This window comes from Panthera pardus, unplaced genomic scaffold, assembly GCF_024362965.1.
Source record: "Panthera pardus isolate Hobbes unplaced genomic scaffold, ASM2436296v1 HiC_scaffold_27, whole genome shotgun sequence".
Classification (NCBI taxonomy): domain Eukaryota; kingdom Metazoa; phylum Chordata; class Mammalia; order Carnivora; family Felidae; genus Panthera; species Panthera pardus.
The window spans coordinates 57,122,824-57,267,002 of NW_026526843.1; the positions used below are offsets into that span (position 1 = coordinate 57,122,824).

The 144,179-nt window shown below is 35.7% G+C and overlaps 1 protein-coding gene and 2 pseudogenes across 1 annotated transcript; 2 read left to right on the forward strand and 1 right to left on the reverse strand.

Moving 5' to 3' along the window:
• Nucleotides 1-11,549: 11,549 nt before the first annotated feature.
• On the reverse strand, nt 11,550-94,687 carry CYLC1 (cylicin 1). The gene is made up of 5 exons (XM_019429497.2): nt 94,657-94,687; nt 61,791-61,844; nt 53,177-53,295; nt 50,068-51,693; nt 11,550-11,728 (listed from the first exon to the last, which is right to left on the reverse strand). The coding sequence occupies exons 2-5, from the start codon at nt 61,822-61,824 to the stop codon at nt 11,696-11,698; spliced, it is 1,812 nt and encodes a 603-aa protein (XP_019285042.2). The 5' UTR covers nt 61,825-61,844; nt 94,657-94,687; the 3' UTR covers nt 11,550-11,695.
• Nucleotides 16,312-22,786, forward strand: LOC109255053 (proteasome subunit beta type-6-like; annotated as a pseudogene).
• A 17,834-nt stretch (nt 94,688-112,521) lies between the features above and the next one.
• On the forward strand, nt 112,522-114,004 carry LOC109255065 (keratin, type II cytoskeletal 8-like; annotated as a pseudogene).
• The last annotated feature ends 30,175 nt before the right edge of the window (nt 114,005-144,179 follow it).

Sequence of the window (144,179 nt, forward strand, 5' to 3'; positions counted from 1 at the left end):
GGAAATTGATAGCGGTACACGGTTACCTCAAGAAACAAGATGTTGAGCATCTTTTCCTGTGTCTGTTAGCCCCTCACACTGGTCAGAGTGTCTAAAATTAACAACTCAGGAAACAACAGATGTTGACAAGGATGTGGAGAAAGGGGAACACTCTTGTTCTGTTGGTGGGAATGCAAACTGGTGCAGCTTCCCTGGAAAACAGTGTGGATGTTCCTCAAAAATTTAAAATAGAATTACCCTATGACTCAGCAATAGCACTTCTAGGAATTTATCCAAAGGATACAGGAGTCTTACTTGTAGGAGCACAGGTATGCCAATATTTATGGCAGCACTATCAACAATAGCCAAATTATGGAAAGAGCCCAATGTCCATCAGCTGCTGAATGGATAAAGAAGATGTGGTATGTATATATAATAGAATACTACTCGGTGATGAAAAAACTGAAATCTTGCCATTTGCAACAATGTGGATGGAACTGGAAGGTATTATACTAAGTGTAATAAGTCAGTCAGAAAAAGACATCATATGCTTTCTCTCATATGTGGAATTTAAGAAACTTAACAGAAGACTGTAGGGGAAGGGAAGGAAAAATAAGTTACAGAGAGGGAGGCAAACCATAAAGACTCTTAAATACAGAGTACAAACTTATGGTTGATGGGAATGGGGGGTTGGGAGGTGGGGGAAATGGGTGATGGGCATTGAGGAAAGCACTTGTTAGGATGAATCATGGGTATCTAATCCTGAAGCCAAGACTACACTGTACACACTGTATGTTAGCTAACTTGGCATTAAATTATTAAAAACAAAAAAAGAAACAAGAAAATGTTCAAATAGTTAATCTGATCTTACACAAAAATGATGGGAAAAAGGGACAAAAAAAACCCAAGGTGAGTAATAAAAAAGGAAAAAAAAACCCCACAAAGATCAAGGCAGATATAAGTAGCATAAAGTCTAAAAAATGTAAAGACAAGAAAAGGAAAAAGTCAATGAAGCCAAGAGCTGCTTCTTTGAAAACATAAACAAAATTAAAAATCTTTAGCCAGACTCAAGAAAAAAAAATGAAAAGGCCCAAAAAATAAAATCAGAAATGAGAGAGAAGTGACAATTGAAACCACAGAAATACAAAGGGTTATAAAAGAATACTAAAAAAAATTATATATGAACAAATTGCACAATCGGGAAGTAATGAATGGATTTATAGAAACATAACCTTTCAACACTGAATCAAGAAATAGAAAAGAAAAAAAAATAGAACATTTCAATGGAAGAATTAATAGTAATGAAATTAAATCAATGATACTGATTAAAAAAAATACTACCAAAAAATTTCCAGGACCATCTGGATTCACAGATGAATTCTACCAAACATTAAAAGAAGAGTTAATACCTATTCACCTTAATCTATTCCAAAAAGAAAAAAGAACCAAAAAAAAAAAAAAAAGCTTCTAAATACATTCTATGTGGCCAGCATTACCCTGTACTAAAACCAGATAAAGACACAATAAACACACACACACACACACACACACACACACACAATAGGCCAATATCTCTGATGAACATAGATGAAATACTACTAAAAAATATTAGCAAACCATATTCAACAATACATTAAAGGAATTACACATTACAATCATGTGGGATTTATTCTGGGTACACAAAGATGGTTCCATTATTGCAAATCAATCAATATAATATATGATATTAACAAAACAAAGGATTAAAAGCATATGATTACCTCAATAAATGTAAAAATACCATTTGACAAAGTACAGTATCCATTTATGATAAAACTCTCAACAAAGTGGCTCTAGGTGATCATGCCTCAACATAATAAGAGACATATATGAAAAACCCATAGTTAACATCATATTCAATGGTGAAAACTTGAGAGGTTCTATTCTAAGATTAGGAAAAAGACAGGGATATACAATGTCACCATTTTTATTCAACATAGTACTGGAAGTCCTACACGCAGGTATTATATTATTTTACTCACATGTGGAATTTGAGAAACACAACAGATGAACATAGGGAAAGGGACGGGAAAATAAAATAAAAACAGAGAGGGAAGCAAACCATAGAGAGTATTAAATACAGAGAACAAACTGAGGGTTGCTGGACGTAGATGGGGGGATGGGTTAAATGGGTGATGGGTATTAAGGAGAGCACTTTTTTGGATGAGCACTAGGTGTCCTATGTAAGAGATGAATCATTGGGTTCTACTCTTGAAGGCAAGAATACACTGTATGTTAACTCAATTGAATTGAAATAAAAAAAGACAAGCAATAACAAGTGTTGACAAGAACTTGGACAAAAAGGTATTATTGTACACTACTGGTGGAAATAGGAATTGATACAGCTACTGTGGAGAACAATATGGAAGTTATCTAAAAATAGAATTATCATATGATTAATTAATTCTACTTAATTTTTCATGAAAAGAAAACAAAAACACTAAATCAAAAATATATATTCATCCTTAAGTATATTAAAGCATTATTTACATTAGCCAAGATATGGAAGGAAACTGTCCATGGATAGTTGATTGGACAAGGAAGATGTATATACATATACATATATATATATATATACACATATACATATATACATATGGTATACACATGTACATATAGAAAAAAATGTTACATAGCCATAAAAAGGATGAGATCTTGCCATTTGTGATAATGTGTAGAACTAACAGATATTATACTAAGTGAAATAAGTCAACCAGAGAAAGACAGATACCATATGATTTCACTCATATGTGGGATCTAAACAACAAATGAGTAACAAAGAAAAAGCAGAATCGGATCTATAAATATACAGAAAAGAATGATGATTTGCAGAGGGGTAGAAAAAGGGGGATGGGCAAAATGTGTAAAGGGTATTGGGAGATACAGCCTTCCAGTTATGGAAAAAAATAAGTCATAGTAATAAAAGGCACAGCATAAGGAATATAGTCAATGATATTGTAATAGCATTGTGTGGTGACAGATGGTAGCTACATTTGTGGAGAGCATAGCATAATATATAAACTTACTGAATCACTGTGTTGTACCCCTGAAACTAATGTAACATTTTGCCAATCATAGTCAAAACTTTTTAAAGGTAAACAATAAGAACAAATTGAAATTAAGGATTTAACCATTATTGAAAAATTATTTATAAATATGGACTATATAATAGTTTTATTTTTTGGAATAAAAGAATATTAAAATGTAGTTCAAAAGAAAATATTTTTTCTTTTTTTTCCAAATTTTTATATAAATTCTAGTTAATTAACATATAGTGCATTATTAATTTCAGGAGTAGAATTCAGTGATTCATCACTTACATACAACACCCAATGCTCATCATAACAAGTGCCCTCCTTAATACCCATTATCCATCTAGCCCATTCCCCACCCACCTCCTTCCATCAATCCACATTTTGTTCCATATATTTAAGTGTCTCTCATGGTTAGTTTCCCTTTCTATTTTTTCCCCACTCCCGTAAGTTCATCTACTTTGTTTCTTAAATTTTGTATATAAGTGAAATCATATGGTATTTTTCTTTCTCTGACTTATTTTGCTTTGCGTAATACACTCTAGTTCCAAACATATCATTGCAAATGGCAAGATTTAATTCTTTCTGAAGGCTGAGTAATAGCCTTCAGATATACATCTTCTTGATCCATTCATCAGTCCATGGACATTTGTGCTCTTTACATAGCTTGGCTATTGTCGGTAATGCTGCTATAAACATTGGGGTGCATGTACCCCTTCAAACCTGTATTTTTTATCCTTTTGGATAAATACCTAGTAGTGTAATTGCTGGGTCTTAAGGTAGTTCTACTTTTAACTTTTTGAGGAACCTCCATACTGTTTTCCTGAATGCCTGCCTGCACCAGTTTGCATTCACACCAACAGTGCCAGAGGGTTCCCCTTTCCCTGCATCCTTGCTAACATCTGTTGTATACTGTGCTGTTAATTTTAGCTATTTTCACAGATATGAGTTGGTATCTCATCATGGTTTTGATTTGCATTTCCCTGATAATGAATGATGTTGAGCATCTTTTCATACTTCTGTTGACCATCTGGATGTCTTCTTTAGAAAAGTGTCTATTCATGTCTTCTGCCCATTTCTTAACTAGATTATTAATTAGTATTTGGGGTGATGTTGATATATATATATATATATATATATATATATATATATATATGTGTGTGTGTGTGTATATATATAATTTATTGTCGAATTGGTTTCCATACAACACCCAGTACTCATCCCAACAAGTGCCCTCCTCCATGCCCATCACCAACTTTCCCCTCTCCCCCACCCCCTATCAACCCTCAGTTTGTTCTCAGTCCTTAAGTGTCTCTTATGGTTTGGCTCTCTCTTCTGCAACTTTTTTCCCCCTCCCCCCCCCCATGGTCTTCTGTTAAGTTTCTCAAGATCCACATATGAGTGAAAACATATGGTATCTGTCTTTCTCTGCCTGACTTATTTCACTTAGCGTAATTTGGATACTAACCCTTTATCAGATGCCAACTGCAAATATCTTCTCCCATTCCATTGCTTGTGTTTTAGTTTTCTTACTGTTTCCTTCTCTCTGGAGAAGCTTTTTATCTTGATGACATCCCAATAGTTAATTTCTGCTTTTGTTTCCTTGCCTCTGGAGATGTTTCTAGTAAGAAATTGCAATGGTCAGTGTCAAAAGCTTGCTGCCCTCTACTGTAAGGTTTTAATGGTTTCTGTCTCACATTTAGGCTTTTCAACCATTTTGAATTTATTTTTGCATATGGTGTACGAAAGTGGTCCAGTTTCATTCTTCTGCATGTTGTTTTCCAGTTTTCCCAACATCATTTGTTCAAGACACCATTGTTTTCCCCACTGGATATTCTTTCCTGCTTTGTTGAAGATTAATTAACCATATAGTTTTGGGTTCATTTCTGGGCTTTCTATTCTGTTCCATTGATCTGTGTGCCTGTTTTTGTGCCAATACCATACTGTCTTGATGACTACAACTTTGTAATATAGCTTTAAATCTGGTATTGTGATGCCCCCACTTTTCTTTTTCTTTTTCAGGTTTGCTTTGGCTATTTGGAATCTTTTTTGGTTCCATACAAATTTTAGGATGTTTGTTCCAGCTCTGTAAAAAATGCTCATTGTATTTTGATGGGGATTGCATTAAATGTGTAGATTGCTTTAGGTAGTATAGACATTTTAACAATGTTTGTTCTTCCAATGCGTGAGCGTGGAATGATTTTCCATTTCTTTGTGTCATCTTCAATTTCTTTCATAAGTGTTCTATAGTTTTCAGAGTATAGATCTTTTACCACTTTTGTTAGGTTTATTCTCAGATTCCTAATTTTTTGGTGCAATTGCAAACAAGATCGATTCCTTGACTTCTTTTTTGGCTGCTTCATTATTGGCGTATAGAAATGCACCAGTTTCTGTACACTGATTTCATATCCTGAGACTTTGCTGAATATGTGACAATACTTCAGTTGATAAGTAAAATAGTTGTAGAAGTTTAAGGTGCAAACATTTACACACCTGTGTTATAAGTCACACAGATGAAAAGAATAGCATCGGGAATTTAGTCAATAATATCTTAATAAGTACTTAATAAGTACTTAATAAGACCTAGGACCATTTACTTGAGTGCCTATACACTAGGAAAAGGAGAAAATACAGTTATTTTGAGGAATATTGGACACAGTATCTGACTTGACATTGATATCCAGAGAACTGAAGCATCACCATCACGGTACCCTTAGTAAGGCCTTAGAGATGGGTTACGGGTTGAATTGTGTCCCTCAAATTTCTCTGCTGATATCCTCACCTTCAATACTTCAGAACATGACCTTTGAGGGAGAGTCTTTACAGAGATAAATGTTTAAATGAGGTCATTGGGATAGATCCCAATCCAATGTGATATGTCTCCTTATAAAAAATGGAAATTTGGACACAGATACATATGTAGAGGGAGAATACCATGTGAATATGAATACATCCATCTACAAGCCAAGGAGAGTCCTTCCCTCACAGTCCTCAGAAGGAACCAACTCTGTCAACACCTTGATTATGTTGTTATAGCCTACAAAATGGTGAGAGAATAAATTTCTATGGCTCAAGCCATTCAGTTTGTGGCAGCTTAAGTACCTGCCACTTTGGTAGGCTACCCTAGAAAACAAGTACATATGAACAGGTAATAAGTAGAGTCTTGGTTATGGTTCAGCTTATGATTGGTCTAATGGATCTTGCAAACCGAACCACTGGTCATTTCCTCAACTTCTAAGTGTATCATTTTCAGCTGTATACTTGGCAGTTGGAGTAACCCTCTATGTGGTCCATGGACTGTGGAGTAGTAGTTATTAAGTAATGAAATCAAGTGGAAACATTAGAAAATTCCTCTCCACTCTTTAGGAGAAACATAAAAGTATATATAGCATCCCTAGGTCCACTTGGCAATGATTTATATTACTTTTAAGGAGAAAAAGTATACAAGAATAACATTGCCACTCATAGCTCTGCTTAATTTGTCAGTTTGCCTACTGAGAAAACTGGATGAATCATGGAGAATGACTATAAACTACTACAAGTTCATCCAGGTAGTATTCCCAACTGTAGCTGCTCTGCTAGTCATGGTACTGTTGCTAGATCAGCTTGGAAAGACCTCACATACACTGATTTGGGAAATTATTTTCTATTTATTCAGAAAAGGGAAACAGAAAACAGTTCACAATCATATGAGGCAGACAATGATATGCATCTACAGTTTGCTGAGATCTATGTTAAATCTCCCATTCTTTCTTATAATATAGTGTAAACTATTCTGAAACATCTGTATACCCTATAGAATATTACATTAGTGGCATTATGCTGATTAGGCAGGATAATAAAAAAGTTGAAAAATATGCTGGAAGGCTTTATTAAGGGACATTTATTTCAGAGAATGGAGGACAAATAATAGAAATATTCAGGAACTTGCAATTTTACTAAAACTTTTTGTCCAGTGGTCAAAGACATGCTGAGACACTGCCCCTCTACAGAAAAAAAAAAAAAGTTGTGTCTGGCATTTATTACTAAGCAGAAAGAAATACATTGTCTGGTGGTCTTCTTTGGATTCCGGAGTAACACAGTCCACACAAAAGAATACTGCTCCATTTGACTTACTGGGTGACACTAAAGGCTGACAGATTTCAATGGGGCCTTGAAACAGAAAAGGGCTTGATAATAAGCCCAAGTTGTGGTGTCAGTATCCCTTCTGCTTGTGGCACAGAATGAATAAAATTCTCTGGTTTTGGAGGTGTAAGTGGTAGGGAAAGGTGCAATGTGGTGTTTCTGACAGGTGCCAGTGTGAGAATCTCAATTCAAGCCCCTGGGTTTCTGAAGCAAAGCCATGGTGTCTATATCCAAGAATTATATGCCCTTTAACAGACAACTCTTGGCATGGTACTGGGCTATAATAGAGACAAAATGTTTTACAATAGGATACCAAATGATTATGAATCCAGAACTGCCAAGCATAATCCAGATTCTGTTGAAGAATTTTTCCTAATCAAAAAGTCATGAAGGCCCAGCAGCTATCCATCATAAAATGGACATGGTCATTCTGGGATCAAGCCTAAGCAGGACCAGAAGTTATAAATAAATTTTATGAACAGTTTACACAGACCTCTATGTCATCCAACATACTTGCACTAGCACCCTCCCTCTGCTTACACCTGTGAATATTTGAAAAAGGAGAGAAAGCCTGAATTTCATTCATAAATAGGTTAGTTCAGTTTGTGGGTTCAAGCTAAAAATATATGGTACCTACATTACAGCCACACTCAGGGATGACCTTAAAAGAGTATAGTATCTAACTAGAGGATTCACTTCACAGTAAAGGAGAAGTGGGAGTAAACTGGCCAAGAGATTCACTGGTAATACATATTGCACTATCCAGAAGCAACTGTCTTCAGAGAGAGCCTGAATGACCTACTGAAGGCATAATAAAATATTAACTTGGGTGCAATACTCTTCAAAATTGAGTGACATTCTTTAAGATGCAGTGCATGCATGAAAACAGCAACTTCTATGTAATGGTGTGCCTTGAATAGGGAGAGCATATGTGCTTAGAAATGAAGTGATATACTCAGGAGTGGCCTCACTTACCATCCCTCTTAATGGCTCACTAGAGCTTGAGTTCTTGTTACATCAGTTCTGGTCAATGTAGTGTTATAAGTCCTAATCCTCCTAAAAGGAACATATTCTTGCCAGGGGAAATAGCAATAGTCCCAGTGAAGTGCAAGTTATGTATATTGCCAGGGAACTTTGTACTCCTTATGTTTAGAGGCCAGCTATTGTGAAGAAAATTCACCACCTTGACAGGGTAATTTAACCTGATCAGCAAGAGGAGATAGAGTTCCTGTTTACAATATAAGAGAGAAAGAATATCTGTGAAAGGCACATGATCTCTTGGTACTCTTTTTTCCATTTTTTACTATGAATGGAGTTTGAAGAGTGTATGATTACTAGGGTCTCAGACCCTTCTGGAATGAAATTGGAGGTTGTACCACCAGGTAAGGCAGCAAGATCTATAGAAGCAATACCTGAGGATGAAGAGAAAGAATGGACAGCATAGGAAGTCAGCCAATTGTGACCCTAACATCAACAACAGTGATGAAGGCTATTGTTTTTCCACTTTTCTCCCTAAGAAGAAGTCCACAGGAGCTTTGGAGGGGTGAGTATGGATAGAGAAATTAATCTGTGTAGTGACTGAGTTTGCTGCTCAGATCTCACTTCAAGAAAGATTGGGGCGCCTGGGTGGCTCAGTCGGTTGAGCCTCCGACTTCGGGTCAGGTCATGATCTCGCGGTCTGTGAGTTCCAGCCCTGCATCGGGCTCTGTGCTGACAGCTCAGAGCCTGGAGTCTGCTTCTGATTCTGTGTCTCCCTCTCTCTCTCTCTGCCCCTCCCCGACTAATGCTCTCTCTGTGTCTCAGAAATAAATAAACATTAAAAACCTGCATATCAAGATAATCCCTTCTTTAAAAAAAAGAAAGAAAGATTGTGCTATGAGGAGCATAGATACTGATAGCCTCAAGCTACTGAAAATTTGAGATCCACCAGTGTGCAAGCCAGGGCCACTCTTTCACTGGATTTCTTCCAGCTAATGATTTAGCACCATGGGGGTACAAATGTCAGGATATTCCTTACCAACACAAACTCTTCTAAAGAGCAGTGTTTACTCATGGCTTTTCACCGGCCTGGTTGAGACTCTCTGAGCTGCATCACAGTCTCAGGCTCTTCCTTCCAGCTTTCCTTTTTCTTTCTCTTTTAACATGGGTCACAACTGCATGGTAATCTGAAGATTCTCCCTACCTACTCTTTCTCCTTTTCTCCTTTACCTTTCAACACTGTTTCCCTTAGTAAGTCATTTATATTTTTCATTATGCCTTAGCTTGTAATTCCTGGAGGATCGCTGGTGCTCTAGGGTAGAAGGCCAGAGAGACATTTCAGGTGGAGGGTAAATTCTCTAGTTGCCATTTGCCAACTGTTTTGGAAGTATTTTTACCAACATTTACAGATCTATCCTTGTGTACTGGCTGAATATTGGTATTGGGTCTAAATTTCATCCCTGTTTCTCATTTATTTCTCCAACATCACTTATTATTTATAGGTAATTGCTTTTATTATTTTATTTTATATCATTCAAGAGCTTCTTTTAGGAAATACAGGTACACACACACACACACAAGGACACACATACACAGACACACACACATGCATTCTCTCTTTCCTCTTTTAAAAAATACTATAGCTTATATAACATATCTCTTATTCACCTTGATTTTTTTCACTAAAACTTAAGTAAAAGATCTTTCCATCTCACTACATAGAGAGCTTCTTTATTCCTTTTCAGATTCACGTGGTATTCCATTGCAATGAAGTACTGTTATATATTCAACCAATCATTTAATGACAGATAAATGGACTGTTTTTAAACTTTTCATATTTACAATGTTGCAATAAAAAAAACTTTTTTGTGTCATTTAGGGAATGTGTAAAGTTATCAAATGGGTTAGAAAAATGACACCTCTTTAAGAATTGGATCTGAAATGTAGTAATTTCTGAGTAAATGGAAGACAAGATTATAACAAAAGGCAGAAATCAGACTGTATGGAATGAAGGAGCGCTCCATATTTATATCTGTCTATAGCTCTATCTATATATTTGTTGTTTCAATAGATAGGATATTTGTGTTCTCTCAAAATTCATATATTAAAATCTTAATTCCAAATGTGGTGGCATTAGAGTGGGCCTTAAGACCCCAAAGGTAGAGTCTTTGGGAAGTGCTTTGGGGGAGCAGAGCCCTCAAGAGAGGAATTAGTGTTTTTATAAAAGAGAACCCAGCGCTCCCTTTTCCCCTTCCACTATGTGAGGACACAGTGATAAGGGAGGTCTATGAACCAGAAGGTAGGCTCTCACAAGACCCTGAATTTTCTGGTTCCTTGATCTTGGACTACCCAACCTCTAGAATTGTGAGAAATAAATTTGTTTATGAGCTACCCAATTCATGGTATTTTGGTTATAGCAGCCAAGACAGACCAAGACGATTATCTAATCTAATCTAATCTAATCTAATCTAATCCTACTTCGGATTAGACTGTCGTTCTTTCCACACCACTTTACAGCTTTCAAGAATAAACATTACAAGCATATTCATGGAAATATGTAAAATAATTGACAAATATGTGTTATTCTTTCAGGGTAACTTGCAGATTATCATTAAATAAAGTAATAAACTAAAGAAAAAGTGTCTAAAGGTAAATGATTACATTTAGAGGTCTATATGTATGTAGGAAGTGGGGGTTACTCTCTACATATATCTGTTTATTTCTTTTAAGGGTGTAAAAGATATGATTCTTTCCTTCCATTATCTGTTTACTTTTTCTTAATGCTAAGAAAAGGTAGATAAAACAAAACATGATAAATGTATTCAAAGGGAGATTGTAAAGTTTTAACCTAAATTTAGAAATGGTTTCCAATTAAAGTTTCAGAACATGGGGTAAAATGCTACAGCATTTTGGCTTGAATAGTTCAAGCATTTAATAAAGCATGTACCACTAAAATTACCTCTATAAATTATACACAAAAAAATCAGCTCCTGGTGTAAGTGTTAAATTGTAGTGTAGGGCTAACCTGTAGCCTTGAGAAATAACAGCTTTGTTTGGATACTGTAGGTTAAGAGCTAACAGCCTTGTCCTATCAGTCAAGGGAACAAGTTCAAGGAAAATCAACTGGATTAGTGTTTGATTGAATTGGGGCAAGGGCATGTCTGAACTGTTTCCACCCCGATCTGGGAACTATTTCTTTGTTCTGTTCCCAGGTGGTGATAAGACGATGTGGTAGGCTATAAAAACTCTGTACCCCGGCTGTTCAAGGCCACACTCTGATCAAGAGTGTTGGTCCCGATCTGTCGGCCTTGCCTCTCATTGCAATAAACTTTGTTGTGACTGTCACTGGTGCCCGTAGCATTCTGTTTCAGGAGTCGTGTGGATGCAACACTGGGATTCATGGAAGACTTGTTTTTATTTATTACAGTTCCACACAAGTAGAAATGATCATTTGGGAGTAGCCAGTGTTTACTGTGGTAAGGCCATTCTGTGAAACCAAGTGCTCAGTTGTTCTTTTATTTTCTTTTTCTTTTTCTTTTTCTTTAAAGCAGCTTATGAATCCACTTTGCTTCAGGCTGAGGAATAAAGTAAAAAAAGGAAAAAAAGAAAATAAAAAGTAAAATATTATTTATCTATTAATTATGGAGAGTTCCAGGTTTTTTAGAGACCACACCAAAACACATAATGTCACAAGTGAAAGGAACTTGGATATCATTTTTATTATTTTTTATTAAAAATACAGGTCCCTGGACTCCACCCCAGACTTATCAAGTCGAAGTCTGAGATGGAGTCAGAAATTTGCATGTTCAACATCCCTGGGTGCTCCTAATGTTCACCAAAAGGTGAGAAGTACTGAATACTCATCCAACAATAAGGATTTGTGTAGGAACCAAGTTCTATCAAAGTACATTATGTATCTAAGATCTCACAACTATTTTAATAGACCAGAACTTTTGAAATTGATAATATAATATAAAAACACAAAAAGTAGTTAACAATAATGGAAAGTCACTTCAAATTCCACCCTACTAATATAAATATATTCATATTTGCATATTACTATCTTTGTTCAGAAACATGCAGATTTTTGCTTAGTTGTGATCCCATAGTATTTTTTCCTGTTTTTATCTCTTAAAAGTATAGTATGAACTTTTTCCTTTAATTATCAAGGTTTTATAATTATTTCAATGAATGCATATGATTATATATATTTTACTAAACCATTCTTCTAGTTTGATACCTTTAGTTTAATTCCAAAGTTTTTCCTTTATAGACTGTATTGTAATCATTGTCTTTATTCCTAGTGTTTGTTTATCCATCTGCTGATATTTTTATTACAATACATTTCAAGTAATGGGATTACTGAATCAAATAGTATTACCACATTTATGACTCTTCCTTCATAGTTCCATATAATTCTAGAGGAAGGTTAGACCAGTTTACACTGTTCTTTTGCGTCAGCCGTGAATAAATGTACCACCATCCTTAAAGCCTCAAGAACTCTATGTGAGATATATATGTAAGATATCTTAAACACATAATACATATAAAATTTATGTTATATTTATATAATTTAGGTATGGATTATTATATTTTTACTTCATTATTATATGAGAAATGATCTCATAGGATTGTTTTCATTACTAACCATGGTCAATATATTTTTTTAAATTTTTAAATATTTTATTATTATTTATTTTTGAGAGAGAGAGAGACAGAGCACGAGTGGAGGAGGGGCAGAGAGAGAGGGAGATACAGAATCCAAAGCAGGCTCCAGGCTCTGAGCTGCCAGCATAGAGCCTGACATGGGGCCTGAACTCACGAACCATGAGATCATGACTTGAGTTGAAGTCAGAGGCTTAACTGAATGAGCCACCCAGGCACCCCATAGTCAATATTTTTTAATAATTTTATTTCTTATATTTATTTATTTCCTCCTGTATAAATTATGTTTCTATTTCTTGTTCATTTATTATAGGTACCTTTATTTTACTATAAGAAATGTGTCTTATTACTCACACTCTTGATTTATAGTTCAGTATTTTTTTCTACATGATGATACTTCTCAAATAATTAGGATGAAGTGTTGACTGTGTGTAGCCTAAAATACAGATGGAATAACTTTCATCTACATATTGTGGTTTACGAGAATTACTGGAAATGCCACTTTCTAAAGCATTTCACATTACAAGTCCAAATATTTGACATTCATTCATTTATATTTTGGCTTTAAGAGATTTAAATGCTTCTGTTAAACCATAGTTAATACTTTAAGGGTGACTACTATGGACTGAATGTTTGTGTGTCCCTAAAATTCATATTCTGAAACCTTAATGCCCAATATGATGGTATTTGAAGGTAGAGAATTTTAGGGGGTAATTAGGTTTAGATGAGGTCCTAAGGGTGGAGTCCTCATGATGGGATTGGTCCCCTTATAAGAGAATGAATAGACCAGATCTCTTTCTATGCCATGCAAGAATATATCAAGAAAGTGGTGTCTATAAGCCAAGAATAGGTCTTTTACCAGAACTCAGCCATGCTTATACCCTAGTCGTGGACTTCTAGACTATCAAATTTTGAGAAATAAGTGTTAAGTCACCCACTCTATGGTATTTGTCATAGCAGCCTGAGCTAAGATAGTATGAAATTATTTTGACAATTCAGGGAATAATAAGTGGCAGAATTTTTTCCATATGAGAAAGAGTTTTGAGTTTCTGGGACTTTCCATAAGATGAAACATTGTCTAAAGAAGGGAGATCTTGGGATTAAAGTTTGTTATTGACAGCCAAATGTCAACAAGAAGAAATCAAAACTAATGGTGACTGAGGGGAAATAGGTAGACTAGTTGCATGTTTGAAGCACAGCAAAATAACAGCATATCAACACAGTTATGCAATAAAGGAAAAAAAATCTTTTGAAACTACACCATTAAAAATCATAGGCCTTTGTTCACCTTCTTTCCATTTAATTTATAGTTTAATATTAAAAAGAAAACCTGTGTAGAGGCATCACAATAATCTATTGCAGCTTTTATGCCCCTTAGGTTTAATTATGTTTACTATGTGAGTTGCCAACCCTGTGTCTCTACCACCACTCACTTTGGATTCTTCCTGGAAATTCTATGTTTTACTTCAGTTAATATCACCTTTCAATATCATACTCTTATCTTGTATCTAATAATAAAATTTTATAGCCTGGTTCTCCTATTAACTAGTTGAGTGTACTTGGATACAAATTTCCCCACTGTCTTTGCCTTTCAAAATATTTCTTATCTTTCATGATCCAGGTCAAATATAACCTTAATAGTTATTTGACAGCTTTTTTTTTACCCTTTTTTAATGAATGAATGGATGAATCAATGAATCAATGAATGTATTTATGAACTGGGCACACTAAAAATTATACTATCTAGTATCATCTGGATTTTTAAAACTGCCCAGCAATTATTTTATTCATTTTTTCCAATTTTTTAAATAAACGTCACACTAATTTTCTTGTTCAATAAATATCAAGTGCTAGCCACTTTCTTGGGAATTTGGGATATATTAGCAAACAAAACAAAGAGCTTTGCCCTCACAGCAATTACATTATATATTATATTATACTTTATGTATATAATACATTATATATTATATATTACATTATATATAATATACATATTATATATATGTGTGTATATATATATATATATACATATTCATATTTGTCAAACTACTGCCACAATCACCCCAAACATTTCAATCACTCCCAAAAGATGCTACATATCCCTTGATTGAAAGTTTTAAGCAGATGTGATGTGTTTTAACATGATGTGATGTATGTTTTCTACAGAAGAGAGTTAACAGTGGCTGGGACCAGGGAGGTAGCAGTGTAGTTGATGAAAGGTGGTCATATTTTAGATATTTTTTGAGTAAACCAGATCTAACAAGGATTGTAAAAGAAAAAGAAAAATCAAAATGTCTTTGGTATATATTTATATATTTATATATATATTTATATATTTATGTATTATTTATATTCTGACTTATTTTGCTTATTTTGCTTATTTTGCTTGCATAATATTGCCCAGCTCCAGCCATATCGTTGCAAATCACAAAATTTTTCTTGTGTGAAAACCCATTTGTCCTGATATTCAGCACCAAAGCAACAAATTGAAAAGTGCCTAGACCATGAATGACAAAGACCCATTTACTAATTTTAAGCAGCTTCCAGACAGGTAGAAACCTGCAAGTACGTTATCAAGGGGCAGAAGCACTGGAGAGTGTCATTTTTGCAATATCATCTTGACTTGCTGCTGATAATGGCAATGATACCCATTTTTGATTCTCTTCCTCTAGCCTGTTAACATCAGTGGGCTGTGCTTCCTATCCTTCACTGTAATCAGAATGTATGAGTATCCCATGCCCCAATCAACGTGCAGGACACCCAAGCCACAATAGGGCCAAGTGAGTGCTCAAGCACCCCAACCCATGCAGAGACCAAGGCACAACAAGGGTGGGTAAGCACCCTAGGCCCTGCACTACCCACACAGCAACCAAGCCAAAGCTAAGTTGAGAAAGAGCCTCACATCCTGCCATCCCTATGTAGTGGAAATGCCACAACTGGGTTAGTTAGTTCCTTGAGCCTCACCCAAACCATTCAGAGACTTGAGCCACAGTTTAGGAAAATGCCCTTAGATTCACATTCCCTGTGCAACATACTAGCCACAAACTGAACAAATGAGTACCCAAATCCCTTGCCTACCCCACACAGAGACCAGGAAACAATGAGATGAGCAAGTGGCTAAAATTATACTCTCCTTGTGCAGGGGTTGAGTTACAAACAGTTCAAGAAAAGGCCTCATGCTTCACCACCTCTGTACAGCAGTTGTAGCCTTATCACAACCCATGAGTATGTGCAACCCATAAGAAGTACAACTATAGAGTACCTGGCTCTGGTAGCCAAGGAAGATTGAATTTCTGGACCACACATTTCAGCTTCTACACAAGACTTCTCCTTCAAGAGTGGGGGAGGTGGCCATTTTGCTTAATACAATACAAACACAGATAGGCAAAATGAGGAAACAGGAAAATGTTCCAAATCAAAGAATAAGGCAAATTCCCATATTAAACTTAATGAAATGGAAATAAACAATCTAACTGATAAAGCATTCAAAGTAATGGTCATAAAGATGCTCATTGATCTTCGGAGAAGAATGTATGAACATAGTGAGAACTTCACCAATGTAATAGAAAATATAAGAAAGTGCCAAACAAATTATAATTGTACTGAAAAATACATTAGAGAGGTTCAACAGCGCAATGAACAAAATAGAAGTATGAATTTGTGGGCTGGAATATAGAGTAATGGCAAACACCCAGAGCACCAAAAGGGGAGAAAAAAAAAGACAACATCTGGATAACATCAAGCAGAATGGGAAAAGAGAAAGAGAAAGGGACACAGAAAATGAAAATATCTCAAGAAATAAGTGCTAAGATGTCTCTAATCTGGGAAAGGAAAACATACATACAGGTTCACAAAGCCCCAAAAGTTCCAAATAATATGAAACCAAAGAGAAACACATGGGGACACATTTTAAAATGGTAAAAGTTAAGGACAAAAAGAATTTTAAAAGCACCAAGAGTAAAGCAACTTACTACATACAAGGGAAACCTCAGAAAGCTATCGGCAGATTTTTCAGCTGAAACATTATAGGCCAGAAAGGAGTAGCATGACATATTCTGAAGTGCTGAAAGAGGAAAACTGCAAACCAAGAATCCTCTGCCTAGCAAGTTTATTATTCAAAATTAAGACTTACAAGTTGTTTTCCAGATAAGCAAGAACTAAAGGAAATTATCACCACTAAATCAGCTTTAAAAGAGATGTTAAAGACACTTCCCTGAGCTAAAATGGACAGGCATTAGTGAGTAATAAGAAAACACAGAAAAGCAAAAACCTCACTGTAAAGGATAAATAAATAAATGTTCAACCACATGTAAAGTTAAGTATGATGGGTAAAATAAAAGTAGTAAAATTAAAAATACAATAATTAAGGGATATATAAAATAAAATTATATAAAGTGTATTTTCAAAATATTTTTGGGTGATATGAGTAAAGATTTGGAATGAGTACAAAATTAATATCAACTTAAAGTGGAGTATAACAAATAGAACAAAGTGAGGATTGCTCGAGGGGAGGTGGATGAGGGGATGGGCCAAATGGGTGATGGGCATTAAGGAGGGCATTTGTTGGGATGAAGACTAGGTGCTATATGTAAGTGATGAATCACTGGTTTCTACTCCTGAAACCAATACTACACTGTATGTTAACTAACTTATATTTAAATAAATAAATTTTAAAAAGACTACAATATACCTAAGGTATTTTATTTTATACGAACCTCACAGTACCACAAACAGCAACAATGGAAAAATCTTATAGTGAATACAAGAAAGACAATGAGAAAAGGATCTAAACATAATACTAAAGAGGAGGAGGAGCCAAGATGGCGGAACAGCATGAAAGGTTTTTGTGTGTCTCGCATCCATGGAATACAGCCAGACCAACACTAAACCATCCAACACACCTAAAAAACTGATTGGAGGTTTAACCCAACAATCTGCACAACCTGAAACACAGAATTCAGCAGGTATGTGGCACGGAGAGGTGAACTTGGGGAGAGAGAGGCTGGCGGCAGGCAGGGAGTCGCTTTTGCAGGCAGAGAGAGGATGGAGACTTGGGGTGGGGAGAATACAGGAAAAGCACCCCTCCCCAAAAACAGCTGGAGAGAAAGTGGAAAATTGGAAACAGCCACAGGGTCTAAAATAAAAAGGGAGAAAGGATAAAGGAGAGGGTTTAAATTCCATTAAGACTGTAAACAAGGGGAGCACAAAGTCTGCAACTCTGCAGCTCAATAACTGACTGTGCTCTGGTGGGAAGGGTGAAACCCCAGGAACAGACTGGGGTCTGGGGGGATCTCAGGCCACACAGGGAAGAGCGGTTCCACTGCTGGAAGGACATTTGGTAGAGACTGTTGAAGCCACCTAGACCCAGCAGACCCCCCAAAATGGCTACATTTGCTGGTGCTGGAATAAGGTCATTAAGGGTGAAGCCTGGTGCCAGATGTGTGTTGTGATTTTCCATAATCCCTGTAGCTCCTGCTACACTATCTCGATAACTTTTTCTGGGGTGGGCTGGCACCTGGCCTCAGTAATGGGGCACCAGAAGCAGCAGGGTCTAGCAAGCAATCCTGGGTGCAGTCAACATTTGGCCTTTGCTCATTTGGCCATTGCTCGATGAGACCCTCTTGCAGAGGGGCGGAATGGCTAAAAGCAGCAGTCCTTCAGAAGTCAGGGGCTGGGGGAAAAATGCATCTGAGACAAAACTTGGGAGAGGTATTGCCTGGGGCTTGTTCATAGTGAAGAAGTGGAGAGTGGATGAAAGCTGAAGACAGAGGACGGGTGCATGATTACTGATCAGGGAGAACACAGTTCCAATACTAGAGACTGGGTAGCTAGAACAGAGAATTAGTGATATAGAGGACAAACTTACCGAGAATAATGAAGCAGAAAAAAGAGGGAGATTAAGGCAAAAATGCACGATTTAAGACTTAGAGAAATCAGTGACTCATTAAAAAGGAACAACATCAGAATCAAAGGGGTCCCAGAAGACGAAGAGAGAAAAATCAGGGTAGAAGGGTTATGCGAGCATATAATACACAAATTCTCAAAATACTCAGGCAAGGAGAGAATCATGAAAGCATCAAGGGAAAAAAAGTCCCTAACTTACAAGGGAAGACAGATCAGGTTTGCAGCAGAAATTTCCACAGAAACTTGGAAGGCCAGAAAGGAGTGGCAGGGTATATTCAATGTGCTGAATCAGGAAAATATGCAGCCAAGAATTCTTTATCCAGCAAAGCTGTCATTCAAAATAGAAGGAGAGATAAAAAGTTTCCCAGAGAAACAAAAATTAAAGGAATTTGTGACCACTAAACCAGCCCTGCAAGAAATTTTAAAGGGGAATTTTTGAGGGAAGAAAAGATGTATACATATATATATATATAATATATATATTATATATACACATATATATTATATATAATATATATAATATATTATATAACAAATATATAATTATATATTAATTATATTTATATAATATATTAATATAATTATATTATAATTATAATATTATATATTATATGCTATTATATTATATATAATAATATAATATATATTATATATAATATAATTATATAAAATAATATATATTAATATATTATAATATAACATATTATATATACCAAAAGCAACAAAGATTAGAGAGGACCAGAGAACACCACCAGAAACTCCAACTCTGCAAGCATCATAATGGCAATAAATTGATATCTTTCAGTACTCTAAACGTCATTGGGCTCAATGCTCCAATCAAAAGACATAGGGTAACAGAATGGATAGGAAAACAAGATCCATCTATATGCTGTTTACAAGAGACACACTTTAGACCTAAAGACACCTTCAGATTGAAAGTAAGGGGATGGAGAACCATCTATGATGTAATGGTCAACAAAAGAAAGCCAGAGTAGCCATACTTATCTCAGACAATCTAGACTTTAAAATAAAGACTATATCAAGAGATGCAGAAGGGCATTATATCATCATTAAGGGGTCTATCCACCAAGAAGACCTAACAATGGTAAACATTTATGCTCCAAATGTGATAGCACCCAAATATATAAATCAATTAATCTCAAACATAAAGAAACTCATCAATAGTAATACCACAATAGTAGGAGACTTCAACACCCCACTCACAACAATGGACAGATCATCTAATCAAAAAATCAACAAGAAACAATGTCTTTGAATGATACACTAGACCAGATGGATTTGACAGATACATTCAGAAAATTTCATTCTAAAGCAGCAGAATACAGTTTCTTCTCCAGTGTACATGGAATGCTCTCCAGAATAGACCATATACTGGGACACAAATCAACCCTAAGTAAGTACAAAAAGGTCGAGATCATACTGTGCATATTTTTAGACCACAACACTATGAAACTCGAAATCAACCACAAGACAAAATTTGGAAAGGTAACAAATACTTGAAGAACATCCTACTAAAGAATGAATGGGCTAACCAAGCAGTTAAAGAGGAAATTAAAAAGTATATGGAAGTCAATGAAAATGATAACACAATCCAAAACCTCTGGGACGCAGCAAAGGCCATATAAGAGGAATGAATATAGCAATCCAGGCCTTCCTAAAGAAGGAAGAAAGATCTCAGATACACAACCTAACCTTATGTCTTAAGAAGCTGGAAAAAGCAGCAAATAAAACCAAAATCCAGAAGAAGACAGGAAATAATAAAGGTTAGAGCAGAAATTAATGCTATTGAAACTAAAAGAAAACAGTAGAACAGATTAATGAAACCAGAAGCTGGTTCTTTCAAAGGATTAACAAAATTGATAGACCACTCACCACTTTGATCAAAAAGAAAAAAGAAAGGACCCAAATAAATAAAATTAAGAATGAAAGAGGAGAGATCACAACCAACACAGCAGAGATACAAACAATAATAAAAGAATATTATGAGCAGTTATATGACAATGAAACGGTCAATCTGAAAGAAATAGACAAATTCCTAGAAACATATACACTACCAAAACTGAAACAGGAAGAAATAGAAAATTTGAACAGACGTATAACCAGTAAGGAAATCGAATTAGTAATCAAAAATCTCCCAAAATACAAGAGTCCAGGGCCAGGAAGCTTTGCAGGGCAATTCTACCAAACATTTAAGGAAGAGTTAACATTTTTCTCTTGAAAGTGTTCCAAAAAATAGAAATGGAAGGAAAACTTCCATACTCTTTCTATGAAGCCAGCATTACCTTGGTTCCAAATCCAGACAGAGACCCCACTAAAAAGGAGAACCATAGACTAATTTCCCTGATGAACATAGATGCAAAAATCCTCAACAGGATATTAGCCAACTGGCTCCAACAATACAGTAAACAAATTATTCACCACGACCAAGTGGGGATTTATACCTGGGTTGCAAGGCTGTTTCATATCTGCAAAACAAAAGAAAGCAAGACACAAACAATCGGGCCAATATTTCTAAAGAACTTAGATTTTAAAATTCTCAAAAACCTATTAGCAAATTGAATTAAACAATATATTAAAAGAATAATACATGGTCAAGTGAGATTCATTTCGGGGATTCAATGATGGTTGAACATATGAAAATCAATCAACATGATATTCCACATTAAAAAATGAAGGATTAAAAAGTACATGATTAGTGACAGTACTGGAGAAGGAAGTTGGAAGCCACTATAGTAGCCTCTGGAGGAGCAAGCAACGTTGATCTGTGGTCCAGAGGCCATTATCCCCAACCGGGAAACCCAGGAAATCTCCACAGGGACCACTTTAATGGCTGAGCAATTTGATGGGGTCGTGATTTTGGGAGCCCACTCCATAACAACCACTGGGTCCTATATCGCCAGTTGAGTGACTGATAGGCTGACCCCTATTCATGACTATTTTTTGCTGCCACTAAGGCTCAGCAGCTTATATGCAGGCAGTAGCTGATGCTGTCAGTTATCAGTTTGATTTCCACAGCACCGAGCTGAATGAGCCTCCTATGGTACACACAGCAACCAGCCTCTTTTAGGAGATGTGTTAATGGTATCTAGAAGACCTGATGGCAGGAATCATCATTGCAGGCTGGTAACCCCAAGAAGGAGGGCTGTTGTACTCAGTGCCCATTGTAGGTATGATCGTAAGGCAGTCCTTGGCCACTGGGGGTTCTGGGAGCTCATATACCTATGGCTATTGGAAAGCATGACCAAGGAAGAGTGTCTGGAATTCACTGCCAATGATATTAATTTGGTCATCGAATGGGTGGTTCCAGTGGAGGGTTGATTTGCCTGGAAGCCATTGCAGAATTAAGGGTAGAGCAGAAGGTACTTTTGGGAGCCTAGATTCCCAAACTCACCATTACCACATCCCCAATTCCTAGAATTCTAGGATACAATAAAAGACACACCATTGTGATGGAAAATTCACTAAAAATTTCATCAAAAAAGAAAAAAAGTATGATAATTTCTATAGATGCAGAAAAAGCATTTGACAAAATTCAACGTCAATTTATCATAAAAATTCACAACAAAGTGTTTGTAGAAGGAATGTACTTCAACATATAAAAGCCATATATAATAAACCCACAGCTAAGATACTCAGCAGTGAAAAGCTGAAAGCTTTTCCTCTAAATCAGAAACAAGAAAAGGAGGCCTGCTCTGAGCACTTTTATTCAACATAGTATTAAAGTCCTAGTTGCAGCGATTAGGAAAGGAAAATAAGTAAAAGGTATCCAAATTGAAAAAGAAGAAGTAAAATTGTCACTATTTGAAGATGACATGAAAATGAATTCAGTAACATTATAGGATACAGAATTAATATACAGAGATGTATTATATATCTATACACTAAAATGAACTATCAGAAAGAAAAATTAAGAAAACAATCCCTTTTACAATAACATCAAAATAATAAAATACTCAGGAATAGATTTAACCAAGGAGGTGAAACTCTTATATTCAGAAAATGATGACATTGTAAAAGTGATTAAAGACAACACAAATAAGTGAAAATATATTTTGTACTCATGGACAGGAAGAATTAATATCTTTAAGATATCTATACTACCCAAAGAGTTAATATCATTAAAATATCTATACCACCCAAAGCAATCTAAAGATCCAATACAATCCCTATAAAATACTAATGACATTTTTACAGAATTACAGTAAATAATCCTGATATTTGAAGGAAACTACAATGGATACTTAATAGACAAAGAAATCTTAAAAAAGAATAAATATGGAAATATTAGATGCTACATGATTCTGAACTACACTACAAAACTATAATAATCAAAAGTATATGGTATTGGAACCAAAAGAGGCACGTAAGTTAATGGAACAGAATAGATACTCAAAAAATAAACTCATTTTCTGTGATCAATTTATCTACAACAGAGGAGGCAAGAACATATAGTGGGGGGAAAGAAACCAGAGTTTTTAATAAATTGTGTGCAAAACTAAACCACCTTCTTACAGTGAATACAAAAATATACTCGAAGTGAATTAAATACTTAAATGTAAGGCCTGAAACCAAAAAATTCCTGGATGAAAATACAAACAGTAAGTTTTTTTTGCATTGATCTTACCAATATTTTACTGGATGTATTTCCTCAGACAAGGACAACTAAAGCAAAAATGAATAAATGAAACTAGAGCAAACTAAAATCTTTTGCACAGTGAAGGAAACCAACAACAAAATAAATAGACAATCTACTAAACAGGAGAAGACACCTGGGGTTGATAGCCAAAAGATATAATGACCTTGTACAGCTCAATAGTAAAAGAAAAAAAGGCTAATTAAAAATTGGCATGCAACCTAAATAGACACTCTTCCAAAGAAGTCAACAGGCAACAACAGGGAGATGGCCAACAGGAAGATCAAAACATGCTCAATATCACTAATCATCAGGGAAATGCAAATAAAAACTTTAAGGACACACCAACTCATGCCTGCCAGAATGGTAATTATCAAACAAACAAAAAGCAAGAAATAACAAGTGTTGGGGAGGATGTGGAGGAATGGGAATCTTTGTGCACTGTTGGTCAAAATATAAATTGATGCAGCCACTATGAAAAACAGTATGGAGATTCCTCAAAAAAAAAAAAAAAAAGATTCAATTACCATGTGATCCAGCAATTCCACTTCTCATTATTTATCCAAGGAATGTAAAAACACTAATTCTAAAAGATGGATGTATTCCTTTGTTTATTATAGCTTTGTATACAATAATCAAGATATGGAAGCAAACTAAGTATCCATTAATAATAAATGGATACAGAATGTATCACAAACACATTGGAATATTATTCAGCCATACAATAGAATGAAATCCTGCCAAATCCAACAACATGCAATCACGTAGAGGATATTATGCTAAGTGAAATAAGTCAGAGAAAGGCAAATGACATGATTTTTACTTATATGTGGAATCTAAAAATAAGTCAATAAAGCAAGACAGAAGTAGGCTCATAGGTACAGACAGCAAACTGATAGTTGTCAGAAGGGAGGGGATGGAGGAATGGGTGAAATAGGAAAAGGGGGCATGCAAACTTCCAGTTTAAATGATTAAGTCAGGGGCACCTGGGTGGCTCAGTTAAGCGTCTGACTCTAGATTTTGGCTCAGGACATGATCTCACAGTTTGTGGGTTTGAGCCCCATGTCTGTGCTGTGCACAGAGCCTGCTTGGGATTCTCCCTCTCCCTCTTTCTTTCCCCCACTTTTCTCTCTCAAAATAAATAAACTTTAAAAAATAAAATAAAATGATTAAGTCATGGGGATGTCACGTCCATCATAGGGAATATAGTCAATAATATTGTAATAAGTCTATATGGTGACAAATGGAAACTAGACTTCTGGTGGTAATCATGTATTAATGTATAAAATTATCAAATCACTATGAGGTACATTTGTAACTAATATATGTTGTATTTCAATCATATTTCAATAAAAATATAAAATAAGAGAAGGGCTAAAGAAAAGGGACAGGAAAGAACTGAAGAGGAATGAGTACAAAAATTTTTCAAATAAAATATTTAAAGTTACAAAGACAATTAATGAAGGAACTAAAAATAAAGATAGAACCATATTAGGAAAAGAGGAGAGGAGATGGTGTATATGAACAAAATCTTCACCCATTGTGGAAGACCATTTTGAGAAAATGTATAAAATTGAAAAGTAACCATAAAATATATTATTTAGAGATATGGAAGTAGCCAACAAACAAAATAAATACAGAATCACATTTATATGTACCTATGACCTTCGGTTTGCCTATACAACTAATTTTACTGGTACTTGAATATCTTATCATCAAATACAATGATAATGCTTCAAATTAAAGCAATTGTGTCTTTTGAAAACAGACCAAACCAAGTAATGACAGTGTTAGAAAAATGAGTCCTTATGTCATAAGTATATATTTTAAATACAATTCTTAAATTATTATTTTTTTACACTCTGGAAATCAGTGTAGTATCAAAGAATTCCCATACCTTTTCCTTTTCCTTAGAAAAATTTCATTAGATAATTTTCATTTCATGTCACTATTTCATGTGATCTAGTAGTTCAGCCACCTATGTTACATCATTAGGCGTATTCCATTACTGATCCATCCCAGTTATGTGCAGGCACATGGCTTACATCTTTCAGACTCCATTAAAACACCAAACACTGTCACTGTACTGTTCACTCCGGTTTCAATTTATAGCTCATTTAACTTAATTCTTCATTTTGGAGACAAAGAAATAGGCCCAGAATAGGAAGAGGATTTACTGGTTTTATTTTGTCATAAAACGATATGTGTTTTAGGGTAAAAAGTACAAATTTAAAGAGTCTGCACAGTTCTATAGTTCCTGTGTCTTTATTCAATTTGTGAATTCACAAAAAAATCACACAGAGTAGAAAGATTTTGGAGGAAGATGGTGGCGTAGGAGGATGCTGGGTTCACCGCGTCCTACTGATCACTTAGATTCCAACCACATCTGCCTAAATAACCCAGAAAACCCGCCAGAAGTCTAGCAAAATGGACTCTCCAGAGCAAAGCGTAAATGAGAGGCCCACGGAAGAGGGTAGAATGGGGTGAGAGGCAGTGAATGTTACATGGACTGGCAGGAGGGAGCCGGGGAGGTGGAGGGGCAGCCAGCCTTCCCGGCAAGGCAGAGCCCCCGAGTCTGGCTTGCAAAAGCGGAGGGGCTGGATGGAGTGTGTTCTCACAGCCAGCAGAACTTAACATCTGGAATGTTATAAGTCAACACCTCTGCTTGGAGAGTGGGAGGGCTAGAGGAAAATGGGAGGGAGAGTTGTTGAGCCCCAGAAGACAGAGCTCAGCTTGGCGGGGAACAAAGGCGCTGGCCAGCACCATCTCCCTTGCCCATCCCCCAGCCAAAATCCCAAAGGGAACCAGTTCCCATCAGGGAACTTGCTTGCACCGGGCAAACACCCAATGCTGTGCTTCTGTGGATCCATCCCTCCGAAGGGTTGGCCTCCCTCCCGGTGCTGCAGGGCTCCTCCCGAAGCGGACACCTAAGGCAAAGCAAGCTGAGTCTGCCCCTACTGCCCCTGGCACCCTGCTGATCCACCCCAGCTAATATGCCAGATCCCATCGAAGCAGCACCACAAGCCTGGCAGTGTGCAAGTAGTCCAGACAGGGGCCACACTACTCCACATTGAGTCCTGCCCCTGGAGAGGGGAAGATAAGGTACACACCAGTCTGACTGTGGCTCCAGCGGTGGGCTGGGGACAGACATCAGGTCTGACCACCAATGTAAGTTACTCCAGACAGCACAGAGGAAGAGCCCTGCAGTTCCACGCCACTCCAGGGTCTATCCAAAATGACAACATGGAAGAATTCTCCTCAAAATAAACTCCAGGAAGTAGAGACAGCTAAAGAACTGATCAAAACGATCTAAGCAATGTAACAGAAAATGAATTTAAAGTAATAGTCATAAAATTAATCGCTGGGCTTGAAAAAAGCATAAAGGACAGCAGAGAATCTATTACTACAGAGATCAAGGGACTAAGAAAGAGTCAGGAGGAGCTAAAAATGCTATAAATGAGCTGCAAAATAAAAATGAGATGACCACAGCTCAGATTGAAGAGGCAGAGGAGAGAATAGGTGAATTATAAGATAAAACTATGGAAAAAGAGGAAGCTGAGAAAAAGAGAGATAAAAAAATACAGGAGTAAGAGGGGAAAATTAGAAAACTAAGTAACAATTAAACGTAATAACATATGCATAATTGGGATTCCAGGGGAGGAAGAGGGAGAGAGAGGTGCTGAAGGTGTACTTGAAGAAATCATAGCTGAGAACTTCCCTGATCTGGGGAAGGAAAAAGGCATTGAAATCCAAGAGGCACAGAGAACTCCCTTCAGACGTATCTTGAATTGATCTTCTGCATGACATATCATAGTGAAACTGGCAAAATATAAGGATAAAGAGAAAATTCGGAAAGCAGCTAGGGATAAACATGCTCTAACACATAAAGGGAAACTGATAAGACTAGTGATGGATCTCTCCACTGAAACTTGTCAGGCCAGAAAGGAATGGCAGGAAATCTTCAATGTAATGAACAGAAAAAATATGCAGCTGAGAATCCTTTATCCAGCAAGTCTGTCATTTAGAATAGAAGAGATACAGTCTTCACAAACAAACAAAAACTAATCACATTCGTCACCACTAAACCAGCCCTACAAGAGATCCTAAGGGGGACCTGTGAGACAAGGTACCAGAGACATCACTACAAGCATGGAACCCACAGACATCACAATGACTCTAAACCCATATCTTTTTATAATAACACAGAATGTAAATGGACTAAATGCTCCAACCAAAAGACATAGGGTATCAGAATGGATAAAAAACCAAGACCCATCTATTTGCTGTCTACAAGAGACTCATTTTAGACCTGAGGACACCTTCAGATTGAAAGTGACAGGATGGAGAACTATCTATCATGCTACTGGAAGTCAAAAGAAAGCTGGAGTAGCCATACTTATATCAGACAAACTAGACTTTAAATTAAAGGCTGTAACAAGAGATGAAGAAGGGCATTATATAATAATCACAGGGTCTATCCATCAGGAAGAGCTAACAATTATAAATGTCAGTGTGCCGAATATGGGAGCCCCAAAATATATAAAACAATTACTCACAAATATAAGCAACCTTATTGATAAGAAGGTGGTAATTGGAGGAGACCTTAATACTCCACTTACAACAATGGATAGAGCATCTAGACACAGGATCAATAAAGAAACAAGGGCCCTGAATGATACATTGGATCAGATGGACTTGACAGATATATTTAGAACTCTGCATCCCAAAGCAACAGAATATACTTTCTTCTCGAGTGCACATGGAACATTCTCCAAGATAGATCACACACTGGGTCACAAAACAGCCCTTCATAAGTATACAAGAATTGAGATCATACCATGCATACTTTCAGACCACAATGTGATGAAGTTTGAAATCAACCACAGGAAAAAGTCTGGAGAACCTCCCAAAGCATGGAGGTTAAAGAACACTCTACTAAAGAATGAATGGGTCAACCAGGCAATTAGAGAAGAAATCAAGAAACATATGGAAACAAATGAAAATGAAAAGACAACAATCCAAATGCTTTGGGATGCAGCGAAGGAAGTGCTGAGAGGAAAATACATTGCAATCCAGGCTTATCTCAAGAAACAAGAAAAATCCCAAATACCAAATCTAACAGCACACCTAAAGGAAATAGAAACAGAACAGCAAAGACACCCCAAACCCAGCGGAAGAAGAGAAATAATAAAGATCAGAGAAGAAATAAACAATATAGAATCTAAAAAAAAAAAAAAAAAAAAAAAAAAAAAACCTACAGCATATCAATGAAACCAAGAGTTGTTTTTTTGAAAAAATAAACAAAATTGGTAAACCTCTAGGCAGGCGTCTCAAAAAGAAAAGACAGAGGGCCCAGATAGATAAAATCATGAATGAAAATGGAAGTATTACAACCAATCCCTCAGAAATACAATCAATTATCAGGGAATACTATGAAAAATTATATGCCAACAAACTGGACAACCTGGAAGAAAAGGACAAATTCCTAAGCACCCACACACTCCCAAAACTCAAACAGGAAGAAATAGAAAACTTGAACAGACCCATAACCAGTGAATAAATTGATTCAGTTATCAAACATCTCCCAACAAATAAGAGTCCAGGACCAGATGGTTTCCCAGGGGAATTCTACCAGACATTTAAAGCAGAAATAATACCTATCCTTCTCAAGCTATTAAAAAAAAAAAGAAAAATGAAGGAAAACTTCCAGACTCATTCTATGAAGCCAGCATTATTTTGATTCCTAAACCAGACAGAGACCCAGTAAAAAAAGAGAACTACAGGCCAATATCCCTGATGAAAATGGATGCAAAAATTCTCAATAAGATACTAGCAAATCGAATTCAACAGCATATAAAAAGAGTTATTCACCATGATCAAGTGGGACTCATTCCTGAGCTGCAGGACTGGTTCAACATTCACAAATCAATCAATGTGGTACATCACATTAATAAAAGAAAAGATAAGAACCATATCACCCTGTCAATCGATGCAGAAAAAGCATTTGACAAAATCCAGCACCCTTTCTTAATAAAAACCCTCGAGAAAGTCGGGATCGAAGGAACATACTTAAACATCATAAAAGCCATTTATGAAAAGCCCACAGCTCATATCATCCTCAATGGGGAAAAACTGAGAGCTTTCTCCCTGAGATCAGGAACATGACAGGGATGTCCACTCTCACCGCGTTGTTTCACACAGTGTTGGAAGTTCTAGCATCAGCAATCAGACAACAAAAGGAAATCAAAGGCATCAAAATTGGCAAAGATAAAGTTAAGCTTTCACTTTTTTCAGATCACATGATATTATACATGGAAAACCTGATAGACTCCACCAAAAGTCTGCTAGAACTGATACATGAATTCAGCAAAGTCGCAGGATACAAAATCAATGTACAGAAATCAGTTGCATTCTTATGCACTAATAATGAAGCAACAGAAATACAAATAAAGATACTGATCCCATTCACAATTGCACCAAGAAGCATAAAATGCCTAGGAATAAACCTAACCAAAGATGTAAAAGATCTGTATGTTGAAAGCTATAGAAAGCTTATGAAGGAAATTGAAGAAGATATAAAAGAAATGGAAAAACATTCCATGCTCATGGATTGGAAGAATAAGTATTGTTAAAATGTCAATACTACCCAAAGCTATGTACACATTTAATGCAATCCTAATCAAAATTGTGCCAGTATTCTTCTCGACGCTAGATCAGGTAAGTCAGAGTGGCTAAAATGAACAAATCAGGAGACTGCTAGATTTGATGCTAGAAAGGATGTGGAGAAACGGGAACCCTCTTGCACTGTTGGTCGGGATGCAAACTGGTGCAGCCACCATGGAAAACAGTTTGTAAGTTCCTCAAAAAATTGGAAATAGACCTACCCTATAACCCAGCAATAGCACTTTTGGAAATTTACCCAAGGGATACAGGAGTGCTGATGCATAGGGGCACTTGTACCCTAGTGTTTATAGCAGCACTTTCAACAATAGCTAAATTATGGAAAGAGCCTAAATATCCATCAACTGACGAGTGAATAAAGAAATTGTGGTTTATATACACAATGGAATACTACGTGGCAATGAGAAAGAATGAAATATGGCCCTTTGTAGCAACGTGGTTGGAACTGGAGAGTGTTATGTTAAGTGAAATAAGTCATACATAGAAAGACAGATATCATATATTTTCACTCTTATGTGGAACCTGAGAAACTTAACAGAAGTCTATGGGGGGGGGGGGGAGAAAAAAAAAGAGGTTAGAGAGGGAGAGAGCCAAAGCATAAGAGGGTCTTAAAAACTGAGAACAAACTGAGGATTGATGGGGGGCAGGAGGGAGGGGAGAGTGTGTGATGTGTATTGAGGAGGACACCTTTTGGGATGAGAACTGGGTGTTGTATGGAAACCAATTTTACAATAAATTTCATATTAAAAAAATCACATAGAGTAACTAAGTATAGCTAATTCCGTATAGAGTAAGTACTCTAAGGTGGACTCCAGTTTAAAAACAATATCTTTTCTTGAATAGAAATAATTTTTCATCCTCCTTCCTTTTTTTTTGGTTATTTGATTTGCCTTCATTTGACTCTAATTAACCATGGAATTGACAATACAAGCTATTTCATCAAATGCTTAGTATTGTGTATAATACCACCTAATTTCTGGGTGCTCAGTAAATGAAAATACCTGCTGGAAAATAAAATAAGCTATCAATGACAGTTTCTACTGATAAGAAGGTGACAATTAACATATTGATTTATTTTTTGACTTGAACATTTTGTACCGAACTGGTTTCTTTTACCTTATGTTCATATTGCCCAAATGCAAATTAAAATTTACACACATCAGTATTTTAGAAATCTTGATAGGAATATGGGTCTATGAATATGTTTAATACAACCCTAGATATATTACTAAGCAATTTACATGCTTTACTTTCCTATAAAGAATGTAATATTCATGTTCCATTTTACACTTGAGGAAAATGATATTCCAAATGATTAAAAAAAGTTCTGCAAAGGAATTCTGCAAGTAACTGGTAGTGTAGCAATTAAAATCAAAGCTTTCTGACTCCAAAACTGTAGGAAGTAGCAACTAGATTATGCAACATTCATGATACTTTCTATTTTCAACTTATTTTGGTATTTTGAGGAAGGTTAGAATATCTTTGCTGACACATTTTAAGATACTAGAACCTTGGCTATCACAATGTTCACAGTTGGGGACTAGATGACCGCTTATTATTTCCTTAGGGCAAGCTTTTTAAAAATTAAAAAAAAATGTTTATTTTTGAGACAGAGCAAGAGACAGAGGGCAAGTGGGGTAGGGATAGACAGAGGGTGACACAGAATCTGAAACAGGGTCCAGGCTGCAAGCTGCAGGCACAGAGCCCAACACGGAACTCATACCCAAGAACCGCAAGATCATGATCTGAGCCAAAGTCAGCTGCCAACCAACTGAGTCACTCAGGTGCCCCAGGACTAGCTTTTTATTTTTAAATTCCCTGTTGAAAACTAGGTTATGGCGAAGATTATTTTCACCAATATAGAAAGCCAAGAATAAATGAAAAGAATTAAAATATATTTGGCTATATAAAGGTTTATAAATTTTTGCATAGCAAAACCAACAACAACAACAACAAAAACATAACCCAACGCAAATATCATCCTCCATGGGGAAAAACTGAGAGCTTTCCCCCTAAGGTCACGAACAAGACAGGGATGTCCACTCTTGCCACTGTTATTCTACATAGTATTGGAAGTCTTAGCCTCTGCAATCAGACAACACAAAGAAATAAAAAAAGCATGCAAATCGGCCAGGAAGGGGTCAAACTTTCACTCTTCGCAGATGACCTGATACTCTATATGGAAAAACCAGAAGATTCCACCAAAAAACTGCTAGAATTGATTCATGAATTCAGCAAAGTTGCAGGATATAAAATCAACACACAGAAATCGGTTGCATTCCTATACACCAACAATGAAGCGGCAGAAAGAGAAATCAAGGAATCCATCTCATTTACAGTTGCACCAAAACCCATAAAGTACCTAGGAATAAATCTAACCAAAGAGATGAAAAATCTATACATTGAAAACTACAAAAAGTTTAACAAAGAATTTGAAGAATACACACACACACACACACACACACACACACAAAATAGAAAAATATTCCATGCTCCTGGATAGGAAGAACAAATATTGTTAAAACGTCGATACTACCCAAAGCAATCTACATATTCAATGCAATCCTAATCAAAATTGCACCAGCATTCTTCTTGAAGCTAGAAGAAATAATACTAAAATTTGTATGGAACCAGAAAAAACCCCGAATATCCAAAGCAATCTTGAAAAAGAAAACCAAATCAGGAGGCATCACAATCCCAGACTTCAAGCTCTACTACAAAGCTGTAATCTTCAAGACAGTATGGTACTGGCATAAGAACAGACACTCAGATCATTGGAACAGAATAGAGAACCCATAAATAGACCCACAAACGTATGGCCAACTAATCTTTGACAAAGCAGGGAAGAATATCCAATGGAATAAAGAGAGTCTCTTCAGCAAGTGGTGCTGGGAAAACTGGACGGCGACATACAGAAAAATGAACCTGGACCACTGTCTTACACCATACACAAAAATAAACTTAAAATAAATGAGAGCCCTAAATTTAAGATAGAAAGTCATCAGAATCCTCGAGGAGAAAGCAGGCAAAAACCTCTTAGATGTTTGCCGCAGCAACTTCTTACTCAACAAGTCTCTGGAGGCAAGGGAAACAAGCAAAAATGAACTACTGGGACCTCATCAAAATAAAAAGCTTCTGCACAGTGAAGGAAATAATCAGCAAAACTAAAAGGCAACTAACAACACAGGAGAAGATATTTGCAAGTGACATATCAGATAAAGGGTTAGTATCCAAAATCTATAAAGAACTGATCAAACTCCACCCCCTAAAAACAAAGAATCCAGTGAAGAAATGGGCAAAGACATGAATAGACACTTCTCCAAAGAAGACATCCAGATGGCCAACCGACGCATGAAAAAATGCTCAACATCACTCATCATCAGGGAAATACAAATCAAAACCACAATGAGAGACCACCTTACACCTGTCAGAATGGCTAACATGAACAACTCAGGCAACAACAGATGTAGGCGAGGATGTGGAGAAAGAGGATCTCTTTTGCATTGTTGGTGGGAATGCAAGCTGGTGCAGCCACTCTGGAAAACAGTATGGAGGTTGCTCAAAAAACTAAAAATAGAACTACCCTATGACCCAGCAATTGCACTACTAGGCATTTATCCACGGTATACAGGTGTGCTGTTTCGAAGGGACACATGCACCTCCATGTTTATAGCCGCACTATCAACAATAGCCAAAGTATGGAAAGAGTCCAAATGTCTATCGATGGATGAATGGATAAAGAAGATATATAATAATATATATTAACACATATTAATATATTAATTAATTAATATATAATTAATATATATATATATTATTACTCAGCAACCAAAAAGAATGAAAGCTTGCCATTTGCAACTACATGGATAGAACTGGAGGGTATTATACTAAGTGAAATTAGTCAGTCAGAGAAAGACAAAAATCATATGACTTCACTGATATTAGGGCTTTGAGAGACAAAATAGATGAACATAAGAGAAGGGAAACAAAAATAATATAAAAACAGGGAGGGGGACAAAACAGTAGAGACTCATAAATATGGAGAACAAACAGGGTTACAGTAGGGGATGTGGGAGGGGGGATGAGCAAAACGGGTAAGGGGCACTAAGGAACCTACTCCTGAAATCATAGTTACACTGTATGCTTACAAATTTGGATGTAAATTTTAAAAAATAAAATAAGAAACATAAAAACAATAGATATATGAGAGTAGGGGAAATTACAACAAAGAAGAACAACAGAGACTTATATCTATAATAAAGAAAGTCTTTTATGAATTGACAATAATCTATAAATATCCAATGAGAAAAATGGACGAAGGATACAAAGGCATGATTCTCAAATTATCAAACCAATGTGACCAAAATACATTCAAAATATTTTCAAGGTTACTAATAGGAACATGCAAGTTAAAGTATCAGTGAATTATTATGCATCCATTAGAATGGTTAGAGGAAGAGCTGTAACATATATTGCTAACAAAACATCGCTCTCTCTTCTGCTTTCTGCACCTTTCCCATTCTCCTGTGTGGTGTGTGTGTGTGTGTGTGTGTGTGTGTGTGTGTGTTTCAAGGTTTGATATGGTCAAGTGAATCTTTAATAAAAGTAAGGAATGATACATAGTAAAAGGTTGTTGATTGTTATCCGAAGAAAATAAGTGGAAATGGATAAGGGTAGAAATGGGCAGTGGGAACACAAGCCAAAATAAAAACTAAAAAAACTGATGTTAGGCAAATCCAGAATGTATGGCATCTTGGAGAATTAAATAATGTGTGTATTTTCATAAATAAGATGGAACTTAAAGCAATAGCATTAGATATATATCTCCTGGTTTATAGAGATAATTAGGATATTGTCAGGTAAAAAATTAAATTGTAAAGTACTGCATATGTATGATTTTAGTTTAGTCAAAACAAATTATTTATCTCTCTATCTGCTTCTGCTTACATACACTTGTATGTACAAGGTGTTGGTGCAAAAGAAAAATGAACACCAGGCTGGTAACACTGGTTATCTCAAGAGGATATATGCGTAAGGAACTTAGAAGTACAGGAGTGAGCATAAGGATTTAGTAACTTTTTACATATTTTGTATTATTTTAGTTGTTATAAAAAATTTGTATTACTTTTGTTAGTAAGAAAATATTTAAATTTGACCATAAGACAGAAAATCAATAACGAAAATTCAGTTTTAAACAATACATTATACAAAAGAAACTTAACAGATATATACAAACCATTCCAAATAAAATCGGTAAAATATATATTATTCTCAAGTGCAGGTGAAAAATTCTCCAGGATCAATAATGTGTTAAGCCATGAAACCAGTCTTAAAAAAATAAGGAGAGGGGCGCCTGGGTGGCTCAGTCGGTTGAGCGACTGACTTCGGCTCAGGTCATGATCTCACAGTTTGTTGGTTCAAGCCCCGTGTTGGGCTCTGTGCTGACAGCTTGGAGCCTGTAGCCTGCTTCGGATTCTGTGTCTCCCTCTCACTCTGTCCCTCCCCCACTCATGCTCTGTCTCTCTCTGTCTCAGAAATAAATAAACATAAACAAAAAATTTTAATTAAAAAGTTAAGGAGATTTAAATAATATCAAGCATCTTTTCTGAACATAATGATAAATTACATAAAGAAACGTAGAAAATGTATATTACATGGAAAGTTAAAAACATGCTACTAAATAACCAATGTGTCAAAGAAGAAATCAAAAGAGGAATTAAAATGTAACTTGCCAGGGCATGTGCGTGGCTAAATTAGTTGTGTCTAACTCTTGATTTCAGCTCAGGTCATGCTCTCATGGGTCATGAGATCAAGCCCTGAATCAGGCTCTGAACTGATGGCATAGAGCCTGCTTAGGATATTCTCTCTACCTCTCTGCCTCTCCTTCCCCTAAAAATAAATAAACTTGAAAAATATAACTTGAGAAATTAAAATGTAAATACAACTTACCTAAACTTATGGGTAGAAGAAAAAACAATTCTAAGAAAAAAATCATACTGAGAAATACCTGATTCAAAAAATAATACTAATAATACATAAAAAAGAGAGAGACAATTCTCAAATAATAAAACTAGCTCTACAACTCAAGAAATTAAAAATAAAAGATTAAACAAAACTGAAAATTAGTAGAATGAAGGAATTAACAAAGGTCAAAGCAAAAATAAATGAAAAAGACACTAAGAAGATAATAGAAAAAAAGATCAATGAAACTAAGAGATCGTGTTTTGGAAAGATAAACAAAATTGATAAACCTTTACCTAGCCTCACCAAGAAAAATATCAAATAAATAAAATCAGAAAAGAAAAAAAAATACATTACAGATTTTGTTACAACAGAAATACAAAGGATCATAAGAGACTACAATGAAGAATTTGATAAATCCTAGCAACATACAACATTGCAAGATGGAATAAAAAAGAAATAGAATATCTGAACAGACTGATTACTAGTAAGGAAGTTGAATAAGTAATCAAAAACCTCCCAACAAAAGTTGAGAATCAGAGGGTTTCCCTGCAAAATTTTATCAAATATTTAAAGAAGAACTAATACCAATCCTTCTCAAACTCTTCTAAAAATATAAAAGAGGAAGTAACATTGCTGAACTCATTTTATTTATCCATATACTAAAACCACTCAAGGATACCACAAGCAAAGTAGAGGCCAATATCCCTGATGAATATAGATAGAAAAAATCCTTAGCCAAATACTAGCAAAACTGAAATCAACAATACATTAAAAGAATCATACAACATGAACAAATAGGATAAATTCCAGGGATGCAAGGATGGTTCAACATCTGCACATCAATGTTATACACCATGTTAACAAAACTCATTTTAATAGATGCAGAAAACATGTATGAAAAAATTCAACATTCCTGTATGATAACTCAATACACTGGGTATAGACGGAATGTACTTCAACCTAAGAAAGCCTATATGAGACAAAATCCACAGCTAACATCATATTTAAATGGTTAAAACTGGACATTTTCCCCCTAAGATTAGACACAAGAATTATCATTCTCATCATTTTTATTCAACATAGCGTTGAAAGTCCTAGTCAGAACATTTAGGTACAAACAAGAAATTAACATCATTCATACCAGAAAAAGTTAAAGAGCGTTAAGACATACAAACTTCCAATTACAAAATAAATCACAGAGATGAAAAGAGCACCATAAGGAATATAGTCAATAAGATAGTAATAATGTTTGGTGATAGATGGTCAGTACACTTATCATAATGTATAGAATTGTAAAAGCAGTATGTTGTACATTTGAAAATAATATAACATTGTATGTTAATTATACTTGAATTAACAAGTCAACCAAATCAGAAAAGAAAAAGTAAAAGTGTCTCCATTTGCAGATAACATATTATACATTATAAACACTAACCACCAAAATCTGTAAGAACTAATAAAAGCATTCAACAAAGTTGCAGGATACAAAATTAATACACAAAATCCTGTTGTTTTTCTACACAATAATAATGAACTAGCAGAAACAAAAATGAAGAAAACAATTACACTTACAATTGCATCCAAAAAATATCCAGATATAAATTTAACCAAGGAGGTGAAACACCTGGACTCTGAAAACTATAAGACATTGAAGAAAAAAATGGAAGACACAAAAAAATAGAAAAGTATTCTATGCTAATGGATCTGAAGAATTAATATTGTTAACATATCTATGCTACCAAAAACATTCTACAGATTTAATACAATCCTTATCAAAATTCCAATGATATTTTTCACAGAAGTAGATATAACAATATTAAAATCTGTATAAAAATGATAAAAGACCTTGAAAAATCAAAGTAATGTTGAGAAAAAAGAAGAAAACTGGAAGTGTCATGCTGCCTGATTTCAGACTATACTGCAAAGCTATAGTAGTCATACTAATATGGTACTGGTACAAAAACAGACAAAGAGTTCAATGGAGCAAGACAGAGAGATAAATAAACCCATCCACATAAAGTCAATTTGGTTATGACAAAGGGGCCATGAATATTCATTGGGGGAAATGACAGTGTCTTCAATAAGTGGTTTGGGAAACCTTGACAGCCACATGCAAAAGAGTGAAACTGAACCACTGTCTTACACCATACGTAAAAATTAACTCAAAAACGGATTAAAGATTTAAATGTAAACTCAGAACCATAAAACTCTTAGAAGAAAATGTAAGCAATAAACTCCTTGACATTAGTCATGCTGATGGCATTTTGGATTTGATTCCAAAAGTTATGGAATAATAAGTCACAGTAATAAAAAGCACAGCATAAAGAATTTAGTCATTTATATTGCTATAGTGTTGTGTGGGGACCGATGGTAGCTACACTAGTGGCAAACATAACATAATGTATACAATTTTCAAACACTATGTTGTATGCCTGAATGTACCTGAATGTGGTACACCTAATGTAGCATTGTGTTAACTATATTCAAATAAAAAAAATAACACACACACATACACACACACACACGTACACACACATATACACAATGGAATGTTATTCAGCCTTAAAAAGAAGAAAATCTTGTACTATGTATGAAACTTGAAGGAATTATGCTAAGTGTAGTAAGTCAGATAGAGACAAACACTGTATGATTTCACCTATATGTGGAAATTAAAAAAAAAATGGGAGAGTGGATACAGAGAAAACATTTGTGGTTGTCATATGTGTGGAGGCTGGGGAATGGATGAAGTGGGTGAAAGCAGTTAAAAATTACAAGCATCAAGTTATAAAAACAAAGAAGTCATGGGTATGTAATATACCATATATCTGCCAAACACCCCACTTACATCAATGGATAGATCATCCAGACAGAAAATCAATAAGGAAACAGTAGCTTTGAATGACACATTGCATCTAACATATATATTCAGAGAACACCATCTAAAAACATGGGAATACACATTCTTACCAAGTACACATGGAACACTGTCCAGAATAGATCATATGTTAGGCCATAAAACAAGTCTCAGCAAATTCAAAACCATTGAAATCATATCATGCATCTTTTCAAACTACAACACTATGAGACTTGAAATCACTACAAGAAAAAATTGGAAAGACCACAACAAAATGGAGGTTAAAGAACATCCTACTAAAGAATGAATAGCATAACCAGGAAAGTAAAGAAGAAATTTAAAAGTACATGGGATAAAAGAAAAATAAAAACACAACAGTCCAAAACCTTTGGGATGCAGCAAAGGCAGTCCTAAGAGGGAAGTATATTGTAATACAAGCCTACATCAAGAAGCAAGAAAAGTATCAAATACACAAGATAAACTTAATACCTAGAGGAGCAAGAAAAGGAACAGCAAATAAAGCCTAAAGCCAGCAGAAGAAGGGAAATAGTAAAGATTAGAACAGAAACAAATGATACAGGAACAAAAAGAAAACACAGACACACACAGACACACACAGACACACACACACACACACACACACACTAGAAAAGATCAACAAAAATAAGAGCTGTTGTTAGAAAAAAATTAATGAAATTAATAACCCCCAGCCTTTTCAAAAACAAAAGATACAGAACCCAAATAGATAAAATCATTAATGAATTAGGAGAGATCACAGCCAACATCACTGAAATATAACCAAGTATAAGAGAATATTATTTTTTAAAAAAAACGAACTGGGCAATCTGGAAAAATGGACAAATTCTTAGAATCTCACAAAATACCAAAACTGAAGCAAGAAGAAATAGAAAATTTGAACAGACCCATAACCAGCAAGGAAATTGAATCAGCAAACAAAAATCTTCCAACATACAAAAGTCCAGGGCCAGATGGCTTCCCAGGGGAATTCTACCAGTCATTTAAAGAAGAGTTAATACCTATTTTTCCTCAAACTTGTCCAAAAAGTAGAAATGGAAGGAAAACTTCCCAACTCATTCCATGAGCATTACCTTGTTTCCAAATCCAAAGACCCCACTAAAAAGAATTATAGGACAATAGCCCTGATGAACATGGAAGCAAAAATTTTCCACAAGATACTAGCAAATCAAATTCAAAAATACATTAAAAGATTATTCACCATGATCAAGTGGGATTTACTCTTGGGCTGCAGGGCTGGTTCAATATTTGCAAGGCAATCAATGTGATACACCACATTAAGAAAATAAAGGATAAAAACCATATGATCCTCTCAATAAATTCAGGAAAAGCTTTAGGCAAAATACAACATCCATTCTTGATTAAAAAATATCAACAAAGTAAGTGTAGATGGAACATACTTCAACATCATAAAGGCCATATTCTAAAGACCCCTAACTAATATCATCTGCAATGGGGAACAACTGAGAGCCTTTCCCCTATGGTAAGGAACAAGACAAGGATATCCACTTATACTATTAGTATTTAACATAGTACTGGATGTCAGTCTCAGCAATCAGAAAAAAATAAATAAATAAAAGACATTCAAATCAGCAATGAAGACCTCAAACTTTCACTATTTGCAGATGACATGATACTCTATGTAGAAAACCTGAAAGACTGCTAAAAAAAGTGTTGTTAGAACCAATACATGAATTGAGTACAGTCCCAGGATATAAAATCAATGTACAGAAATCTGCTGCATTTCAATAAACCAATAATGAAGCAGCATAAAAAGAAATCAAGGAATTGATCCCATTTGCAACTGCACCAAAACGATAAGATAAATAGGAATAAACCTAACCAAGGAGGTAAAAGATCTGTACTCTGAAAACTATAGAGCACTTATGAAAGAAATTGAAGAGGACACAAAGAAACAGAAACACATTCCTTGCTCAAGGATTGGAAGAACAAACATTGCTAAAATATCTATATTACCTAAATCAATCTACACATTTAATGCAATATTTACCAAAATTCCACCAGCATTTTTCAGACATAGAACAAATGATCCTAAAATTTGTATGAATCACAAAAGACCCTGAATAGCCCAAGCAATTCTGAACAAGAAAAACAAAACTGGAGGCATCACAATTCTTGGTTGCAAGCTTATTACAACGTTGTAGTCATAAAGAAAGTATGGTATGTCACCAAAAAAGACATACAGATCAATGGAGCAGAATAGAAAACCCAGAAATTCACTTATAAGTATATGGTCAACTAATCTTTGATAAAGCAGGAAGGAATATCCAATGAAAAAAAGACAGTATCTTCACCAAATTGTGTTGGGAAAACTGGACAACAACATACAGAAAAAGGAAACCGAACCACTTTCTTACACTGTATACAAAAATAAATTAAAAAATGGATAAAAGACCTAAATGTGAGACAAGAAACTATCCAAATCCTAGAGAAGAACACAGGCAGCAAATTCTTTGACCTCGAATGTAGCAACTTCTTATTAAACAAGACACTAGAGGCATGGGAAACAAAAGCAAAAATGAACTATTGGGACTTCACCAAGACAAAACCTTCTCTGTACAGAAGGAAACAGTCAACAAAATTAAAAGGCAACCCACAGAATGGGAGAAGATGTTTGCAAATTACGTATCAGTAAAGGGTAAGTATCCAAAATATATAACGAACTTATACAACTCACCCCCCCCAAAAAAAACCGCCAAATAATTCAGTTAAGAAATGGGCAGAAAAGTTGAATAGACATTTTTCCAAAGAAGACATCCAGAAGGGTAACAGACACATGATAAGACGCTCAATATCACTCATCTTCAGGGAAATACAAATAAAAACCATGGTAAGATACCACCTCACCTCTGTCAGAATTGTTAAAGGAACAGCACAAGAAACAACAGGTATTAGCTAGGATGTGGAGAAAGGTGAACCCTCTGACATTGTTGGTAGGAATGCAAACTGGTGCAGCCATTCTGGAGAACAGTATGGAGGCTCTTTGAAAAACTAAAAATAGAACTGCCCTACTATCCAGCAATTGCACTATTAGGTATTTACCCAAGGGATACAAAAATACAGATTCAAAGGGATACATGCACCCGATGTTTAGAGCAGCATTATCAAAAATAGCCAAACTACGGAAATAGCCCAAATGTCCATTGACTGTTGAATGGTTAAAGAAGATGTGCGTGTGTGTGTGTGTGTATTCAGCCATCACAAAGAATGAAATCTTTCTATCTATGATAACATGCATGGAGCTACAGTGTATCATGCAAAATGAAATAAGTCAGTTCAGAATAGAACAAATACTATATGATTTCACTCATATGTGGAATTTAAGAAACAAAACAGATTAACATAAGTGAAAGGGTGAAAAAAGAGAGAGGAAAACAACCACGAGAGACTCTTAAAGATAGAGAGCAAACTGATGGTTGACAGATGGAGGTTAGTGGGGGGTGGACTAGATGGGTGATGGATATTAAGGAGGGCACATTTGTGATGAGCACTGGGTGTTATATATAAGTGATGAATCACTAAATTTCACTTCTGAAACCAATACTGCACTGTATGTTAATTAACTAGAATATGAATAAAATTTTTTTAAAAAGAATCCCATTTATATTGCAGCAAAAGGAATTAAATTTCTAGGAATACACTTAACCAAAGTGGTAAATGACGTGTACTCCAAAAAATGTAAAACATTAATGAAAGAAATCGAAGATGACACAAACAAATGGAAGGATATTCCATGTTCATGAATCGGGAGAACAAGTATTGTTTATATGTCCACACTACCAAAAGCAATCTACATATTTAATGCAATCCCTATCAAAATACCAACAGCATTTTTCACAGAAGTACAACAAAGAATCCTAAAATGTGTGGAATCACAAAAGACTCTAAATAGCTAAAGCAATCATGAGAAAGGGAACAAAGCTGGAGTTATCACTATCTCATATTTAAAGATATACTACAAAGCTGTAGTAACCAGAACAATATAATTCTGGCAAAAGAAGATGCACATAAATCAATGGGAGAGAATAGATTGCCCAGAAATAAACGTAGGATTATATGGTTAATTAATCTTCAACAAAGGAAGCAAGAATATACCATGAGGAAAAAAGAGTCTCCTCAAAAAATGGTGTTGAGAAAATTAAACAGCTACATGGAAAAAATAAATAAATAAATAAAATAAAACTGTACCACTTTCTTGCACCATACACACAAAAAAACTTAAAAAAGATTAGAAAAATACATGTGAAACCTGAAAGTATAAAATTCCTAGAATAAAATATAAGCAATAATCTCTTTGACATCAGTCATCAAAACATTTTTTCTAGATATGTCTCCTTTGGCAATGGAAACTAGAGAGAATTTAAATTATTGGGACTATACCAAAATGCATAACTTCTGCATAGTGAAGGGGAATAGCAACAAAACAAAACTATACCCAACTGAATGAGGGAGGATATTTTCAAAATATATATTTGCATCTAATAAAGGGTTAATATCCAAAATATATAAACAATTTTTACAATTCAACGTAAAATAATCCAATTAAAAATGGGCCAAAGACATGTATAGACATTTTCCAAAGAAGGCATACAGATGGTGAAAAATTATATATATATATATATATATATATATATATATATATATATATATAGATGCTCAACATCACTAACCATCAGGGAAATGCAAATCAAAACAACAGTAAGATATTACCTCACACCTGTCAGAATGGCTAAAATAAATAAATAAATAACAAATTTTGGTGAAGATGTAGAGAAAAAGAAATCTTCGTGCACACTGTGTGGATATGCAAATTGCTATATTCACTGCGGAAAACAATAAGGATATTCCTTTAAAAATTAAAAATATAATTACCATATCTTCAGTAATTCCACTACTTGGTATTTACCCAAAGAAAACAAGAACACTAATTTAAATAATATATGCACCACAATGTTTATTGCAGCATTATTTACAATATTCAAGATACAGTAGCATCTTAAGTGTGCTCTGATAGATGAATGAATAAAAAAGAACTGGTACATCTATACAATGGAATAATACTTAGCCATGAAAAGGAATGAAATCTTCCCATTTGTAACATGGATGGATTAGAAGGTATAATGCTAAATTAAATAAGTCAATCAGAGAAAGACAAATACCGTGTTTCACTTGGTGGAATTTAAGATACAAAACAAATACATAGAATAAAAGCGACAAATAAGACACACCCTTATATATAGAGAATAAACTTGTAGTTTTCAGAGGGGAGGCTGTGAAATGAGTAAGGGGATTAAAAGTACACTTATCTTGAGCACTGAGAAAGATATAGAATTTAAAAAGTATATTACATACCTGAAACTAATATAACACTGTATATTAAGATGAATTATTTTTTTTATTCCTGGTTATGAATCATGACATGTTTTACTAACATAATTTCAAATGTCAATTATTTTAATACAGGAATATAAACAGAGGTGATCTTGAAACATGGCATTAGCCCTTATTATGTCCATTATGATAATTATGAACAGTAGTATGATTCATTGAGCCCATACTAAAACAGACCTAAGGCTCATTAACAGTTTGTTTATAAATTCCCCGGATAAAAATGAGAAAAAATATATATGTATCCTTTTGTGACTTCCACTTAGAATGCATCGTTCCCTTTTGTGACTCCTCACAGTCTTTTAAAAAATATGCCTTATTATTTGTTCATTTTGTGTGAGTAGAAATGCTTGGAAAAACAGATGTCAGAGGTCCATTAGTATCATATGGTCTGCAGCTCTTTAGAGAAACCATGTTCTTAACCAACCAAATATATCTCACGTGCTGCTTTTGGAATGGTGGATACAGTTCTTGGGGAAGATGGCGGCATAGGAGGATGCTGGGCTCACCGAGCGTCCTGCTAATCACTTAGATTCCACCTACACCTGCCTAAATAACCCAGAAAACTGCCAGAAGACTAGCAGAACGGAGTCTCCGGAGCCAAGCGCAGATGAAAGGCCCACGGAAGAGGGTAGGAAGGGCAGCGAGGCGGTGCGCACTCCACAGACTGGCCGGAGGGAGCCTGCGTGGAGGGGCGGCCCACCAACCTAGCAGAGCCCCCGAGTCTGGCTTGCAAAAGCGGAGGAGCCGGACGGAGTGTGTTTGGACAGCAAGCGGGACTTGACATCTGGAAGGTTATAAGCTAACAGCTCTGCTTGGAGAACTGGAGGGCTGGAGGACAACGGGAGGAAGAGTTGTTGAGCCCCGGAGGACAGAGCGCAGCTTGATGGGGAACAAAGGCGCTCACCAGCACCATCTCCCTTGCCCATCCCCCAGCCAAAACCCCAAAGGGAACCAGTTCCTACCAGGGAACTCGCTTGCACCGCGCAAACACCCAACACTATGCTTCTGCGGATCCATCCATCCAGCGGGTCTGACTCCCTCCTGGTGCCGCAAGGCCCCTCCCAAAATGGATCTCTGAAGGAAAAGTGAGCTGAGCCTGCCCCTCCTGCCCCTGTGCACCTTGCTGATCCACCCCAGCTAATACACCAGATCCCCAGCACCACAAGCCTGGCAGTGTGCAAGTAGCCCAGACGGGCCACGCCACCCCACAGTGAATCCCTCCCCTAGGAGAGGGGAAAAGAAGGCACACACCAGTCTGACTGTGGCCCCAGCAGTGGAATGGGGGCAGACATCAGGTCTGACTGCGGCCCCGCCCACCAACTCCAGTTATACGCCACAGCACAGGGGAAGTGCCCTGCAGGTCCTCACCACTCCAGGGACTATCCAAAATGACCAAATGGAAGAATTCCCCTCAGAAGAATCTACAGGAAATAACAACAGCTAATGAACTGATCAAAAAGGATTTAAATAATATAACAGAAAGTGAATTTAGAATAATAGTCATAAAATTAATCGCTGGGCTTCAAAACAGTATAGAGGACAGCAGAGAACCTCTTGCTACAGAGATCAAGGGACTAAGGAACAGTCACGAGGAGCTGAAAAGCTCTTTAAACGAAATGCAGAACAAAATGGAAACGACGACGGCTCGGATTGAAGAGGCAGAGGAGAGAATAGGTGAACTAGAAGATAAAATTATGGAAAAAGAAGAAGCTGAGAAAAAGAGAGATAAAAAAATCCAGGAGTATGAGGGGAAAATTAGAGAACTAAGTGATACACTAAAAAGAAATAATATACACATAATTGGTATCCCAGAGGAGGAAGAGAGAGGGAAAGGTGCTGAAGGTGTACTTGAAGAAATCATAGGTGAGAACTTCCCTGAACTGGGGAAGGAAAAAGGCATTGAAATCCAAGAGGCACAGAGAACTCCCTTCAGACGTAACTTGAATCGATCTTCTGCACGACATATCATAGTGAAACTGGCAAAATACAAGGATAAAGAGAAAATTCTGAAAGCAGCTAGAGATAAACATGCTGTAACATATAAAGGGAGACCTATAAGACTCGTGACTGATCTCTCTACTGCAACTTGGCAGGCCAGAAAGGAATGGCAGGAGATCTTCCATGTGATGAACAGAAAAAAATATGCAGCCGAGAATCCTTTATCCAGCAATTCTGTCATTTAGAATAGAAGGAGAGATAAAGGTCTTCCCAAACAAACAAAAACTGAAGGAATTCATCACCACTGAACCAGCCCTACAAGAGATCCTAAGGGGGATCCTGTGAGACAAAGTACCAGAGACATCGCTACAAGCATGAAACCTACAGACATCACAATGACTCTAAACCCGTTCTTTCTATAATAACACTGAATGTAAATGGATTAAATGCGCCAACCAAAAGACATAGGGTATCAGAATGGATAAAAAAACAAGACCCATCTATTTGCTGTCTATAAGAGACTCATTTTAGACCTGAGGACACCTTCAGATTGAGAGTGAGGGGATGGAGAACGATTTATCATGCCACTGGAAGTCAAAAGAAAGCTGGAGTAGCCATACTTAGACAAACTAGACTTTAAATTAAAGGCTGGACCAAGAGATGAAGAAGGGCATTATATAATAATCACAGGGTCTGTCCATCAGGAAGAGCTAACAATTATAAATGTCTATGCGCCGAATACGGGAACCCCCAAATATATAAAACAATTACTCATAAACATAAGCAACCTTATTGATAAGAATGTGGTAATTGCAGGGGACTTTAACACTCCACTTACCGAAATGGATAGATCATCTAGACACATGGTCAATAAAGAAACAAGGGCCCTGAATGATACATTGGATCAGATGGACTTGACAGATATATTTAGAACTCTGCATCCCAAAGCAAGAGAATATACTTTCTTCTCGACTGCACATGGAACATTCTCCAAGATACTGGGTCACAAAACAGCTCTTCATAAGTATACAAGAATTGGAATGCTGGATACAAGAATGAAAAAAAAAAGAAAAACAAGGCTCACTGCCTACATGGAGCCTAAATTCTTATTGTGAATATAATTAATAAACAAATGAATATAGACTTTTAGATAAAGATACATTCTATGAAGAGGAATAAAGTAGGGTTCAGGGTTAGAGGACTGACTGGACACTTGTTGGGGGAGGAGATAACATAGTATATGGTAACCAGGGAAGGTTTGTCTGAAGAGATAACATTTAGACTGAAATAATACCTGTTGAGAATGTCTGGATCATGCAAAGATCTAGAGAGGAGCAGAGGGAACAGCATACATAAAGCCCTGGCAAGAAAACAATCTTGGTGTGTATACGAATCAAGCAACACATGCTAGCTTGGCTAAATTATATAATAAAAGGGAAAACATGGTACAAAATGAGGGTGGAAAATAGGTAGGGTCTAGATAATGTAGGCATTGAAAACCAGGTTAAGTGTTTGAAGCAGTAGAGAATAGAGATATCAAGACTACTTAGAAACCTTTGTAGAATTTCAGGAAAGTTGATGATAAAAACTATTAAAGTAGTAGTAATTGATATGCAGAGAAGTTGACTGATTCAGGATATATTTTGGAGCTAAGGTACAGAAATTTGATTGATTGATCACATGTGTGAGTGAGGAAATGGATGAATCATAGATGATATACAGATTTTAAAAGAGCAAATGAGTGGATGGCGTCACTATTACTAAGATGGAGAAGGCTGGGGAGGTATAGGTTTTGGAATGGGTTGAGAGTTGTTAAGATATGTTAAATTTGAGGTGCCTAGTAGAATTCATGCTAAAAATTTCAGGTAGGTGTTTAGATATAAGAATTGGTACCTCAATGGAAAGATCAAGCTAGACGTATTAATTTTGAACTAATTAAAACATAGATGATATTTAAAGCCATTGGATTAGATGAGTTTACCAAAGAAAGGTTGTAGATATAAAAGGTCAGCAACCAAGTCTTAGGTCATTGCAACATCAAAGATGAGGAAGAGGGGGTTACAATAAGGGTGGCAAAAACTACAAGTAGAAAGAAAACATGATAGTTGAGTCCTAGAAGTAAAGTGCATTTTTTTTAGGAGGAGAGAGAGGCTATTTTAAATGCTGTTGGTAAGATGAGAGAGGAGAAACCAGTGGATGTGGCCACAAGCATATATATGGCAATCTTGGAAAGAGCAGTTTCAGTAAAGTGATAGAGATGGAAGAGCCTAATTAAATGGTAGCTATGCACATGGAAGTTTATTAAAGCGACAGTCTGAATGTATAAAAGCCCATAACACACCCTGAAAGATTTTCTTGTACAATTAAAATCAATCCATGTCCCCAACTGGATTTCTTGTATTTTACTTATTTTTCATAAAAAAAATCTAATGGAAAATAATCCAGCTACTTGAAGGTCTTTTATTTTCATTTACTTTAAAATTTATACACCAATACATTCTTATTTCTTGTAAATCTTGTTGCGCTAGTGGCCACTCATCCATTGATTCAACCTCCAAGACTTATCCTTTAACAAAGAAGTCGTGAATTAGTTTCAAGTCTCAAAGCTGACTTTTTGAGTCTGCTTGGAAAAAATGGACTTAAAGTCCAGGATTTTTGACAGAAGTTTTTTTTTAAGATTTCTAAATAAAAATAGGAAAATATAGGAAGATAAAAATGGAGATCTATACATAAAATTTTATTAAAAACCAAGGATAGAAAAAACTTGGAATAAAATGTAAAGGGAAATCCCCACAAGATTAGAGGAGGAATATTTGAGACGAAATAAGAATAGGAAAACAGGGAGGAAGAGGAGGAAGGGAAATTTTAATTAATGCAAGAATTTAATTAACACAAGAAGCTCAAGGTTAAGACTCAGCAATATCTACAGGTGTTCTGAATTTAGCAGGACAGAGAACATAAGCCCTATCATGAAGAGAATTGACAATAAACATTATGTGAAAGCAGAGCACACAGATTGATGCCCAGAAACCATGCAAATAAATTACACCCCAACCAAAGATTAGAGAGAGCCAGCAATAGTGGACAACATGGGGAACAGGAGACCCTACATTCAAACTGAGATGTCTAATTAAGCTTCCCTTTAGAGCAAGATTTTGGAGGAAGGGGAATGGAAGAGATCTCCTGGAGGAGAGAAAAGAAATTAAATTTACAGAGCATTTACTCCTCTAAAGAGGGAATTAACCTGAAAGAGACTGTTATAAACCAGAGGGATCTAGTTACTTCTAGCAAGTTAACTTTTTTTCTGATTAATAGTAAGAATGATGAATTATAAATAAATTTATTTCAGATATAGATTAAATAATTTAATTGCGTATTTGAATCCTTGTATGTTACATTTTTACCCTGCTATCTCTGGATTTTGGTTGATATTTAGCAACTTCCTAGGAAATGTCTTCATACCTCATTAAAATTTGCCACTGTAGAAGTTTTAGTCAATTTTAATTTTTTATTCCTTCTTAAGAATAGGACACTTAACCACTCTTGTAGTATTCTCTTTACAAATACTTTTAAATGTTTCCTTAAGTTACAAGCCAGTTCTCTGTTCCAGTCTAAATATTATTAACTTTTTGACACTTGTTTTTCAACTCTTGAATTCTTTTGAAGTACTCTCTTATGTGTTAGTCCCTAACTTGTAAATATTCCAATAAAACTGAAGTATTCTTAAGAAAAATATAAATTCAAACCTTTAAAATGTTTTTCATTATAGTCATTTTTTTTCTAAAAATAAAGCACAGTAAACATACCAAAGGAGCATATCTTGGTTTTAGAGGTGGAGGAGGCATCTTGCACTGACAGAGACGTTTGACCTTGGGTGATGGTAGTATAGGCTCACAAGGAGGTAGTGGTGGTCTTTCTCTTGATGGGGGGACTCTGCCTGTACCTATTTTTTTCCCTTTTTCTTTGAATGTAGTCTTTTTGGATGAAATTTTGAATTCTCTCTTCAGTTCCAGTGCTTCCTTCTTTGAAGCTGTAGATGTGGCATCTGATTCGTCAACTCCTTTCTTTTTAGCCTCCAGTTTATATAAGGAGTCTTCAGATTCAGCATCTGAACTTTTGAATGTCTTAGTCTTCTTTGAGTCTTTCTTGGAAGATTCATCAGATTCAGCATCAGTAGACTCTGTACTCTTCCTCGCATCCTGTTTCTTGGCATCTTTCTTTGAATCTTTGTTAGCCTTCTTTGAATCATACTTATCCTTCTTTGACTCCCAATCAGATTCAGTTTCAGTAGACTCTTCAGACTTCATTACAGATTTATTTCTGTCATCTTTCTTTGAATTTCTCTTATCATTTTTTTCATCTTTTTTACCCTTCTTTGAATCCCATTCAGATTCAGAATCAGCATCAGTAGACACTGCATCCTTCTTGGCGGACTTTTTCTTGTCATCTTTTTTTGAGTCTTTCTTGATCTGCTTTTCACCTTTCTTCCAATTTTTTGCCTCCAGTTCAGACTCAGATTCAGCATCAGTAGACACTGCATCTTTCTTTGTATCTTTTTTCTTGTCATTTTTCTTTGAATCTTTCTTAGCCTTCTTTGAATCTTTCTTTGCATCCTTTGAGTCTACAGATTCTGCATCAGTAGACTCTGCATCTTTCTTTGCATCTTTCTTTGCATCTTTCTTCTTGCTGTCTTTCTTTGTACTTTTCTTATCTTTATTTTCATTTTTCTTTGCATCTTTTGAATCTACAGATTCAGCATCAGAGCTCTTTGAATCTTTTTTTGTGTCTTTCTTTGAAGGCTTCTTTGAATTATTGTGAGAGTAATTCTTTAACCATATATCCAATTTCATGGATTCAGCACCAGACTCCTCTATATACAATATGAAATCCATATTTGAACTATTTTTTGAGCAAGTCTGTGATTTGACATCAGAATTGTTCTTTGAGCCCTTAGAATCCTTCTTTGCACACAGGAATTCATTACCTGTGTCCTTGGACTTCTTTGAATCTCTCTTATCTTTTTTTGGATCCATTGAGACTGTCTTAAAATCTCTGGATTCTGGATTTGTTTCCAATTTAAACTTTGACTCCTCGGATAGTTCACTTTTATGTGATAATTTTGATGGAGTTTTATCTGATTTCTTTCCTCTTTCAGGTTCCTCATCATTTACTGTTTTGGATTCTGGAGTTGTTTCATGTTGGCCTTTGTTTTTTTTGGAATTTCTTTGTAAAGTTCTTCCTTTTTTGTCATCTTTGGACTTTTCAGATTCTCCATTTTCAGGATGGGTTTTAGGAGTATAAGGATTTCTGAATAGAGCCTGTCTCCTGACAGTTAAATAAGCAGATGGCCTTTGGGAATTTTTTTTAAAAGAATGCCTTATCCGTATATGATCTGGCTTCTCAACTTCCTTTAACTTTCTTTTGTCATGTCTCTGAAAAGATTAGAATAATTTTAATCATTTTTGAATGTTTTATTCATATGTATATATTTTTAGAGAGAGAAAGAGACCAAGTGGGGTGGGGCTGGTGCAGAGGAAGAAGGAGAGAAAGAATCTCAAGCAGGCTCCATGCCAAGCACAGAGCCAAATACAGGGCTCAGTCACACAACTATGAGATCATGACCTGAGCCAAAATCAATCAGTCAGACTTTTAACTGAGTAACCCAGGTGCCCCAAATGAGTTATGTCTTTTTAATATTGAAACATGAAAATAGGCTAGCTTTTCATTAACCATCTAGTTCAAATGGAAAAAAAAATCAACATTCTGTGTGGGTTATGTATGTGAGATAACTCCATATTAGAAATAAAATGACTTTAGAAGAAATCTTGGTATTTTCTCAATGACTTCTATAGGGATTAGAGCAGGCCCGTAATGATCCATGACATTTAAGGGCTCATCCTCACAATTGATAGTGGGTTCCTTTTCAACCCCTGTATAGGAGAGATCATTTGAAACATTTTGTGCACCTTTAATCCCCAAGTTAGCTCAGAAATAAGCTGAATACCCATGAAGATTGTCATGACAATTTTTAATGTAACTGTAAGCTTCAAGCCTTAGCCTCACTTTGTACTCCTGCTTTTAAGGTCTCTGATCAAATCAAGAGACTTAGAGCCCTGACGTGAATTATTTCCCAGAACAAGGACATAAAATGAAAAAAAAAATTGATACCATTAATTTGTGTAAAGGTACTGTAATTTTTTTAAATTCCTAATCTCAAATCTGTCAAATCTGGTTTTCATAGTGATCTCATACACTAATTTTGCATTTAGCTCTTATATTCTTTTAACTATTCAGTAGGGACTTCACCAATGACATGGTCATATAGAATTAAAGGAGGACCATAAAGAGTAGCATGAAACTTGGATCACTAAAGATGTGGAATTGGCACTCAAATAAATGCATTGACTTACTCTGACTTGGGAGATGCTCTTAAAACATATTTTGATATCACCATGGGTGACCTCTGTAAGCTAGTTTTTCCTTTTCCTAGTTAATAAGATATTTACACTTTATATAAAAGGGGTAAAATCTTGAATGTCCCTGTATCTAGTATCCTGAATGCCAGATTAAAGAAAATGGAGAGGCCCTGAAACCTTATCAACATTAGCCCATGTACTAAGGTTCAAATTTTAGATGTTTTTGCAGCTGGTAAACATTTCCTGAGAGATCTCACCAGTTTTATCATTAGGTTCTGTAGCTTTCATAGCCTATTACTATATAATGCCTTTGAAAATTAGAATTATGTATAAATACAAGTATATCTGAAACAGATGGAGGTAATCTGTTGTACAGGGAATTATAAATTTAAAATATCTGCTTCCAAAAGGAATTAAAATTCAAATTATATATATTTTTATTTAAATTCACATATTGTATAGTCTTAGATTTAGTTAAAATGACATTTTCAATACTTACAGGAACTGAGATTTGTAATTCTGAAGATATTGATCTCTTTTCTCTACCTGGCTGGAGTTGTTTGGGAAATGTCAAAGTAAAGTAATCTTGATTCCATAATTTTCTGTTTGATTCACTGACTATAATGAGTGAGAACAATGCACAAGTTGCAGTTAATAGCCAGACTTCCATCAGCACTGAAATATTCTTAAGAAATATATTGCTTAAATTAAACTAAGTTATAACTCAAAATATAGCTTCTTTCCCTGGATTCTTTAGTATATTTGGGTATCAATTAGGGAAAATAAAAACTAATTTCCCCATTTAGCACTAAATTGTATGTAAAATTACATTTGTAACTTTATTTTTTAAATTAAACTTTTTTTCACAATTTTTACTTAAATCATAATAGTTAATATAATACAATAAGTAGGAATGTAAAATGGAGAAAAATTTGCTGTTTCTTTTCAAACATCATCTTATATATTTTGATTTATTTTCTTTGTCATTTTGGTTATCTTGCAGACAATGTGACTTCTATAGTCCCCATAATAGCACAATGCAGAGCATAAAGTAGTCCATAAAGTCTCTATTGATTAAATCTGATCATATATTTTAGCACACTTCTGACCTCAATGACATCCAAGTCACAAAAAATTAGGGCCACAAACCCAAATACTGAATTTAGTTCAAGGAAACCTATTTAAAGATTGGTATATACACCCTTGAGCGCATCCAGAATAAAGTGATCAAACTATCTGGGTGTTCTAACCTCAAAGGAAGAAATAGTGAGGTAATTCAGTATAGTTCTCCTGGATATAAGGAGATTAATGAAGGATGTGATCACTATATTCAAATATTTAAATAACTGTTATATGAAAGTATAATAGTAATAGTAACAGTATAACTGCAACTACTAACACATATAGTGGTTACTATGTGTCAGACTGTTTTAAGCACGTTTAATTCACACAACACTGAGTTAGATAATAAAATTTATAATTGCTTCAATTTTATAGATATACAAAAATGAAGCACTGAGAGAGGTTAAACTGCTTTCTGAAACTCATAATGGGGAAGAGCTAAGATTCAAACAGGTAATTTGGCTCAGAGTCCGTGGTCTTGGTCACAATGTTAGAGACTTTTTCTATGTATTTCCTGAGGGGAGAACTAGATCCAGTGGGAAAAGTTGTATCAGTGCAGGAAGATATCCGCTCAATATATAAGGAAAAAATTATTTAAGTTGTAGCTTTTCAACAAAATTGTATGTCCACTTTCGTCATTTTGACTACAATTCTTCTCTACTTTGGGTTTTGTAATTGTGATTTATCTCTACTTTGGGCTTTGTAATTGTGATTTTTAAATGAAAGGAAACTTATGTAATTAAGATTTGTTGATTTGTTGTTATAATGAGGAAGAACAAACTAAATATTTCATTTTTCAGTTTATTTATTTACTCACTTATGTATGTATTTTGAGAGAGAGAGAGAGAGAGAGAGAGAATCCCAAGCGGGCTCTGTTATGTCAGCACAGAGAACGACATGGGGCTTGATCCCATGAACAATGAGACAATGACCTAAGCTGAAATCAAGAGTCAGATACTTAACTGACTGAGCCATCCAAGCGTCCCAATATTTTCTTTTAAAATAGCTACTACAAACCTACATCAAGATCAAAAATACTTTAAACACACATATATTTCAATGCACACATATACACATACACACACATATAGGTTCTTTTAAATTTTAAGAGATATCAGGGCACTTTATGCTTTACTACTTTGAATGGTTATTTGTTCCAAAAAACAAAAGTTATTTGTCCCCAAAATAACTTTGAATATGATCTAAGTAATATTGAATTTCAAAGACTCAATTCTTACTTGATATGGAATTATCATACATTCTGATGTTTACTTCTTGCCTGTTAAAAAAAAGCTACAATTAAATTTGTGCTATAGTTAATAATAACTAATAATAGTCATACATCAATAAATATAATATAATACAATACAATACACCAGTGAGAATGCCTGGTATCAAAAAGACAAAAAATAATAAGCGTCTGTGAGGATGTGGAGAAAAGTAAACACTTGCACACTGTTGGTAGGAATATAAACTGGTGCAACCACTGTGGAAAACAGTGTAGAGTTTCCTCTAAAACCTAAAAATAGAAGTACCATATCATACAGTAATTCCACTTTTGGGTATTTACTCGAGGAGAACAAAAACATTAATTCAAAAAGATATATGAACCACTATGTTTAGCACAGCACTATTTTCAATAGGTAAAATCTGGAAACAATCTAACTGTCCATGCATAGATGAACGGCTAAAGATGTAGTGTGTGTGTGTGTATATATCAACTAAAAAAATGATTACATCTTTCCATTTGCAGCAACATGAATGGACCTAGAGGGTATTATGTGAAGTGAAATAAATCAGATACAGAAATTAAAAAATACTATATGGTTTTGCTTATTATGCAGAATGAAAAAAGAAAACAAACAATGAACACATAAACAAAAATAGAAACAGATACATAAGTACAGAGAACAAGCTGGTGGTTGCCAAAGGGTAAGAGGATGGTAGCATGAACAAAATAGGTGAAGAGTATTAAGAGGTACAAACTTTCCATTATAAAATAAATAACAGGGATGAAATGTATAGCACAAAGAATATAAGCAATATTTTAACAATGTAGTATAGTGCAAATGGTAACTGCACTTATTATGGTGAGCACTCTATAACGTATAGAATTGTTGAATCACTATGTTGTACACATGAAACTAATATAATATTGCATGTCAACTATACTTCAATAAAATGTAACATAAATTTTGGGGTGCCTGCGTGGCTCAGTCTGTTGATAGTCCAAATCTCAATTTCAGCTCAGGTCATGATATAACATTTGTGAGATCAAGCCCCACATCAGGCTCCTCACTGAGTTTGGAGCCTACTTGAGATTCTCTCTTTCCCTTTCTATCTCTGTCCCTCCCCAATTGTGTGCACTCTCTCTCTCTAAAGAAATAAACATTTTTTTAAAGTAACATCAATTTTAAAACATGCTAAAATACTATGTACTTCTTATGTATTATTCAATATTGTAATAAACAAACACAGTTTGCATTATTAACATCAATAAACATATACTAAAAATACTTCAATTAAATTTATACTATGGATAATGGTTATTATAAATACTATTATTAATAAGCCTTCAATAGTAACACTTTGAGGATTTTTTTCATTTGAATATAGTTGTCACAATGTTACATTAGTTTCAGTTGTACAAAATAGTGATTCAACAAGTTTATACATTGTTATGTTCACAAGTGTAGCCTTATCCATCTCAATACATTGTTGTTACAATATAACTAACTATATTTCTTATGCTATGCCTTTTATTCCCATAAATGTCAACTATCAGTTTTCTGCATTTGTAGGTCTGATTCTGCCTTTAATAATTTCTTTTTTGATATTCCACTTATGAGTGAAATTATATGGTATTTGACTTTCTCAGCCTGATTTATTTCACTTAGCATAACACCCTTAAAGTCCATCCATGCTGTCTAAAATCTCTTCCTTTTGGGGCACCTGGGTGGTTCAGTCGCTGAAGCATCCAACTTCAGCTCAGGCCATGATCTCATGATTTGTGAGTTCAAGGCTCATGTTGGGCTCTGTGCTGACAGCTCACACTCTGGGGCCTGCTTCAGATTCTGTGTCTCCCTTTCTCTCTGCTCCTTTCCTGCTCATACTTTCTCTCTCTCTCTCTCTCTCTCTCTCTCTCTCTCTCTCTCCCTCAAAAATAAATAAACATTAAAAATTATTTAAAAAATAAAATCAAATCTCATCTTTCTTGTGGTTGCATAATATTCCACTGCATGTCTACACACAATCTCCTTATCCATTGATCTATTCATGGGAAAGTTAGTGGTTTCCATATCTTGGCTCTTGTAAATCATGCTTCAATTAACATAAGGGTGCATATATCTTTGTGAATTATTATTTTTGTTTTATTTGTGTAAATACGCATCAGTGAAATTATTTGATCATGTGGTATTTTAATTTTTAATTGTTTCAAAGAACCTCCATACTGTTTTCCACAGTGGCCATACCAATTTACATTCCTACCAAGAAGGTACAAGAAAGGGTTCCTTTTTTCTCCACATTCTCTCTTGTCAAAACTAATTGTTACTTCATGTCTTTTAACCATTTTAAAAGTTATAAAGTGATATCTAATTGTGGTTTTGATTTGCATTTCAGTGATTATTATTGATGTTGAGCATCTTTTCATGTGTCTGTTGGCCATCTGAATGTCTTTTGGAGCATCCGGTAAGGGAAGGAGAAATAAGATAAAAACACAGAGGGAGGCAAACCATAAGAGACTCATATACAAAGAACACACTGAAAGTTACTGGAGGGGAAGAGGTTGGAGGGATGGGTTAAATGGGTGATGGGTATTATGGAGGGCACTTTTTGGGATGAACACTGGATGTCATATGTAAGAGATGAATCACTGGGTACTACTCCTGAAGCCATGACAATACTGTATGTTAACTAACTTTAATTTAAATTTAAAAAAATGGCTATTCTGGTCCCCTGCACATTTTTCAATCAGATTGCTTGATTTTTTTCCTGTGGAGCTGTATACATTTTAAATATATTTTGAATATTAACTCTTTATCAGGTATATCATTTGCAAATGTCTTCTCCCATTCACTAGGCTGCTCTTTTGTTTTGCTGATAGTTTCCTTTGTGGTGGAAAATATTTTTATTTTGATGAAGCCCCAATAGTTTACTCTTGGTTTTGCTCCTCTTGCCTTAGGAAACATATCCAGAAAAAATATTGCTATGATTGATGTATGAGTAATTATTGCCTTTATTATGAGAGTAATTATTGCCTGTATTATATTATAAGAGTAATTTTTGCCTGTATTATCTTCTAGGATTGTGATGATTTCAGGTCTTTAATCCCTTTTGAGTTATTTTTAGGTTTGCTATTAAAAGGTGATCCAGTTTCATTCTTTTACATGTAGCTGTCCAGTTCTCCCAGCACTATTTATTGAAGAGATGGTCTTTTGCCTATGGTATATTATATATATTGTGTTTCTTTATTGAGAATCTCACTGAGTTCTTCCACTCCCTTCTACAGCCTGGTATCTTTATAATCATTACTTTAAATTCTTTATAAGGCATGAAGGTAAAAAAAGAAAAAAAAAGAAGAAGAAAAGAGGTTAGAGAAGGAGGGAGCCAAACCATAAGAGTCTTAAAAACAGAACAAACTGAGGGTTGATGGGGGGTGGGAGGGAAGGGAGGGTGGGTGATGGGTATTGAGAAGGGCGCCTGTTGTTATGAGCACTGGGTGTTGTATGGAAACCAATTTGACAATAAATTTCATATTAAAAAAAGAAACAAAAACAAACAAAAAATAAAAAAATAAATTCTTTGTAAGTCATAGTGCTTAAACCTATTTCATTTAGTTGTTTTTATGAAGTTTTTTTCTTTCTTTTTTTTCTCTTTCTTTTATTTCTTTATTTTCATTTTCTTTCTTTCTTTCTTTCTTTCTTTCTTTCTTTCTTTTTTCTTTCTTTCTTTTGGAGAACATTCTTCTGTGTCTCCATTTTGCTTGACTTTCTGTGTTTGTTTCTATGGATTGGGAAGATCACTGACATTTTCTAAACTGAAGGAATGGTCTTGTTTATGGTTAGCCTCTATGTAGACTATGTGGTTGGTGACTTTTCCTGGCTGGCTAGAGCTACGGTTGGCATGGACTGAGTGTCTTGGGGCTTTCCAAGTAGTGGGCATCCTGTCAGGACAACTAAAAGTGAAGTGTATGCAAGCAGGGTATTCTCAGCATTCTACACACTGAGGCCACCCTAGTAAGATAAAGCTGAAATGGGTGTAAACCATGGTGTTCTGGAGCACTCTGTGCAGGAGGTGCCAGGCAGGGTGGCTGGAGCTGATGTAATGTGCAGTCAGGAGGTCCCTGAGCTCTCCATGCAGAGGGTGCCATAGCAGAACAGCTGAAACTAAAGTGGGTACAAGTGAAGGCACTTAGGTCTCTACACACAAAAACATCTTGGGAGGATAACTGAAGACCAGAATCCACCCTAGGCACCCCAGGCATGGAGGGACCCACACAGGGAAAACAAATTACCATAATATTTGGCTTTGAAAACTAGAGAAGCCTAACAATCAGGGGGACTGAATACTGGAACTTTAAAAATCCGGGGACCAATAGTAATAATAATAATAATAATAATAATAATAAAAGAGAGAGAGGCAAGCCATAAAACAGACTCTTAACTATAGAGAATAAAAAGGGTTGCTGGAGGGGAGGTGTGCGGGGGGATGGACTAAATGGGTGATGGGTATTATAGAAGGCACTCAAAGTGATGAGCAGTGGGTATTATTGTATGTAAATGATGAGTCACTAAATTCTGCTCCTGAAATTAATATTACAGTGCATATTGGCTAACGAGAATTTAAATAAAAACATGAAACAAACAAACAAAAAGCCAGGGGGAGCTCAGTTCTAGGAGAGTGAGGAGGGCAGAGTCCCTGCCACTAAAGATACAGCACAACAAACAGCCCTGTTGAGATGTCGTTTAGAAGCAGCAGTTTTGAAAACACTTGGAGTGTGCAGGAAGGAAATTTATTTACTAATCTCAGAGAATGTCCTGGGTGGGCAGGGATCTTTGGGGAACTTCTCAAGGAAAAAAAGAGCTAGCAGGTACCATTCATTTCCTTCCCCCACACCCTAACCTAGATTCAAGGGCAACAGCAGAAACTAGCACAGTGCATACTTTCCACTTCATTTGCTAATAGTGTTCCCCAACCCTGTGTGCTCCTGCAGAAACATTCCTGACATCCAAGCTTCAGCAGTTTTTCCAGGTAGCTGCAGCCCCCTTTAGCAGCAGAAGTGTGCAGAACTTTCTGGCACTGTCCTTCCAGACCCCATGTTCTCCTGTGGACCTTATGCCTCCAATATACCCTTGTCTACAGCCCATTGAAAGCAATGCCAAAAAACAGCCTCACTAGGAGCCAGCACCACTCCAAAGTGATTCCTGGCCTGTGGAGAGGGGAAGATAACTACACATGCAAATCCAACAGTGACTCAAGAAGTAGGCTGGGAGAAGACATCAGAGAAGAAACTGATGGTTACCAAAGGGGAGGTGGCTTGGGGAATGGATGAAATAGGTTAAGGGGGATTAATAATATACCTATCATGATGAGCACTGTTAATGTATAGAATTATTGAATCACTATATTGTATGCTTGATACTAATATCACATTATATATTAACTATACTGGAATTAAAATAAAAAATAAATATTTAAAATAAATAAAATTACATGATTATAAATCTTAAAATGATAAATTAAAATAAGAGACAAAACTTTTTCAGTGGATTATAGAAGATATACCAAAATAAAAGAACACATAAAGATTAATGTTTTAGTGGAGATAGTGTACTGTGTACACACTAAAGGATAGTAAGCTCATAAAGCTACACTAATGTCAAACAAAGTTACTTTTAACGTAAATAAAGATAAATGCAACATTTTATAATGCTAAATGGGTCAATCCCATAGGAAAATACAAGTCTAAATTTGCATGTACTCACTTGCATAACTAAAATACACAAGCAAAAAGTTATACAACTAAAAGCAATATGCAAACTTACAATTACAGCTGGAACATTTAGTATGTGGAGCAATTATATAAAATATATAAGTAGAGATATAGAAATTTTGAATAACATTATTAACAAAATGACATATGAAGACACTACACCAAACAACTGCAAAATACACATTCTTTTCAAGTTCACATGGAATATTTAACCAAAGTGACTATAGACTGGACCATAAATTAAGTTTCAACAAATATCAAAGTACTGAAATTGTATGGTATATATTTGCTGACCACAGTTGCATAAGGCTAGAAATCAATAACAAAAAGAAAATTTTGAAAAATCTAAATATTTGGAAATTAACAGTATAATATACATGGGTTAAAGAGTAAATAACAATTAAAATTAGAAAATATTTTGAAATATATTTTGTATATCATGAAGAATAATATGATAGTTAAATATGAATGGATGCAAAGAATTACTAAGAATTTTATAGCTTTATTCATATATCAGAAAATAAAAGAATCTGAAAACAAATGTTTTACATATCCATATCAAGAAACTAGAAACAGAACAGCTCATTGAAGCCAATATATGTAGGAAGAAAAAAAAATAAAGATAACATGGGCACCTGGGTGGCTTAGTCAATTAAACATTTGACTCTTGGTTTCAGCTCAGGTCATGATCTTATGGTTCATGAGATTGAGCTCTGTGTTGAGCATTTTTCTAACAATGTGGAGTCTGCTTGTGATTCTCTGTCTCCTCTTTCTCCACCCCTTTCCTTCTCTCTCTCTCTTATAAAATACATGAATAAACATTAAAAAATAAAGATAACAGAGGTGAAAAGAAAACAAAAAAATTATGCATGTAAACTTGAAAAATTAGGTGAAATAGGAAAATTCCTTTAAAAAGAACACATATTAAAGCTGAAATAGAAAAATATAAATTATTGTATGTATACTAAAGATGTTAGCTTGATAATTAAAAACTTACCGACATAAAGAATTTGCGGTATGGATGTCTTCATTGATAAATTCTCCCAAAAATCTGAAGAATAAATAATAACAATTATTCACAAACTCTTCTGAAAAAGGGAACATTTATCAACTTGTTCTATGAGAAGAGAATAGCCTTAATAACAACATCTGAAAAAGTCATTAATAGAAAATAAAATTACAGTCTTATATCTTTTATAAATATAGATTCTAAAATGCTTAAACATTTTATCAAATTCAACACATAGAAAGCATATTATATCACAACCAAATGAGTCCTATTTTAAGTCAGTTCAACATTTGAAATTCACCACATTAACACATTAGAATAAAGGAGGGAAAGTCATGTGATCATTTCAGTATACAGAAAAAGTCTTTAAGAATATCTAACATTTGGGGAGCCTGGGTGACTTAGTCAGTTAAGCGTCTGACTCTTGATTTAGGCTTAGGTCATGATCTCATGGTTCATAAGTTTGAACCCCACATTGGGCTCTGCAATGGTGGTGTGGAGCCTGCTTGCAATTTTATCTCTCCATCTCTGCCCCTCCCCGGCTCACACTGTCACTCTCTCTCAAAATAAATAATAAACAAATAAAATTACAAAAAAGAATATCTAAAATTCATTTATGGAAAATTTTTGGCAAAGAAGAAATAGAAATTTCTTTAGCCTGGTAAAAAGAATCTATATGAAACCAGAATAAATGTAATATTCAATGGTGAAGTAGAAGCGTTCCTCTTAAACTGATGAATAAAAAGGGTGTCCACTAGTAAACTTCGATCTGACATTGTAATAAAGGTCCTAGCCTATGCAATAAAGCAAGAAAAAATAAGTTAAAAGCCTAAAAATAGTAAAAGGAGAAATAAAATTGTTATTTGCAGCCAGCACAACTGTTTACATGGAAAATGTAAGATGTTCAGACACACAATCAGAATTAATAAATGAATTTAGTGAAATTGCTATATACTAAGATTAACTGTGAAAATAAGTTATATTTCTATACACAACAACATAATTAGAAAATATACCATTTATATGATAACATCATGAATACCAAACACTTAGGAATAAATCTAAAAATATATCTTCCAAATGTCTATAATAAAGGGTGTAAACCAATATTAAGATAAATTAAATAAAACATAAACAAATTGACATATATACCATCTTCAGGAATTGAAAGATTCAATATTATATGTATAACACACCTTCCCACATTGATATATTGATTGAATATAATCTCAATAAAAATTTTTGACATTTTTTATAACTGATAGTTGATTCTAAATTTACATGGAAATGAAAGAGCCAAGAATATTCAAGACAATTTGAAAAAAAATGGAAAATTATACATTGCCAAATATCAATATATCAATTTATGATAAAATGGCAACAGTTAAGACAATGTAGTATTGGCACAAAAACAAATAACCATTGAAACAGAATAGGAAATATAAAAAGATGTCTATAAAGATATGGTCACATGAATTATCCCAAAATTGTCATGCACTGGGGAAAGAGTATTTTCAACAAATGGTACTAGTCAATTTGATATCTTCAAAGGGACAAGATGTGAGTATTGGTCCTTCTCTCACTTTACACACCAAAATTAGTACTAGATGTATTATAGACATAAAGCTGAAAAGTAAAACAAAATATTTTCAGAGGTAACATAAGAGAATATTTTAATATCAGTGGAATGTTTCTTAAACAGGACACAAAAATATATAATCCTAATGGAATAGAATGACATGTAAGCCTTCTGTTATCCAATGGGGATTAACTGTACCACTCTCCCTTTTTCCAAAAAAAAAAAGGAAATGTAAAGAAAAAAGTGGATAAAAGTAGTAGAAAAAAGTAGTAGATATTTCTTTTTTGAACATCATAATAAAATATTTTTAAAGAAATGGTAGTCATAACAATATTAATAACAATAATAACTAGTATGTTTATTGTGCTTTTATAGCATTTTAGAGTGCTTAAAATGCACTTTCCAGTATAGTATACCTTTTAATATAATAAGCTATTTTAATTTGTTTTATTTGTTCTAGAATGAAATCCTGCTCTCAAAATTATTTTTCCTTCTCCATTTATATGTCGTTTTCTTCAAATCTTCTTTTTATAAACATAACTGCTGTTTTTCTCTACTTCATTTAATTCATTACTCTTCTTGAAATTCTATTCCTTGATAATTGAATAAGTCAGTTCTTCAAATTTGAATAAGAAATTATGATGTTATTTTCATTCATGTATTCATTCAACTAATAAATATTGAGTACTGTGGAAAGCTAGTAAATAACTTCACAAAATGTCCATATCTGAAGGACTGGAACCTGTGAATATCATCTTATATGACTAAAGGGATTGTACATATGTGGTTAAGAACCTTGAAATCAGGAAATTATTCTGGATTATCCAGCAAGACACTTAATGTATTCAACAGAGTTCTTATAAGAAAAAAACAAGAAAACCAGAGGGTGATAAGGCAATCTGATGATGAAAAAAGAGATTGGAACGATTCCCTTTGGAGAAAGGGAAAGGAGACACAAGCCAAAGAACTCAGGTGGTCACTAGAAGCTAAAACTATGCAAGAAAATTGGTTTCCTCTTCAAAGACTTTAGAAGAAAGCAACCTTGCTGACACCTTGATTTTAGCCTAAGTAAAACTGATTTCAGACCTATAACCTCCAGAAATGTAAGCAAATGTGTTTGTATTATTTATCCCACTGAATTTGTGGCATTTTCTCACAGCAATAATAATTAATACAAATCATGGTACCAGTAATGGGTGTGGGTGCTACTGTAACAGATACCTAAAAATGTGGAAGTGAATTTAGATTTGGGATATGGCAAAGGCTAAAGGGATTTATATTGCCTTGGAAAAACTGTTAGTAGACATATGAGTGTTAAAGTCTCTGATGGACTCTGGAGGAAGTGAGGAGCATGATAGAAAAAGCCTATATCATCTTAAAGAATACGTAATAAACAAACTATTGGTAAAATATGGACATTAAAAGTGTTGATGAGGGTTCAGAAGGAAGTGGAGAGCACAATAGAGAAAATGTAACATCATCTTAGAGAATACCTATATAGTCACAAATAGAATTTTGTTTGAAATATGAACATTAGGGTGCCTGGATGGCTCACTCAGTTTAGCATCTGACTCTTGATCTCAGCTCAGGTCATTATCTCATGGTTCATGAGATGGAGCCTTATCTGAGCTGACAGCACAGACCCTGCTTGGTATTCTCTCTCTGCCTCTTTTTCTATCTCCTGCTCATGCTCTCTCAAAAGAAACAAACTTAAAAAAAAAAAAAACAGGAAGGAAGTTAAATCTCCAAAGCAGTAAAATGGTTACATATATATATAACCCAGTCACAAAATTCACAAAATAGAAGGATGCAAAGTATGATATCATATGTGTGCATGGGGGAAATAAAAAAATAGTGCTTTCAGAATGGGTTGCATTTAGGTAACCATCAATTTAATATAGACAGTTATATGCATGAAAAGTTATATATGAGCTAATGGTAACCACAAATGAAAAATCTGTATAGAGATGCAAAAAAAGAAAAAAAAATAATCCAAACATATTATTAAAGAAAACCACCAAACAAGAGAAAATAAAAGAGAAGAAAAATACAAAAAAAAATGAAACAACAAAATTGAAATAATTACACCTTTATTGGTAATCCCTTTGATTCTAAATGGCCTAAATGCTCCAAACAAGAGACACATGCTGAATGAAAGGATAAAAATGCAAGAACCACTTTTGGTTCTCTATATGGTACCCAGAAGAGACCTACTTCAGACTTAAAGACACATACATATTGAAAGTGAAAGAATGGAAAAACCCTTACCATGCAAATGGAAATAAAAAGAAAACTGGGTAGCAATATTGTATAGGAAAAAATAGACTTTAAAACAAACAGTGTAACAAGACACAAAGAAGGACACAACATAGTGTTACGGCCAAAAATCCAACAAACAGATATAACAATTTGAAATATTTATGCAGCAAAAATGGGTGCGCCTATATACATAAAGCAATTATTAGCAGACATAAATGAAGAAGTTGACAATAATACGATGTATGGGACTCTAACACACCTTTACAGGAGTAAATAGATCATCCAGGCAGAAAATCAACAAGGAAAACGGGGCTTTGAATGGCACATTGGACTAGATAGACCTAACAGATTCAGAAAATTCTATCCAACGTGTGGAATGCACATTCTTTTCAAGGGCACATGAAACATTCTTCCAAATAAATCAGATGTTATACCACAAAACAACTCTCAATAAGTTAAAAAGACTGAAATCATATGCATCTTTTCTGACCACATTGTTATGAAACTAGAAATCAATCACAAAGAAAAAATTTGGAAGGAACACAAATACATGAAGGCTAAATAACATGCTACTAAACAATGAATGGGTCAACCAAGAGATCAAAGAGGACATTTAAAAAATACATGGAGACAAATGAAGATGAAAACAAAATAGTAAAAAAAAAAAAATTGAGGGATGAAGCAACAGCCGTTCTAAGAGGGAGGTTATGGCAATACAGGCCTACCTCAAGTAGCAAGAAAAGTCTAAAATAAACAACCTAACCTTAAACCTAGAAGAACTAGAAGAGCAAAGTCCAAAACCATTAGAATAAAGGAAAAAATAATAATTAGAGCAGAAATAAATGCAATAGAGACTAAAAAAATATAACAGATAAATTAAACAAGAAATATTTCTTTGAAACAAAGTATATCAACAAAATTGACAAACCTTTAGCTAGACTCAACAAGAAAAAATGAGGGAGGACTCAAATGAATATAATAAAAAATTAAGTAGGAGAAATAAGAACTAACACCAGAAAAATATGAAGGATTATAAAAGAAAATTATGAAACATTCTATGGTATCAAATTGGACAACCTAAAGGAAATGGATAAATTCCTAGAAACATAAAACTTTCTAAAAGTGAATCAGGAAGAAATAGAAAATTTAAATAGACTGATTACTAGCAATGAAATTGAATCATTAAAAAAAAAAAAGAAAATTCCTGTAAAACAAGTGCAGGACTGATGCATTCACAGTAAATTATACCAAACACTTAAAAAAGAATTAATACCAATACTCCTCAAACTATTTGAAAAAATAGAAGGGGAAAGAAAAAAAAATTCTATAAGGCCAGAATTACCCTGATACAAAAAATAAACAAAGCAGATAAAGACACCACAAAAAAAGAAAACTACAGGCCAATATCTCTGATGAACATAGATGCAAAAACCCTCAATGAAATATTAGCAAACTAAATCCAACAATACAGTATCAAGTGTGCTTTATTCCCGGGTTTCAAGGGTATTTTAATATTCATAAGTCAATCAAAGTGATGTGTCACCTTAACAAAAGAGTAAAAACCATATGATCACTTCAGTAGATTCAGAAAAAAGTTGACAAAGTGCAATATTTATTCATAATAAGTCTCAAAAAATCTGTTTTAGGGGGAATATGCCTCAACATAAGAAAGACCATATGTAAAAATCCCACAGCTAACATCATACTCAGTGGTGAAAAACTAGAGTGTTTTTCCTCTAAGGTCGGGAACAAGACATGGATGTCTACTTACACTACATTTATTGAATATAGTACTAGAAGTCCTAGACAAAGCAAACAGAAAAGAAAAACAAATAAAAGACATCCAAATTGGTAAGGAAGAAGTAAAACTTTAGCTGTTTGAAGATGATATTATATACAGAAAACCTTAAAGGCTCCACCCAAAACTACCGGAATTGATAAATAAATTTTGTAAAGTCACAGGATACATAATATGCAGAAACCTGTTGCCTTTATGTACACTAATAATGAAGTAACAACAAAGAAAATTAAGAAAGCAATCCCTTTTACAATTGCACAAAATGATAAAATAATAAATGTAACTAATGTGGTGAAAAACTACTCTGTAAACTACAAAAATATTGGTGAATGATACTGAAGATGACACAAACAAATGGAAAGATATTTTATGCTCATGGATTAGAAGAACCAGTATTGTTAAAATGTCCATAATAACCAAAGCAATCTACAGATTTAATGAAATCTCTATCAAAATATCAACAACATTTTTCACAGTACTAGAACAGATAACACTAAAATTTGTGTGTAACTACAAAACACCCCAAATAGCCAAAGTAACCTTGAGGAAAAAAGCAAAACAAACAAACAAAGCTGCAGGTATTGTGATTCAAAATTTCAAGGTATACTACAAAGGCACAGTTATCAAAACAGTAAGGTCCTGGCACAAATATAGAAACATAGATCTTTTTAATAAGTGGTGTTGGAAAAACTGGACAGCTACATGCAAAAGACTGAAACAGGACTACTATTTACTCCACACACACAAATAAAAAAGTGAATTAAGGAGAAAAATGTGAGACCTGAAACAATAAAACACTTAGAAGAAAACAGAATTTCTCTGACATCAGTTGTAAAGAAATTTTTCTAGATATGTCTCTTCTAGCAAGGGAAAGAAAACCAAAATTAATCTATTGGGACTATACCAAAATAAATGCTTTTGCACAGCAAAGGAAGAAATTAACAATACTAAAAGATAATCTACTAAATGGGAGAAAATATTTGCAGATAATATATCTGATAAAGGGTTAATAGTCAAAACATATAAAGAACTTATACAACACAATACCAAAAAATAGTACAATTAAAAATGGGCAGAGGGCATGAATAGACATTTTTTTTTTCAGAAAAAGACATATAGATGACCAACAGCAGTATGGAAAGTAGCTCAACATCATTAATCATGAGGGATATGAAAATTAAAACCACAATGAGATTTTACTTCACACCTGTCAGGATAGGTAAAATCAAAAATACAAGGAATAAAACAGTTAATGAGGGTTCTTTTCTCTCCACATCTTCCCCAACACTTCTTTATCTATTTATTTATTTATTTATTTATTTATTTATTTATTTATTTATTTTGTATTTCATCAAGATATGGAAACAACCCAAATGTCCCTAAGGTCCTTAGAACAATTATAAATAGTGCTGCAGTAAACATAGGGGTGCATATGCTTTTTCAAACTAGTCTTTTCATATCCTTTGGGAAAATATCCAGGAATGGAATTACTGAATCATATGGTAATTCAATTTTTAATTTTTTGATGAACCTCGATAATGTTTTCCACCATGGCTTCACCAAATTTTGTTTAGTACCATATACTAAGGGATCCAGGAAGAGTCTTGCCCACCTTTGTATGTGGCGATAGTCCTTGGTACCACGTATGAACACTGCAGTAGCCCATGAGCCACCATTAGCCCCTTTCAACCATGGTCCAAAATACCCTGGATAACACTGTCTTAAACAGTCACTCACATATGAGCCTTTGCAGAAACCCTGGTTTCAAGTGGAGAAGTTATAGCACATCATTAAAATAAATAAATAAGAGAGAAAGAAAGAAAGAAAGAAAGAAAGAAAGAAAGAAAGAAAGAAGGCTGCTTAGAGAGAGTAAGAGAGACAATTGGAGGAGTTGACTTTATAAGCATCACCCATCCCCAAAAGCAGCACAGCTCACTGACTAAAGTGAGTAAAAGTGTAGCCTCTGATTTCTCCCATGGAGGAGAGTGAAAGTGTGTGAATGTCCAGTTTCCTTAGCTGTGTGGGAAAATGACAAAAAAAAGTCCATTTCTATCTCATCACATCCAGAGTATTGAGTCATGAGCAGCATTACTAGGGGCATGAAGAGTCAGGGAGAGCAGTAGATATAATTCTCCGAGGACATTAAATGGATATGGATCCTACTGTGTTAATGACTCCATCAAGAAGCCTATCCATGAGCTTCTGGGAATGCTTTGCACATGGATCCCTAAATTGACCCATGGGCACCCATGACACTGCCTCACACACAGACTCACACATTGTGTTTGGCTGCCTGTGAATGCTCCTGATGGTGAAGAGTGTGAGCTTTGGCAAATGGCTAGTGAGAATGCACATAAACCTAGCATGAATCTGTGGTCCAGGAAATACAATGTTGAGCTTTAGTGTTGCCTCTAGGGAAGTAAATGGGAAGCTGTCTGCAGTTGGCCTATTGCTTGGCAAGATCCAGGGAAGAATTCAAACTTAAGAATTCTGCCACAAAAAGGCATAAGAAGCATGGAACATGTATATCTATAAAATGTCTGAGAGAACCTCGGGATCCCCAGCAGGGAAGATGGAAGGTGTTTCTCTTTTGAAGTCAGTCAGTAAGGAATGGACAAGGTGACTCTTACTTCAAATATGAAAACAAAAATGCAAGATTCCAAGGAACATAAAACATCAAGGAAACATTACACCAAAAAAGGATTACAGTAATTTTTCAGTAACAAACCACAACCCAATGGAGATTTGTGATTTACCCAATAAATAATTCAAAATAGCTATTTTAAGGAAGCTTAATGAACTACAAAAACACAGAAAGAAAATTCAACAACAAAAAAAAAACAATACACAAGCAAATTGAATAGTTTAACAAAGAGGATAGAAAACATAAAAAAGGAAAAACAAATTCTGGATCTGAAAAACACAGTGAATGAAATGCAAAATGCAATAGAGAAATATCAAATAGTATAGATCGAATAGGAGAAAAGAATATATGCATTAGAAGACAGACCTTTTAAATTATTGAGTCAGAAAAAAAAAACAAAAAAAATGAAAAAGAGTGAAGAAAGCTGATACAATTTATGGAATACAACAAAAAGAAAGAATCTAAGAGTTATCAAAGTTCAGAAATCTTGCAAGCAAGGAGAGAGTATGATGATAAATTCAAAAATCTGAAAGAGAAAAAAACCAAAAACCAAAAAACAAAACCTTGCCAACAAAAAACACTCTATCTGTAAAGTTATCCTTCAGAAATAAGGGAGAAAAACAATTTTCCAGATAAAAACTGAGGGAGTAAATAATCACTATTTTTTTAAGAAATGCTGAAAAAGGATATTCAAGCTGAAATTAAAGGACATTAATTAATACAAAATATACTAATATATTTAACACATTAGTAAAAGTCATATATAGTCAAATTCAGAATATTTTAATACTGTGATACAGTAGTAAATTGACCACTACTTAATCGAAGTTAAGTACTTATCAGCTTACAATGAACTATTATATTTATTAAGATGTTTTCTTTAAGACCAATAGTAACACAAAGCAAAATCACACAGTAGATACACAAATGATATATAGAAGGGAATCCAAGCATATTACTGGGGAAAATGATAAATTCACAAAGGAAGGAAGCAAGAGAATTAGCAGTGAAACTATAAAAACAGCCAGAAAACTATTAATAAGGTGATATTTGTAACTCCTTACCTATAAATAATTACTCTAAATAAAAATGGATTAAATTCTCCAAAGGCATAAAGTGGTGGAATGGATTAAAAAACAAGACATAACTCTATTATGCTTATAATAGACTGACTTCAGCTTTAAGGACATCTATAGTCTCAAAGTGAAGTGATTGAAAAACATATTCCATGCAAGTGCAAACCAAAAGGGATCAGGGAGAACTATAATTATATCAGATAAATAGACTTTAAGCCAAAAACAGTAAGGAAAGATAAAGGTTAGTATATAATGATAAAGGTTTAAATTTATCAAAAGTATATAACGATGGTTAATTATATAAGCAACAAATATTAGGTTACCTGAAGATATCAAGCAAATACCAAAAGATCTGAAGAGAGAAACAGACAACAATACAGTAATAGTAGGGGACTTCAATGGACTTTTAACAATGGACAAAACCTCCAGACATGAAATCAGCAAGGAACCAAATAATTTAAATTATATTTTAGACCAAATGTGCCTAAAAGAAATATACAAAAGATCATATCCAATAGCAGCAAGATACACATTCCTCTCAAGAACACAAGGAGCAAACTCCAGGATAGATCATACAAAAAGTCACAAAATAAGTCTTCACAAATGTAAGAAAATATAATTCACATCAAATATCTTTTCCAATCACAATGGTATGTAACTAGAAATCAATAACCAGGAAGCAAACGAAAATCTACAAATATGTGGAAACTCCTAAACACCCAATGAATCAAAAACGAAATGAAAAGGGAAATAAAAAATAACTTTGACACAAATGGATATGGAAACAACATACAAAAACGTATGGGATGCCACAAAAGCAATTCTAGGAATCAAAATTAAGATGATAAACAACTATATTAAGAAAAAAAGAACGATCTCAAACAATCTAACTTGACATCTGAAAGAACTAGAAAAAAGAACAAAGTTCAAAGTTAGAAGAAAAGAAATATAAAGATCAAAGAAGAAATAAATTAGAGACTAGGAGAACTTTAGAAAATGTCAACAAAACAAAGAATTAGTTTTTTGAAAGAATAAAATTGGCATACCTTTAGTTAGATGAAGTGGAAAAAGAGGGAAGTTTCAAATAAATGATATTATTAATGAAATAAGAGACATTAGAAACATAGAACCAAACAGGAATCAATCATAAAAAAATAGAGAATCTAGACTAACACATAGTAGAAGTAAGGCTAGAGTAATTAAAAAATCTCCCAACAAAGAAACGCCCAGTAGCAAATGATTCCGCTGATGAATTTTAGAAAACATTTAAAGAATTATTCTAATTATTCTGAAACATTTCCAAAAATTCAGAGGTGGCAACATTACTAAACTCATTTTGTGAGGCAAGCATTACCCTGATATCAAAGGCATATAAAGATAGTAAAAATTAAAAAAAATAATACAAGCCAATATCTTTCATTAATATGCATGCAGAAATCCTCAAGAAAATATTAGCAAACTGAATTTAACAGTATATTAAAATAATTATACACCACGAAGAATTGGGATTTATTTCCTGGATGTAAGGACAGTTAAATAAAATCAAATTGGTAAATATAATATAACAAATAAATAGAATAAAAGAAAAATCATATAATCATATCAATAGATGCAGAAATAAGCATTTGACAAAATACAAAATCCTTTCATGTAAAAACTCTCAACACATTGGCTATTAAGGAAATGTAGCTCAATGTAATAAAAACCATATATGATAAACTCACATCTTAAGTTCTACCGGATGAAATGTTAAAAGGTCTTCCTCTACAATTAGGAACAAAATAAGTGTGACCACTCTGGCCACTCCTATCCAACATAGTACTGGCAGTCCTAGTGAGAACAATTAGGCAAACAAACAAACAAATAAACAAATAAATGACATCCAAATCCAGAAGTAAAATTATTTGTTTGCATACATATGATCTTATTTAGAGAAAAATCCTAGAGATCCCACAAAAAAACTATTGAAGCTAATCAATATATTCAGTAAAGTTGCAGGATACAAAATCAAGATACAGAAGTGGGTTGCGTTTCTATACACTAAAAACAAAATATCTGAAAAATAATGAAAACAATCTAAGAGAAGGAGGGGAAGATGGCCCCAGAGTAGGAGGACCCAAGGCACATCTCATCCCAGGAACACAATTAGATAACTATCAAATCTTGCTAGATACCCTAGAAATCAACGTGAAGTCTGACAGAACAAACTCCACAACTAAGGGAGAGAAGAAGCCACGTCTAAGAAAGTAGAAAGTGTGGATATTTGGCTTAGAGGAGAAAAGGATCATGGGTGCCATTGAGGGGAGGGAACTGTGGTAACAGAGGATGAGAGAGAGAGAGAAAGAGAGAGAGAGAGAGAGTAGAACACACAGGACAGTGCACAAGGAGAACAGTTCCACAAAGACTTTGGCTTGAAAAATGAGAGTGGTTCAATGTTGTGAGTTCTTGCAAACAATGGGGCTAAAAGCCTGGAGTTATAAAGATCAGCAAGCTTGGCTGGGATAGAGTCCTGAGAGTGCTGCCCTGCTTCTTGAGAGAAGCAGGCAAACAACTCAGGGGCAGAAGGTGGGGAAACCGTGATCTGAAGCCTGGGGTACACAGGGGAGAGATTACTCACTCTTTTCAGAGCACACCCTTGAGAGGTAACTTTCACAGAGACACCTCTCCTGGAACAAAGAAGCTTCCTGGTGCCATTTCCCTCCCCAACTCCCCAGCATAAACACAGAGACACCTGAGGGAAACAGCACAGAAGGGACACTGGCTACTTAATCAGCTTATACCAAGCCCCACTACCATGAGCTCTGAGGAGACTGTCCCTTTCAGTCAAGTTTGCCTCAGTCCCAGTGCAACAGGCACCTACTGCAGAAGACTAGCACAAGTGTAGAGAGGAGAGGAGCCAAGATGGCAAAACATCATGGAAGTTTTTTGTGTCTCATGTCCATGAAATACAACCAGGCCAACACTAAACAATCCTGCACACCTAGAAAACTGACTGGAGGATTAACACAACAATCTGCACAACCTGAACACAAAATTCAGCAGGTACGCAATACAGAGAGGTGAACTTGGGGAGCGAGAAGCCATGGCGGGCAGAGAGAGGATGGAGACAGGAGATGGGGAATGCAGGAAAAGCACCCCTCACCAAAAGCAGCTGGAGAAAAAGTGGAAAATTGGAAATAGTCACAGGGACTAAACCAAAAAGGGAGAAAGGAGAAAGGAGAGGGTTTAAGACTGTATTAAGACTGTAAACAAAGGGAGCACAGAGTCTGTAACCCCACAGCTCGATAACTGGCAGTGCTCTGTTGGGAAGGGTGAATCCCCAGGAGCAGAGTGGGGTCCAGGAGGTTCTTGGGCCACATAGGGAAAAGCGGTTCCACTGCTGGAAGGACATTTGGTAGAGACTGTTGAAACCACTTGGTCCCAGCAGACCCCAGGAAACAGCCACATTTGCTGGTGCTGGAACAAGGTCAAGAGTGAAGCCTGGTGCCAGATGTGTGTTGTGATTTTTCCATAATCCCTGAAAAGCTGCTGCTACACTATGTTGAGAACTTTTTCTGGGGCGGGCTGGAACCTTGCTAGCAGCAGGGTCCAGTAAGCGATCCTGGGTGCAGCCAATATTTGGCCACTGCTCAGTGAGACACTCCCATAAAGGGGCAGAATGGGTCAAAGCCACAGCCTGTCAGAAGTAAGGGGCCGGGAAAACAGCCGCATCTCAGACAAAACTCCAGAGAGAGGTACTGCCTGGGGGCTTGGTCACGGACAGTAAAAAAGTGGGGAGTGGGAGAAAGCTGAAGACAGAGGATGGGTGCATGATTGCTGATTGGGGAGAACACAGTTCCAATACTAGACACTAGGTAGCTGGGTGACACCATTTTCACTGCTCCTGTGCTTGGGCGCACAGGACTCCCACAAGTGCCACAACACTCCATCCCAGTAGTCTAGCAGCGCCATCTGGTGGAGAACGGAGCCATTGCACTGAGACTTCCCAATCGGGCCAACCTCTGTCTTCAAGAACAGAAGTCTCACCACATGCTTAGTTTATGGACTATAAAACGCTTCATAGTCTGACTGCTAGGCGAAAACGAAGTAATTTAAGTCCTATTTGAATCTGTTAGCAGGTCCATCTACTCAATTTCCTTTCTTTCTTTTTTTTTCTCTTTTTCTTGAATACAGAAAGAGAAAAAAATCATTTTTATTTTCAATTTTTATTAAAATATTTTTTCTTTAATTTTGTACTATATATTTTTTTACTTTTGTGTAATTTCTTTTTCAAATTCTATTTTACTTCCATCATTTTATTTTAGTCTATTTCGGGGTATTCATTTTTTCAAATTTTCAAACGATTTCCTTTCTTTTCTTTTTCTTTTTTCTCTTTTTCATTTTCTTTTCTTTTCTTGAATACAGAAAGAGAAAACCTTCATTTTTCCTTACAATTTCTGTTAAAATATTTTTTTAATTTACTATATATTTTTTTACCTTTATGTATTTTTTTTCAAATTCTATTTTAACTCCATAATTTTATGTTAGTCTATTTCTGTGTGTTCATGTTTTTTCAAATTCTCAAATGATTTCCTTTTTTCCCCCTTTTTTGCTCTACTCTATAAAACCACTTTCAACATCCAGACCAAAACACACCTAGGATCTAGCATCATTTATTTGATTTTTGTGTGGGTGTGTTTTAATTTTTTAATTTTAATATTTTATTCATTTTAATTGTTTTTAATTTTTTTACCTCATTAATTCCTTTAATCCCTTCATACTGACAAAAAGAAGTAATTCACCCCAAAGAAAAAGCACAAAAAATGGCAGCCAGGGATTTAACCAACAAAGATACAAGCACAATGCCTGAACCAGAATTAAGAATCACAATGATAAGAATACTAGCTGGAGTCAAAAATAGATTTGAATCCCTTTCTGTGAATATAAAAGTAGTAGAAACCAGTCAGGATGAAATACAAAATGCTATAACTGAGCTGCAATCATGGATGGATGCCGCGGTGGCATGGTAGGATGAGGCAGATCAGAGCATCGGCGATATAGAGGACAAAATTATAGAGAATAATGAAGCAGAAAAAAGGGAGATTAAGGCAAAAGAGCACGATTTAAGAATAAGAGAAATAAGTGACTCATTAAAAAGGAACAACATCAGGATCATAGGGGTCCCAGAAGAGGAAGAGAGAGAAATAGGTGTATAAGGGTTATGTGAACAAATCATAACAGAAAACTTTCCTAACCTGGAGAAAGACACAGACATCAAAATCCAGGAAGCACAGAGGACACACATTAGATTTCACAAAAACTGACAATCAACAAGGCATATGATAGTCAAATTCACAAAATAGGTAAGGAGAGAATCATGAAAGCATCAAGGGAAAAAAAGTCCCTAACATACAATTGAAGACAGATCAGGTTTGCAGCAGACCTATCCACAGAAACTTGGCAGGCCAGAAAGGAATGGCAGGATATATTCAATGTGCTGAACCAGGAAAAAATATGCAGCCAAGAATTCTTTATCCAGTAAGGCTGTCATTCAAAATAGAAGGAGAGATAAAAAGTTTCCCAGAGAAACAAAAATTAAAGGAATTAATGACCACTAAAACAACCCTGTGATAAATTTTAAGGGGGACTCTCTGAGGGGCGAGAAGATGAAATATATATATATATGTATATATATACTAAATATATATATATAGTGTATATATACATATATATATACATATACATATATACATACATACATATATATACATATAGTATATGTATATATATATACTTCAGTATATATCAATCTGAAGTATATACTTCAGATTGAAAGTAAAGGGATGGAGAACCATCTATGATGTAATGGTCAACAAAAGAAAGCCAGAGTAGCCATACTTATATCAGACAATCTAGACTTTAAAATAAAGACTATATCAAGAGATGCAGAAGGGCATTATATCATCTTTAAGGGGTTTATCGACCAAGAAGACCAAACAATTGTAAACATTTATGCAAAAAATATGGCATCACCCAAATATATAAATCAATTAATCTCAAACATAAAGAAACTCATCAATAGTAATACCATAATAGTAGGAGACTTCAACGCCCCACTCACAACAATGGACAGATCATCTAATCAAAAAGTCAACAAGGAAACAATGGCTTTGAATGACACACTGGACCAGATGGATTTGACAGATATATTCAGAAAATTTCTTTCTAAAACAGCAGAATATAGTTTCTTCTCCAGTACACATGGAACGCTCTCCAGAATAGACCATATACTGGGACACATATCAACCCTGAGTAAGTACAAAAAGGTCAAGATCATACTGTGCATATTTTCAAACCACAACGTTATGAAACTCGAAATCAACCACAAGACAAAATTTGGAAAGGAACAAATACTTGGAGACTGAAGAACATCCTACTAAAGAATGAATGGGCTAACCAAGCAGTTAAAGAGGAAATTAAAAAGTACATGGAAGTCAATGAAAATGATAACACCACAACCCAAAACCTCTGGGACACAGCAAACGCCGTCATAAGAGAAATGAGTATAGCAATCCAGGCCTTCCTAAAGAAGGAAGAAAGGTCTCAGATACACAACCTAACCTTATGCCTTAAAGAGCTAGAAAAAAGAACAGCAAATAAAACCAAAAACCAGAAGAAGACAGGAAATAATAAAGGTTAGAGCAGAAATTAATGCTATCGAAACCAAAGAAAAAACAGGAGAACAGGTTAATGAAACCAGAAGCTGGTTCTTTCAAAGGATTAACAAAATTGATAAACCACTCGCCAGTTGGATCAAAAAGAAAAAGGAAAGGACCCAAATAAACAAAATCAAGAATGAAAGAGGAGAGATCACAACCAACACAGCAGAGATACAAACAATAATAAGAGAATATTATGAGCAGTTATATGACAATGAAATGGTCAATCTGAAAGAAATAGACAAATTCCTAGAAACATATACACTATCACAACTGAAACAGGAAGAAATAGAAAATCTGAACAGATGCATAACCAGTAAGGAAATTGAATTAGTAATCAAAAATCTTCCAAAATACAAGAGTCCAAGGCCAGGTTGCTTTCCAGGGGAATTCTACCAAACATTGAAGGAAGGGTTAACGCTTTTCTCTTGAAGGTGTTCCAAAAAATATAAATGGAAGGAAAACTTCCATACTCTTTCTATGAAGCCAGCATTACCTTGGTTTCAAATCCAGACAGAGACCCTACTAAAAAGGAGAACCATAGACTAATTTCCCTGATGAACATGGATGCAAAAATCCTCAACAAGATATTAGCCAACTGGCTCCAACAATGTATTAAACAAATTATTCACCACGACCAAGTGGGATTTATACCTGGGTTGCAATGCTGTTTCATATCTGCAAAACAATTAACGTGATTCATCACATCAATAAAAGAAAGGACAAGAACCATATGATCCTCTCAATACATGCAGAGAAAGCATTTGACAAAATACAGCATCCTTTCTTGATACAAACCCTCAACAAAGTAGGGGTAGAAGGAGCATACCTCGAGATGACAAAAGCCATACATGAAAGTCTCAACACTAATATCATCCTCCCTGGGGAAAAACTGAGAGCTTTGCCCCTAATATCAGGAACAAGACAGGGATGTCCACTCTCGCCACTGTTATTCAACAAAGTATTGGAAGTCTTAGCCTCTGCAGTCAGAAGATACAAGGAAATAAAAGGCATCCAAATCAGCCAGGAAGAGGTCAAACTTTCACTTTTCGCAGATGACATGATACTCTATGTGGAAAACCCAAAAGATTCCACAAAAAACTGCTAGAATTGATTCATGAATTCAGCAAGTTGAGGATATAGAACTAACACACAGAAATCAGTTCCATTCCTATACGCCACATTGAAGTGACAGAAAGTGAAATCAAGCAATTGATCCCATTTACAGTTGCATTAAAAAAACATAAAATACCTAGGAAAAAATCTAACCAAAGAGGTGAAAAATCTATACAGAGAAAACTATAGAAAGACGATGAAACAAACTGAAGAAGACGCAAAAAAAGGAAAAGATTCCATGCTCCATAATAGGAAGAACAAATATTGTTAAAATGTCAACACTACCCAAAGCAATCTACATATTTAACGCAATCCCTATCTAAATAACACGAGAATTCTTCACAGAGCTAGAACAAATAATCCTGAAATTTGTATGGAACCAGAAAAGACCCCGAATAACCAAAGCAATCTTTAAAAAGAAAACCAAAACAGGAGGCATCACAATCCCAGACTTCAAGCTATACTACAATGCTGTAATCTTCAAGACAATATGGTACTGGTGCAAAAACAGACACTCAAAGATGGCGGCGTAGGAGGACGCGGGGCTCACAGCGCGTCCTGCCGATCACTTAGATTCCACCTACACCTGCCTAAAGAACCCAGAAAACCGCCAGAGGATTAGCAGAAGGGAGTCTCCGGAGTCAAGCGCAGACTAGAGGCCCACGGAAGAGGGTAGGAAGGGCGGCGAGGCGGTGCGCGCTCCACGGACTGGCGGGAGGGAGCCGGGGCGGAGGGGCGGCTCGCCGGCCAAGCAGAGCCCCCGAGTCTGGCTGGCAAAAGCGGAGGGGCCGGACAGACTGTGTTCCGACAGCAAGCGCGACTTAGCGTCTGGGAGGTCATAAGTTAACAGCTCTGCTTGGAAAGCGGGAAGGCTGGAGGACAAAGGGAGGGAGAGCTGCTGAGCCCCCGGACGGCAGAGCTCAGCTTGGCGGGGAACAAAGGCGCCAGCGCCATCTCCCCCGCCCATCCCCCAGCCAAAATCCCAAAGGGAACCAGTTCCTGCCAGAGAACTTGCTCGCTCCGCGCAAACACCCAACTCTGTGCTTCTGCGGAGCCAAACCTCCGGCAGCGGATCTGACTCCCTCCCGCTGCCACAGGGCTCCTCCTGAAGGGGATCACCTAAGGAGAAGCGAGCTAAGCCTGCCCCTCCACCCCCCGTGCACCTTGCCTACCCACCCCAGCTAATACGCCAGATCCCCAGCAACACAAGCCTGGCAGTGTGCAAGTAGCCCAGACGGGACACGCCACCCCACAGTGAATCCCGCCCCTAGGAGAGGGGAAGAGAAGGCACACACCAGTCTGACTGTGGCCCCAGCAGTGGGCTGGGGGCAGACATCGGGTCGGACTGCGGCCCCGCCCACTAACTCCAGTTATACACCACAGCACAGGGGAAGTGCACTGCAGGTCCTCACCACGCCAGGGACTCTCCAAAATGACCAAACGGAAGAATTCCCCTCAGAAGAATCTCCAGGAAATAACAACAGCTAATGAACTGATCAAAAAGGATTTAAATAATATAACAGAAAGTGAATTTAGAATAATAGTCATAAAATTAATCGCTGGGCTTGAAAACAGTATACAGGACAGCAGAGAATCTCTTGCCACAAAGATCGAGGGACTAAGGAACAGTCACGAGGAGTTGAAAAACGCTTTAAACGAATTGCAAAACAAAATGGAATCCACGATGGCTCGGCTTGAAGAGGCAGAGGAGAGAATAGGTGAACTAGAAGATAAAGTTATGGAGAAAGAGGAAGCTGAAAGAAAGAGAGATAAAAAAATCCAGGAGTATGAGGGGAAAATTAGAGAACTAAGTGATACACTAAAAAAAAATAATATACGCATAATTGGTATCCCAGAGGAGGAAGAGAGAGGGAAGGGTGCTGAAGGGGTACTTGAACAAATTATAGCTGAGAACTTCCCTGAACTGGGGAAGGAAAAAGGCATTGAAATCCAAGAGGCACAGAGAACTCCCTTCAGACGTAACTTGAATCGATCTTCTGCACGACATATCATAGTGAAACTGGCAAAATACAAGGATAAAGAGAAAATTCTGAAAGCAGCAAGGGATAAACGTGCCCTCACATATAAAGGGAGACCTATAAGACTCGTGACTGATCTCTCCTTTGAAACTTGGCAGGCCAGAAAGGCTTGGCACGATATCTACAGTGTGCTAAACAGAAAAAATATGCAGCCGAGAATCCTTTATCCAGCAAGTCTGTCATTTAGAATAGAAGGACAGATAAAGGTCTTCCCAAACACACAAAAACTGAAGGAATTTGTCACCACGAAACCAGCCCTACAAGAGATCCTAAGGGGGATCCTGTGAGACAAAGTACCAGAGACATCACTACAAGCATAAAACATACAGACATCACAATGACTCTAAACCCATATCTTTCTATAATAACACTGAATGTAAATGGATTAAATGCGCCAACTAAAAGACATAGGGTATCAGAATGGATAAAAAAACAAGACCCATCTATTTGCTGTCTACAAGAGACTCATTTTAGATCTGAGGACACCTTTAGATTGAGAGTGAGGGGATGGAGAACTATTTATCATGCTCCTGGAAGCCAAAAGAAAGCTGGAGTAGCCATACTTCTATCAGACAAACTAGACTTTAAATTAAAGGCTGTAACAAGAGATGAAGAAGGGCATTATATAATAATCACAGGGTCTATCCACCAGGAAGAGCTAACTATTATAAATGTCTATGCGCCAAATACCCGAGCCCCCAGATATATAAAACAATTACTCATAAACATAAGCAACCTTATTGATAAGAATGTGGTCATTGCAGGGGACTTTAACACCCCACTTACAGAAATGGATAGATCATCTAGACACACAGTCAATAAAGAAACAAGGGCCCTGAATGATACATTGGATCAGATGGACTTGACAGATATATTTAGAACTCTGCATCCCAAAGCAACAGAATATACTTTCTTCTCGAGTGCACATGGAACATTCTCCAAGATAGATCATATACTGGGTCACAAAACAGCCCTTTATAAGTTTACAAGAATTGAAATTATACCATGCATACTTTCAGACCACAATGCTATGAAGCTTGAAATCAACCACAGGAAAAAGTCTGGAAAACCTCCAAAAGCATGGAGGTTAAAGAACACCCTACTAACGAATGAGTGGGTCAACCAGGCAATTAGAGAAGAAATTAAAACATATATGGAAACAAACGAAAATGAAAATACAACAATCCAAACGCTTTGGGATGCAGCGAAGGCAGTCCTGAGAGGAAAATACATTGCAATCCAGGCCTATCTCAAGAAACAAGAAAAATCCCAAATACAAAATCTAACAGCACACCTAAAGGAAATAGAAGCAGAACAGCAAAGGCAGCCTAAACCCAGCAGAAGAAGAGAAATAATAAAGATCAGAGCACAAATAAATAATATAGAATCTAAAAAAACTGTAGAGCAGATCAACGAAACCAAGAGTTGGTTTTTTGAAAAAATAAACAAAATTGACAAACCTCTAGCCAGGCTTCTCAAAAAGAAAAGGGAGATGACCCAAATAGATAAAATCATGAATGAAAATGGAATGATTACAACCAATCCCTCAGAGATACAAACAATTATCAGGGAATACTATGAAAAATTATATGCCAGCAAATTGGACAACCTGGAAGAAATGGACAAATTCCTAAACACCCACACTCTTCCAAAACTCAATCAGGAGGAAATAGAAAGCTTGAACAGACCCATAACCAGCGAAGAAATTGAATCGGTTATCAAAAATCTCCCAACAAATAAGAGTCCAGGACCAGATGGCTTCCCAGGGGAGTTCTACCAGACATTTAAAGCAGAGATAATACCTATCCTTCTCAAGCTATTCCAAGAAATAGAAAGGGAAGGAAAACTTCCAGACTCATTCTATGAAGCCAGTATTACTTTGATTCCTAAACCAGACAGAGACCCAGTAAAAAAAAGAGAACTACAGGCCAATATCCCTGATGAATATGGATGCAAAAATTCTTAATAAGATACTAGCAAATCGAATTCAACAGCATATAAAAAGAATTATTCACCATGATCAAGTGGGATTCATTCCTGGGATGCAGGGCTGGTTCAACATTCGCAAATCGATCAACGTGATACATCACATTAACAAAAAAAAAGAGAAGAACCATATGATCCTGTCAATCGATGCAGAAAAGGCCTTTGACAAAATCCAGCACCCTTTCTTAATAAAAACCCTTGAGAAAGTCGGGATAGAAGGAACATACTTAAAGATCATAAAGGCCATTTATGAAAAGCCCACAGCTAACATCATCCTCAACGGGGAAAAACTGAGAGCTTTTTCCCTGAGATCAGGAACACGACAGGGATGCCCACTGTCACCGCTGCTGTTTAATATAGTGCTGGAAGTTCTAGCATCAGCAATCAGACAACAAAAGGAAATCAAAGGCATCAAAATTGGCAAAGATGAAGTCAAGCTTTCGCTTTTTGCAGATGACATGATATTATACATGGAAAATCCGATAGACTCCACCAAAAGTCTGCTAGAACTGATACATGAATTCAGCAAAGTTGCAGGATACAAAATCAATGTGCAGAAGTCAGTTGCATTCTTATACACTAACAATGAAGCAACAGAAAGACAAATGAAGAAACTGATCCCATTCACAATTGCACCAAGAAGCATAAAATACCTAGGAATAAATCTAACCAAAGATGTAAAAGATCTGTATGTTGAAAACTATAGAAAGCTTATGCAGGTAATTGAAGAAGATATAAAGAAATGGAAAGACATTCCCTGCTCATGGATTGGAAGAATAAATATTGTCAAAATGTCAATACTACCCAAAGCTATCTACACATTCAATGCAATCCCAATCAAAATTGCACCAGCATTCTTCTCGAAACTAGAACAAGCAATCCTAAAATTCATATGGAACCACAAAAGGCCCCGAATAGCCAAAGTAATTTTGAAGAAGAAGACCAAAGCAGGAGGCATCACAATCCCAGACTTTAGCCTCTACTACAAAGCTGTCATCATCAAGACAGCATGGTATTGGCATAAAAACAGACACATAGACCAATGGAATAGAATAGAAACCCCAGAACTAGACCCACAAACGTATGGCCAACTCATCTTTGACAAAGCAGGAAAGAACATCCAATGGAAAAAAGACAGTCTCTTTAACAAATGGTGCTGGGAGAACTGGACAGCAACATGCAGAAGGTTGAAACTAGACCACTTTCTCACACCATTCACAAAAAGAAACTCAAAATGGATAAAGGACCTGAATGTGAGACAGGAAACCATCAAAACCTTCGAGGAGAAAGCAGGAAAAGACCTCTCTGACCTCAGCCGTAGCAATCTCTTACTCGGCACATCCCCAAAGGCAAGGGAATTAAAAGCAAAAGTGAATTACTGGGACCTTATGAAGATAAAAAGCTTCTGCACAGCAAAGGAAACAACCAACAAAACTAAAAGGCAACCAACGGAATGGGAAAAGATATTTGCAAATGACACATCGGACAAAGGGCTAGTATCCAAAATCTATAAAGAGCTCATCAAACTCCACATCCGAAAAACAAATAACCCAGTGAAGAAATGGGCAGAAAACATGAATAGACACTTCTCTAAAGAAGACATCCGGATGGCCAACAGGCACATGAAAAGATGTTCAACGTCGCTCCTTATCAGGGAAATACAAATCAAAACCACACTCAGATACCACCTCACGCCAGTCAGAGTGGCCAAAATGAAGAAATCAGGAGACTATAGATGCTGGAGAGGATGTGGAGAAACAGGAACCCTCTTGCACTGTTGGTGGGAATGCAAATTGGTGCAGCCGCTCTGGAAAGCAGTGTGGAGGTTCCTCAGAAAATTAAAAATAGACCTACCCTATGACCCAGCAATAGCACTGCTAGGAATTTATCCAAGGGATACAGGAGTCCTGATGCATAGGGGCACCTGTACCCCAATGTTTATAGCGGCACTCTCAACAATAGCCAAATTATGGAAAGAGCCTAAATGTCCATCAACTGATGAATGGATAAAGAAATTGTGGTTTATATACACAATGGAATACTACGTGGCAATGAGAAAAAATGAAATATGGCCTTTTGTAGCAACATGGATGGAACTGGAGAGTGTGATGCTAAGTGAAATAAGCCATACAGAGAAAGACAGATACCATATGGTTTCACTCTTATGTGGATCCTGAGAAACATAACAGAAACCCATGGGGGAGGGGAAGGAAAAAAAAAAAAAAAAAGAGGTTAGAGTGGGAGAGAGCCAAAGCATTAGAGACTGTTAAAAACTGAGAACAAACTGAGGGTTGATGGGGGGTGGGAGGGAGGGCAGGGTGGGTGATGGGTATTGAGGAGGGCACCTTTTGGGATGAGCACTGGGTGCTGTATGGAAACCAATTTGACAGTAAATTTCATATATTAAAAAATAAAAAAAATAAAAAAATAAAAAAATAAAAAAAAAAATAAAAAATAAAAAATAAAAAAAAACAAAACAAAAAAAAACAGACACTCAGATCAATGGAACAGAATAGAGAACCCAGAAATGGACCCACAAACGTATGGCCAACTAATCTTTGACAAAGCAGGAAAGAATATCCAATGGAAAAAAGACAGTCTCTGTAACAAATGGTGCTGGGAGAACTGGACAGCAACATGCAGAAGAATGAACCTGGACCACTTTCTTACACCATACACAAAAATAAACTCAAAATGGATGAAAGACCTCAATGTAAGACAGGAAGCCATAAAAATCCTCTAGGAGAAAGCAGGCAAAAACCTCTTTGATCTTGCCTACAGCAAATTCTTATTCAACATGTCTCCAGATGCAAGGGAAACAAAATAAAAAATGAACTACTGGGACCTCATCAAAATAAAACTTCTGCACAACAAAGGAAACAATCAGCAAAACTAAAAGGCAACAGACAGAATGGGAGAAGATATTTGCACATGACATATCAGATAAATGGTTAGTATCCAAAATCTATAAAGAACTGATCAAACTCAACCCCCAAAAACCAAATAATCCAGTGAAGAAATGGGCAAAAGACATGAATAGACACTCCTCCAAAGAAGACATCCAGATGTCCAACCGACGCATGAAAAAATGCTCAACATCACTCATCATCAGGGAAATACAAATCAAAACCACTATGAGAGACCACCTTACACCTGTCAGAATGGCTAACATTAATAACTCAGGCAACAACAGATGTTGGCAAGGATGTGGAGAAAGAGGATCTCTTTTGCATTGTTGGTGGGAATGCAAGCTGGTGCAGCCACTCTGGAAAACAGTATGGAGGTTCCTCAAAAAACTAAAAATAGAACAATCCTATGACCCAGCAATTGCACTAATAGGCATTTATCCAATGGTTACAGTTGTGCTGTTTTTAAGGGGCACATGCTCCCCAATGTTTATAGCAGCACTATCAACAATAGCCAAAGTATGGAAACAGCGCAAATGTCCATCGATGGATGAATGGATCAAAAAGATGTGGTATATATAGACATGAAGTATTACTTCAATTAAAAAGAATGAAGTCTTGCCATTTGCAACTATGTGGATGGAACTGGAGGTATTAAGCTAAGTGAAATTAGTCAGAGAAAGACAGAAATCATATGATTTCACTCATATGAGGACTTTAAGAGACAAAGCAGATGAACATAAGGGAAGGGAAACAAAAATCATATAAAAAGAGGCAGGGGGACAAAACAGAAGAGAGTCATAAATATGGAGAACAAACTGAGCATTATGGGAGGGGTTTTGGGGAAGGGATGGGCTAAATGGGTAAGGGGTATTAAGGAATCTACTTCCGAAATCATTGTTGCACTATATGCTAACTAATTTGGATGTAAATTAAAAAAAAAAAAAGAAAATGAAAAAAAGAAAACAGAAGAAAAAATAAATAAATATAATATTAAAATAAGATTAGTAGCACAAGGCACTGCTCACAACATGTCTCTAAACTTAGGAGTTTGAAAATTCACCAATCTTTTCTGGGATCGAGCATGGAGAGCACTGTGGTGTTCCTGGAGAGAAGGCAGGCAAAAAGCCTGGAGGCAGACAACATGGAAACAAGGATTTGAAAGACACATGGCACACACAGGAGGGCCATTATTCATTCTTCTCAGAGCCCTTCTGTGATAGGCAACATTCAGGGGAAGCCTCCCCAGGAATAAAGGAACTAGCTGGTGCCTTTCCCTTCCCTGCCCCTCAGCATGAGCACAGAGCTAACTATGGGAAAAGGCTCAGCACCAACACCTGCTAGATACTTGCTTACACCAAGCCCACCCCCTGTACTCTGTTGGAAATGCCCATCTCAGTTAAGTTAGCCTCAGTTACAGTGCAATGGACCCCTCCACCCGAAGATTAGGAGAAACCCCCACACATACCATGTCTCCCAACCAGAGTTCTTCAGGGCTTCAATTCTAGCGAAAGTAGTATCAGGTCTCATTTCACACGCAGACCAGAACATTGGTCTTGTTAAAACTTACCACATTTAGTCCAAGGACCAACACCGCCCACAGCAGGCAAGTAAATCTTCTGCAGAAAACTGGCCTGAAGTAGAGAGCAGACAAAATACAGTAGCAAGAGCACACACAACACTCACCAGAGACACTACTTGAAGCACCAGGCCCTGGACACTATATGACCTCTTCATCATAAAGCCATTATTTTAGAAGCAGGAAACATAACTGGATTTTATAACACAGAGAAAAAGGAAGTGGCAGATAAAATTCAAAGACAGAGGAATTTATCCCAAATGAAGGAACACCATAACACTATAACCCAGAGATCTAAGTGAAACAGATATAAGTAACATGTCTGAAGGAGAATCTAAAGCAACAATCATAGAGATACTGTGCTTTAGAAAAGAATAAAGTACATCAGGAAACTTTTTACCACAGATATAAAAGAGTTAAAAAAGAATCAATCATAGATGAAGAATGAAATAAATGAGATCAGAAACAGGCTTGATGCAATGAATACCAGAATGGAAGAAGCAGAGGAATAAATTAGTGACCTAGAAGACAAAATAATGGAAAATACGGAAGCTGAAAAAAGTACACAAAGAACAACTATGCAACACAATAATAGACTTAGGGAACTCAATCAAGTGTAATAACATTTGTATTATGGGAGTTCCAGAAGAAGCACAGATAGAAAAGAGGGCAGAAAATTTATTTGAAGAAATCATAGTTGAAAATGTCCCTAATCTTGATAAGGAAACAGTCATCCAGATCCAGGAGGCACAGAGAACTCCATTAAAATCAACAAAAGGAGTCCAACACCAAGACATATTGAAATTAAATTTGCAAAAGATAGTGGTAAAAATTATAAAACATCAAGATAAAAAAAAAAGTCCTTATCATACAAGGTAATACCCATTAATCTAGCTGGAGATTTCTCAACAGAGACATGGCAAATCAGAAGGGAATGGCATGTTATATTTAAAATACTAAATGGGAGCAGTGTTTCAGTGGCTCAATCAATTGAGTGTCCAACTTCAGCTCAGGTTATGATCTTGTGTTCTGTGGATACAAGCCCCGCATCAGGCTCTATGCTGACAGCTCAGTGTCTGGAGCCTTCTTCAGATTCTGTGTCTACCTCACTCTCTGTCCATCCCCCGCTCATGCTTTCTCTCTCTCTCTCTCTCTCTCTCCCAAAAATGAATAAACATTAAAAAAATCACAAGCTAAATGGGAAAAATCTAAAGCCAAGAATATTCATACAGCAAGGCTATCATTAAGAATAGAAAGAGAGGGGTGCCTGGGTGGCGCAGTCGGTTAAGCGTCCGACTTCAGCCAGGTCACGATCTCGTGGTCTGTGAGTTCGAGCCCCGCGTCAGGCTCTGGGCTGATGGCTCGGAGCCTGGAGCCTGTTTCCGATTCTGTGTCTCCCTCTCTCTCTGCCCCTCCCCCGTTCATGCTCTGTCTCTCTCTGTCCCAAAAAATAAATAAAAAACGTTGAAAAAAAAAGAATAGAAAGAGAGATAAAGAATTTCTCAAAAAAACTGCTAAAGGAATTTGTGATCACTAAACCAGCCACAAATATATAGAGGTTAAACAACATGCTACTAAATAAGGAATGGGTCAACCAGGAAATCAAAGAAAAAGTTAAAAAAAATACATGGAAACAAATTAAAATGAGAACATGATAGTCCAAAACTTTAGGGATGCAGCAAAAGTGGTCCTAAGAGGGAAATATAGTAATACCAACCTACCAAAAGAAGAATAAATTGATCAAATAGACAAACTAACCTTAAACCTAAAGGTGTTAGAAAAACAAACAAAGCCTAATGCCAACAGAATCAAGGAAATAATAAAGATTAGAGGAGAAATAAATTATATAGAAATTAAAACAACAAAAATAACAACAATAGCAACAACAATAGAAAATACCAATGAAACAAGAAACTGGTTCTTTGAAAAAATTAATAAAATTGTTATACCTCTAGCCAGACTTAAAAAAAGAGAGATTTTGGCACCTGGGTGGTTCAGGTGGTTGAGCATTCCACTTTGGCTAAGGTCATGTTCTCACGGCTTGTGAGCTCAAGCCCCGTGTCTGGCTCTGTTGTGACACCTGAGCCTGGATCCTGTTTCAGATTATGTGTCTCCCCTTTTCTCTGCCCCTCCTCTGCTCATACTCTCTGTCTCTCTGTCTCTCAAAATAAATAAACATTAAAAAAAGAAATACTGAAATAAATAAAATCACAAAGGAGGGAGGAGAAATGACAACACTACAGAAATAAAACAATTGTAAGAGAATATTATGAAAAACTATATGTCAACAAATTAGACAACCTGAAAGAAGTTGATAAATTCCAAGAAACATATAAGCTAACAAAATTGAAACAGTAAGAAGTAGAAAACTTGCACACACACACACACACACACACACACACACAATAGAATCTTATTCAGTCATAAAAAAGATGTCTTGCCACTGCAATGATGTGGGTGGAGTTAGCGAGTATTATGTTAATCAAAATAAATCAGAAAAAGAGAAATACTGTATGTTTTCACTGATATGTGGAATTGAAGAAATAAAACAAATGAGCAAAGAAAAATAGAGTCAATCCAAGAAACACATTCTTTTTTTAATGTTACACTTTTATTTTTGAAAGAAAGACAGAGCATGAGCCGGGGAAGGGCAGAGAGAGAAGGAGACACAGAATCTGAAGTAGACTCCAGGCTCTATGCTATCAGAACAGAGGCTGACATGGGGCTCGAACTCACAAGCTGCAAGATCATGACCTGTGCTAAAGCTGGAAGCTTACTCAACTGAGCCACCCAGGTGCCCTGAAACATAGTCTTAATTATAGACAAGCTGATGGTTACCAGAGCAGAGGTGGGGAAGAGGATGGGTTAAATTGGTGATAGGGATTAAGGAGGGCACTTCTTGTGATGAACATCAGGTGTTGAATGTAAGTGTTGAATCAGCACATTTTTTATCTGAAACTAATATTACACTGTATGCTAAATAACAGGAACTTAAATAAAAACTTAACAAAAAGAAAAGGAAAAGTAAGCCATCTAATTTGGAATAGTTTAAAAAATAAAATGATTACAAATATCTTTAGCCAAGGAATTTAAATATTTTTACACTGAAAATTTTCAGATATTGAGGAAAGGAAATGAAGACACAAATAAATGGAGAGGTATCCCAAGTTCATGGATCAGTAGAATAATATTGATAAAATGCCAATACTACCAAATCCATATATAGATTAAATGCAATCCTGGTCAAAATTCTAAGAGAATTTTTCCACAGAAAGGGAACAATCCTAAAATTCATGTGGAAACACAAATGACTATAAGTAGGCAAAACAGTTCTGAGAAAGGAATAATACTGGAGATATTACACTTTCTGATTGCAAACTATAGTAAAAAGTATAGTAATTAAAACAGTATAGTATTGGAATACAAACAGAAACATAGACCAATGGAATGTAACCAAGAACAGAGAAGTAAACCCATGTATATATGATAAACTAACCTTCATGAGGGCACCAAGAACACACAATAGGTAAGGGATCATCTCTTCACTAAATGATTCTGGGGAAAGTGGATATCTACATGCAAAAGAATAAAAGTGGAACCCTATCACACACAAGTCATAAAAATTATCTTGCAATGGTTTAAAAACTTGAACATAAGAACTGAAAGTTTTCAACTCCTAAAGAAAAACATAGGGAGAAAGATCTTTGATATGCCCTTGACATTGATTTTCTTGGATATGCCACCAAATGTTCAGGCAACAAAAACAAAAGTAAGTATGTGGAATCTATATAAAACTTAGCTTCTGCACAGCAAATGAACAATCAATATTGAAAAGCAATTATCTGATATGGGGTTAACATACAAAACATTTAGGTAACAGTAAACTGATTAAAAAATGGAAAAAGGATGTGAATAGGCATTTTTCAAAGAAGACATGTTCTTTCCACAGAAACAGATGTTGTCAAAGGGTACAAAATTCCATTTATAAGATGAATATGTTGTGAGGATCTAATGCATAATATGGTGACTATAGTTAACACTGCTGCGTTATATACTTGAAATCTGGTAAGAGAGTAGACCTCAAACGTTCTCACCACAAAAAAAAAATGGTAATTACATGACGTGATGGAGGTGTTAAATAACCGTACCATAGTCATAATTTTGCCATGCACGTGAGCATCAAATAATAACATTGTACGTCTCAAACATACACAGTTATATTTCAATTGTTTCAATAAATCTATAGAAAAAATAAAAATAACGAGGCTACAGAAAATAAGTTAAATATAGGAGCCATATTCTTACGTAGTGAAGGAAATCCAATGCTCAGTGTTATGAGTTGAATTGTGTCCCACATAAAGACACACTCATGTCCAATCACTGGGTACCTGTTAACTTGGCCTTATTTGGAAACAGGGTCTCTGTAGATGTAATCAAGTTTAGATGAGGTCATACTGGATTAGGGTGGACCCTAATTACAATGACCGGTGTTCTTATGAGAAGAAGGAGATTTGGACACAGACACACACAGGGAGAGTGTGCCATGTGAGCTATGATGGAAGCAATGACTGGGGTGATGGATCTACAATCCAAGGAATGTCAATTATTGCTAGAAACTGCCAGAAGCTAGAAGAGAGTCATCGGACAGATTCTTCCTCAGAGCCTTGGCAAGGAGACCATATTGCTGACATTTTTATTTTGGACTTTTAGCTCACAGAAATTTGAGAAAATAAACTTCTAATGTTTTAAGCCAGCTGATCTGTGGTAATTTGCTTAAGCAGCCCTAGGAAACTAATATACCTTAAGTTATATTTAGATATGAGCAAGAAGAGAGTATCTACTATAATAGGAGAAAAGTCAGGGAAAAAAAAGGTTGTAAAATACATATAGATTAGTATATTTAGTTGTGACTATGGTGAAAATTTATCCTATTTATCTCTATTATGTGAGAGTGGAGTGGAAAAATCTATTATAAATTTAACAGAAAAAATGTAAGAAATAGTCATCTTAAAGGAGAGACTTGAACAGATGAGAGAAGTTTAATACCATTGCCAGGTAACATTAATGGCCCACTTGCAGTATGATATTATAAATTAAGTTGAAGCCAGTTATCATGGTTACATGATTTTCCTCAACTACATTCAGCTTGCAAAAAGGTACCACTGAGAAGTGATGGGGGAGTTGGATATATCTATAACTAGGGTTTTGTCTAAGAGACATCAAAATGAAAATGGATAAAGGGAATTGAATATTTATGCATGAAATTATTTGTTTTGGTTCACTATGAGCCTATAGGAACCTAAGATAGGTAAGAATCTATAATGAGTAAGAACATAAGTAAAGCCATTGGGAAAGGATTAATGAGCAGTAGTTCAAAGTTGGTAAAATCAATAGTAGGTCTTATAGGGGTAGGTGAATTGTTGGAGTGTGGGTATTAGAGGTGCCTGAAGTAGTGTTTGGAGAATAATTGAAATTGAGATTTTGGAGGGATATGAATAGAAATGAGCAACTGAAATAAGATGGAAGGCAAGATACTTTGAGAAAATGAAGTAAAAAAAATGAGATATTAGGATATGGGAATGATTATCTATGTATCAAAATCACCAGGGATTAAATAAAGAGGGAATGGCAGTGGACCAGACAGAGAACCATGGCAAAATAAAGGGAATGACCTGGGAGTTAGTCGATGAATACAACAAGGAAACATAGCAGGTGATATAAATCTGATGATATGAGATTCAAAGCTGGCTATTTTTAGGGAGTAGAGAAGTAGAATGAGTTGGAAATGCCATTGAGGAACCAAATGTACATCTATAGCATCTCTGGTTCCAGTGGCAGGAGGGGACATGGGAAGGAAAATATCCACTCAAGAGGGCCCCAAGAAAAACAATGTATTTGAGAAACAGCCGAGTTTCGGAGAGCAATAAAGTGGAGATATCATTCAGATATGAGGCAGAGGAGGGTATAGAGGATTTTGCTGATGACAGTGTGTTTCAGAGATAATGCCCAATGGTGACATAATCCTGAAGCCTTTGTGATGTAAGAGGAAAGATCATATGTAGGCAGGATAAAACTAGAGATACCTCTCCAAAATCACTAGGAGCTCAATTTTAATTTCTAGATCAAACCATTCTTTTCCTTTCTTTCACACTGTATTGAAATTTCTGATTTTAAAAGTAATACAAACTCATTGAAAAACATCCAAGCATCATAAAAATGTGTCATTTAAAAAGGGAAAATCTCTTTAAGTTTTTTAGAGTTTGAATTTCTGAGTCAAAGATTTTCTAAATGTTCTTTTTATAAATGAGGTTGTGCACTTTTTCATATGTTTACTGGTCATTCACATTTCTTTTTTTATAAAATATCTGTTCATAGCCTTCAACTATTTTTATGCCACCTTAATTGTACCTTTCTTATTGAGCTTTATGAGCTTTTTATATGATTGTATCTTAAGAAATTCCCATTTTTGTAGGTAAAAATGGTTGAATATTAACAATCTCATATGATTCAACATAATACACATCGCTATTAGCTGGTAGTTCCAAGTCAATATGGTCTATATTATCCTAATTTTTGTATTATTTCAGCAATATTCTTGTGGAGATGTAAACTTTTAAAATAAAGACCAACATTGAAAGATGTGGCCAACTAAAACCTGCAGAAATACTGTTAAATCCATGTTAATATTTCATCATCCACTTAATGACTCTTTTTAAAAGTCAACTCACTAAACTTTATTTTCTTGGAAATAATACTGTCTTCCTTTTTAGCAGAGCAAAAGGATGATCTAACTTTCTTTTTACAGAAAATTAAGTATACCAAAGTTGTATAATAAAGTCTTACTACATTATATCATGCTTTACATTTTAAGTGCCTTCACACACATTAATTACTTCCTGTCTCAAAATAAGATGTGATTGTGAGTACACACATGCACACACACACAAAATGGTTAAGGCCATGCAACTGTTTTGTGACAAAGCCTGAAGTAGCTAAATCTCAAAGCAAAAAACCCAAGATATTGTTGAAAATTTCATACCTCTCTTTAAAGTATTAATCTATAAATAAAATTACAATGAAATAAATATTATTCACATTTAAAAATATAAATATGTTGCTAAGTTGAGCATATTAGTCATTAAAAATACTAAAAAGTATTAGACAAAGTACTTACAATCTTGTAAGAGACATTTCCCCTGCCTATATGTTGCCAGGACTTTAGGATTGTAATTTCAAACTGGTAGTGTTGAGTGATGACATCATAAAGACACTGTGAATAACAGGAAGTTGAAGGGAAAAGACAGAATTAATTATATTTTATGGTGCATAGATGCCTCTGAAATCTATTGTAAAATTGTACCTGTGTTTACACATAATGTTTTACAGCTTGAACAGGAAGAATCAGGTTTTCATTGATTAATTCTATTTTGTTGTTTGCTAAACATCTAATTGTTATTAGACTATTTTAACACCAGTTTTGAACATACATGTGTACACACAGACCTATATACACGTCTATATGTGCATATGAAGGAGCTATATGGATTAAAAGGAATATAAAAGAATATAAACATTCCTCTAAAGAGCTACTTTAATCCTGTACATTTCCTTCACATTCGGACTTTCCCCCATAAAACTATCTATTATCTATCTATCTATCTATCTATCTATCTATCTATTATCTATCTATATTCACAGTGATATTTCTTCAAAATAACTTGAATATAGTTTCATCTTATGTGTGTAAGTTACACAAAGGTGAAATGTCTATTAAAATAGTACCAAGAACTCTGAAACACTTTTTTTCTCCCCAAATCTAAAAACAATTGTTGTTATGTACAAAGTTATATTAGAACCAGTTATCAAATGCTACTTGGCAGGAAATTTGCAAAATATGAACTTTACATTATATAAAGGAAAGTCATGTGGTAGGTAAGGATGCATACAGAAAAAAGATGTCTTTCATGTGATCTAGAAAACAAAAAGTGAGTATCTTTTTGGTCCCAGGAAGAGAAGCAGTTGATTAGTTATTTTCATTTTTGGCTACATTTTTGTCATTGAATTTTTATTTATTTTTGAAAGTGTATATTTCTTATGTAATACTAAGCTCATCTCATTTTTTTAGTTTGTTTATTAATTTTGAGAAAAACAGAAAGCACAAGTGAGTGGGGAAGGGGCAGAAAGAGACAGAGAGAGAGGGAGAGACAGAATACCAAGCAGGCTCTGTACTGTCAGCACAGACAATTTCACAACCACGAGATCATGACCTGCACCAAAATCAAGAGTTCAATGCTTAACCGACTGAACCACCCAGGCGCTCTTGACCTTATTTCATTTTTAGAAAATAAAAGCAAAATGTGATCCAAGCACCAAGTTAGTTTTCACTTGAGTAGTGTTACACAGTCTCAGAGCCCTTCCATTGGCCAAACTGAGCTTAAAAGACTATCAAAAAGTATTACCTTCTGAAGTAAAGTAATATAAAGCCATTCAATTTGTAAGTCAAAAATAGACCACAATCTGTAAAGTAATAAAAGGAACACTATGTGTAAAGAGCCTTGAAAAATGTTCCTACTCTCAGGCAGAGTAATTCTACTCCTAGGAATGCATCCTAAGTAACTATTTCAGCACAAAGATGTTAATTATAATTTTACATAAAATATTAAAATTTAGATACACTCTAAATGTCCAAGATTAGGGAATGGTTTTAGTAAATCCCTAGATTATAATTCCATGAGGGCAGGAATCATGTCTGTTTGGTTGTCAACGCCTAACGTTTGTGTGAAAAAAAAAAAAAGATATGTAGAACTGTACACAGAGTTTGATAGCTACCATGTAAAGTGGAAGTATTTATTGTAAAAAGAAATAAAGTTAAATATATCATAATGGTATAAGTGGAGTTATGGATAATTTTGTTTTCTGCATATGATGTTTTGTAGTTAAAATTCCTACAAAATATGTATATATTGATAAGCAAAAAATATAATACTAAAATATATGTAAAGCTTTGCAAGTGCAGATAGAAATAATATTTGGAACATTTATATTCTTGGATTATTTGGCCTGATAATAAAATTAGTATTACTTTTGAAAGGCTGTTGTGTAGATAAAACAATTAACAAAATAATTATTTTATTAATTTTTTTAATGTATATTTATTTTTGAGAGAGTCAGAGTGTGAGTGGGGGGGATATAGACAGGGGAGACACAGAATCTGAAACAGACTCCAGGCTCTGAGCTGTCAGCACAGAGTCCAATGTGGTGGCTCAAATTCATGAACCTGGAGATCATGACCTGAGCTGAAGTTGGAGGCTCAGCCGACTGAACCATCCAGGTACACCGCAAAATATCTTGACTAATACTACTTTATTTTCTTAACTTACCTGTTAATTCAAATAGTCAAATTGGTATAAATGCAGCTTCAATGAATACAAAATTTCTGTCAAAATTTCTAAGATTCAGTCAAGGAAAATTAAGTAATATCTATGAACATATAAAGCTGTAAAGGGCTTATTTTAACTCATGTGAAGAGTATACTTAAAGTTTTTATTTTTAAAAATTTATACATACTATTGATTTGAAGGTTTAATCATAAGGAAGAAAATTGGAAGAAGAACCAGAGAACAGCCTTGTTTTGGGAAAGATCTAGGGCTCAGGAAGAGTACATGCCCTGTACAACCCCATCACCAAGGCAATACTGAAGCAGACAGAGGCTGGTTGTCTCCTCCTCTCTTTCTCTTTTGTCACACCTGTTTCCTCCCCCCCACCCCCCATTTCAAAACTTTCTCAGATTTTAAAAATGAGATACAAAGCAGGGAACAATGAAAGCATATGCACATCTACAACGAGATTTGGCTTGGGCCCTGGACTTCTCCAAGCATGACCTCGAGCTTTGAAGAAGAAAAACATAACATTTTATTTTCAGTCACCAATTTCAGTCTTTAACAATATTCACACACAGACTGGCAGGACATCACATCTTCAATTGAATCTGAAGCCCCCATACCACTTTCTCCCCTGCGCTGGGCCTCCCTTCCACTCTATCTCATTTATTTTTTTCCATAGCACTTATTACATTCTACATAACTTACTTGTTTATTGTTTATCACCCACCACTAGAATATACAGACCATGGCTGCAGGGATTTTTGTTTGTTTTATTTACTGGTGTATCTCCAGTTCCTGGCAAATAGATGACACTAAACATTTTTATTGAATGAATACTATCTCAGGTGTTTTCTTTCACTAAGAAAGCATCATTAATGTCTGTAGCCACTGAAAAACTGAGATTTAAATGATCAATATACTGCTACCTACTAGTAATAGGACTAAATTGGCCATTAATTTTGACCTAAAATTTATGACTATGTTGCAGTTTCATTTTGTACTGATCCCCTGCTGGTTCTGGTGGTAAGGGTGGAAGTGTTTTGAAGGGATATGCTTGGGAGTAAAAACATATTAAATTAGAACTCAGGAAACCACTGTTAAGATTTCAGCTTTGTCACTAATCATAGGGCTTTGGATAAGCCAACTAAACTTTCCTTGGTGTCTCAATCTGTAATAGGGATGGAGTAGATAGCTAGTTAACCTAGAGTAACACAGACTGTTAAGGATCTAAGAGGGTAGTAACCAAGTGGTCCAGAGCCAAATTCCACATTTCACATAGGTTTCATTCTGTATTAATATATTTTATGTAAAACAATCTGAGTGCTTTTGCATGTAATATATTGATCCAGTAAGGTAACACCACTATTTCTTACTTATCAGGCATTTTAATTGGCAATGATATATAATGAAAATAATTGTGAATATGAAACTCTATGGAATTCAAGATTTAAGTTAAAAGCTAAAATCTGAAATTACCCCTTGCCCTATTCCCACCATTACTCAGGAAACTCCAGTAGACTAAAAAGAGCCTGATATCTCCATCTAGTTAGAATAATGGTTCTTAACTCTTAAACTCTAATCATTTATAAGGATGCTCTCAAACTTTGATCAAGAGATAATATAAATTATTGTTGCAAGTGAGGATGCACACTTCAAGTCTTGTCAAAAGGAACCTTGAAGTGAGTGAATCTTCTGATATTGAGGGGAATAAACCTTGCATCAAATTCAAAGGGGGCAAATTGGGATATCAAAACTTGAGTCAACAATCTTATGTTTCCTGGAACAAGCAATGCAAGCCCCACATGAAAGTAAGGCTATTTCTGTTTTTGTTTTGTTTTGTTTTGTTTTTGCTGTTGTTGTAGTTAATAATTTCATCTCCATGATTAGCAGAGTGCTGCTTCAAACCAGGCACTCAACAAATATTTGTTCAATGCATAAATATGTAAGAAAGGTATGATCAGGATAAAGTTGTACACAGGTAGATATAAAGGACTGACATGCAACAATTTAAATCGTACAAAAGTGGATGTTTTTATAGATCATTAGTGACATTTATTATTAGTAATTGGGTTGCAATTATTGTGGCTTAGTACAGCTTTAGTTAGAATCTTTTATTTGAAATGTGCTCAGAAATTTTCATTTTCAAATGTGTGCTATAAACACATGTACATGCATGATTGTGAATCACAGAATTAGAAGAACTTGTCTTACAAAATAGGAAATTGTCTAAAGCTTTTGAGAGAACTTTACTAAATATTTTATTTACATGTAAGACCCATAAAGACTAAATAGCGGCTATATTTTGAGAATATCCGTGACTGAGTTCATTAGATATTTGTTTTGATTGATCAAATGAATACATTTTTAAAAAGCAAATGAATTAGAGAGATAGAAAGACAACACCCTTGCACTGCCTTTTTTTAAATATAAAGATAAATACTACACATGTAACTCCTATGCTTTCAGTAGGTGAACATGTGCATCCAATCTATTTCCCCAACCTCTTTCTATCATTTCCCTCATATTTCTGATACCCATGTCCACTGAAAGATATTGTGATAGAACCTATTGATTGCTTACCCAACATTTTTACCTTCCTCTGTATTTCTTACCTGTCATCACCATAGATGTTAGGGAGTCCATGTGCATGGTTTCCAAGACTTCCTTGTAGCTAGTACTGGTCCCCCAACCTAGATTGGGCCAATGATAAATAATAAAAATACTTCTAGGGAGTGTCTGGGATTTTCTATTATGATAAAAACCCTATTTTATTCCTGCTTCATATATTGTTTATATAATGGCATGATGCTTGAAAGTGCAGCAGCCATCTTGTGAACATGAGAGGACATATTGACAACACCAAAGATAACTCAGCAGAAAGAGTATAACATTTTTAATCCTTTAACTTAATTATATATAAAAAATCTTTCTGAAATTATGCTAGGGTGAGCCTGGGTGGCTCAGTTGGTTAAGCCTCCAATTATTAATTTTGGCTCAGGTCATGATCTCATGATTGAGCCCCATGTCATGAGATTGAGCCACATGTCAGCCTCAGTGTGGAGCCTGCTTGGGATTCTCTTTCCACCTCTCTCTCCCACTTGTGTGTGCTCTCTCAACATAAATAAACTTCAAAAATCTTGTTAAGAAAACAGTAATGTCTTGATGGTTTAAGCTGCTATTAATGGAGTTTTCTCTTACATTTTTTTCAGAAAGCGATAATAACTGATCCAACTTTCTGTGCCAGTTTATGACTTTTTCTAGTGTCTTTCCCCTCATCTAAAATGGTATTCTCCCTATCTGTTTCCATACCAATTTTCATCTAGCACCAGATCAACTATTATTTGCTCTGTGAAGACTTTATCATTCAGAGTTAATTGCTTCCTAGGCAGAGTTGGTCATTAATTCAAAAAGTAATTATTGAGAACCGACTTTATGACAGACATTTTACTAGAATAATGATGTAATTGTTTAAAAAATGACTCTCTGGAGTTTACAGTCCATTGCATATATAATTAGTTATATACCAACATCCATTTCCCTATTTTTTCCTTATAAGCAAAACCACAATTTTAATTTATTGTTCATACTTTCCTCATATAACTTAAATGAGGCAAACTTTATCTAGAGCTATAAGTATAAATTATTGTTGCCCTAAGCCATTGTTCAGTATTTTTTTTTTTTGCTAGTGATTGATTTAGGGGTAAACATATCATCCAGTTCTAGCCAATTATATCTGAGAGAAGGATTCTAGGAAAGGTTTTTTCACTCTTATGTAGTTGTCACTAGAAAAAAAACAGTCCATTTTCATCTCCTAGAAATACTCATATCTGGTTGCAGTGCTTGAAACCAATGCAACAACCATCTTGTAAATATGAAGAGACACAAAACAGGCAAAGCCAAACAACTAAGGTATTTAGATATAGAAATTAGGTTTTGATGACATTTGTGATATGCTGAATTAACCAACACTGAAAATTTCTCTAGTTCTAAACACTATGTAACTTAAATGCATTAGCTGTGTAAGTTTATTTGAGTTAGAGTTTTCTAATACTTGCAGGCAAAAACATCTCAAATAACAGTCTTACAGACAATGCAAGAACAAGGTTGTAAATGATGAACAAATTGGAGAAAAAGACCTTTGGTTTTATTAATTAAAAACTCTTGGTCTCAGAATAACTAGATTGCCCATTCAAGAGAACATAAATAGACCACAAAAATCATTCTTACTAAATATTTGTAGATCAAAGATCTTAGTACTTAGTGGTTGCCTCCATGGCATATATTTTTTGCCATAGCAATGGCAAGGTTGTTTCAATATAATCATCTATGTCCCTTTGTGATTGTCTGAAATATAGCTGTCCAATATTAGGGATACTGTTTTTTATCATGGCATCAAAGATGACTAATTATGTGGAAAATATTTGTGGACCTTGGATTTATTTGTATTGAACTTTAACCTCTAAACTAGCTTTCTACAGATGTTGTATTCCATTTAATATTTTGTGAATAATGTATATATGTGTAAAGACTTATATCATGTTTTTATGTTTATGGATTTTCTATCCCCATTTTCTTTCTGTGCCTTTTAAACTCTTCTAGCCCTCTGGCAACTGGCATTAGCTTTATGCAAAATTTGTCATTTTCAAACATCTTAGTAATACCAATGTGACATTTTTATACCAAAATTTGACTGTTCAACCAAGTCACCATAGATTTAATTTATAAGGTTACATTCACTAAGACATATTCATAATATACCCATTATGTTGTGACAAGTGAGATATTTTTATGTTCAGCATTTCCATTTCTCTTGCTAATTCAAAGGTCAAGGTCACTGTCTATATTTTAGCTTAATCTATTTAGTAATGAATACTGTCCAATATTTCTAGTTACTTTATTGTTTTTTTGGCCAATAATTTAAAAGCCCCCTAATATTTCCAAATTCATAAACCTTACACGTGTATTTGAGAACTTTGTTGGATAAAAGAGAACACTTGAAAGACACAATATTCAACATAGTAAAGCAGAGTAGGTCAAAACAATGATTAACAAGCAGGCTGTCTATAGAAAAAAAAAACATAAGGAAAAATCCCTTTGACATTGGCCTTGGCAACATTTTTTTTCAGATATGTCACCAAAAACACAAGCAACAAAATGAGAAATAAACAAGTGAGATTACATCACTCTAAAAAGATTATGTGGAATGAAGAGGCAATCTATGAAATGAGAGAAAATATTTGCAAATCATAGATCAAATAATGGCTTAACATCCAAAATATGTAGGGAATTCATATAACTCAATAGTAAAATAATAACAATAATAATAATAAGTAAATAAATAAAATGGCCAGAGGACCTGAATAGACATTTATCCAAATGGCCAACAGATATAAGAAAAGAGTCTCAACATCACTAATCATCACGGAAATGCAAATCAAAACCAGGGTGAGGTATTATCTAACAACTGTTAGAATGCCTATTATCAGAAAGACAAGAGATAACAAGTGATGGTGAGAATGTGGAGAAAAGGGAACCCTGTACAATGTTTGTGGGAATGTAAATTTGTATAGTCACTATAGAAAGCAGTATGCAGAGTTTAAAAAAAATTAAAGATATAACTACCATATAATCCAGCAATCTCACTTCTGGCATTTATACAGAAAAAACGGAATCACTGTCTCAAAGGGATATTTGCACAGCCATTTTCACTGCAGCATTATTCGCAATAAACTAGACGTGAAAACAACCTAAGTGTTCATCGATGGTTAAATGGATAAATAAGAGGTGGTATATATAAATAATATATATATATATATATATATATATATATATATACACACACACACACACACACATACATACACACAATGGAATATTATACTATTATACAGCCATAAAAAGATAATCCTGTCAGTTGCAGCAACACTAATGGATCTTGGGGGCATTATTCTATGTGACCTGTCAGACAGAACAAGTAAAATACTGCATGACCTCACTTCTATGTGAAATTTTAAAAAGCCAAATTCATGTAAACAGAGAATAACAAAGTTGTTATTAGTCTATAAAGTCTATAAAGGGACCTTATACTTATACAATGTTATATGCCAATTATATCTCAAAAATATTTATATATACTTTATACATACATAAAGCTGGAAAAAATTAAAAATAGAAGAAAACAAATAGGCTGTCTGGTAGAAACTAAAATATATCTCTTAATTCTTTTATAAAAGTTAACAGAAAGTAGAGCATGCAACTCTTGTTCTCATGATCATGAGTTTGAGCCCCATGTTGGGTGTAGAGATTACTTAAATAAAAAAAATTAAATTAGAAATTATTTTTTAGATTTCAACCTTCAAGTCAATTAGAGATAAATATGAATCTTCCACATTTTTTCTCTCTGAAGTTGGACAGTTACATTCAAATAATTAAAGGCTGTATGAAGAGAGACATGTATCATATTTCCTGTTATCTTTTTTGTGCTAATACAAATTAGAATTTAAAATGTTTTTCAAGCAATGTGTCAATAATAAATCAGTGAATCTATTAATCATACACAAAATAATCACTGAGTGTATTCCAATGTGGGAAATATGGGAGAAATGTGTTCTTGGGAAGTGTTCTCATGGGATGTTTTGGTGAGTGTATAGGTGTTCATTTTAAAATAAATTTATGATGTGTTTATTTTTTCAACTGATGCACCATTTATAGAAAATTTTAAAAATATAGAACACTAGTAAGAGTTTGATAGGTAGAAACTGTAGTTTCAACTTGGTATAATGAGTACATGTTGCAGCTTCCACCCTTACATTAATCTATAAAAATTTTTAAAAGAATATTTTAAAAATTAATGAAGATATTACTATACTCAAATATAGGAATGATAAATCACAAGAGAAAAGAAAACAAAAGCAGATAAATTTAATCAGAGAGATAACCCAGAGAGAGGCTCAGAGCCTAGGATGCATGTGGGATCTAGTGGGAGAGTACTGGGTTTTTAAAAAGAATCAACACCAAGGGACCTTAATGTCTAGAGGTTCTTGACACTAATAACAGAAATAAACTGAGAGACAAATAATTGCGGATTAGTAGGAACAGAGCAGGAGAGAGCAATGAGGCTGGCTTATACTTGAGCATTCTTTCTCTAATTCTCTTATGATTCTGAAAGCTGTGATAAAGGCGTCTGTTTCCAGGAGGAAGAAGTGCTTGGAGATGATAAAGCCTGTAGATGAGTATGTCTATACTAAGAATAAATAAATAAATAAATATATATATATATGTTTATATATATATATTTTTTCATATATATATGTTTATATATATATTTTTTTTTTTCATATATATATATATATATATATATGTTTTCCCAGAAGATCAATTGTAGTGAAACTATCCAACTTGCAGTATGCTCCACTCATTTATCCTTCTCCTAAAAACTATCTCTCCTGTGCCCCCAAAGCAGGCTGTATAGTCAGATTTAGCTGATTGTCTTGGAGTAAATCTCAGTTACCAGGATGAGCTCACAATAACAAAATATAGGTCATTTGAGACATGTAAACACCACAAAAGTGAGACAATACAGATGTGTGAAACCAGAGCTAATGGAGAAGGCAGATCAGGACTTACATATAAGTATAATTATATAAATATAAGAACTGACATTCATGACACAAGAAAGAATAGCCACAAAAATTAAAATATATAAATAATTTTATAAATAAATATGAGTTTCAATATGTTGATATTCAATAGATGAATTGAATAGAACAGACACACAAGAACAGAGAATTAATAAACTGGACAATTTGGCTAAGCAATTCTCAATGCAGCACAAATGAATGGAAAGATGAAAGGTAGTTTTAAAAGGTTAAGTTAATAAACACATAGATTACAGAAGGGCCAGAATCCACCTAATGTAGTTCAAAAAGAGTAACACCTAATTTAATCTAATACAGAGAAACTTGCACCCACCAAAGATTGGACATTCTTTCAAATGCACATAGAACATTATTAAAAATAGAGCACAAGGAAATAGCAAAAAAAAATTAAGGGATAAAAATTATAAAGACCATGTTGCCTCACAAAAATGCAATAAAACTAGAAATAAAAAAAATACCCTCAGTTATAGAAAATATATTTGGAAAACAAATGTATCTACTACTACAAATTAATTGATTAAAGAAAAGATAACATAATAAAAGTTATGAGACACTTACAATAAAATGACAAAATACTATACTGAATTGTGGGAATTCAGAAAGAAGGACAAATAATATGCATTTTAAGAGAATAATTGGCAGTATTCATAAATATTTTAAATATTGGATATAACAGAAGAATGAGTCAAATATAAGTAGGATCTAAGAGATGTTTTGAAAAACTAGTGGGACATTTATTTTAGTGAGGCTGGAAGGAGAAAATTTTCAAGATGGAAACTACATTTTGGCAGAAAACCTCGGAAGAGTTAATAGTTGATGGTATGTGCATTAATGACACCTCTGAGATGAAGAATGTATAAAGAAGAGCAAAAGATCAAAGACTGAAAGAACCTTTAGTAATCCCCGTATTTTGATGATGATAAGAGTAAAAGGCCATTAGGTCTAAAACAAAAATGTTTAGATAAGAAGAAAAACCCAATGCACCAAATGTCATTAAATTCAAAATATGAGAGAATTTCAAGGAGTGGGAAATAATTAACCGTGACTAATTCAGTAGAGAAGTTAGTAATAAATGGAATAGAGAAAAAACAGTTGGATTTAGCAAGATTTTCACATCCAACTTTCTTTTTTTATATGAAATTTATTATCAAATTGGTTTCCATACAACACCCAGTGCTCACCTCAACAGATGCCCTCCTCAATGCCCATCACCCACTTTCCCCTCCCTCCCAACCCCCATCAACCCTCAGTTTATTCTCAGTCTTTAAGAGTCTATTATGGTTTGGCTCCCTCCCTCTCTTTTTTTTTCCTTCCCCGCCCCCATGGTTTTCTGTTCAGTTTCTTAAGATCCACATATGGTAAACTTTCAAGAAAGCAATACGAGTAGAATAGTCATGGAAAAATGCCTGATAAATTAAATTATTTAAGAACAAAATGAATATATCATGTTCTAGAGATGTTTATCAGTAAATTTATTTATTGTAATCACTTCTTTTGATGATAGGCCCTATTGTAGAAGGTGAGGTGTTGGATACGCAAGTTAAGTCAAGAATTATGGTTTATCCATTAATACTCCTTTCTGCTTTTTTCTATCTTGTTAATGCTTGTTAATGTTTTAAGATTTGATCACAAAAGGTATGTAAAGCTCATAAAACTTTAGGAGGATTTCATCTGTACGTATATAATAGTTACTGTTTTGGTTCACAAGGCAGATAATTATGTCATATCTGATTATAAGTCTGTAATTATAAGTTAGGCTTCATTGGTAGCCACATTAATTCTGCTGATTGAACATGAAATACTCCTTCAGTGGTAAAAAGCTAGTGTGGCTTCTAAAATGTTGTGTTCCTCTTGCTTCCAGAGACATGTCTAGTAAGAAATTGCTACAGGGTGCCTGGGTGTCTCAATCAGTTAAGTGGCCAACTCTTGATTTCAGCTCAGGTCATGATCTCATGATCTTGAGATCAAATCCTGCATTGGGCTCTTCAATGAGCATGAAGTACATTTATGATTCTCTCTCTCCCTCTCCCTCCGCCCCTCCCCAGCTTGTGCTCTCTCTCTCTCTCTCTCTCTCTCTCAAAGAAGAAGAAAGAGAAGAAGAAGAAGAAGAAGAAGAAGAAGAAGAAGAAGAAGAACAAGAAGAAGAACAAGAAGAAGAACAAGAAGAAGAAGAAGGACAAGGAGGAGGAGAAGTTGCTATGGCTGAGGTCAAAGAGGTTGCTCCTTGGGTTCTCTTATAGGATTTTGATGGTTTTCTGTCTCATATTTAGATATTTCATCCATTTTGAATTAATTTTTGTGTAAGGTGCAAGTGGTCCAGTTTCATTCTTCTGCATGTCATTGCCCAATTTTCCCCATGCTATTTGTTGAAGAGACTGTCTTTTTCTCATTGGATATTCTTTCCTGATTTGTCAAAGATTAGATGGCCATATAGCTGAGCATCTATTTCTGGGTTGTCTATTCAGTTAGATTGTTCTATGTGTCTGTTTTTGTGTCATTACCATACTTTCTCAATGATTACAGCTTTGTAGCACAACTTGATGTCTGGAATTGTGATGCCTTCCACTTTCCTTTTATTTTTCAACACTGATTTGGCTATTCAGGGTCGTTTCTGGTTCCATAAAAAATTTAGAATTGTTTGTTCTAGCTATGCAAAAAATGCTGATGTTATCTTTATAAGAGTTGCATTGAATGTGTATATTGCCTTGGATACTATAGATATTATAACAATATATGTTCTCCCAATCCAAGAGCATTTCCATGTTTTTTCAATCTTTTCTTTTCTTTTGTCTTTTTCAATTTCTTTCATAATTGTTTGGCAACCTACAGAATAGAAAAAGATATTTGCAAATATCTGACATATCAGATAAAGATATCTGATATCCAGAATCTATAAAGAATCTATCAAAATCAACACCCAAAAGACAAACAGCCCAATTAAGAAATTGGCAGAAGACATGAAGAAACACTTCTCCTAAGACATACAAATGGCTAACAGACACATGAAAAAATGCTCAACATCACTCATCATCATCAGGGAAATACAAATCAAAACCACAGTTAGATACCACCTCACATCTGTCAGAATGGACAAAATTAACAACTTAGGAAACAACATATGTTGGTGAGGATGCAGAGAAAGGGAAACTCTTTTGCGTTGCTGATGGAAAGGCAAACTGGTAGAGCCACTCTGGAAAACAATGTTAAAGAAAGTTAAAGATAGAACTTTAACTCAGAAAGTGAAAGATAGAACTACCCTATGGCCCAGCAATTTCACTACTAGGTGTTTATCCAAAGGATACAAAATACTGATTTGAAAGGGCACATGTACCCTAATGTTTGTAGCTGCACTATCAACAATAGCCAAATTATGAAAAGAACACAAATATCCATCCACCGAGGAATGGATAAAGAAGATGTAGTGTATATATACAATGAGATATTACTTGGCTATCAAAAAGAAGGAAATCTTGCCATTTGAAACAACGTGGATGGAAATAGAGTGTCTTATGCTAAGCAAAATGTCACTCAGAGAAAGAAACATACTGTATGATCTCACTCATATGTGAAATTTAAGAAACAAAACAGATGAGAATAGTAGAAGGGAAGAAAAAATAAGATAGAAACAGAGAGGGGGGCAAATCATAAGAGACCCTTAACTATAGAAAACAAACTGAGAGTTGCTGGAGGGGACGTGAATGGGGGATGGGCTAAATGGGTGATGAACATTAAGGAGGGCATTTGTTGTGATGAACCCTGGGTGTTATATGTAAGTGATAAATCACTAAATTCTATTCCTGAAACCAATACTACACTAACTTGAATTTAAATAAAATCTTGGAAAGAAAAAAATTGAAAAAATAGAATGTTGCCTGTATATAAGAATAATGTGACTCCCTTATAATTCAAAAAATACATGGTGCCTGGGTAGTTCCAAGTTAATAAACCAGATATTTTCTGAAATCCATGGGTGATCCACAAGTACATTAAATTGTGTACATGTGTAATAGTAAAAAAAAAATGGGAGAAGATAATGGGGACCAATGCTAGTAATTAAACAGAAAAATCTAAGAAACATAAAAATAAGAATTTTATTAATATTTATTCATATATAAATCCTAGCTGTTTTAAAAGGAAAAGGTGATTATTATAGTAGAATAGAGAAATCTGAAATTATTTTATCCAGATTTTAAAGCGTTGTCTGGGAAATTACAAAGATTCTGGAAGTTGGTGATACTTTTGTATTGTTAATTTCAGTTTAAAACTCAATATTTTGTTTTTCTTTCAGATGGGAGTATAATTTTAACTATTCATATTGTTTTATAATTACAGTTAGGGTCCTTTTTGAATCATAATAGGGGCACTTATGAAATACATATCATTTGTCAAGCATTGTGCTAGGTATTTTTTATAATAGTCTCCTTTAATCTTCACAATTATTAAATGAAGGGAGTCTTAGTTTACTAATTTTTTATATGAGGATACTAAAACTGAGAGACAGGTTAAGTAACTTGTCCAAGGGTACCCAATAGTAAAAAGCAGAGCTAAGAGTTATATAACCTAAACCATCTGACTACAAAACCTGTGTTCCATTCTTTGTACTAATCTGTCACAAACATAATGAAAATAAGGAGAAAGACAATTTTAGAATGAAGGGAAAGGATTTAAAAAAATCCAGCTAATTATGTAATAGTTAGAAATTGCTGAGGGGTGCCTGGGTTGCTCAGTGGGTTGAGCATCCAACTCGATTTCAGCTCAGGTCACAATCAGGCGGTTTATAAGATGGAGCCCCCCATCAAGCTCTGGGCTGTCAGTGAGGAGCCTGCTTGGGATTCTTTCTCTCCCTCTGTCTCTGCCCCTCCCCCACTTGCATTCTCTCTAGCTCTCAAAATAAATAAATACACATTAAAAAGAAGAGAAATTGCCTGAGATAGACTAGGCAAAAGCTCAAGGTGTGCATGCATGCGTGTGTGTGTGTGTGCGCGCGCGCATGTGATTGATCACTTTGAAGTGGGAAATTTTTAATCAGATACTTCCAAGGTTGGTTCAAGTGTGCTCAAGATTATGGAGATGAGAGTGGCATGGGATATGAGAAACTAAGCAATGTGTAACTTCACAACTTGGTGAGGACCAATTCAATTTATTTTAGTTTAAATGCAGCATCTTTCAGGAAAAGTGACTTTATACCTACCAGAGGTGACACTGATATTGAGTTCCTATAGGTATTCCTGTAGCTTTTAACTCAGCATGAGGCCTGACTATAAGATTTTCTAGTTGTGTAATTCTTAAGGAACTGAGTGCTCCGGGCAGCCATTTTCTTTTTAATAACATAAGATTAATGGGAGACAAGAGAGGAGGTGCAAATAGAATTATACATGTTTTACACATGTAAAACTTGAAATACAAGATGACAGACTTCTGAATAAGGGGGCATATTGTTCTCTGAGTCAAGAATAGACTAAATTAGTAACTGGAATTTTCTTTCTTTCTTCTTTCTTTCTTTCTCTCTTTCTAGAAATAATAACAAAGTTTTCTCAGCGTGGGTTTCATAGAAATTCCTTTGATATACTTTCTTTTTTTTATTAGTTTACAATTTTTTTAATGTTTATTTTTGAGACACAGAGTGAGACGGAGCACGAGGGGGGAGGGGCAGAGAGAGAGAAAGGGAGACCCAGAATCTGAAGCAGGCGCCAGGCTCTGAGCTGTCAGCACAGAGCCCCACACGGGATGGAGAAAATGATGGCAATTAACAAACATTGCTCATAATCATTCTATTTCCTTTTAATGATTATTTATCTTATTTGACAACTCTATGTGTACAGAGATGAAAACTAAATTAATCAAAGAATCTAATATAGTATATTGTGTCATATAGGTATTCAGCATAATTTGTGCTTATGAACTACCTAACAGTGAGTCAATAATTGCCATAAGTGGCTGATAGTGATATCACTCATTGATTTATTCATTAACCTGACAGTGAAGTGTAGGATAAATAGAAAAGGCTACATTTATCCATTCATTTATCTCTTAGACATAACTAGAAAATAAATTCTTAGTGACACAAGTTATACAGAAAGGGTTAAAATGTTATCTAGTTTAAAAGTATGTATATTCAGTAGTGCTAATGCACAAAATGGTTTATCTAATAAAACTAACTAAAGATGGCTGTGACTCCTCCCTTATCTCATCATGTGTATGGTTCTAAAATTTGTGATTGTTCTTTGTTTAGAGAAAAGCTATAGATGTCTCCCATGATAAAAATCCTTTATACTTCAATATTTTACAGTTTTTTTCAAAGTAATTTCATATCCATTATTTAACTTGATCCTCACAATAATGCTATAAAATAGGTAGAACATATATCACAGTGCACTGAATGCTCTGGGGCACCAGAGCAAACTCACAGGGATACCATGGGATAATTTTAATTTTCAAGGGAAACAGTAATATTCAACACTGAGGTAATTTACAGTGTCAACATTTAATATCAATACATTATTTTTGATGATCATATCATTAGAAGTTGGGTTTATGGCAATTGTGATAAAAAAGCAAGTACTGTATGAAATTTAATGTGGGTGGTGGTGTAAAATCTAATTCCAGGGCTTAAGAAATTGTAATAGTCAGACTCATTTTACTAGCAAGCAATTCTTGTTGTATACAAATGAAATATAAATGTTGGTTTTTATTTCCATTCATGCATATTGTTTTTTTAAAGGTTTATGTATTTATTTTTGAGAAAGAGAGAAAGGAGGTGGGACACAAGAGAGAGAGAATCCTAAGCAGGTTCTGCACTGTCAACACACAGCTGGCTGCAGGGTTTGAACTCATGAACCACAAGATCATAACCTGAACCAAAATCAATAGTTGGATACTTAACAGACTGAGCCACACAGGTTCTCATTTGTATGCTGTTTTCCCCCCAAAATCCTAAGTTATTAGGGTATATAGTATGTTGCTTAGACCTAATTACTTCGTAAACAGGAATGTTAGATGTTTCTGTAGGTCTAAGAGTACCATGACAAAATTACTAACACACTGAGGTGCCATGAACTGAGAAAGTTTGGGAAACTCCATTATTAATGAAGGACTTTTCTCAGAATCACAGATGAAACTAGGACATCGTTATGACTTTGTGAAAGTGAAGCACAGGGTGCTGGAGGGTAAGCCCGGGTTAAACAACAGACACAAGACATTGAAACAGAGAAATCTGTTCCTCATAAGTCCTGGAGAAAGTACATGGCACAACTCAAGGGACAGAGAGATCGGTGCAGGGTACAGACAAAAAAAAAGGGCAAGACCTGGGGAACATGTTTTTATTAGAGTCTGTGGGTGGACTGTTTTGGGTTTCCTGGGCTAGAGCAGATTGGTCAGTTCATACTAAAAAGTGGAGCTTTATTAAGCCCAATTAAGGTCTTATCTAGGGCATAAAAGCACTGGAGGTTGAAGATACTTGATGACAAGTGTTGGCAAAGTCATTTCAGGAACTCACATTTGCTTGTGACTCTGTGGGCTGCTCTCTAGGTCATGCACTTATATGATGTGGCTAGTGTCGATTTAAAGTCCTTGAATCCTTCAGGCTGCTTGGTCTAACAAAATGGAGACTGAGGTAGCAATACCATGGAATAGGTTAACTAAACTATCGACAGTCCTTATATTTTGATTACACGCTAATATTCCTGCCTCTATATTACGCTGGCTCTCCTTTGTCCACACATGATGACATCTTGTTTTTATTCTATTTTCCATCACTCACTAAGATGTCAGGTGTCTGCTTTTGCAGTTTTCATTAATGTATTAGAGACTGATAAAGATAGAGATAGTCCATAAATGATGCAAAGATGAAAAATAGGTGCATTTATGTGCATGTATATTGTTTTGCTTAGTGTATTAAAGCTACTTAGAATATAAAAATAGAATAGGTCTCCACCTAAAAGCAGCTTCTCAGCTTCTTCTAGAACCCCTGTCAGGTTAAGCTTACTCATTTTCACTCCAGCCTTCACCATGTCCATCATGGTGACCCAGAGGTCTTACAGAGTGCCCATTTTCAGCCCCCAGGCTTTCAGAAGCCACTCATACATGAGCATGCCTGGTTCCTGCATCAACTCCATGACCTTATCACAGTTGGGCAGTAGAAGCAACTTCAGGGGTAGCCTGGATGCCATCATGAATTATTTTCAGGGGATATGGCAGGGCTGGAAGTATGGAAAACATCACAGCTATCTCAGGGAACCAAAGGCTGCTGAGCCCCCTTAAGCTGGAAGTGGGCCCCAACATCCAGGCTGTGCACACCTAGGAGAAGGAGCAGATCAAGACCCTGGACAAGTTTTCCTACTTTGTTGACAAGATGTGGCAGCTGGAGTAGCAGAAAAACATTCTGGAAACCAAGTATAGCCTCCTTAAGCAGCAAGAAACAGCTCAGAACAATATTAACAATATGTTTGAAAGCTACATCAACAACCTTTGGTGGCAGCTGGATACACAGCCAGGAGAAGCTGAAGCTGGAGGTTGAGCTTGACAACATGCAAGGGCTGGTGGAGAACTTCAAGAATAAGTAGGAGAAGGAGATCAAAGAGTATGAAGACATAGAGAATGACTTTGTCCTCACCAAGAAGGATGTAGACAAAGCTTACATGAATAAGGTAGAGCTGGAATCCTGCCTGGGAGGGCCGACCAAGGAGATCAGCTTCTTTAGACAGCTTTATGAAAAGGAGATCTGTGAGCTGCAGTCCCAGATCTTGGACATGTTCATATTACTGTACATGGACAGCAGCTGCTCCTTGGACCTGGACAGTATCATCACTGGGATCAAGCACCAGTAAAAGGAGATTGCCAACCACAGCTAGGTTGAGGCTGAGACCATGTACCAGATCTAATATGAGGAGCTGCAGACATTGACGGGGGAGAATGGGTATGACCTCTGTCACAGGAAGATGGAGATTTCCGAGATGAACTGGAACATCCATCTGCTGACTCCAGGCTGATATTGAGGGCCTCCAAGGCCAGAGGTCTTCCATGGAGGTCACCATCACTGATGCTGATCATCGTGGGGAGCTAGCCATTAAGGACACCAATGCCAAGCTAGAGAAGCTGGAGGCCTCCCTGCAGTGAGTCAAGCAAGACATAGCATCACAGCTGTGCTAGCACCAGGTGTTCATGAGCATCAGGCTGGTCCTGTACATCAAGATTGACATATACCACAAATTTGTGGAGTTTAGGGAAAGCCAGCTGGCATCTAAAATGCAGAAAATAAGTGTTGATACTAAGACCACCACTACTCAGGCTGAGCTTGGCCTTTGGGAGCCTCACAAGCCCTGGACTCAACTATGGCCTGAGCTCCTTCCAGTTCAGCTTCAGCTCTGGTGGGGGCTCCAGTTCCTTCAGCCATTTCAGTTCCTCCAGGGCTGTGGTTGTGAAGAAGATCAAAACTCATGATGGGAAGCTGGTGTCCAAATTGTTTGATATCCTGACAAAGTGAACAACTACAGTGGTCTCCCAGCCTCTCTATTTCTGTGGCTGACATAGAGCCTTTGGGGGAAGCATTTGTGCAAGGGAATGTCAGGAACAGGAGACTTGCCTGAGGCTCTACCCCAGTCCTCAGCCTACCCTTGTGGGGAGTCTACTGCCCTGGGTTCTCCCTCTTGCCCATGCCTCCAAATAAAAACCAATTCAAGTGTCTTTTCCCAAATAAAGTCACAGATGGCTCTTCCAATCCCTTCCCCCATCAAAGTAATAGAATAAGCACAAAGTACAAAAGTTCAATAACTTTCTTATATTTTGGTAACAAAACAAGGACAGTTTCAGGAGTGGTGGTAAGAACACAAAGAATTCTATAAGCAGTTGCACACAGACCTCAAGACTTGATGATTTAGTACCATCAGTGTTAAAAAAAACATTAAATTAAATGAAATAACATGACATTTTATGCTTCCTTGCAGGAATGTCTTTGTCTTAAGTGAAGATACACTAAAATTTATTCTACAGAAAACACACAACAAAATTTAGTTGATTTCTTTCAAAACCAATATTAATGAAATAATGAATCAATGAATTCTTTATCATTGCTTAGATCAAATTAATGTGTTCACTGAAGTTTTGTTTTTTCAACTGATTTTTGGTATCTCTAAGAACAGACTCTGTAATTTGACATCATTATATTCCAATGAAATATTTTCCTCCAGATAGAAGTATTTCAATAAATTGCCATCTAAAATAAAATTCAAGGAAGCTGACCAATCATTTCATGACCAAATGTGACATAAAAGAAAAAAATATGTTTTAAGAGAGAAACTAATATTATCTATTTTAACTTGGGCTTTCACAGGTCTGTTTATTGCATTTTTAGTTTCTAAAAATCCAATAATTAAACCATCAGTTCATTTGACATATGCTCTCATCCCCCAGGTGGGCTTTTTTCTGCTGGTAACTCTAAGATAGATAGAACCAAACACAACTAACTCCAAATAATCTGAAAAAGCATTGCAAAATAAACTTGAAAGATCCCTTCCAGGTTCATTTCGCTAACACCAGTCTATAATTGACAGTTGTTTAGTACGATATTCTACTAATACTGTGATTGTTAACTACAGGAATGAACGTTAAAAATGGTGGTCATTAACACACCTGAAATGTTTAATTTTAACCTTCACAAAGTCATGACCTTCATTTCCTTCCATCGAGAGTGAAGAATTCAATATTTTACTATTGTTTTTTTTCTCCCTATAGCCCAAGCTACCATGACTGATGACTGACAAGCCTACAAGTATTCACTTTTATATAACTTTTATAGTTGTACCAGTACACTGTAATTTAGGACTTTCTAAACATTTAAATACAAAATTTTATAGCTTAAGCACCACCAGGCCATGGAAACTCCACAGTAATCTGGCAAAACAGTTGTTAGAAGTAAAGGAAATTAAAAAAAAAAAAGAAGTAAAGGAAATTCTCAATGAAATGAGCACTACAGTATATTCTTAATATGTGTTTTCAAATGTGTACAAATCTTTGTGGATTGATTGTTCATTTGATGAAATCCTTCACATGTTGATTTTTCATTTGACTAAATTTTTTAGATGCTGTGTGGGAGAATTTACTCTGTGCTAATATAGAGTTTTGAAAGATTAAAAAAAGCAGCATGATTCAACATAAACAATTTTCATAGAGCTTACTGGGAATGACTAATGGGATAAAATGAGGCTAAACCACATAGGCTTTTGTCATTTGGTGCTGCCATAAACAGTACTAGTCACAATAAAAACTAAGTGTTATTTCATTGTATAAAATAGAATTTAGATGCTAAATGCTTAACTTTTGCATTATTCACAAAACACTTGGATTTAGCTCTTCTTTGGAGGATAATCAGACTTACAATGGAGATACTGATTTTAATGGTTGACTTTGGAGGCAATTCACTTTAAATGGAATCTAGATTTAGGAAAAAGACAATAGACATTATTACTATTTTAAAATTTATGGATGTAGTCACCAAAACTCAAGCTTTTTTGTTTTTTCTAAAATCTATATCATACATAAAGTTAATAATTGTAAAAGAAAACAATGCAAGTCATGTGTGGTGAATCATTATGTTTGAGATTACGTTTTAGTTATTTATTTTTAATGGTTATTTTAATTTTGAGAGAGAGAGAGAGAGAAAGAGACAGAGTGCAAGTGGGGGAGGGGCAGAGAGAGGGGAGACACAGCCTGAAGCAGGCTTAAATTCACAGGGCTCAGATTCACAAATACGAGATCATGACCAGAGCTGAAGTCGGATGCTTAACTAACTGAGCCACCCGGGCGCCCCTGAGATTCCATTTTAAAATATAGCTAGGTCAGTGTATTTACCTGTTTCTTCTAATGGTTCTAATCATAACATTGGAATTTTAGCATTTAGAAGCATACTGCTTCCAAATAATAAATAAATTAATTAATAAATAAATAAATAGCTGCCTTCACAGTGTAGCTGATATGTCTAATCACCAACTGATATTAGTTTATTTTTACACAGATGGAAAATATAACAAGCTCCCACATTGTCCAAATTGTGGTTCACGTAAAGGAACTTCTCTTCAGACTTAAAAATAAATATTGTGAGATCCTAAGCATGGTTGTGTTGGGTTATGACACTATCCTTTCCACTTACTGTTTTGTCCCTGTCAGAGGCACCAAAAATTTCTGTAAGAAAGTACAGTAGATACTTTCCATTATGTCATAGTTAAGTTATTAGAAATATCTCTTGGTGTGCCTGGGTGGCTCAGTCAGTTGAGTGTCTGACTATTGATTTTGGCTCAGGTCAAGATCTCATGCTCATGAGATCAAGACCCATGTCAGGGTCCACTATGGGTGCGGAGCTTGCTTAAGATTCTATCTCTTCTTCTCCCTCTTCCCCTCCCCTGATCTCTCTCTCTCTCTCCCAAAAGAAAAAAAGAACTCTCAAAAATCTTCAAAGTCTTTTAGAAATTCCTATGGTCCACCATCTATTATTTTATCTAAGCTCTTCCCGAAGCTTTTTAAACTTTATATGAATTTAATAGAATCCTAGTGATTTAAGAGAATTTAACACTTCATTTTGGGGTGCCTGGGTGGCTCAGTCGGTTAAGCATCCAACTTCATCTCAGATCATGATCTCACGGTTTGTGGGTTCAAGCCCCACATTGGTCTCTGGGCTGACAGCTCGGAACCTGGAGCCTGCTTTGGATTCTGTGTCTCACTCTTTATCTTCCCTTCCCATGTGCATGCTCTGTCTCTCTCTCAAAAATAAATGAACATTAAAAAAATAAGAAAACACTTTATTTAACATAAAACAACTTAAGTTCCAGAGAAGGTAAATAATTTATTCAGCAAACTAATGAAAACGCTAAGAATCTCAGGCCAGGTTTTCTGACACACAGCCCTTTATATATGTCCTTGTTATCAAATGCTTCATATTTTCTGCTTGTATAACTTCATTATTAATCCCATTTGAATGAGGGGCCTAAAACATGAGTTTTTAAAAACACATAAATTTGTTTTCATCGTGATTTTTTCATATTTTTTAAAAGAGCCTTTTGATGGTTTCCTGTCTCACATTCAGGTTCTTTATCCACCTGGAGTTTATTTTTGTGAATGGTGTAAGAAAGTGGTCTGGTTTCATTCGTCTGCATGTTGCTGTCCAGTTCTCCCAGCACCATTTGTTAAAGAGACTGTCTTTTTTCCATTGGATATTCTTTTATGCTTTGTCAAAGATTAGGTGGCCATACTTTTGTGGGTCAAATTCTGGAGCCTCTATTCTATTCCATTGGTTCATGTGTCTGTTTTTGTGCCAATACCATGCTGTCTTGATGATTACAGCTTTGTAGTAGAGGCTAAAGTCTGGGATTGTGATGCCTCCCGCTTTGGTCTTCTTCTTCAATATTATTTTGGCTATTCAGGGTCTTTTGTGGTTCCATATGAATTTTAGGATTGCTTGTTCTAACTTTGAGAAGAATACTGGTGCAATTTTGATTGGGATTGCATTGAATATGTAGATACCTTTGGGTACTATTGACATTTTAACAATATTTTTTTAATTTTTTAACGTTTATTTATTTTTGGGACAGAGAGAGTCAGAGCATGAACGGGGGAGGGGCAGAGAGAGAGGGAGACACAGAATCGGAAACAGGCTCCAGGCTCTGAGCCATCAGCCCAGAGCCCGACGCGGGGCTCGAACTCACAGACCGGGAGATTGTGACCTGAGCTGAAGTCGGACGCCCAACCGACTGAGCCACTCAGGCGCCCCGACATTTTAACAATATTTAATCTTCCAATCCATGAATCCCTAGAGGAGAAAGCAGGAAAAAAAAAAAAAAAAAAACCTCTCTGACCTCAGCTGCAGCAATTTCTTACTTGACACATCTCCAAAGGCAAGGGAATTAAAAGCAACAATGCATCATTGGGATCTCATCAAGATAAAAAGCTTCTGCACTGCTAAGGAAACAATCAACAAAACTAAAAGGCAGCCAACAGAATGGGAAAAGATATTTGCAAATGACTTATTGGAAAAAGAGCTAGTATCCAAAATCTATAAAGAACTCACCAGGCTCCACACCTGAAAAACAAATAATCCAGTGAAGAAATGGGCAAAAAACATGAATAGACACTTCTGTAAAGAAGACATCCAGATGGCCAACAGGCACATGGAAAGATGCTGAACGTTGCTCCTCATCATGGAAATACAAATCAAAACCGAGATACCACCTCATTCCAGTCACAGTGGCTAAAATGAACAAATAGGGAGACTATAGATGCTGGAGAGGATGTGGAGAAACGGGAACCTTCTTGCACTATTGGGAATACAAACTGGTGCAGCCGCTCTGGAAAACAGTGTGGAAGTTCCTCAAAAAATTAAAAATAGACCTACCCTATGACCCAGCAATAGCACTGCTAGGAATTTACCCAAGGGATACAAGAGTACTGATGCAAAAGAGCACTTGTACCCCAATGTTTATAGCAGCACTTTCAACAATAGGCAAATTATGGAAAGAGCCTAAATGTCCATCACCTGATGAATGGATAAAGAAACTGTGGTCTATATGCACAACGGAATTCTACTTGGCAATGAGAAAGAATGAAATATGGACTTTTGTAGCAACGTGGATGGAACTGGAGTGTTATGCACAACGGAATACTACTTGGCAATGAGAAAGAATGAAATATGGACTTTTGTAGCAACGTGGATGGAACTGGAGTGTTATGCTAAGTGAAATAAGTCATACAGAGAATGATACCATGTTTTCACTGTTATGTGGATCCTGAGAAACTTAACAGAAAACCATGGGGGAGGGGAAGAAAAAAAAAAGTTGAGGAAGCCAAAACATAAGAGACTCTTAAAAAATGAGAAGGGTTTGTGTGTGGGAAGGACAGGAGGGTGGGTAATGGGTATTGAGGAGGGCACCTGTTGGGATGAGCACTGGGTGTTGTATGGAAACCAATTTGACAATAAATTTCATATTAAAAAAACGAGCATTTTTTCTCAACAACTTTAGAGACTCAAATTCAGAAATTTAGACAGTTAAATGAATTAATTGTGAGTCTTTTTATTTTTCCTATAAAGTTTTTCATTGTGTTTTCACAGCTCTGATATAAAGACTTAATTGAAATTTTATACAAAGGGAAGTAAAACAAATGTCAAAATGCTGTTGATAATTGTGCAGTAAGGGAAAGAGCTCTACTCAGAGAAAAGCTTCATTGATGTATTTCAGATAGAAAGAAATCATGCCATTTTCAGCAACGTGGATGGAACTGGAAGGTATTATGCTGAGTGAAATAAGTCAGTCAGGAAAGGACAGATATCATATGTTTTCACTCATATGTGGATCTTGAGAAGTTTAACAGAAGACTATGGGGGAAGGTAAGGGGAAAAATAGTTACACACAGAGAGGGAGGGAGGCAAACCACAAGAGACTTTTAAATACAGGGAACAAACTGAGGGTGGATATGTGGGTGGGGGAGAGGGTAAAATAGATAATGGCATTGAGGAGGGCATTTGTTGGGATAAGCACTGGGTGTTGTATGTAAGGGATGAACCATGGGAATCTACCCCAAAAACCAAGAACACACTTTACACACTGTATGTTAGCCAATTAGACAACAAATCATATTTTAAAAAGTTATCTTAGAGTGAATAAATTACACAAATCTTTTTAAAAATCACCTACCCTTTTAGTTAAACACCTATACTATAGCTCTTTTTAACCAATATGTAGATGGGGTCATTGTGGGAAAAATTATATATATTTTATGTGTTTGAACCACTTGACTCTTTTTCATAGATCCAAGCAAATGAGAAATAATAAAAGAGTGAAACATTTTTTTTAAATCCTTGACACTTCACAAAACCATAGCACTTTAGAGCTGGTAGGGAACTTATATCAAGTTCATCTAGCTCAACCTGAGAATTTGGTTCTTATTATTTTTGGAATTCTATTGGAAACTTGGCATCAAATCCAGAAAATAACTAGAAAATATTGACTCTTTATTCTCCTTTCATAGTTCAATAGTTAAAATTTTAAATTTTAAAAATAGATATGGAGATAGAAAGATAGCAGAGTAGGAGGACACTGAGCTCATCTCTTCCCATGGACAAACCAAGACAAAAATTACATGCAATGCAACTCACTCTGAAAATAACCTGAGACTGGCAAAGCATATCTTGTACAGCTAAAGTCATAAAGACAAGGTCACATAGGGAATAGTGGGAGGGAAAGAGACACGGTAAAGAACCAAACTCATCATGCTGGTGACCCACAAATGGGAAGGATATCATAGGCATGGAGAAGTTCTCTGATAATTGAGGGAATCAAGCACCCAAACCCTGGGGATCTGCATCAGGAAGATGAGCCCCTATATCTGATTCTGAAAATTGTCAGGGCTCAGCTCTGGGAGCTGTGAAAATCAGTGAGGTTTTACTCTGAGAGAGCTAGAAGGCTATTAAAAAATTTGAGTTTCTGGGGTGCCTGGGTGGCTCAGTTGGTTAAGCCTCCGGCTTTCAGCTCAGGTCATAATCTCGTGGTTAGTGAATTCGAGCCCCTCTGCTGTTAGCACAGAGCCCACTTCAGATCTTCTGCTTCCCTCTCTCTGTCCCTCCCTTGTTCTCTTGCACCTTTCTCTCTGTCTCTCTCTGTCTCTGTCTCTGTCTGCCTCTCTCTCTCTCCCTCATGAATATACATTTAAAAATTTAAAAGAAAAACTGAGTCTCTGTTCTTCAAGGGCCAATACACTATGTCACTTGGCCTGAGATCCACCACAGAAGCAGCTGTTTGAAAAGTGCAAAGGGTATATATGAAGGATATTTATTTGACTAATTTTAGCAAGTGTGTTAGAGGGACAGGGATCTGCAGGAGTTTGCTTTGAGAATAGTATTGCTGGTAGATGTCATTTTTATTGCTCTCTTTCAGTCTTCCTGACTGGACACATGGGGAAGCAGTTCTGAAACTCTCCATCTACTTTGCTAGCACAGCTTAGTCTGACCAGGTGTTCCCTTGTGGGCCTGCCCCACCCAACCCACCCACCCCAGCAGTCACACCTCCAAAACAGCTCCCACTCCACCATATCTGGCAGGCAGCCTCAGTTGGGGCTGGTATTTCTCCAGAGTGATTACCACTCTGCCAGACTGAGCAGACAGCCCAGGCCAGAACTGGCACCCTTCCAGAGTGATTTCTGCCCTGGGAAGGAATGGAGGAGCTAGCCCCATAGATCAGCATGCACACAGTAGCTACAGCCAGGTCTCTCAATCAGCTGCACTGGGTGATAGCTTCAACCACAAGTGTGCTTGCAGTGGCTCGAGCTGGACCTTTCAGTTACGCATGCTAAGGGCAAAGTCATTCCCAGCAGTGCAACCATAGCAATAGAGGTGTGTTATTATAGACAGCTGGACTGAAGGCTGGCCCTCTACACCAGAACACCCATAGTAGATGAAGGAAGGCTTCTCAGGTATGCCAGGGGTAAGCCCTACCCACCAATGCACCCATAGCAGTAATGGCTGATCTTTGCAGATAGCTGGGCTGAAGACTAGCGTCACCCACCAGAATGCCCACAGCAGTCATTGCCTAGACACAATGGGACAGCGCATGCAACACACACAGAAGACAATTCTAAAGTGCTTGGTGCTGGTGACCAAGGTAGATTGCACTAGTTGGTATCCAGGACAACTTTATATATATGGTCACTAATTTTAAGACAATGAGATGTAGCTGACCTACCTAATACACACTAACAAATCCCAAGGGTCAGACAAAATAAGGAGAACAAGGAAAAATATCCAAATGAAAGAAGAGAAACACACACCTCCTCTCCCCAAACAAACTAAACAAAATAAAGATCTGCAATATACCTGAAAAACAGTTTGAAGTAATGGTCATAAAAATACTCACTTGACTTGAGAGAAGAGTGAATTATGTCAGTGAGAACTTAAGAAAGAAAAATAAAAGATAAAAAAAAAGAACCAGTCAAAGCAGAAGTATATAATAATTGGAAATTTAAAAGATACTAGAGGAAAATCAAAGGCAGATTAGAGGATACAAAGGAATAAATCAGTGATCTGGAAGATAAAGTAGAGGAAAGTAACAAAAATTAACAGTAAAAATGTAGAAATTAAAAATTAATTCTACAACAATTGACATTCTACAATCATGTCAAGTGTAATAACATTCATATTATAGGGGCCACAGTAAAAGCAGATAGATAAAAGGAGACAGAAGAATTATTTGAAAAAAAAATAATAGCTAAAAATAATAGCTAAAAACTGAGCCTGGGTGGCTCGGTCAGTTGGGCATCCAATTTCAGCTCAGGTCATGATCTCACACTCCGTGAGTTCGAGGCCCACGTTGGTCTCTGTGCTGACAGCTCAGAGCCTGGAGCTTGCTTCGGATTCAGTGTCTCCCTTTCTTTCTTCTCCTCCCTGCTCATGCTCTGTCTCTCTGCCTCAAAGATAAATAAAAACATTTTTTAAATATGTGGCTGGGGAACCCAAGGCCCAGGTTAGGCCAATTCAAAATATGCTTACTTTTAAATACATTAAATTTATAAGAGGAATTGTTACAAATTTTAACTGAGTTTTCTAGAGATGAAACAGATTGAAACACATGATCTTCCAACCCTTTGTGATATGATCTCCTCAAGTAACAGGCCTTTCCAATAAACCCCAACCAATCATATACACCATACATAAATAACACTTATTGATGGGATAATCCATGGATTGTTTGTCCTGCTGGAATTTTCAGAAACCTTCCTGGTTTCTAATAATTTATCCTTTTAAGGTTAGGAGTAAAAATTGACATTTGGATAGTGCCTGTTTAATCTAAGTCAGTCAAACAAAGCAAACAATTCAGGCCAAAAAGAAAATCTATCTTTAGCAATAAACTGGAGTTTTAAATGATAATGTACCACCTGTTAGGAGAAATACAGGGATAATCAAAGGGAAAAACTGGAAAACACTAAGGAAAAGTCTCTAGTTCATGATTACTGTAATCACAATCAGAATAATCAATTAGAAGTGTCATTTTGAAGTTTGATATGATTTATTAGTCACCATTTCAACCCTGCTTTTGTGCTTACCTTTAAAAAAGTTTTATAATTTTTTATTTAAATTCAATTAATTAACGTACAGTGTAATATTAGTTTCTTGATACAATAAAGTGATTCAACACTTCTGTACAGAACTCACTGCTTATTTCCAATGACATGGATGGGGCTACAGAGTATTCTGCTAAGTGAAATAAGTCAGAGAAAGGCTAAGACCATAAGATTTTACTCATCTGTGGAATATGAGAAACAAATGAGCAAAGAAGGGGAAAAAAGAGAGAGAAACCAAGAAACAGACTCTTGGGACACCTGGGTGGCTCAGTCTGTTAAGCATCCAACTCTTGATTTCGACTCAGGTCATGATATCACGGTTTATTCGATTGAGCCCTGTATTGGGCTCTGGATTGTCATCACAGAATCTTTTGGGATTCTCTCTCTCTCTCTGTCCTTCCCCTGCTCGCTCTCTCTCTCTCTCTCTCTCTCTCTCTCTCTCTCTCTCAATAAGTAATTAAGTATTTTTTAAAGAAAAATACTCTTAACCATAGAGAACAAACTGATGGTTACCAGAGGTGAAGTGGGTGGGGGATGGGTTAAATAGGTGTTGTAATTAAGCAGTTGTATTAGTTCCTTATATATTTTAGATACTAATTCTTTATCAGATATGTCATCTGTAAATATCTTCTCCCATTCCATAGGTTGACTTTCAGTTTGGTTTATTGTTTTCTTCACTATGCAAAAGGTTTCAATTTTGATGGAAGTCCAAATTGTTCATTTTTGCTTTTGTTTCCCTTGCCTCAGGAGACATATCTAGAAAAAAAGTTGCTATGGATGATGTCAAAGGAGTTACTGCCTGTGTTAGCCTCTAGAGTTTTTATGGTTTCATTTTTACAATTTTTACTTATTTTTGAGAGTTAGAGACAGAACATGATCAGGGCAGGGATGGAGAAATAGGGAGACACAGAATGTGAAGCAGGCTCCATGCTCCAAGCTGTCAGCACAGAGGCCAATGTGGGGCTCAAACCCATGAACAGTGAGATCATGACCTGAGTGGAAGTCGGATGTTCAACTGAATGACCCACCCAGGCACCCCTAGAATGCTTGTGGTTTCAGTTCTCAAATTCAGGTATTTATTCCATTTTGAATTTATTAATCTGTATGTGTAAAAGTGGTCCAGTTTCATTCTTTTGCATGCCACTGTCCAGTTTTCCCAACACCATTTGTTGAAGAACCTGTCTTTTTCTCAGTGAATATTGATTCCTACTTTGTCAAAGATTAATTGTCCATATACTTGTGGGTTCATTTCTGGGTTTTTATTCTGTTCCGTTGATCTCTCTATTTTTGTGCCATTGGCATCGTGTTTTGATCAATAGAGCTTTGTAATATAACTTGAAGTTACATTGTGATGCCTTCACATTTGCTTTTCTTTTTTCAATATCCCTTTGGCTATTTAGGGTTTTTTGTGGTTCCATACAAATTTTGGGGTTGTTTGTGCTACCTCTGAAAAATGCTGGTGGTATTTTGATAGGGATTTCAACAAATGTTTAGATTGCCTTGGGTAGTATAAAAATTTCAGGAATATCTGTTCTTACAATCCAGGAGCATTGAATGTCTTCTCATTTCTTTGTGTCATGTTCAGTTTCTTTCATTAGTGTTTTACAGTTTTCAGAATACAGGTCCCGCCCCCCCCTTGCCTTAGGTTTGTTCCTAGTATCTTATGGGTTTTCGTAAAATTGTAAATGGAATTGGTTCCCACATTTCTGTTTCTGCTGCTTCATTATAGATATATAGAAAAGAAACAGATTTCAAAAAATTGATTTTGTACCCTGCGACGTTACTGAATTTGTGTATCATTCCTAGAAGTGTTTGGGTGGAGTCTTTCCAGTTTTTTTTTTTTTTTAATAAAAAGTATCATGTCAGGGCCTCTGGGTGGCTCAGTCAGTTAAAACTCCAACTCTCCATATTGGTTCAGGTCATGATCTCATGGTTTTTGAGTTTGAGCCCCACATTGGGCTCTGTGTTGACAGGGCAGAGCCTGATTGGTATTCTCTCCCTGCTCTCTGCCTCGCCCCTGCTCAGTCTCTCTCTCTCTCTCTCTGTATCTCTGTCTCTCTGTCTCTCTCTCAAAAATAAGTAAATAAACATTAAAAAATATCATGTCATCTGCAAATAGTGGAAGTTTTATTTCTTCCTTGCCAATTTAGATATATTTATTTATTTTGTTGTCTGATTGTTGTGGTTAGGACTTCAGCACTATGTTAAATAACAGTGGTGAGAGTGCACATGCTTGTCTTATTCCTGACTGTAGAGGAAAATATCTGTTTTCCCCATTGAAGATATTAGTTGTGGGTTTTTTCATTTCTGGCCTTCATTATGCTGAGGCATGTTTATTCTAATCCTATGTTGTTGAGGATTTTTACCAAAATGGATGTTATATGTCAAGTGTTTTTTTCTGCATCTTTTGAAATGATCATATGGTTCTTATCCTTTGTTTTATTAATGTGTTGTATAACATTGACTGATCTGTGAATATCGAACCAATCTTGCAACCCAGGAATAAATCCCGTCTGGTCATGATGAATTATATTTTACTGTATTGTTGGATTTGGTTTGAAAATATTTTTTATCATATTTTGCATTTTTTAAGTTGTTATTACATTAAAGCTAGTACACTGTAAAACTGGTTTCAGGTGTACAATTTAGTGATTCAGCATTTACATACAACACCTGGTACTCATTACAAGTGCTCTACTTAATCTCCATCACTTATTTACCCATCCCTACACCCAGATCCCCTCTCGTAACCATCAGTTTGTTCTCTATAGTTAAGAGTCTGTTTCTTGGTTTGCCTCACTCTTTTTGTTTGTTTTCTTGCCTGTTTTGTTTCTAGAAATCCACATATAAGTGGAATAATATGGTATTTTTCTTTTTCTGACTGACTTATTTAGCTTAGCCTAATATTCTCTAGCTCCATCCACATCTTTTAAAATGACAAGGTTTCCTTCTCTTTATGCCTGAGTTATATTCCAGTGTGTGTGTGTGTGTGTGTGTGTGTGTGTGTACTACCATTTTTATCCAATCATCAGTCAATGAAAACATGGACTGTTTCCCTAATTTAACTATTGTAGATAAGGCTGCTATAAATATTGGGATGCATATATCTCTTTGGGTTAAGATATTTTCATTATGTCATTAAATACATAGTAGAGCAATTGCTGGATTGTAGGGAACTTCTATTTTTAACTTTTTAAGGAACCTCCGTACTGTTTTCCAAAGTAGCTACACCTATTTACATTCCCATCAACACTTCAGGAGGATTCCCCTTTTCCAACATTCTCGCCAACACCTATTGTTTCTTGTGTTGTTGATTTTAGCCATTCTGACAAGTGTGAGGTCACATCTCATTGTAGTTTTCATTTGTATTTCCCTCATGATCAAAGATGTTGAGCAACTTTTCTTGTGCCTATGGGCCATACGTTTATCTTCTTTGGAAAATATCTACTCATGTGTTCTGCCTATTTTTAATTGTATTATTTGTTATTTGGATGTTGAGTGTTATAAGTTCCTTATAGATTTTGGATACTAACCTTTTATCAAATATGTCATTTGCAAATATATTCTCCCATTCCATAGGTTTCCTTTTAGTTTTATTGACTGTTTCCCTTGCTGTGCAGAAGCTTCTTCTTTTGATGAAGCCCCAAACTTATTTTTTATTTTTTTGCTCTTCCCTCAGGAGACATATCTAGTAAGAAGTTGCTATAGTCAATATCAAAGAGGTTACTGCGTGTGATCTCCTCTAGGATTTTTTAAATTTAATTAATTAATTATTTTAATTTACATCCAATTTAGTTAGCATATAGTGCAACAATAATTTCAGGAGTAGACTCATTAATGCCCCTTACCCATTTAGCCCATTATGTTTCATCTCCGTCCCTGTTTTCATATTATTTTTTCTTCCTTCCTCTCTTATGTTCATCTGGTTTGTATCTTAAACTCCGCATATGAGTTAAGGAATGTGAAATTAGTCTTTTTCTCACTAATTTCACTTAGCATAATACCATCTAGTTCCGTCCACATACTTGCAAATGGCAAGATTTCATTATTTTTAATGGCCAAGTAATACTCCAGTGTGTGTGTGTGTGTGTGTGTGTGTGTGTGTGTACACACCACATCTTCTTTATCCATTCATTCATTCATCCGTTGATGGACATTTGGGATCTTTCCACACTTTGTCTATTGTCAATAGTGCTGCAATAAACATTGGGGTGCATGTGCCCCATCGAAACACATCTGTATTCTTGGATAAATACCTAGTAGTGCAATTTATGGGTCGTAGCATAGTTCTAATTTCAATTTTTTGAGGAACCTCCATACTGTTTTCCAGAGTAGCTAAATCAGTTTGCATTCCCACCAGCAGTGCAAAAGAGATACTCTTTCTCCACATTCTCGCCGACATCTGTTGTTGCCTGAGTTGTTAATGTTAGCCATTCTGAGAGGTGTGAGGTGGTAGCTCATTGTGGATTTGATTTGTTTTTCCCTGAAGATGAGTGATTTTGAGCCTCTTTTTGTGTGTCTGTTAGCCTTCTAGATGTCTTCTTTGGAGAAATGTCTATTCATGTCTTTTGCCCAATTCTTCACTGGATTATTGGGTTTTTAGTGTTGAGTTTGATAAGTTCTTTATAGATTTTGGATACTAACCCTTTATCTGATATGTTACTTGCAAATATCTTTTTCCATTCCGTTGGTTGTCTTTCTTTTTGCTAATTGTTTCCTTCACTTTGCAGAAGCTTTTTATTTTAATGATGATCCAACAGTTCATTCTTGTATTTGTTTCCCTTGCCTCTGGAGACGTGTTGAGTAAAAAGTTGCTGCAGCTGAGGTCAAAGAGGTTTTTGCCTGCTTTCTCTTCAAGTATTTTGATGGCTTCCTGTCTTACATTTAGGTCTTTCATCCATTTTGAGTTTATTTTTGTGTGTGGTGTAAGAAAGTGGCCCAGGTACATACTTCTGAATGTCACTGTCCAGGTTTCACACCATCTGCTGAGGACACTGTCTTTTTTTCTTTGGATATTCCTTCCTGCTTTGTTGAATATTAGTTGGCCATACATTTGTTGGTCCATTTCTGGGTTCGCTATTCTGTTCCATTGATTTTAGTGTCTGTTTTTGTGTCAGTTCCACACTGTCTTGATGATTACAGCTTTGTAATACATCCTGAAGACCAGGATTGTGATGCCTCCAGCTTTGGTTTTCCTTTTCAGGATTGCTTTGTCTATTCAGGGTCTTTTCTGGTTCCATTCAAATTTTATGATTGTGTGTTCTAGCTCTGTGAAGAATGCTGGTGTTATTTTGAAAGGTGTTGCATCGAATATGTAGATTGCTTTGGATAGTATCAACATTTTCACAATATTTGTTCTTCCAATCCAGGGGCATGGAATATTTTTGAATTTTTTTGTGTGTCTTCTTCAAATTCATTCATAAGTTTTCTATAGTTTTCAGTATATATATTTTAACCTATTTGTTTAGGTTTATTCCTAGGTTTTTTATGGTTTTTGTGCAATTCTAAATGAGATCAATTCCTGGATTTCTTTTTCTGTTGCTTCATTATTGGTGTATAAAAACTCAGCTGATTTCTGTGCATTGGTTTTATATCCTTTGACATTGCTGAATACATGGATCAGTTCTAGCACGTTTTTTTTTTTTTGCAAATCTTTTGGGTTTTCCATATAGAGTACCACATCATCTGTGAAGACTGAAAGTTTGACTTCCTCCTGGCTGATTTAGATGCCTTTTATTCTTTGGTGTTCTCTGATTGCTGAGGCTAAGACTTCCAATAATATTTTGAGTAACAGTGGGGAGAGTGGACATCCCTGTCTTGTTCCTAATATTAGGAGGAAAGCTGTCAGTTTTTTCCAATTGAGGATGATATTAGCGTCGGGTCTTTCATATTTGGTTTTTATGATCCTGAAGTATGATACTTCTATGCCTACTTTCTTGAGGGTTTTTATCAAGAGAGAATGCTGTATTTTGTCAAATGCTTTCTCTGCATCTACTGAGAGGATCATGTGGTTTTTGCCCTTTCTTTTTTTGATGTGATGTATCACATTGATTGTTTTGTGGGTATTGAACCAGTCTTCCATCCCAGGTATAAATGCCACTCGGTGGTGGTGAATAATTATATTAATGTATTGTTGTATTCTATTGGCTAGTATCTTGTTGAGGATTTTTGCGTCCATGTTCATCAGGGAAATTAGTCTGTAGTTCTCCTTTTTAGTGAGGTCTTTGGTTTTGGAATCAAGGTAATGCTGGCTTCATAGAATGTGTTTAGAAGGTTTCCTTTTGGTTCTATTTCTTGGAACAGCTTCAAAAGAATGGGTGGGTGTTAACAGTCCTTTAAAGGATTTGTAGAATCCCCCTGGAAAGCCATCTGTCCCTAGACTCTTGTTTTCTGGAAGATTTTTGATTACTAATTCAATTTCTTTACTGGTTATGGGCCTGTTCAAATTTTCTATTTCTTCCTGTTTCAGTTTTGGTAGTGTATATGTTTCTAGGAATTGTCCATTTTTTCCAGATGGCCCATTTTATTGGCATATAATTGCTCATAATATTCACTTATTTTTGTTTGTATTTCTGCTGTCTTTGTTGTGATTTCTCCTCTTTCATTCTTGATTTTATTTATTTTGGTCCTTCCCTTTTTCTTTTTGATCAAACTGGTTAGTGGTTTATTAATTTTGTTAGTTCTTTCAAAGAACCAGCTTTTGGTTTTATTAATCTGTTCTACTGTTTTTTGTTTTACATTTTGTTGTTGTTTCTTTGGTTTTGATAGCATTTATTTCTGCTTTAATCTTTATTATTTCCTGTCTTATGCTGTTTTTTTTCTGTTCTTTATTCAGCTCTTTAAGGTGTAAGGTTAGGTTGTGTATTTGAGACCATTCTTCCTTCTTTAGGAAGGCCTGTATTTCTATATACTTCCCTCTTCTGACTGCCTTTGCTGCTTCCCAGAGGTTTTGGGCTGTGGTGTTATCATTTTCATTGTCTTCCATGTACTTTTTAATTTCCTTTTTAACTTCTTGGTTACATCATTTATTCTGTAATAGGATGACCTTATTCTCCAACTATTTGTCATCTTTCCAATTTTTTTCATGTGGTTGACTTCGAGTTTCACAGTGTTGTCTTCTGAACATACGTATGGTATGATCTTGATCTTTTTGTACTTATTGAGGGCTGATTTGTATCCTAGTATGTTATCTATTCTGTAGAATGTTCCATGTGCACTGGGGAAGAACGTGTATTCTGCTTTAAGATGAAATGTTCTGCATATATCTGTCAAACCCATCTGGTCCAGTGTGTCATTCAAAGCCATTGTTTCCTTGTTGATTTTCTGTCTAGATGATTGGTGCATGGCTGTGAGTGGGGTGTTGAAGCGCCCTACTATTATGGTATTATTATCAATGAGTGTCTTTATATTTGTTGTTTATTAGTTTATATATTTGGATGCTTCATTTTTGGAACATAAATATTTACAATTATTAGGTCTTCTTGATGGATAGTTCCCTTAATTATAATATAATGCCCTTCTTCATCTCTTGTTCCAGTCTTTATTTTAAAATCTAGATTGTATGATATAAGTATGGCTACTCTGGCTCTCTTTTGGTGACCATTAGCATGATAGATGGTTCTCCATCCCCTTACTTTTAATCTGAAGGTGTCTTTAGGTATAAAGTGGGTCTCTTGTAAACAGCATATAGATGGATCTTGTTTTCTGATCCATTCTGTTACCCTATGTCTTTTGATTGGAGCTTTAGTCCATTCACATCAAGAGTCAATCCTGAAAGGTATGAACTTATTGCCATTATGTTTACTGTAGAGTTGGAGTTTTTGTTGGTGTTGTTCGGTCCTTTCTAGTCTTTGTTGCTTTTGGTCTTTTTGTATTTTTTTTTTCTGTCTTTCCTCCCCTCAGAGAGTCTCTGTTCAAATTTCTTGCATGGCTGGTTTAGTGGTCACGGTCTGTAATTTTTGTCTGGGAATCTTTTTATCTTCCTTATTTTTAATATCAGCCTTTCTGGATAAAGAATTCTCGGCTTCATATTTTTCCAATTCAGCACATTGAATATATCCTGCCAATCCTTTCTGGCCTGCCAAGTTTCTGTGGATAAATCAGCTGTAAACCTGATGGGCCTTCCCTTCTAGGTTAAGGACTTTTTTTCCCTTGCTGCTTTCATGATTCTTTCCTTGCCTGAATGTTTTGTGAATTTGACTTTGATATGTTTTGTTGATGGTCAGTTTTTTTTAATCTAATGGGAGTCCTCTTTGCTTCCTGGATTTTGATGTCTGTGTCTTTCTCCAGGTTAGGAAATTTTTCTGCTATGGTTTGATCACATAAACCTTCTACACCATTTTCTCTCTCTTCATCTTCTGGCATCTCTATGATTCTGATGTTATTCATTTTTAATGAGTCACTGAGTTCTCTAATTCTTCTATCACACTCTTTGGCCTTAGTCTCCCCCTTTTTTTTTCTGCTTCATTGTTCTCCATAAGTCTGTCCTCTATATCTCTGATTCATTGCTCTGCTTCATACATCCTTGCCACTGTGGCACCAATTTGAGATTGAAGCTCAGTTATAGCAATTTTTATTTCTTGCTAACTGGCTTTCACTTCCTTTATGTCTGCAGAAAAGGATTCTAAACTATTTTCAACCCCAGCTAGTGTTCTTATTATCATTATTCTAAATTCTGGTTGAGACATCTTCTTTGTGTCTGTTGTGATTAATTCCTTGGCTGTCATTTCCTCCTGTTCTTTCTTTTGAGGTGAATTCCCTCATTTCATCATTTTGAAGGAAGAAAAGTAATTGATATATTAAAAAAAATAAAAATGAAAAAAATGAAAAACATCACAAAAAGTCAAATAAATGATGTTAGATCCTAAGTGTGTTTTGGTCTAGTTGTTGAGAATTTGATTGATAGATAGTTGTTGAAAATTTTCATAGAAAAGAAAAAAGAGGGGGGGAAGGAAAACATTTGGAATTTTGAAAAAATGAACACAATAAAATAGAACAAAATGAAATGATGGAAGTAAAAAACAACTTAAAAATTTACAAAAAAGTTAAAAATGTAGAAAAAATTAAAGAAAAAATCTTTTTAATAAAAATAGAAAATAAAAAGAAAATTTTTCAACTTTTGTATTCAAGTATAAGAAAAACAGAAAAATAAATTTAATAGATGCACCAGCAAACAGAATGAAATACCATTGAAATTACATCCGGTTTCCCCTAGAAGTCAAACTATGAAGCACTTTATAGTAAATAAACTAAGCAGGTGGAGAGACTTCTGGTGTTCCTCGAGTGTGGTTGGGCTAGTTGGGCGGGGCTTTATGTAACAGCTCCTTATTCCACTAGATGGTGCTGCACTTACTGTGGTGGATTGTTGTGACCCATGTAGGTGTGTATGTGCATGCACCTGAAGGGTGAAAATAGCTTCACCCAGCTACCCAGGCTCTAGTATCAGAACTCTGTGCTCTCCCTGACCGACATTCAAGCTTCCCTCCTTTGTCTCCAGCTTCCATTCTCTCTCTGCTTCTACTTGTCCATGACCAAGCTGTCAAGGTGCCAGGTGGCACCTCCCTCCTGGGTTTTATCTCAGATGTGGCTGTTTCCCAACCCCTCACTTCTGAAGGACTGCAGTTTTGACCCGTTTTGACCTTCTGGGGGAGTGTCTTGCTTAGCAATGGCCAGGTGCCATCCCACCCACAGGAACATTTGTGAAACTGTGCTGCTGCCAATGTCCAGAGACTGCTGCTGGGTGCCAGTCCACCCCAGAAAAAGTTTGCATGATCTTGTAGCAGCAGCGTTTCAGGGATTATGGTAAATCACAACACACATCTGGCACCAAGCTTCACCCTTAATGTCCTTGTTCCAATACCAGTGAGTGTGATTGTTCTCTGGGGTCCACTGGGACCTTTGCCTGTGGGGAGGCCACACAGCCTCTACCTAATATCTTCCCAGCAGTGGAACTGTCTCTCCCCATGTGGCCCAAGGACCCCTTGCACCTCACTCTCTTCTCCTGGGGTTTCTTTCTTCCCACAAGAACACTGCCTGGTATTGAACTGCAGATTCAGACACTTCACTCCCCCCCGTTTATAGAGTCTTAATGGAATTTAAACCCTTTCCTTTCTCTTTTCTTCCTTTTTTGTTCAGTCCATTGCAGCTGTTTCCACTCTTCCTTTTCTCTCCAGCTGCTTTCAGGGGGAGGGGTCATTTTCCTGTATTCTCCCCCATCTCCATCATCTCTCCAGAAGCAAAAACAGCTTCCTGCCTTCAATGGCTTCTCTCTCCTCCAGTTCACCTCTCTGAGCCACGTACATGCCAAGTTCTGTGGTTCAGGTTGGGCAAATTGTTGTGTTAATCCTCAAATCAGTTTTCTAGATGTGCAAGATGGTTTAGTGTTGATCTGCACTTCAGGGACAAGGGACTCAAAAACAACTTCCATGCTGTTCCACCTTCTTAGCCCTTCCTATATCACATATTTTCTCTTCCTCCTCCTCCTCTTCCACTTCCTTCTCCTCCTCCTCGCCCTCTTCTTCTACTTCCCCTTCTCCTTCCTCCTCCACTGTTTACCATACAGTTGTGGATTTATTTCTTGGTTTTCTAGCCAGTTTCATTGATCTCTGTGTCCTTTTTTGTGTCAGTGCCATACTGTTTTGATCACTACAGCTTTTAAAATAACTTGAAGTTTGGAATTGCTGATGTCTCCAGACTTTTTTCTCTTTTTCAAAGTTGCTTTGGCTATTCAGGGTCTTTTTATTCCATCCAAATTTTAAGAGTGTTTTTTGTAGCTCTGCAAAAAGAAAATCTGGTGGCATTTTGATAAGGATTTCATCAAAATATGTAGATTACTTTGGGTGATATAGACATTTTAAGAATATTTGTTCTTCCAATCCATGAACATGGAATATCTTTCCAGTTCTTTGTGTCATGTTCAATTTTTCTCACCCATGCTTTATAGTTGTCAGAGTACAGGTCTTTTACCTCTTTGATTAGGTATATTTCTAGGAATCTTCTAGGTTTTTGGTGCAATTGTAAATGGGACTTATTCCTTAATTTTACTTTATTTTGTTTTATTATTTGTGTATGGAAATGCAATAGATTTGATTTCCGTACATTGACTTTGTGCCCTGCAACTTTCCTGAATTCATTTATCAGTTCAGCAGTTTTGGGTGGTGTCTTTCAGTTTCTTATATGGAATATCATGTCATCTGCAAATAGTGAAAAGTTTATTTTTTCCTTGCTGATTTGGATGCCTTTATTTCTTTGTGTTTTCTGATTGCTTTTGTTCAAACTTCCAGTGTACTGTTAAATAACAGTAGTGTGAGTGTACATCCCTGTCATTTTCCTGACCATAGAGGAAAACCTCTCAGTTTTTCTCAATTCAGGATTATATTATCTCTTGGTTTTTCTCATATGGCCTTTATTATAATCAGGTATATTCCCTCTAAACCTACTTTGTTGAAGGTTTTTATCATCAACGAATGTTGTACTTTGTGAAATGCTTTTTCTACTTATATTGAAATAATTGTATGATTTTTACCCTTTATTTTCCTAATATGATGTATCACATTGGTAAACATTCAACAGCTCTTATAACCCAGGAATAAAATCCACTTTATTGTGCTCAATGGGTTTTTAATTGTGTTTAAATTCTGTTTGCTAATATTTTATTGAGAATGTTTGCATCCATGTTCTTCAGGATATTGGTCTGTAGTTCTCTCTTTTATTGGAGTCTTTATGCCATTTTGGTATCAGGGATATGCTGAACTACTAGTATAAATTTGGAAGGTTCCCTTCGTTTTTATTTTTTTGTAAGATTTTGACAAGTATATGTATTAATTCTTCTTTAAATGTCAGGTAGAATTCCTCTCTGAAGCCACTTTAATCTGAACTTATGTTTTTTAGCTTTTTGATTACTGATTCATTTTCATTAGTGGTTTTCAATTTCTTCACTTTTTCTATTTCTTTCTGTTTCATGTTTGGTAGACAATATGTTTCTAAGAATTTATATATTTCTTCTAGGTTGTCCAATTTTGTTAGCATATTGTTTCTGATAATATTCTCTTACAACTGTATTTCTGTGGTGTGGTAGCTATTTATCCTCTCTCATTTGTGAATTTATTTTTGGGTCCTTTCTCTTTTTTTCATGAAAATTTGGATTCATGGTTACCAATTAAATTTTTTTTTCAAAGAACCAACTCCTGGTTTGATCGACCTGTTTTATAGATTTTAAAATTTCTATATCATTTATTTCTGCTCTAATCTTTATTATTCCTTACTTTCTGTTGGCATAAGTCACTGCTTGTTTTTCTTTTTCTAGCTCCTTTAGGTGCAAGGATAGGTTGTTTACTTGAGATTTTTCTTTCTTCTTGTGGTTTTGGCACATACTGCCCTCTGTATGGCACATACCCCAGCACATACTGCTGCATCCCTAAAGTTTTGCACTGCCATGGTTTAATTTTCATTTGTTTATATGTATCTTTTATATATTTCTTCTCAGATGTCCTGGTTTATCTGTTGATTATTTAGTAAACTGTTGTGTAATCTTCATGTATTAGTCGTCTTTCCAAATATTTTCTTGTGGTTGACTTCTAGTTTCATAAGGCTGTGGTTGCAAAAGGTGCATGGTATGACTTCAATCTTTTTGTGCTTGTTGAAGCATGATTTGTGACCTAATATGTGACCTTTTTTGGAAAATGGCCCATGTGCACTTAAAAAGAATGTATATTCTGCTGTTTTAGGACAGGATGCTCTGAATATACCCGTTAAGTCCATCTGGCCCAGTGTGCCATTAAAAGTCTTTTTTTCTTGTTGATTATCTGTTTAGATGATATTTCCATTGATGTAAATGGGGTGTTAAAGTCCTCTACTATTATTGTATTACTAGTAATCAGTTTCTTTATGTTAGTCATTAATTGTTTTATATATTTGGGTGCACACATGTTGGTTGCATAAACATTTATAATTGTTAAATCTTCTTGTTCGGTTTTCTTCTTTTTATCACATTGTGCCCTTCTTTATCTCTTGTTACAGTTTTTTCCTTAAAGTCTAATTCATCCTAATATAAGTAGTGCCACTCTGATTTTCTTTTGACATCCCCTTACATTATAGATGTTTCCCCACCCCCTCACTTTCAGTCTGTAGGTGACTTTACATCTAGAGTAATCTTGTAGGCAGCACATAGATGCGTCTTTCTTTAAATCCAATCTGTTACCTTATGTCTTTTGATTAAAGCACTTAGTCAATTTGCATTCAAAGTAATTATTCATAGATACATATTTACTGCCATTTTATTACTTGTTTTGTATTTGTTTATGGATTTACTATGATCTTTTCTTGTCTTCATCATTTTAATCTTTCTTTTCCAGTCAAAGAGTTTGGTTTAATATTTCTCATAGGGCTGGTTTATTGGCCACAAACTCCTTTACTATTTTTGTTGTTGTTCTGGGAAACACTGTACCTGTGTTCCTATTCTGAATGACAACCTTGGTGCATAGAGTATTCTTGGCTGCATATTTTTGCCATTCATCACTTTGAATATATCTTGCCACTCCTGGACTTTAAAGTTTCTGCAGAGAAATATCCAGGTAACCTTTTGGTTCTTCCTTTGTAAGTTAACAACTTTTTTTTTCTGTCTTGCTGCTATTTTAAGATGTTTTTCTTTTTCACTATATTTTGCAAATTTAATTGCAACATCTCTCAGTGTTTTGGCTTGCTTTTTGTTGATTTTTATGGGAGTTCTGTATGCTTCCTGGATCTGGATGTCAGTTTCCTTCCCTAGTTTAGGGAAGTTTTCAACCATATCCCTTCAAATAATTTTTCTGCCCCCCCCCTTTTCTCTCAGTGCTTCTTCTGGAATTCCTGTAATACAAATGTTATTATGTTTGATCAAACCACTGAGCTTCCTAAATCTATTATCATATTTCATAATTCTTTCTTCTCACTTTTGTTCAGCTTCATGATTTTCCATTATTTTGTCTTCTATATCACTAACTTGTTTCTGTGCTTCTTCCAGCCTGCTTTTCATTACATTAAGCCTGTTTCCAACTTGTTTCTTTAAACTCCATCTCTGATTTATTCTTTTTCACCTATTTTATCTCTGCGGTAAAGGTCTCACTCATGTCTTCTATTCTTTTCTCAAACCCAGTGAGTATCATGACTATCATCGGTTTAAATTCTCCTTTAAATTCTCTGTCATTTTCTTATATCTGCTTCACTTAGCCCTCGGGCTATGGCCTAATCTTGTTCTTTCATTTGAGATGAATTCTTGGCTGGAGGATGAAAAATGGATTCTATTTTGTCTAAGTCTCTGCTTTCTTCTGTTAGAAAAAGATGCTATGTCTCCTGCTCCTGAAAGTAATGACCTTAGAAATAGGTGTGCTCTGGTGCACTTGTGAAATGGGACATGATACTATTTATGTAGAACTGAAGCCTGCATAACTCGCTGTTTGGGAGATATGTTGTGTGCAGGGACTTGTTCTGGTCTTCTGAAGGATGGGCCTGCTGTGCTGGGACTGAGGCAAGCTCGACTGAGAAAGGCAATCCCACCAGAGTGCATGGGTATGGGGCTTGGTGTAAGCAAGTTAGATAGCCTGTGTCCAAACTGTATTTCTTCCCATAAGTGGCTCTGTTTTTATGCTGAGGGGTAGAAGAGGGAAATGGCACTAGCTTCACAGACACTTGTGTAGAACAAGGGCTCAGGGCAAATCTCGTTAAAGTTGTCTGTGTGCCCAACCCAGGCCCAGGTGCACAGCTGTGGTTGCATGCTCTGCCCATAATCAGCACAGAACCCAGCCACTTGCCCCCACTTACTTTCTAACACCATGTCCAAATGCCAGGTACACAGCAGCCACCAAGTGCTATGCCTCAGGCCACCCTGGCAAACATTCTTCAGGTGCTGTAAAGTGTCAGGGAATCAGGCATAAGACTAGTGGTCCAATGCAAATTTTGCCACCTGCTACTACTCTCACCCCACTTCTATGTTCCAGGGCAGGCATGGATTCTCAGAGCAGGCCTACATGGGTCCCACTAATATCACAGAGATCAAGCACATCCAACAACAGGCAGAGAGTTGATGCAGATGACTGCACTGAAAAGTCAAGTGACTCAGACACAACAACAGAGGGTAAGCAACTCATATAGGATACTCTCCTGAAGTGCCAGGTTCTGGTGAGCAGAGTACACTACACTGCAGAATATTCCATGACCTCCTTTTCATAAAGACACTACTTTCAAGAGCACAAGACATGAATGACTTCCTAATACAAAGAAAGAGACACAAAGAAGCAGACATAAGGAAGAGACAGAGAAATTTATCCCAAATTAAAGGAAACGCCAGACCATGGCCAGAGATCTAAGTGAAACACATATACGTAACACACCTGATAGAGAATTTAAAACAATGATCAAAAAGGCACTCACTGGACTTGAGGAAAGAATGGAAGACATGAGTGACACCCTTAATACAGATACAAGAAATAATATAATTGAGACAAAAACCTCAATATAAGAAATGAGAAACATTTTGGTTCTATGAATACCAGGATGGAAGAAGCAGAGGAACAAATTAGTGATCTAGAATACAAAGTAAATGAAAGTAATCAAGCTGAAAAAAAGAGAGAAAAATAATTTATGGAAATATAGAATAGACCAAGGGAATTCAGTGACTCCATCAAACATAACATTTGTATTGTAGGAGTACAAAAAGAAGAAGAGGGAGAAGCAAGTAGAAAATTTATTCAAAGAAATAATAGCTGAAAACTACCCTAATCTGGGGGAGGAAGCATATATCTAGATCCAGGAGGCAAAGAGAGAGAGCCCATCAAAATCAACAAAAGCAGACCAACTCTGCTTTTTACCTTTGCAAAATATAGTGATAAAGATAAAAATCTTAAAATAAACAATACAGAAGAATTAAGTAAGTTTCAAGGGAAAAATCATAAGGTTAGCAGGAGATTTTTTTAACAGAAACTTTGCAAGCCAGAAAGCAGTGGCATGATATACTCAAAGTGCTGAATGGGAAAAATCTGCACCCAAAAACACTGAAAATATCAAGATTATCATTCAGAATAGAAAGAGAGATAAAGAGATTCCTAAACAAATGAAAATTAAAAGAATTCATGAACACTAAATCAGTCCTGGAAGAAATATTGTAGGGGACTATAGATAGTTACTATCTAAAGATAGTAAACACAAAAATAGTAAAAACAAATATTTATGTAAAAAATAAGTCAAGGAATTCACAAAAAAAGGATATAAAATAAAATAACATACACCTAAAACATGGGGAGAAGAGGAGAAAAAAATGGATTCAAACTTATATGACAATCAACTTAGCATAGACTGCCATAGGCAGAAGAGTTTATGTACACACTTAACGGTAACAGTATATCCGAAAAACAATAATAAATGTGCAAAGAATAAAGAGAAAAATCTCCAAATATATCACTAAAGAAAACAAAACATGAAAAAGAGAAATATAAGTAAGGATCAGACAAAATCTCCAGTAAAAAACACTAACCAAGTAAAATGTGAATAGATACATAATCTATCAATAATTATTTTAAATGCAAATAGACTACACACTTGGCCAATGGACATAGAGTGACATAATGCTTAAGAAAATAACACCTGTTGGGGGCCTGGGTGGATTATTTGGTTAAGCACTTGACTCTTGATTTTGGCTCACGTCATGATGTCATAGTTTGTGGGATTGAGCCCTGCACTGGGCTCTACACTGACAGCACAGAGCTTCCTTGGGATTCTCTCTCTCCCTCTTTCTGGCCCTCTTTCATTCATACACACTCTCTCTTTAAAGAGATAAATAAACTTAGAGCAAAACGGAAGAAAACAACACGTATCTGTATCCTGCCTACAAGAAGATCATTTTAGGTCTAAAGACACCTGTAGATTTAAAGGGAGGGGATGGGAAAACATCTTTATCATAAATTTCTGTCAAATGAAAGCTGGAGTAGCAATATTTATATCAGAGAAACTAGAGTTTATACCAAAGACTGTGATGATACAAAGCACACTATATAATAATAAAGGGGACAATCCAACAAAAAAATCTAACAATTTTAAATATTCATGCACACATCATTAAAGCACCAAAACAATTAACAACTAACATAAAGACACTAAATGATAGTAATACAATATAGTAGGCGAATTTAACAACCCACTTACATCAACCAACAGATCATCTAAACAGAAAATCAACCAGTGAGCAATGGCTTTAATGACACACTAGACCAGATGGACTTAACAGATATATTCAGAATCCTAAAACATCAGAATATACATTCTTTTAAAGTGCCCATGAGACATTCTGCAGAATATCACTAATTTGCCTCAACAGGTATAAAATGATAGAGATCATACCATGCATCTTTTCTGGCCACAATGCTATGAATCTTGAAGTCAATCACAAGAAAAAATTTGAAAAGGCAATAAAGACATGGAGGTTAAACAACATGTTGCTAAAGAATGAATGGGTCAACAGGAAATCAAAGAACAAATTTAAAAAATACATGGAAATAAGTGAAAACAAAAACACAATGCTCAAAAACTTTGGGATGCAGCAAAAACAATTTTAAGAGGGAAGTTTATACCAATACAGGCTTACACAAGAGGCAAGAAAAATCTCAAATAAACAATATTACACCTAAATAAATAACATTACACCTAAGATAGCTAGGAAAAACACAACAAACATAACTTAAAGTCATCAGTAGGAAGGAAATAATAAAGGTTAGAGCAGTAATAAATGATATAGAAACTAAGAAAACATTAGAACGGATCAATAAATCTAGGAGCTGGTTCTTTGAAAAAAATCATTAAATTCATAAATATCTAGCCAGATTTATTAAAAGAAAAAAAATAGAAACAACCCATATAAATAAAATCACAAATGAGAGCTAAGAAATAACTACCAAATTCACAGAAATACAATCAAAAGAGGATATGATGAAAAAATATACACCAATGAATTGGGACAACCAAGTATTGGATAAATTCCTAGAAACATAGAAACTACCAAAACTGAAATGGCAAAAAATAGAAAATTTGAACAGACGTATAACCAGTGAAGAAATTGAATTAGTAATTTTAAATTTCTCAAAAAACAAAAGTTCGGGACCAAATGGCTTCACAGGCAAATTCTACCAAACATTGATTTTTTTAATTTTTTTTTTCAATTTATGAAATTTATTGTCAAATTGGTTTCCATACAACACCCAGTGCTCATCCCAAAAGGTGCCCTCCTCAATGCCCATTACCCACTTTTGCCTCCTTCCCACCCCCATCAACCCTCAGTTTATTCTCAGTTTTTAAGAATCTCTTATGATGGGTATTGAGGAGGGCACCTTTTGGGATGAGCACTGGGTGTTGTATGGAAACCAATTTGACAGTAAATTTCATATATTAAAAAAAAAAAAAAAGAATCTCTTATGGGTTGGCTCTCTCCCACTCTAGCCTCTGTTTTTTTTTTTATCCCTTTCCCTCCCCCGTGGGTTTCTGTTAAGTTTCTCAGGATCCGCATAAGAGAGAAACCACATGGTATCTGTCTTTCTCTGTATGGCTTATTTCACTTAGCATCACACTCTCCAGTTCCATCCACGTTGCTACAAAAGGACATATTTCATTCTTTCTCATTGCCACGTAGTATTCCATTGTGTATATAAACCACAATTTCTTTATCCATTCATCAATTGATGGACATTTAGGCTCTTTCCATAATTTGGCTGTTGTTGAGAGTGCTGCTATAAACATTGAGGTACAAGTGCCCCTATCCATCAGTACTCCTGTATCCCTTGGGTAAATTCCTCGCAGTGCTATTGCTGGGTCATAGGGTAGGTCTATTTTTAATTTTCTGAGGAACCTCCACACTGCTTTCCAGAGCGGCTGCACCAATTTGCATTCCCAGCAACAGTGCAAGAGGGTTCCCGTTTCTCCACATCCTCTCCAGCATCTATAGTCTCCTGATTTCTTCATTTTGGCCACTCTAACTGGCATGAGGTGATATCTGAGTGTGGTTTTGATTTGTATTTTCCTGATGAGGAGCGACGTTGAACATCTTTTCATGTGCCTGTTGGCCATCCGGATGTCTTCTTTAGAGAAGTGTCTATTCATGTTTTCTGCCCATTTCTTCACTGGGTTATTTGTTTTTCGGGTGTGGAGTTTGGTGAGCTCTTTATAGATTTTGGATACTAGCCCTTTGTCCGATATGTCATTTGCAAATATCTTTTCCCATTCCGTTGGTTGCCTTTTAGTTTTGTTGGTTGTTTCCTTTGCTGTGCAGAAGCTTTTTATCTTCATAAGGTCCCAGTAATTCACTTTTGCTTTTAATTCACTTGCCTTTGGGGATGTGTAGAGTAAGAGATTGCTACGGCTGAGGTCAGAGAGGTCTTTTCCTGCTTTCTCCTCTAGGGTTTTGATGGTTTCCTGTCTCACATTAGGTCCTTTATCCACTTTGAGTTTATTTTTGTGAATGGTGTGAGAAAGTGGTCTAGTTTCAACCTTCTGCATGTTGCTGTCCAGTTCTCCCAGCACCATTTGTTAAAGAGACTGTCTTTTTTCCATTGGATGTTCTTCCCTGCTTTGTCAAAGATGAGTTGGCCATATGTTTGTGGGTCTAGTTCTGGGGTTTCTATTCTATTCCATTGGTCTATGTGTCTGTTTTTGTGCCAATACCATGCTGTCGTGATGATGACAGCTTTGTAGTAGAGGCTAATGTCTGCGATTGTGATGCCTCCTGCTTTGGTCTTCTTCTTCAAAATTACTTTGGCTATTCGGGGCCTTTTGTGGTTCCATATGAATTTTAGGATTGCTTGTTCTAGTTTTGAGGAGAATGCTGGTGCAATTTTGATTGGGATTGCATTGAATGTGTAGATAGCTTTGGGTAGTATTGACATTTTGACAATATTTATTCTTCCAATCCATGAGCAGGGAATGTTTTTCCATTTCTTTATATCTTCTTCAATTACCTTCATAAGCTCTCTATAGTTTTCAGCATACAGATCTTTTACATCTTTGGTTAGATTTATTCCTAAGTATTTTATGCTTCTTGGTGCAATTGTGAATGGGACCAGTTTCTTTATTTGTCTTTCTGTTGCTTCATTGTTAGTGTATAAGAATGCAACTGATTTCTGTACATTGATTTTGTATCCTGCAACTTTGCTGAATTCATGGATCAGTTCTAGCAGACTTTTGGTGGAGTCTATCGGATTTTCCATATATAATATCATGTCATCTGCAAAAAGCGAAAGCTTGACTTCATCTTTGCCAATTTTGATGCCTTTGATTTCCTTTTGTTCTCTGATTGCTGATGCTAACACTTCCAACGCTATGTTAAACAACAGCGGTGAGAGTGGGCATCCCTGTCGTGTTCCTGATCTCAGGGAAAAAGCTCTCAGTTTTTCCCCGTTGAGGATGATGTTAGCTGTGGGCTTTTCATAAATGGCTTTGATTATGTTTAAGTATGTTCCTCCTATCCCGACTTTCTCAAGGGTTTTTATTAAGAAAGGGTGCTGGATTTTGTCAAAGGCCTTTTCTGCATTGATTGACAGGATCATATGGTT

What these genes read in the sequence shown, in the direction of transcription:
- CYLC1 (XM_019429497.2), bottom strand. Translation starts at nt 61,824, where the DNA reads ATGAAGACATCCATACCGCAAATTCTTTATGTCG. An exon ending in ACCGCAAATTCTTTATGTCG is followed by an intron (nt 53,296 to 61,790) that starts GTAAGTTTTTAA and finishes CACTCATTATAG; the next exon opens with TCAGTGAATCAAACAGAAAA. An exon ending in AATTACAAATCTCAGTTCCT is followed by an intron (nt 51,694 to 53,176) that starts GTAAGTATTGAA and finishes TAATCTTTTCAG; the next exon opens with AGACATGACAAAAGAAAGTT.